Source organism: Dufourea novaeangliae, unplaced genomic scaffold, assembly GCF_001272555.1.
Source record: "Dufourea novaeangliae isolate 0120121106 unplaced genomic scaffold, ASM127255v1 scaffold322, whole genome shotgun sequence".
NCBI lineage: Eukaryota > Metazoa > Arthropoda > Insecta > Hymenoptera > Halictidae > Dufourea > Dufourea novaeangliae.
Genome location: NW_015374190.1, coordinates 59,695 through 180,421, shown reverse-complemented (window position 1 = coordinate 180,421; position 120,727 = coordinate 59,695). Strand labels below are relative to the sequence as shown.

The window sequence follows — 120,727 nt, the reverse complement described above, 5'->3', positions numbered from 1 at the left end:
TTTCGGTGGGGCGATACATGATACAGTCTTGTAGAGATGTTTTATGGAAGGTCTTTTATGGGGACTATATAACAGAATGTTTTATAACGTGTGTGTGATATGGAATTAAGTCTATAGAAATGATGAAGAACTTATACGCTACAGAGGTTTCTGCATTTCAACAGCTGTAGTTTCAAATGGGGATAGAATACTTGTGTTCATTAAATGTTGTATTATAAACACTTCGAGGTACTGTTACGACTACCAATCTTTTTTAAATTATTCTTATTATTCTTTTTTATCCAGTTTTCTGAATGTTGCTTCGAAAAACTTTCTGTTCGTTCCATTGTTTGTGTATCTTTTAATTTATTCCTAAAATAATTAACCTCTAGAGGACGAGTAGGTTGTATGCTGACTTTATATATTTTCGAGTTGGAACGTTTATGTACTCGTTATAGTGCTATACTAAGAAAAATAAGCGACCCCTCTGGAGCCTAAAAATACGCTTGCTGTCCTCTGCAGGGTAATGCTTGAATAGTATGAACACTTTATACTAGATTTATGTATTAATTTACTAACACAAACGACAAAGTCTTGCAGATTGTCGAGAACAATGTCACTTGAAACCAATCATCGAAATCGAGAAATATTGACACGAAGAAGCGAAACAGAACTATAAACATTCGTCCACGGTTATTTATAGCAACATGTACAGCGTAAGTTCCAGCGATTGCTAAATTACACTCAGCCGAGCGGCGCGTTCAAAAATTTCGAAGCATAACGAGCGGAAGCCTGTCATTAACTCGAGCCTATTCGCTACCGCTAGGCCTTTGTGTGGCAGTCAGCTGTTGCTTTTTACACTACGATATCGTTTCACACAGTCTCGAAAGGACGTGGTAACTTTCATAATACATATTCGGCCTAAGACCACGCAACGATTTCTGTCTTTCTCATAAATCAAACTGTACTATTTTTAAACCACTAAACAGGCGGGATCACCTCCGAAAGTTAACTTAGGGCCACTTCGACCAACTTCGATTAACTCTAATCAATGATTAAGTAAGCTACACTGCTGATCGAATTAACCGTCGATTAATGATAATCGAGGTTTGTCGAAGTGGTCCTTAAAATTTAAAAGTTCACAAATGTGATGAACCCTCTTCATATACGAAGCTGTTACTGGTTTCATGTTTAAGGACAATTAAACCCTTGTGTTAAGGTGATTATATCTACTTAGCTGATTAACCTAGCTACAGCCCCCAGGTTTCACGTTACATTTTATATTCCAACGAGGGACAACGAACACGCACGTTAATAATAGAATCACAGTTTAGAGACTTATTCTTCGAACTTCCTTTAAAAACAGCATAAAACAATTTCCAAAATATTTACTGTTTACCAAAACTATAAAGGTACGAATACATCCGTGTGTGTTCGTCTATACATATATAAATCATTACACGCTACATCCACCTAGTTCTCACAGAACACACTGAAACAAAAAAAAATTTTTTTAAATCATCACATGCCTACCCTCTACATGGTGTGCAGGGCTTGTGGGTGACCGGAGTCACTGATTCCAATTCCACAGGCATATTACAACGATTCGTCTCTTCCGCCTAGATCCTCGATAATCTTCACAGTTAACTCTCCTTCCGTAGCTTGGCGTCAACCGGAAACTCACTAAAATCTCTTCTTCGACGACGAACCTCGACTAACACCGTTACTCGACTCGAAAATCGAAACTCTACGACTTTTCACGATCGTGATACCCCTGTTCGAGTAGCAGAAATCGAAATTTCACGAACAACAAAAGAAAAAAACAAATACACATGCAAGTTGATCGATCACGTGACGTGGAGTACAGCTCGACGATCACGCGTGACGCAAAACACTGGTTGGACGCGGCGATGCTCCGCCGCTTTTATACCCTCGCGCGCGGAGCTTTCCCGTGTTGAGGCTGCGGCGTTAGTCACGGCAGCTGGAAACGGGCCACGGTGGGCGGGGCGAGGGGGGCCGCGAAGAAACAGAACGTGAGCAGGTATATACGAGCATTCACGAGCCACGTGCAACCGCTGTTTTTCTCGTATACCGACGCCCGCACATTCGTCCGGTGCGTCGTGATACACGCATGAATGAGGCGCAGATAGGCCGTGTAACGATTCTTTTTTACTTCTCTCTTTCTTTCGTCGCGATGACGAGTACCCTGACTACATTATGGAGGGGGTATGTTTTTTTCAAATTGTTGCCTCGAAAGTGAAGACCCGCGCGAGTGCTCCCTCCAGTGTTGGCTGCAGAGAATTTTTTTTATTCTATCGAGAATCTTTCAGTTCCAATTTTAGCTTTGACAGATGAAGTTTCTCTTTAAGGTAAAAAGTGAAGATCATGGTTTTGAACGTGTATTTCATGTACGTACACGTTTGTCAGTACGTGTCATGTTAAGTACACTTGTATTATTTCACGTACATTTAAATACACGTGTATTTAGTTACACGTGCGTTAATGCACCCTTATTTTAATTCGTGTAATTTATAGAACATTGATATTAATTTAGGGATCGAGACTATGGTTTCACACGTTTCGAGGTTGTTTGTACAAAACTAAGTAATGTATCGTTTTTATTAACAAAATTTAATCAAATATATTTACATTTTCTAGTAACAATCGACTTTTTCTGAAGGCACTATATTCCCAGCAGTCGAAAAACATCTTTCGGGCACAATTGATGTTGCTGGTATGTTTAAATGTTTCATTGCGAGTTCTGCAATTCGCGGATATTTAATTTTCAAATTTATTTTTATATCTGTTCTGTATAACCATATTTTGCTTTCAAAAATTAGTAACTATATCCTAAAAATTAATAAGAATCAAAATGCAGATACGTAAATGCACGTTTATTTAGATATACATATGAAATAGAACACGTGTATTTAAATACACGTGAAATAAGGATCTCTAGTAAAAAGTGAAATTTATAGAGGGTATTATAGATTGATGTTAAGTCTACTCGTGGATTTTCAATTCAGGAAAAATTCAATTGCATAATTTTGTTTCTAACGCTCCATTCACACCAGAATACGTCGTTGCCATGAAATCGTGCTTTCTTCGTCATCAATCGGAGGAGATACCTTGATCTTTGGTAATGCGACTGTATTGGATAAGGAACAGTCACTCTATTGTATGGTACAGAAATACGTATTTGACTTATCTATCTAATGATATTGGATTAGAGGCACTGTGTACGCACTGAGGGAATAATAAAACTGGGAGTACACACCTGTATTTTAATTTCTGGACCATGAAGGTAACGTTAAACATAGGTGGCACTTAATTAAACGGTCACCTCATCGATTAGACGCTCTATACTTGAAGCACAGTTTCGATGAGCAAGGGAATCAATACACCCGCGGAATATGAGGTTGTTTATGCGTGTTTATCGTTTTAAAAACAGGCATCTTCTTTTGACAAATAACAAATTAAAAAGTAATCAGAGGAATGATTAATCAATTAAGATAACAAATAATCTGAGCGCTACTCATAATGTACAGATTGATATTTCCATTATTTCTGGAGTTACAGTTATCTTAAGGTTCCCTGAATTATTTTATCTTATTTGAAGGACCCGGTCCTTAAAATCCAATGTTTTATCTCTTTATAGATTATGAATTTAATGTTCAAAGATTGGTAATTGACGACAGAAATACGAATACGAAGGTAGGGTAGGCCGAGGCTAATCGGATCATTTTCTGTTTGATAGTAAAAAAATAATCTCATAAAAATCAATAATAAAATACAAAAATATTGAACATTTGAAAACGTCTAATTTTCCTTTACGCCTCTTTTTTATCTTTAATTGAATGGCATGTAACATCATGTAAACTAGCAAATCTTTGCACATCAAATTCTCTTACAGAACGAGATAGAAAATACAAAACAATAATTATATAATCAAGGATTAGATTTGTATAATCTGATATCTATAATACTATAATCTAAGAATCGATAAAATTCTATCAAAAGAATAGTGAAGCGTAAACAATATGTGTACCCACCCATGTTTGCCAGCTGATCTAAGTGCAAGATAAATCGCACAATTTCCTCGAGAAAAATATTATTTTTCATGCCTGCATGAAAACATACGTCCAATTCTAATATCTGCGCATTATGTGTTACACGGCACGCGCGCCAGTCCGCGTAAACAGTCGCACTTATGAGGATTCGCGATGCGTTGTTTTGATGGGAACAGTGCGTGTCAGCACGTCCGCCTCTATTTACTACGGACGAACCGATGACATCACCCTTTAATCAATTCACCGACGACCCTTCGCCGTTCACGCCGTTCTTATCAATCGTTTAGGAACATTCCGAACAAACTATAATTGAATCATTTTGATAAGCCAGATGTCAAACAAGTATCAAATAGATGGCGGCATCTGGGGCCAGATAGACACCTTGTCATCTGTACCGGTGATTATGAAAGTGGGTAATTCGATAAACCAAAAAAAATGGATTTTTTTTCTTAATTTATGTTACATGAATTTATATTTCAATATTATAATCAGAGCCAACCACCGTTTCACCTTACGTCTGTGCGTAAAACAATAGTGAGACGTTTTATCACCCAGGGAGGTATTATTTATTTTTACGCTGTAAAAACTAAAAGGATTCAAAAAACTAACAGAACTACACTATTCTACGCAATTCTTTAACCGTGTTATTCGGGGGTTCCTCCAATTTTCTAACCGTGTTAAAACGAAAACGTGTTATACAAGGGTTACCTGTACGCGCCTGGTATAACACGGAACGCCAATGTCTTTTAAATTGCTAACACTATCGCCGATAGCGATAGACACCGATAACGATCGTCTGTTCGTGGGGAATCGCGAGGCAAAACAAACAGACGTAAACATGTTTATCCGATGGAAAACGGCCTGATTAGAAAATAGTTAAAAAATCGCTTAAGTCCCGTAGCCACGATCGCGAGTAAATGGAACGCCACCGGGCCGCGGCTCATTACCACCAGCGTCCCTGACACGGAACTACGAACGTTCACAACCATCTGGTACCGTCGAGAGATCATCAAAATCTGGGTTAAATATTCAACGTGAATGAAAAAACTACTCCGGGCTACTCGAAACTGTTATCTGTATATCCAGGCTACTGGTCTTCGGTAATTTATACGAGAACCTGATCGATTGTATCATAGATTCGATTCGCACGTCCATCGAGTCGAGAGTTAGGATGGACGATTAGAGTGTCTCTGGCCTAAATTGTTCGATAGAATCAGTGTGAAATCGCAAAACGACGATTTTTTCTTCTATAAATACTTATGGTTAGTTGAATTTTAATGTGTGCTCGAGAGATTGGTCTGAATACACTAGAGATACTCTGTATCGTTTTTTGTGGCATCGGTTTAAGTCTATTTCACACTGACACAATGATTTTTGCCAGTGCAAACGTCACTACACGCGGTGATTGATAATTATTATTGACGACAAGAATTATTAGAGCTATCGTACAGTTTTTATTGACATGTACAGTGCCCTCGATAATTTTATGTATTGAAATTGAAACAACGATTTTCCTTAAGATATTCAAATAGCGGCCTTCTGAAAAGAAATACAAAAAATATAGCTTATACGATAATTATACAAATGGTGACAGTAAGTCGATATTACTTCTTCGAAGTGGCGGAAAGAGCCAACAACCTTTGGTTTTATGAATTATCAGTGTCCGTAACTCTTTCGCCTTGAAACGTGTTGTACAACCTAGTTGGCCGTTCATATTTGTCATATTTGACCATGACTAATTTATCTTCCCCGAACTTGAAATCGACGATTATAGAAAAACAAAAGCGCGTATTATTTTTTACATCCAAAACAGATACGCTTTTCCTTTTTCCGTCATTTTAGAGAATAAGTACCATAATAATTCTTAAGTAAAAATACACATCCTAATCAGTACTTAACTATATAATATTTATTTACATGCTGAAGTTTAAAAAATTATACCAAACACCATGGACGTAGCCAGGTTATCAGCCGGGGGGAGGGGGGACAAAAATATTAACATATCGACTGCCACAGTGAAAAAGGCTATACGTAGCCAGACACTCACATTTTATTTTTGAAGTCATAAATCGTTGAAAATGTATGCGTTTTGTTAATAGAGGCTGTTAGTCGTGTTTCAAATTATACTGCAATATTAAATATTACGCAAAAATTTTGTAACTCTGCGAAGGAGAGGGGGGAGGGGGGGGGGCAAAATCCAATTTTTTTCTTATAGAGTGAGGCAAAAGTCACTTTCTTAATAGATTCTCTTGCTTACAGCTTACAGCAGATCAGTTTAGTTTCTGAGAGGCTCATATGAGCAGTTTCCAGCCCAAAGAGACTACCCTCACTTTTTGAATTTTTTCTTCAAAATTTTTATATCAAAACTCTTGGATGAAATAATTTTTTACAACTTTCATATTTTTATGAAGTTAATCACTTTGGAAAATGAACGGTTCATACATCGCAAGATCCAATAACCATTTCACCCTCTGGTAATTATCACCATCGAACTCACAAGGACAAAAATACTAAATTTAAACCCATGACTAATTATTCTAATAACCGTTTTATGGTATAAATGTGGTTATAATATCCTAAATATTCTAATAACCGTTCAACAGCTCCCAGTAGTTACTAGTAGTAATAGTAGTTACCAGTAGCTACTAACCAGTAGCTTAATCAGAGGGTTAATAAAAGGAATGCGACTGATTGTTTGCCGTTAAACAGGCCGCAATGCACCCGGCAGCCATAAAACGATAACGTCAACGCCTACATTTCCTCCGTTAGCCTACTAATTCGGCCTATTAGCATTCATCTATCGCGTTCCCCGGCCGCCGTGTCGGTTGGTGTTATCTATACGTAAAAAATTCGCGGCACGTCGAACACGTGAAAACCAGGCGGTTCGACAGACAGTTTGTCTGGATCCCGGAAACGTAGCGCCCCGAGCAATACTTAAAATAGCTCCATGGCTGGGCTATGTCACATAAATGCCAGAGGAATTGTTCCTGGAGGTGTCCTTGAACGGTTTGCACAATGCACGAAGCTTCATTTTCTTTGAACGCTTTTGTTCCATTATTCAGTTGACACGAAAACGTCATTAAATTTACGCATTCTTTACATATTGCTAGAAAGAATTAGGGGATCGCTAATATGGGGCGGTACTTTTTGCATCCACCAAATGAAAGGGACAAAACAGGTACTATAAATTTTCCAAAATGATATTTTTTCCGTATAATACTAACACCACCTAGTTATGGTTGTATGAAAAACTTTTTAGAGATTACACGTTCTTTTGATGAGCAGAGCGACAGCGACACATGATCCTCTAATTGTTTCGAGCAGTATCTCAAAGAGGATTAAACATTGGGATTTCATCAAAATCTTTATGCGTTTTCACGTTTTTAGATATATTTCTCGTGTTGAGTGCATTTATTATAGTAGAAGTAATCGAGGAGCGATTTTCAGAATAAATTCTTTTTGTCCACGTAACACAAAGTGAAAAAAGACAATCAGCTGCATTATGAACTCGGCCTTGGTTTCAAGGAAGAACCAGCACGCGATACGCAGACTCTATAAGGAAACGTTTATTTTTCGAGGGAGAAGAAAACGCACCGTTATTTTGGGTATCGTTCGTCATTTCAAATCCTGAATCGATCAGTTTATTGATCTTCTGAGCAAAGTAATTCCTATATTGTTCGTTTTTATTAAAAGATTCTTTGCTTTTCGTAGAGTTCTGTTCGTGTTTGTCGATTGGAATATTCATCGGCTCTGAAGTCTTGTATTTTTCATGAACCTGCCCGTTGCATATTGTATATGTAATTTATCCAACAAATTAGTTATCCAACAGGTCGGCATGCGGTGTCGACGCATGCAACTTAATTGTTCACTCAATAACTAGAACGACGACGATAAGCTTCAACGTTAGTCAGCTGAGTCAACTGTTAACTGATTTCTAAGAGTGCTTTGTTAACCTTCAGTTTAACACGGTTTGCTGCGAGAAACATTCTATAACGTGGCGTTAACGTAAATATAACTGTTATTCATAACTAACTAAATGTTCCCGACATATCGTAATGACATCTACAATGTTTGTTCTCTTTCTATTATACAATTTATTCCAACAAAATTAGTACACGTCGAATCAGCGGGAAATATTACGATGTCGGAAAAAATAACTGGACCTCGAAGTCCTAAGGGTGAAACGATTTTTTTTCGTAAATACGTAACTGTTTTTCGACTTCTCTTTTTTTTTAACAAAAGCTACTATACAAATGAAAGATAAAATCTGTCTATTCTACTAAATTCTTTGTTAATTCCGCCGCCCAAGAACAGCTGTTGCTCTATGTACTATTTACTGTCTCACTATGAGTTAGTGAGTCGTGACCGGCGACGAGATTTACAGCAAGGCGGTCGCCATTAGTGTCACTGATTTGTCCCGCAATAGTCATGAGTAAGTTACATACATTAGGTGTACCCATAAGTAATCCACTATAATTTATCAAATTCAATAGATATTTACAATGAAATCAGAAGCCTACACTTGTTCAGTGATATTCGTCTTCATTCTTCAATGTTCGCCGCCATTTTTACAAAAGAACAGGGTAGAAAGATGTTTTGAATTTAAACTGTGTTACCAGTTTATTGAAAAGAAATAGTGGATTATTTATTAATGCACCTAATAGAATACACCTGCTGGTTAGGCAAAACGTGGGAAAACATACCATCCACTTCTTTTAAGCGAGCTTCAAGTAAATTCCATTTGTTTTAGGTTGTACCACCAGTTACAGGACACTTCGTAACGTATGGAAAGTTCTGCTGATGACAAACCGAACAGTACAATCGACGATAAGAATAAGTGAAGTAATAAACTCTGAAGAGCTATAAAGAGAGGTTTGGGTCCAGCGATGATCAAAGGGTATCGTAACGGTAGTATCAAGTGACATCTAACCTCTAAGTGAGTTTCCCTTTTACAAAAATTCCGAAATTTTCCATTAGATCCTAGTTGGACCGATCCCACAAAATAAAATTTCATTTATACATCCGCTGTTACCTTGCTATATTCTCAACATCACCTATATCGACTTTGATCTGTTAAGCAGATGGCGGCAGACTTAAAAATAGGGTAAGTCGACGGAAAAGCCCAGGAACCGTGAAAATGTATAGATTCGTTGCACGGAAGAAACCTAAAATAGCGACTCAGGATAAAAATATGAAACCTGTGGGGCGAACAAATGAGCAACCCATTCCCGACACAGAACAAAGGCATCCTCGTGACGCATTCGAGGCTAGTCGAAACAAAGGAACTTTTTACATGGCTTATCACATTGCGAGGCACAGAGCTTTTCCACGCATCAGAAATAGCTATAATCGACGATTATCGATAAACGTGAAAAAAAAATACCAGGAATAGTACTCGCCTTTATACACAGGCGCTGTTTATAACGGTATCTTTGAAATGATTTATATACTTCCTTGTTTTGTATCTTCGAGTGGTTCTATCGTTGAAAATACGTACGTTTACGATGTTCTATTATGCGACTCGAGAAACAGCCTTCGTTGTTTTCAAAGGTAAAACAGGTGTTTCTTGCGCGATCTTATAATCTATGGTTCGAATGACTTCTCTATCTACATCTGGAAGAAAATCGAAGATGTCTGGCTGTTGTTGATTAGATCATAGATCCTTATGCAAATTCCTATTTTTCTAGATTATTTTATGAAACATTTATTTTGCTGATTAAGTCGTACGAATTTGCATATATCCTATGAACTTATAAATATCTAAAGTTCACTGATAACTCGTTTTGTTCTACAATTGCTTTTTCTTCTCCTCTTAGAATTTTCTGAATTGAAATAACAGATTTGGTGAAGCAATCTGCTCCTATTTCGTGTGTGACGACAGCTAGCGAAAAATTGATATTTCACGTGACATGGACTCATGTTTCATAAAACGTCAAGTTTTGCACTTTCTTCCTGGTGTTCGGTATGAACAGTTGAAAACAGACACCGAACGACCTGCAGACGCCTTCGAAATTTTCAAGAGATATTCTTATGCTCTCGCGATACACGTGCATAAATCAATCGCACGATGAAAAACAAATCGTGGCACACTGTACCCAGTCACGATAAAATCCATACGAGTTCGCTGGAGAAATTCGCTGTAAGGAAAAAACCTTATCGTTTCGTCTCAAATTATTACAAGAAATTCTTCGAAATATTCTAATTGGCCCCGATTACATTTATCGGAAAATGAAAGCAGAATGACGTGCTTCAATAAAAATAATATTTTTTTCTCCCGACAGTTATAAACATCATAATTTCTGTCCATTGGTTAGCGCCCTGTTTCAAAATTTGTTCATCGATGGCAACAGATTACTGTGCTTTTATCACACATTTACTACAGACTCATCCAACTCTTAACTCTTTCAACAAATGCAACCAACCTCCAATCAAAAATCTTATCTCATACTCATTATAAGAAATGGTAAATATAGCATTCACCCTAATCTCAATAAATAGGCACATGTTCGTTATGTCTTTCAACAGTCACTTTTTTTCCTTTAACAATTAGATCTTCCGTTCCCTTTAACCCTGCTGTTCTCTTCACATTTGTATCCCTCCAAATAAAATCACTTTAATCTTCGAAATAATTTCTTCTCAAGAAATGGGAAGTACAGATAAAAGTAAATACAAATACAATACTAAACACAAATATGTAAACAATAGAATACCTGCTGAAATGTAATCTTTATGTCAGGTCATATAGACGAGAACAGCAGTGTTAAAAAATTGCTTTGTCGAAGGGTGGGTAATATTGGTCCCATTGGAAGACACGAATGTGTCCACATGTGAATGTCCATACATCCACTTGTTGCAAAAATGGTAAATAAAATCGCGTGTTCCCGAATGGTCCCGTTTCATCAAGATTGATTCCCACTGGGGAAAAAAAAGGAAAACAGCGCTTTTACCGTGAAATTGATGTACATAAATAGCAAGGTGCGAGTCGGTGTAGACTGCATCGGTGGCATAACCCGTGGTGGGGGAAGTCGGTCGATGCCGTTGGAACCGTGGGCACGCTGGAATCACGTGCACATCAGCAGGCATCCGCGTGTTCCCCGGCCGACCCGCTACGCTCGACACGCTCTCGCCTCTCCCGGGTACAATGCCCGTGGTGTGTGTTTCGGGCCATTTTTACCCTCTGACAGCCAGTGGCTGCCTACGACGATATCGCCGTTTCACCGCGACTTCGGACGTGACCACTCGTACATAATATTGTAAGAAAAAAAAAAAGAATTATCTCTATCGGAACCAGTTCTCATTCATGAAATTAATCGCCTGTTATATTATGAGAAAAAATTGGTAACAATGGATTCTGAACGGAAAATCAATTGAAAAAGTCTAATAGTAATTGTTTGTCCATGGTGGATTCGTTTCAATAAAAAATGCTCCAATTTTTCAGTAGAATTATTTTGCTCTATGATGAGCGCTATAGACCAAGCACGGTTGAAGATCGTTTGTGGAAAATTTCTAAAGTCGAATATTAAATGGAAATCGAGTAAGTTTGGTAAGAGGGCGAATATTCATGAACAGTAGTGTATGTTTGATTTGATGTTGTCAGTGAGCTTGTAACAAACTTTGGGATGAAATGAGATTTTTTTGAAGTTATGCTTGTGTAATTGATCTTTCTTGACTGTTATGGGTAATTCCCGGTATCTTATGCAGAACCCTGATAAATTGCGATGATAAGGAACTCTGATTGACGGTAGGATATTCCCAGGATTCGATTGATACGAATCATCGTTGAAATTCTGATTATATCTCGGCTATAAAAAATGTTAATATTTTAAGAAAAAGTATATTACAATAAGATTATAGTGAAAAATTTTCCTTCATTCCTTAGCTGATCTAGGATGAGTAAAATTTTCCCTGGAAAAATACAGTTTCCCCGTCACAGGTGGAAATCACGGATTACTCAACCCAGTAACGTATTTATAATTCATTTTTTATCTGTCAATTCAATTCTCCTTACCATACCATATATCTTAAATCTATTTTAAATATTTGAAATCAAATATTGAAATATTTTAACTTAATTACGAATCAGACATAAATGTTGGTCTAAGGTTCGAAAATTTGAGTGGTCCTTATTATTTGCCTTTTATCATTTCTATCTTGGTGATTGCATCGTGAGAAAATCTAGAAATCAATCTAGGTAATTAGAAGATGAATCGATAGTACAGAGCGATAATCAATAAAAGGATGAATCGATATGACGAGAGATTACTGGACATCTGAAAAAACGTAACGTGAGCGACAATTTAATGACTGTACTTGTTACGCGTAATGCCTTTCGCCATGACAACCTGAATTGCAGTTTGCCAACAAGGTTGCAAGTAGAACACGATTATAGAAAACTATACTACCCAGATGTTGCTCCTGAAAGTTTAATTTCACCATAAATGTGCAATCGTTGTTAATAGTTTCCATTCATCAAAGTAAAGTCGAATATATTTGTACTTTTAACAAATTTTTCTTATTGAACCCGTATTTACTTCCATCAATATTTGAATATTAAAGTAAGTAATTCGATAAGACAAGGTGATGAAAATGCAAGATGAATGTCAATGTCTCCGTTATGGCTTAATTAATGATGGGTTTCAATAATACAGCCATGCAAACAGGAACCGGAAATGATAAATAATCATCATTGGGGACTGGGAGATGTCGGTTAACGATTATCCGTCCTTGTTAGCATGTTTCGTTTTCTAGAAAATACTGTTATGCCGTGATGTTCCACCACACGACATGATGTTATTCATTTATGAAACGTAACACAACACAATATTTATTTACAAACTGTACAACTGTACAACATAAACGTGCAGTACTATGAAACGTAACACAACACAATATTTATTTACAAACTGTACAACTGTACAACATAAACGTGCAGCCAGACAACAATACTATCGTTCGAGTACCTGAATTGCATAAATCAACAAATCAGTATAATCTTCACAATTAATTCGTTTTGCCGATTAAATAGGTTCCCTGTATAATTTCCCCCGATTAATAGGTTTCCCGTCGAAGATTTTTTAAATAGCGAACAATCATATCTTAGGCATTGACGTCGTCTTGTCAGTAGTCAAGCTTGATTTTTACGGTGCGGATGATGTAGGTCAGGCAGAAATATGACCATCGATCGTGCAACGGTTCAAGAAAAGGCGCTATTAATTCGCGCTGGGCGTCAGGGCAACATGGATATCGAAACATTGAATATTACGTGAACCGAAAGATTCGTTTCACTTTTCAAACGAACGACTAGTTACGGAATGTTCAGGTTCATGGAACCTGTTTGGCTGGTTTTCACAGAAAACAACGCATCGCTCTTCGTAGCGATCTAATGACGCTAGATTTTCTACTGTATCTGGTCTTCTGTTTCTTCGATAATTTTGGATATTATTTCTTTATCAGACACGCCATTTTTTCGTTTCTATTATTTCATTAACATACATTCAATATTCAATGACGTTTGTTCTCTGTTTAGCGTTGAATAGATTGAACCATAATACAGTAGATCGACAAAAGATAGGAACATACGTAATTGCCAAGGTAACTTGCATCTTGATCATCGATTGTATGTACGAAAGCACGTGGAATAGTTAGAAAATTATATCTTGTTAGCAATGTTTTTATCCGTAGTAACAGAATCGTGAAAGGTCGACAGAAATCAATAAGAACATAAATCAACCTGAGAGGATTAGTATACGTATACCGCTTACGAAAGTCGTTACAGACCGTGTTCATTATACCTGTAATAGCGCAATCGTTGTTACTGCAGAAAAGTCAACTGGTGAATTCTATGTGCATTCATCCTTTTTGCCCCGTCAGTGTTATGGTGTCACTGCACCCTGAGCGTAAATCATAAGTAATCAAGCACGAAAATAACAACCTCTTCAAGGCCGATTCCATCGTGTGAGAACATCACCAAGAAGTCGCGGGGTTTAGTCTGCGGTGATGTGTATTCTTGATCGGGCTGCCATTTCGACTTTCGAAACAGATCGATTAAAAAAAAAATTTTCATTTTGAAGTTTGATTTAATTGTAAGTGTTCCAAGTGTACCGTAATTCTCCAATAAATTTCTTAAGTTACTAAACTACGAACAACAATTTCGAAGTAAACAGGATTCCTTACTGGTTCTACAGAGCATCTACAAACTGCTAATTTACAATTGACACATTTTTAACTAAACGAAACATTTGAATTCTCTATAATGCTCTCAAGAAACACTTCTACCCTAAAAAGTGCTAATCTCTAATAGGAAGTCCCAGAATAGACAATACCCGATTACTCAATTTATGAATTCTAATGTTCTCAATAATGCGAAAATAATTAAAATTTCTAAAAATTAGCAAATTATAAGACGAAACGCATCGTGTACCGAAGCACAACGACCGGTTTAAATTCATCGAAAATGGCCAACGTTCAGTAACATTAATCAGTCGACGACCTACCGCAACTCTAGAAAGTTGCGACGAGGTCTGGTGCCGATTCGCCTGCCAGAAATAATTAACGTTGAACTCAATGAATCGATTAAATAGACAAGACCATACGTTATACGCATGTAAAAAAATGTAATTCACACGATTGCCTATTTATGATCTCCGTTCGCGAACGCGCGTCGTAAATTTTAGTGTTCCCATTGTATCGTTTCGAACTCGTCTGGAATCCGTATTTTCATTGAGTTTTAAATGAAAGAAGAACAGCAAATACGCATTAAGTTCACACACGCGACAAGTGATTTGACCAAATGGAAACTTTTCATTGGACAAAAGGATGTCACTACCATGAACCGATATCGTGGAACGATGACACAGATCCTGAGAACACGTGCACCGTACCAAACAAATTTATTAAGCCATCTGAAATGGATGACGCCGCGTCGATGCGAATGGTATCTAACAATTCGCAATTTTGCAATTCATTGATCGATAGAGAGGACCCAGAATCACATTAGTGTCGATGTCTAATTGGATTCTCAGTTATACAACATTTTGTTACGTGTGAAATGATTTTCGAAGATTAATTTAAATTGAACCGCCACTGAAGTGTTCGAGAAAGAAATTGAAACAGAATTTTAGCGACAGAGAAGGTATTGTTTTTATGACAAACTTTTATTTTATAAATGTTTTTATAGGAAGTTTCGTTAAATGTTTTCTTAGTAATTAAAATACTAATTTAAATATAATAATATTTAGGTTTTATATTATGCATAAATTTTAAGAGTAATAAATATGAAGTATAGAATATTACTTAAAAATTACAGTAATTCACATGTATTCTTGTATATTTCTTTTTCAGAAAGACACACACAGAAAACTGGTTTCAGCTCCCATTTACTTTTTATGTCACTCTTATTACATGTGTGTATACATTTAATTTTCATAATTAATTGAGGGGGTACATTTTCTTTAGAATCTGAGTGTTAGAAAATAGTATTAGAAAGTGAAAATTTGCATAAACAACCACAATCTATATTATTCCTAAAAAGAATACATTTATTGTTAGTTCTCTTACCGCGTCGTGGTCATGTAAACTTTCTTATTGGTCAAGGAATATTCTTCAAAAAATGATGAAGACTGTAATCAAATTGAAGCGCGTATAAGGTTATGGGAGGCGTGGTCATTCTAGAGCAGCTCTAATTTTTCTTACTACGTCAATCAGCTTCGTACATCGCAACAGAGGAATCAAGCCTGGCTACAGCGCAAACTCTACTTTTGTTTACACTGCCACAGGTCGATGAGTACACCTTTTTTAAAAATGCATATTCGCGTATGTATAACAGTAAATTACATCACTGATATAGTTATTATGTATTTTGTCAACCGGAACATTAGCAGCGATAGATATTCGGTGTAAACGCGTGGGCGTTCCAACGTTTCGAATCAGCTGTTCGTAAAGTGTCACGCAGGTGCTATGTGTTGCAACGCTGTTGACAGTATCGGTTACACAATATTATCTTCAGGCATCAATAACAACCATTTTAAAGTTTTTTTCTTCGATTCTAGTATCCATTGGTACAAACGAGTTTGACAAATCATAACAAACGTCTTACTGTCATTGCTGATAAGGCAACTAATTGCCACCGATTAAATTCTGAATTTTCATAGATATAAACACGTGAAGTTGAATTAGAAGTTCTTTTTAAATTGATTATTTCATTAAACTGCAATGTCTGCAAATCATTAGCAGAAAATGGAATGAGGTTATCATTGAGCATATGTCGAGCTCGTAAAAACTGTTGAAACCTTTGTCCATAAGATGACTCCAAATGAATGTTTTTCGATTAGTTTCTTTTACAGAATCGCAATGCGTTTCATCTCAATGTCACAATAATGATACAAAAATTCTTTCTGTCTGTATGCTATCATCCTACATGAATTATGCATACTTAAATATATACACTTGATCGACAGAGAACCAAAGCACTGTATACAATTCTATTGTCTTGCATGGCGCAACGCCTACGTCGATCGTTCTTTGCTAAGAGATATCAGTCTTTTTCAGACATAAATGTAGAATTAAAAGTAAGTGCTACCAAGGACAAATCAATGTTGACTTCTCACCTTACGTGTTAACCCTTTTTGACAGCGTAGTTGACGATGTCCGGCCACGAAACGATGACAACAGCGACGTTCACACTGTACAATGGCGATTGATTGAAATTCTCACAATATTTCGAGCACGTAACACGTATGATCGCACGGTGAGCCTTCCTTGTATTCTAATGGATTTATCGTGGAGGGCAGATTCGTATCCAGCGAGGGCGCTTCAAGGGGAATCAGCATCGCGCCGACGCCGAAAAGTCTGCAAATTCAGCGTCCAACTACGATTCGTGGAAGGGATGTCATCGATCGAACGCCAAACACAAGGTCCATATCCTGTAAGTAACAACCCCTCTGCTGTGCTTCATTCTATTCCCTTTCACGGAAGGACAGCTGTTGCTGTCATTGTTGAAGAATGAAAGTATTTTATAACTCTGAAATGAGATGTGCTACTTGCATTGTTTTCGTTGTGACAGATTGAATACCTCCATAGGCTGTTTTTAACTTTGAATTCAAACACAGTGTTTCACTTCAGTTTGAAGTAATTAAACGCCTAATTCATACTTCCTTCCATCAAGTTTAAAATCATAAATTACCACACACAAAAGAAATCAGTGTAATATTGTAACAATAGGTGGTAGTATTAATAAATTTGGAAACTTAAATACAAGCACAGAAAAGTTACAGAGTGAGCCACTCATCTTACGAGATTTCGTGTTCTGCGGAATCTATAATACCGATAATTTAAGAAACCGGTGACTTTAACGACCTCTATAAGGACGGTGAATTCGGGAACTATATTCAAATCACACAGATTCGATCGAAATTGTACAATATTGTACAGATTAAACGTTCCATAAAGGTATTAACTAAAAAAGAATACAGATGCAACGGAAATCGCGCGAATAAAAGTTCCTCGAGTATTCTAAAATCTAAAAATGATTAAACCGCATAGAAGATAGTGAGCATAAATCCACCGCCGTCACTAGCAGACGTGTAAATAAAACTTATAATTGATTACAAATTAAGCTTGCAATGTATTCAGGATAAGACAAGGGAATAATAGTACTTTTCTTTTGTGCTTAGATATTTTCAATTATCATTAAAAATGAATAAAATCGTATTTATTAAACATTAAACATGCAAATATTACAATAACTTGGTTTGGATAACCCAGATAGATCTTTTACTCGTAATATATTATTTCATAATAGAATGTAACTGTTTACTTTCCATTCGTAAACACTTTGTTCAATACTGCTTATTACCAATGGGATAGTTCGAAGTTAATGTAACTCTCACTTACGTATTAAAAATCTGTAAAAAATAATTATGATGTATAATTTTCAACCTAAAAAGTATATTAATAAATAATTTATACGCAATACGCACTGATCATTCTTTTTCACCTTCGAGTCGGTAGTGATAGCGACGTAAAGCAGCTAAGCGTAATCGTTCAGTTTCTAACGCCTGTTCCAATTCCAGTACATGAACCTGTGCCTCCATTTCTAACCGCTTAGCTTGATGTAAGGTTAGTCCAGAGAAGTCTAAATCATCTAGAAAATATACAAGGCTAGTTATTAGAGCCTCCTATCTTTAACGTATTTCGTAATACATATACTACACGTATTGGGCGTACATTATTATATTATTTGTATAGATACTTAGAACACGCGTATCTGTGTATCAAACATGAAAAAGATAATTACCATTCTCTACAACGAGTTGACTACAATTCTTAGCAGTTGCAACAACGCTTCCTGTTGCCTGCGTTACATCCCTCGATGCTTCGGAAAGAGCAGCCAAGTTACTGCTATTTCTATTTGCTTTTACTCTGCTTGCGACTACTAACTGAGCTGTCGACGCAGCAATTCCTTGTGATGCGACTACCAGTTGTTCAAATTTACCGTTTCCGGCAACAACTTTATCCGCAGCTTCCCTGTATGCACGCATAAACTTTACAATCCAAATTACTAATACATGATAAATTATTTGTACTTACAGTAACAGGTTAGCACCCATTGCAACCGCTTTGGCTGCTGATATGAGTCCTTCCGACCACTGATGATTACGCTTATAAAATTCTGTTGCAGATGCCGTGCCCTAATGATAAAAACATATTACATTTGTCCACTCATAAATTAAGTAACAGTAACAAGAAGTTTGTACCTTTCCTTGTTCTAGGATTTCGGCTTGCAAGAACCTAGACTTCTGGACTAACTTTCTAATAGATTTCATCAGTTCTGTACACGAGTCTAAAATTTTTCCGTTTACTTCTAATTTTAATCCTGAATCCGCTGCACGAGATTTATCTAACATGTCCTGGTTAAGTAGTATAAAATATGTTACTATTGATAAAAATCATTTAACCAATAGAATAAAATATAGTGTACCTGTATTCTCTTTGCAGCTTCTTCTATTGCTTTATCCATACTTAAAAGTTCGGTCTCCACTAAACTTCCTATAACTTCAACATTGCCTTGACCATTAGACAAGGTTGCAGCGAGTTCGCATATTTTTTTAAATTGCTTTCTCACTTCGTCAATTTGGCCCACAGTCGTCGGCGATTTTTCTTTTATGTAATTGAACATGGTTAAAGATAGTACTCCTAATTGTTTACATTCATCAGTCAGTTCTACAATACAATGAGGTAGAAAATTAGAAATGTGATGTTTTAACATTTCTTTTAACGCTAGACGTCTTCCTAACTTACTATCGCCCAACGCAATATCGATGGACGTATTCGATGTAGATTTTGCGTGAATTAAATAAAGACCCAAAACATAGGCAACATGAATTGCAGTTTTAATGAGCATTTTTGCTTTCGTTGTATCACATACATAACCAGTGTATGTTGCATCCAAAGCATCTAACGATTTTACAATCGATTCCTCCAATCGTTCAAGGTACTGAGGAGTGCAAGTTAAATCAGACATTGCTGGATTGTCTATAGCACTCAATGAATATTGTAATATATCTTCCGCTTCAGAGATACAATTTACTGAAACAAAAGTACAATTTTATATGTACAGTCCTACACTATTTCTCAGTTTATTACCAGGGAATGATATGAAACACTTACACAATAATTCGTACAGCATAGTGTCAGCACGCACATTCATTTCATTACGGCATCGTTCAGTCTCGACTTCCAACTTTTCGATCTTTAAATCTAATTCTTCTTTTTGCGCTAATAAATCATGTAGATCGCCTTCTAAAGCCGTTTTTTCAGAAGTTATAAAATCATTTTTGGCAATCAACGCCTAAAATATTACATCTTTACCGGAACGAAATAAAAACAAAATATAAACGTAAACTTTGAAACAAAGGAAAACTAATAACCAAGTTTTCAGCTTTCGCGGTATTCAGTTGTTGTTTCACGTCATCCAAGTCCTGTTGTGCTTCAACGGCTTTTCGTGCTTCTTGTTCACCTATGGCTTGGCCCTGTATCAGCTCGTCAAGTCGACGTTCTGCCTCGACAGTTCGACGCTCAGATTGTTCTTGTGACATTTTTAGTAAACCAAGTTGTTTGTCCACATCCGCTTTCTGTTATACAAAAAAAGGTAATGAAATATTAATGTTTCTTTGTCAAAACATAAACGGATCGTGTAAATTGTTAGAAATATAAGCTCGGAGTAAAAGTAGATGGAAGTGTTTATCTACATACAAATGAAAATTCTTACCTTCCTAATTAAACTGATATGTTCTTCCCTTAACTTTGCATACACGTCTTTCAATTTTTGAAACTTTTCTTCCAAAGTTTTATACTTTTCTGGAAAAGAGAAGAAGAAATATTATATTTATCTTTCAAGATATAAAGTTCCGAATGTTTCACGAGTGAAACTTCTAAAAATCATTACGATATTTTACATAACGTAAATTAAAGTTACATCCACGAACCTTCACTTTGATGAACCTTCACCATCATGTCTCCTTTTTGTTTCAAAGAATCTTGATTGACCTGTCTTTCCTGTTCTACCTCGTTACACTAAAAATTTAAAGAAAACCCGTTTTTTTTTCTCAATATTATATCGACGATAAAACATAACGTTTCTACCTTGGCAATCAGACCAGATTTCAATTGCGTGACTTGATTGTGAAGGTCTCCCACGATTTGTTGATGTTCGGTGAGTACACGATGCAATTCTTGTCTCTGACGACTAATTTCCTGCTGTAAATGATCTATAAGACTTTCTCTAAAATACAAATAATCACTTAATAATTTGCCATCACGAAATTCAACCGCGAGGATAATTTTCAGATTTTGAGTAAGTCCATGTTTACCTTTCTGCTATTGTGTCGGGAGAGATTGAACCATTCCGCGTTGAATCAAGTTGATCGCCTGGTAATGAACTCGTGTCAGAAGTATCAATAAGATCCATAACCATTTCACTGTCCAAAGGCTCTTCTGGTGGCAATACGACTCTTGGTGTGACATAGTCCCGTAGTTCTGATTGTTTTAAAAAGTTCGGTGGATTCTGGAATGAAGAAATTGTACACAATTGAAATTCAAACAAAATCTCATCTCTGTAATCGTAGGTTTTCTCATCTCACAACCTATTACAGAGTGGTGACTTACTAGACTGCACATATTCATACAAATATAGACATCTACGATCTAATTTTGCGAATATTATGATCAAACGGAAATTTATTTATTCCATTAACTATTATATTACAATGTTACAGATACATAAAATTCATAGACCGTTAATGACATTCGTTAAAAAAACCCTACGCACCTCAGGTAATGCAGGTATACTTATGAGTCCTTTAAAATACTGTCTCTGTTTAACTGTATTGTAAAATTTCTTCAGTTCTTGGAACTGTTTCGAGAATCGATCACGATGACCGGCCAAAGTATCGGCCGGCAGCGCGCCGTGAAGTTTGAACAGAATTTTCACACAATAATCGTGCAACTGTGCTGCGTCTAGAACGCAGGGAATTAGGGGTGCCAGTCGACACTGTCCGCTGGCTGTCATGGAATTGGAAGGTGTGTTCTTCAATGAAGCGGTAACTAAAATCATTGGTACAACTTGATAAACGTGTAAAACAACTTCATACAAGTGAACAGGTTAGAGGGAATCACGGAGAAACTCTTTTTAGCCGTGAGAGGGTAAATAGTATAGATGAAAGAATAAAAATAGTATTCAATAATTAATGCTTTCTTAAACGTGCATTAAACTTAAATTGAAATTTTAAACTAGAGTCAAATAATAGACTTTATTCCATACCTACCTGCGCGTTGCAAATTTAAGATATCATCCATATAGTCGAACATCTCGACCGACATTTGGAAGCTAAAAAAGAAAGGAAAATCATGTGATAATTAGATCGTCGTCGAACCTCCAATAGCGATCTGCTATCGAAGTGTTCTTGTATATTTATAATATATGTGTTATATAAATATATATGTTATATTTTAATTTCCGCGAACCCCTGAAACCGCAAGAAATCAGACTTTCCTGTCCCTTTGAACGAATGGTGTATATTACTGAAGCTGAAACCCAATTTTGTTCAAGTATAAAACCATAAGCTTACTAGACGTTGATATCATTTTCTCCAATAGCTTCCAATTCCTCCTCTGTTACTTGAAGGTTTCCAGGTATCCGTGGATTTCGCTTGTGAAAGTCTAGTTTAGTGATCAACAGCCTTATGTACAATTGAATCAGCTGGCCATACCCCTCTCGAAGATGTTGCCATAGTTTTCCAATATCCTCTAGCTTTCCTCGATACCGCTGAGAATCTGGTATCACTTTTGAATGACCTTCCCGTAGTATTTTGTGTAAAACGTGGCAAAACTTCCACGCGACTATCTGATTCTCTTGCAAGGGTTGCCTTAACATGTACATCCAGAAGATCATTCCGCTCTTTTCTTTATGTGTACCCAAAATCGCGCCTACGTTTATGTAAGGCATATACAGTGCAATTTAGAGAGTTCACTTTATAAATACTCAATTCTAATAAATGATTTATAATATACAACAAATAATCAATTATTGTTCGCATATACACAATGTATCTTCCACGATTTGTGGTTGTTACATATTTTTACATACAGAATAATTCTAACATAAGGGACTAAAAATTTTGTCGGTATTACAAATATTACAGAAATTGATTGCTTTGAAAAAATAAATTCATGATTGAAAAAGGATACTCCGCACATGTTTCTCCTTCACCGGAGTTTCCGTAGGATTTACAGCCTTCCCGATGCTGATACTCTAAAAATCAGAAACAACGTTAATTCGTTAAACAAGAAATACATACTGCGATTCGATGTGTATATCACATTAGATAGCATTTTGCTTAGTTTTTTATGTAGATTATTTACCAACTGATGGAGTTGCTTATCGGTGAGCGGAACGACAGTCGTCATGATAAAGGCCTACAGTAGCAGCGACAGAAATGAAAGTACGTGTGAATTTGAATTCCAATGGTCAGTCTGTATGAAAAATCATCGTCCACCAATTCCTCATTCGTTTCGTGATACGTTAGACGAGCGTAACCGACGCCGTGATGTTGTTCCGCATCGCCTGGAAAATTGTACATAACTGTTACGAACAGCCGTTTACGGAACGCAACAATATTCCGTGAAACGAATACTTATCGCTTGAACATTTTGCATTTAAATGCATGAATAATTGCTTAAAAATAAAACCAGAGATTAATAAATAAAAAAGTTGAAACTAAATGTTAGGATTATACAATATTAGAATACCATCTCAAATAACACCAATAATCGAATCAGGCTGCTTAAAAGTTCATATATGTGCAGTTACAAAGTAAAAGCATTAATTGACATTTTAATGAACATTTAATTTTAGTCTTAATATAACGAAACTCTTGAGCAAAAATAAAATACAATTATATTTAAGTTAGTTTCTTCGTAGAATGTCGGCAAATTAGCAACATCAGTTGTATATTTACAGAATCGAATGACACCAATGTGGTGACGAACAAACGATTTCATTATTTAAAAACAGAAACAATGGAAAAATATACATTTTTCTCAATTTCCAATATTTAAATCAATGGTGCACAGTCTTCTTTCATATGGGTAGCATCCTCGGTATTTTAAAAAATTCTCGTCCACCAAGGGATAATACGTAATCCAAGTGTTCGATCTCGGAAGTCCAAATGATGGGTCTTTTATGTTCATTAACCCTCCGAGCGGTGTCACCGTACCGGCGACGCGCCAGAAAGAGTGCCGCTACGTGCTTACGTTCATTCAGAAAACTATCGCATCGGTTGCATTCGTGCATTCAGATGAATAGACGCATGCAGTTCATTATACTACGAGTCAAAGACCCATGTGTATCACTGACGCAATGAAAACAAAGATAACGACCGAAATAGAAAGACATTAGGTGTCAACGAATCTCGACTGATTCCGGTCTCCATATACTACATACATACCGTTAATGTAAACACAAACAATGAACGGAAAACTTGTTTGAAAACACGCGTCCGTAAAACAGGGAGCATCGTGTTTCAAGAGACCGTTAGGCGAGATATTAATTACTTTTTCAAGAATGTATTATTGTTTAGGGGACTCCATATGTCTGTACTGGAAATTGTACATAGACGAATCATGATAAATTACTTTGTATCATTACTAAACTGTGGAGGCTCATGTGAATTTTTAATAGTTCATTTTATAGAAACCCGGATTAAAGAAGAATTTACCAGTGATTATACGTAGTAAATGAAAAAGAAAATAAAGCGTAAGTGCATAAATTCCAGTTTTACAGATTTTCGTCGTCAAGGTCATTTGAAGGGTGTGTTGTAAATCATTCCGTTTGTTTAATACCAATTGAAACATAATACCGAAAAATATGTAGTATTTTTACAAAACTCGGTGAGTTTAAGAAATTAAGTATTTTTTCGAATTATCAATAATTTACGGTGTGTCTTTGTTTATTGGTATAACACTGAAATGTACAACGTTACACATTTTTTTTCTGTAACATATCGGGTGTCTATAAACATCGATTTCTCTGTGATATATTTAGATTCGTTTGCCTCGTTCTGTGTGCTAAAAAGTGATATACAGGTCACAGACACGACCGAACTCATGCAATTTAAAGCCCGTCCTTGACCATGGGGGCACGATAATTCTGTGATGACTTTAATTTGTCAGAAGATTGGGGCAAAGGCTAAGGATGCGAGACACAGATTACTGTTAAGCTGTCACGAATTTTGGAAAGTAAATTAAAAAAATTTAGTAAAATAATAATAATAAAACCGTTACAATAAATTAAACAGCAACAAAAGTCAAGATAACAATAAACGACAAGAGAATATAAAAATAATAAAATAAGAGTATAAATAAAATGAAGACAACATTGAAATAAAGGTGTGCAACTGTTATTAAACTTAATCGAAAAATTTATATTTATTAAAATAACATTGGTATAATTTCTTTTGAATAATTTATAATTTTACCAGTCAATAGTTTCATGAATGAAAATTTAAAATTTTTTATTTTTTTGTTGGTTTAAAAGTTTCATTATAATGAAAACTAAACTGGAGTAAAAAGTAGGACAAAGAATCCACAGTAACATCAGGAAATGAGGGAAGTAGGAGCTCATAAAAATGTAATGCTTAATATGGACAGCACATTCTGAATCATACCATTCAAGTACATATCCTTGATTAGTAACACATTTTCTTCTTCTGTCATCATAATTGTTTTCCACTACTTTTTCCAGATAAAATCATTAAAAAAATATAATACTGAAAATAATTGCCAATGTCTTATTTCATATAGTCTTTTTTATTTTTGATTCTGAATACTTTTTTCATTTTTAGAATTCTAAAAAAGTCACATAGCATACTAAATGTATTCCAGTACGCGAATATAAACGATACTTTATGTCACACTTGATAAAAATACATTTAGGCGTATAAATGTATATAAAACGAACAAGGCTTCCTGTTAGCTACTGTCAGACTTTTCTAAGTACCATGTATACAACACGACATTACGAATAATATTCATCAATTAAACAGAAAAATGTAAACTGTAAAAACTAGCTCTCAAAATTACTTCGATCGTTGAGCGAAATATTACTGTCAACAATTTTGCGTTTCTGACAAGTACGATACCATAATAAACATATTCCCTAACCTATAAAAAGGATTAGAACGGTGTACCGAGACACAAATGAGGTCAAGGACCGCATTTTCATCGGACGTTTAGTTATTACAATTTAAAATGCATCTAAAAATTGAGGCAAGCTCGTTTAATACTTTTACTCGAACATCGAAGATATAACCTTTGGTTGCTGTAAAAGTGTATCTATATACATATTCAAACAATCGTTCGGGGATGAAACGGATAATTAAAAATTGGAATTGTTAATACATACCAGAAATTCTTCCCACGGGCAATTCATTAAATCCAGGCCGCCTCTGGTTCGTTAGAAAACATGTAATTGCGTTAAACCCATTCTTCCGTCAACGCACGAATTGTTTCAGAAGATTACGTAGCATAGATCCGGCTAACGTAAACAGAAACTTTATACGTACGCACAAATTCAACTTATTTAAATATCACCAATTACAATTTCGAAAAGTGCGGCAAGTGCCGGATGAATCGTTCGAGAGCTTTTCCTTTGAGTTAAAAATTGTATTAGTGATGTATCGATAGGCGATGTCACCAATTCAACGATATGATATCAGATACAGACGGATAAACGTTAAAGGTACTGATAAGGGAGGGAAGTTACGACAGATAGCGTTGCCAATAAATAAACTAAAAGTCGTAGTCGAATACGAAATAAATACGTGCTTCCCGTCCGCGCGTAAGATGGAATACAGTGAATCACTTGGAATATAGCGATAGGAGTAGTGTGCATTCAGTATCAAGCCGCTATTTCGAGCGCTCTTCCAGTGGCGTAGCCGACTTCTGAACTTGCTGGCGCGTAAACTTTCTGGTAAGGATATATGTACTTTTACATTTTTAACTTGCATTAATCGTACAATCCGTTATACCTCATGATTTTCTGTATCTCACCTACTCTATTTCCCTCGTACTGTCATTATCAATTCATTATGTTATGTTTTATTTCTCGCCTTCTGGTGCGACGCATCTTATCTTTCTTTACTCGTTTGAATTTTGTCAAGATCGAATAATACGTTTCCACTAAATTCGCCGTAAAACGAAGTCAAAATCCTTAGCAAATTAAACAGTGTACTTAACAAATTTTATAAATATTTGTTTTACGTATGTTTGAACTGGTCATAATTTTAATCGCGAATATTTAGTAAGGAAAGGATTGGACCTAGTTTATCATATTTTAATATGTTAATAGAGATAATAAAACACGTTCTCTAAACCTTCTATAATTAAGCCGAATGTTTTAATAATAATTTATGCTTCTTGTTGTCTCCAACATAACCATCTGTATGTAAATAAGTTCTATCGTATCTACGTTATGAATTTCCTAATTAAAAAAAAATGAATTCGAATTAAATTAATGATGTATACGTATATATTTTAATTAGAGAATTGACTAGTACATAAAATTTGATAATAGTTGATAATAAATAATTGTTGATTGTATTTTAAACCAATCTACATAATTTAATTATAACGGTATATAAACGCTCTAAATATTATGTTGAACGGGTATGAAAATGTATGTACTGTGATTTTCACATCCGATCTATATTTTTATATTATTAATAAATTGTAACATTCGGCGAAAAATGAATTATGTTTTTTATTTTAGCTATAAGAAATTTTAATTGTGTTTACATAGACCTAATTGTCAGCCACCTATCATTGCAATGAAGATAAAATCGCATAGTACATATATAGTATGTGTAGTCAAATCGTTTTTTTCTATTCAATACCTTTTAAAGTATTAAACGTAATAGTAAAATAAAAGTATAAATGTACGTTTTAATCATTATTCGATTTATGTGAACAGAGTACTCTATTTTCCTGATTGGTATTACTATTCATGAATACAATTAAACAATCATTACTGAATATGTATTGACTAGATCAACTTCGTGGATAATGTATAATAGTTTTCCTTTGGCTTATATGTTGTAACAAACGATTTAATTCGGCACTATAGTATACCAAAAATAACAATACCAATCATGATTAAATAATAAGATTCTCTGGTTAGATAGGCCTCATGATAAAATTCATTTATATGTTTTATATATTCGTCATTTCATACATTGATACATACACATACATGGTGTCGCCATAGGTAGTCAAGTGTAAATTATACCTTTGACAGTACGCTTTGATTCGTATATTATCAATTATGATCCATCATTAAATTAAATCAAATTTCATTAATCAGTGCACAATACATACAATATACAATGTGAACAGATACAAAACATCAAATAGAAATGCCTATCCTCTCCCGCTTAATCAACATCCAATGTTTAATCAATTGCCTGTCTTATTTTGCATATATTGTACTTAAACTATTTCGACTATGAATAAATTAGAATTAAATGTACTACTGAGTTAACAAAATAAAATTTATATATCTCTAGTAGCACATTTAAACATTTAAAATAAAGGATTATCGTTATGTGTTAAAAAATTCTACTTTATAAATGAAATAAAAAAAAATAATATTACTATGTTAATATAAAACATTCAATCACATCTGTCTAGAATGAAACGTACAAAGTACTTAATATACAATATTTAAAAATAATAAACTAACATCAGTGAGACTCTGCGAGTTAAAATTTTATTAAGTTCTATGATTTAAGCAATATATAACACTTTACCTTATATTATACCTATTCAGTATGTGTATATACGTTCTTGTAAATAATAAATACACCATTATTCACTTGTTACCTCATGTTGCGACACACAAAAGGAAATATGCAAATTAACTTGTTGAGAATAAAATGAGGAGTAGGAGTAAAAAGATTAATTAAATTGGAGAAGAATGAAGCGGGGGACAGGCAACCCCCAGCCCCTAGCAACACCCACCACCTTGCGTGTTTCCCTGACCACCAGTACCTGCTAAACCACCGGGACTTGTTGGCGAATGTTGTGGTCCGATTTTTATGCCATTTGCCTAAACAAAATTTCAATATACTCATTAGTAAAAAAGAGACTAAAAGATGTCAATACTATTATATTTTATGTTGTCTATTTTACCTCATTGTTTATATCAAAGACACCTTCCTGAATTTTTTCATAAATAACTTTTGCTGTATCGATAAATGCTTCTTCTACATTGGTTGCTGTCTTTGCACTGGTTTCCATAAAAACAAGTCCATGTTCTTTTGCAAAAGCTTCACCTTCTTCTCTCCTGACTTCCCGTCTATTTTCCAGATCACTTTTATTACCAATTAACATGATAACCATATTAGAATTCGAATGCTGTCGCGCATCTTCTAACCACGTTGTCAGGTGATTAAATGTTTCCTTCCGTGTAATATCGTACACTAACAAAGCTCCAGCAGCTCCACGGTAATACGAACGTGTAATAGAACGAAATGCCTCTTGACCTGCCTATAAGTTGAATAATCTCATTAATAACTTTATACTTCTTTGGTATAGATTGTTCCATAATCGATTCAAAATTACAATCAACAATATAGAGATAGTGGAGTTATGAAGCAAAAATATGAACAGAATTTTTTCTCACTTTTTAAAAGGAACTAAAATCTTATGCAGAATTGTATAGAATTATACCTTTTTGTGATGTTTTTAAAAATAGGTAATATATACTTGCCACTGAAGGTATGTTGCTCATGTATTATTTTAAGAACTTTATATAATTAATGTATAAAATGTAATAAAGTCATAACATATATTGAGTAATCACAGATGCATTTTCCATACCTCAGGGAGATCAAATTCATAAAAGTTTATAATGGAAAAGTATTAGGGTCCAATCAGAGCTATAGAAAACTATAGTTTCAACTCCAATTGTATTTCTATTACTTCCACTGTGAATATCTCTATAATGGAATAATGTATATGGACCTGAGTCCTGCTCAAGCCCAGCATGAAGCTTGCTCAGGTCCCTATGTGTTATTCAATAACTAGAACTCCATTATTTCTCTATTATCAAATGTATAATAAAGAAACTATTATTTGATAAAATGTCCAAATATGTATAACAAATTAATAATTACAGTATCCCAAATTTGGAGCTTGATCTGTTTTCCATCAATTGTAATCATACGGGCACCAAACTCAACGCCTATTGTTAAGTCATGCACTGGTTGAAATCTCTTGTCCGTGAATTGAAGGAGAAGACATGACTTGCCAACCCCTAATTAAAAAATTAAACAATATTTTTGTAACTTCTGATAAATAACAATTAATTAAATATTTATACTATATTATTCCTTAAAATTAATAATACTAAATAATAATATAAAAATTAAGACTAAGAATGAATTCTTCGAAAACAAACATTTAATCAAAAATATTTAATATTGAGGTACATTTAAGCATCTGCTTACAATTGTCCGTTTAAATAATTCTTAATGTTAACAAAAAGTTCAAGGCTAAATTGCAGTGGTATGATAAACAATCTTGGCATGATAAACAGTATAATATTAATATATTGGTAATAATATATATAGAAAGTCTGCTATTACAAATATCAACCATTCCAATCTCTATAATGCAGCATCCATTCCATAATTGAAGTTCATATGAAATCTGTTGTAATAAACACGAAATTTTCCAAGATGAAAAAATTATCATAAAAAAGGAATTGTATGTGAGTAAAACAATTCGTTGAAAAAATGCATGATTTTTATCCTAACTATGATCATGCAATTTGCGCATTATAAATTCTACGATTATTTTATGTTTTTGAATCGGGAATATTATGGTGAAGAGAAACGAAAACAATGGGTTCTGTCACGGTCGACGTAGTAGAGAATGTAGGTATCACTTTCACAACGTTCGTTTCTGAAGCGGCGTCACATAATTACCTGTATCTCCAATGATGATGTATTTGAAAAGGTACGCGTACGACATTTTTCAAAAATCACGTAGCTTAACAAAGATAGTTATACAAACTGCGAATATATTAGAAAACAGAGCTCCACTTTTTTTACTGTCTTATCTCTTCTGCTTCAGCATGACGTCACTACATCGTCTCGGCAATCCTCGGGATTTTTCGTATTATTCGCAATCAGTTCGAGTTTCCAATATCGCGCTGCCGTCGCCGAGTGTAGAGTCATCGACATATTTTCCGAACATTGGCAACGTTCCAAAACCATGGCATTTTCATTCTAAGAATAATAGACATGATATTAAAAAAAAACACTACTATGATATTCTAAAATGAAATACATGTAATTCAGTTCTCTAGACGTATCTTCTCTGTCTAAAATTATATTAAAATCGCGCATTGCGATACAACTGAGTAAGCTTAAGTATGTTACTAATAAATATTACTACACTTTTTAAATTATATTTTCCTTGATCGTATGAAAACTAAAAAGAAGAGAGAAAAAGTTGAAATAACTTAAATAAACTTATGGAATAAACGGAATAATATAATAAATATTTGCCTACCCCCGCTTGGCGTCTAGGGGAAGATTCAAAAAGCAGCATTCCCATCTATACTATGATGATCTATGATGCAGATCGCAATGTCCAGCAATGTCATATGCAGTCAGATGCACGTGTGATTTTCTGTAACTACAAAACTTGTCTCAATTTTGAAATTTCACGAATTTCTTCAATGTGTATAATTCAACACAGTTTTATCACTTCGATACAGTTCAAAAGACAAAAAATGATTTGATGTTAATAATAAAGTTGTGCAAAATATACACTAATGAATAATAATACTTATGGAAAAATATATAATTCCATACAGTATGAACAGAATATTATGAACAAAATAGAAATATATAGCTCTATCAAGTGTCTTCTTTATATCCAACTTGTATATATATTTTCATGAACCAGACTTCAATACCTTGACTGATTTTGCAAGTTGACAGTAACGAATTTTGCAATTTTTTGCGGTAAATTTAAACCACAGAACATCGTGTCATAGATGGAAATGCTGTTTTTCATAGACTTTGTTGGAAGTGGATGGACAACTACGTTGTTCGAAAACACACCAAATTTTGTGGAAAGTTGAATTTTCATAACAACGTACACGAATTATAATTAAACTTGGTCCTTTATTGACTAATAAATGTCGTCACTTAAAGTCCATTCAAAGGAGATCAGAAAGTTACTCGAGGAAGAACATGTAGGCTACATATTGTTATACGTGAGTAAAACCGCTGACCAATGAAATCCTTATTCGATAAAATTGATTATCCAATGAAGTAGCAGAATATGAGCTCTGGTGGTAAGTAAAAGTAGTAAACAAGTGTATGGTGCGAATCGAGCTATCGTCGACGTCGAAGCTGTCAAACATGGCGAGAACGTCGATCTCAAGTGCTGGTCAAAAATGTGAATAGAGGTGTCGGGTTGCGGTGAGATTCGTGAATCTCGGTGTTCTCGTCGTTGGCGGAGGCCGGCGAGAGATGCGATCGGGAGTTAGACTGTCAGGCCGATAGTGAATGTGCCGAGTGAACGGCCCCGGCGGTTTTGCGGCCGGGATTAATCTTAAGGGCATGCCAATTCGGAAACTATGGGTGCTCAACAGACTAAGGAAAGAATCGTTCCTGTCGGCTCTACCGCGCGACAGACGCGCAAACAGCCAAGGAACCTTAAGGAATCGCGGCTAGTTGGCTCCAATATATTTACCGAGCACAGTGGTAACTTCCTTTCCTTATTCTCATCCTACTCTTTCGCTTTTTATCTTCTGTTTCTTTCTCGCTTCCGCCCCCTTTTTTCTGTTCTCTTTCTCTTATCCTTCCTTCTCGCTCTAATTCTTGTCTGGTTTCTCTCTTTCTCTGTTGCACTCGTATATTTTGCTACTTCGGAACCGATTCTGAATATAAAAGTTTATTAATTAATTAAAGGTCATCATAAATCAAACGGAAAAATCACCAGGCCGAAAGTAATGGCTTGGTTATATAATTAATGTACACATACGCTTGTATGTGTATATACATATATATATCCTTATTAAATTAATGATTGGTTGTTAACTTAATTCATAAAGTAAAGTACACCAATTATGGATATATTTTACATTGGAAATTAGTTTCCTGGTCTTGTGATTCATCTGCTTGATATGGAAATTTATTTCTAGTACTTGGTTATTTTTGTTATTTTATACATAGTTGTTTTTCTTCTTATGCACGTATCTATTTTCATCAGCTGTTTTTCAAGAACTAGAACCAAAGGAAAATTTGTTTTAGCAATTGAAGGATTTATTAAGCCAGAAAGCTTTTATTTAATTTCATTGAGTTTCCATAATCCATTCATTATATATTTTATAGAGAAGTGTCTTTATTTTATTAATGTTGCATTTGAAACTCAGTTTCACATATTCCAATATTTATGACATTAAAAACAATGATATAGTTATTCGGTAATGATATAAATTATTGAATAATTTTTATGATGTGCAGAGGCTCTTTTACAAAGTAGACCGCTACCTCACATTCCGGCATTACCCGATGGTGATCCCCCAAGCGGTTCCAGCATTCAGCCACTTTCACAGCAAGTAAATATTCAACAACATGCTGGTGTTCCATCTACAGGTCTTCTGGAAGCTGCAAACAGGTGTATTTTTATTATCATTATTGAACATCTTAATTTTAAACCATGTTTTATTTATGTATTTCTTTTATTACATTATCAAGATATTTTAAGTTTTTTTTTATTTACATTCGTGAATATTCTATTTGTCCATATTTTCCTTTAATTATTTAAAGAAGAGAACATTGTACTATCTGTTTGAAATTAAAAATAATACATAAAAGTTTATTCATTTTCAAACAATGAAATATAAGTGGGTCTGCACGTTTTTGTTATAGGTGGACCAGTAAGGAAAACCTATTAGCTCAAGAAGAGGATGACCCGCAGTTGTTTGTCGCTCTCTATGATTTTCAAGCTGGTGGAGAAAACCAGCTCAGTCTTAAAAAAGGTAATTGTTTCTAATATTGTTAGATGAAACTAATTGAAGTGATAGAACCCTGTTTATTCCAAAGTTGTGTTTATTTTCTTCTGTTTATTCTTATGGGGATAGGATGGGTCAGATAAAATTCTGAAATAGCAAGAATTACTGTGTTTTTTGGCATCAGGTTCACCAGACAATAGGAACTTAATTAAAAATTCAATAAATTGAATATTTGAAAACAAAATTTGTTTGAATAAATAGTGTTCTATTCTACATGTAATTTTATTAAAAATAATATGTAAATACATGTTTCCTACACTAAAAAGAAAGTATTGTTACAAATTATAATTATTTGAATTTAGGAGAACAAGTTCGTATTCTGAGTTATAATAAGAGTGGAGAATGGTGTGAAGCTCATTCAAGCACTGGTCAAGTGGGTTGGGTTCCTTCAAATTATGTCACTCCAGTGAATTCTCTGGAAAAGCATTCTTGGTATCATGGAAGGATATCCAGGAATGCTGCTGAGTATCTCTTGAGTTCTGGCATAAATGGTAGCTTTTTGGTTCGTGAATCGGAAAGCAGTCCAGGTCAACGTAGTATTTCTTTACGATACGAGGGTAGAGTCTACCATTATAGGATTAACGAAGACAGTGAAGGAAAGGTATAGCATTTATCAGTATATGAAGGGATTTCAATTACACTTGAACATGATATGAAGAAATATTGTGTTGTTTTAGATGTTTGTCACTACTGAAAGCAAATTTAATACTCTGGCAGAACTTGTACATCATCATTCAATGCTCGCCGATGGTTTAATCACTCAATTACTTTATCCTGCACCAAAGCACAACAAACCTACTGTTTTCCCACTTAGTCCGGGTATGTGAAAAGTAGCGAAAAAGTTATAGACTTTGTACAGTAAAAGTTTACTAGTTTCGAAATTATTTTTTTTTGTTAATGCAATATTACACTGCAGAACCAGATGAATGGGAAATTAATAGAACAGATATAGTCATGAGACATAAGTTAGGAGGAGGACAATACGGAGATGTCTACGAAGCTGTTTGGAAGAGGTACAATATGACTGTTGCCGTAAAGACCTTAAAGGTCAGTTTCCGCTTACCTTGATTACTTTATATAAAATTTACTATCTTTCAGTTTTGAACAAAATTTTCTGTGCACATTATAGGAGGATACAATGGCTTTAAAAGACTTCTTGGAGGAGGCTGCAATCATGAAGGAAATGAAACACAGAAATCTAGTTCAGTTAATAGGTGTGTGTACTCGGGAACCGCCGTTCTACATCATTACCGAATTCATGAGTAAGGGGAATCTACTAGACTATCTGCGGAACGAAAGCAAACATCAAATCAATGCTGTTGTTCTGATGCACATGGCCACACAGATCGCTAGTGGAATGAGTTATCTAGAAAGCAGAAATTTCATTCACAGGTACGACTTTTAAAAATTTTCCCAAAATTGTACCTGTCTTGCTCATCCCTTCACAGATTGCTGTGGAAATATTTCACCGTATTTAATATCAGAATTCACAACAATTAATATATTATCGAGGTTATTTTAGAAAACGTTTTTTTTTTACGAAGGAAGTATTAAAAGAACTCTAACAAGTAAAATCCATCAAATGTAATGCTCACTTTTTCATATAGTACATATCAAGAAGTAACTAACTAATTTTCTATCTTGTCAACTGTGGCCACTTGATCTCAATTAATTTTCATGCGCAGTAAACTATTAGTATTAAGACCGATATGTATTATGTCGAAAAGTAATCGCTACACTTTAAGTATTTTCCTTGGAAGTAGATGCTTTTAGGAGTGATTTATAGCGTCACGAGGATCAGTGAAGAAATCTGACGACAGATTACATTGATACGCATATTCTACGCGAAAAGAAAAATATATTCAGTTAGTTAGGAGAAATGTTTTTAAAGTTTTCATCGCCCTCTCCTCTTAAGAAACGAGCGCGCGTTAACGTCGCGACTTTCGAAACAGAGATCTGGCGGCTCGAAACTGCCTAGTGGGCGAAAATCATCTGGTGAAGGTCGCTGACTTCGGTTTGGCCCGGTTGATGAGAGACGATACGTACACAGCTCATGCTGGAGCGAAGTTCCCTATAAAATGGACTGCTCCAGAGGGATTAGCTTACAATAAGTTCTCTACGAAGGTAACATAACATCTATTTTTCATTCTCACTCTTCAAAAGACGATATCAAGTTATGTGGAGCATTTGGTGCCATTTTCAATCTGCTAATAGAGTTATGTTCATATTTTTTACTTGACCATTGACACATACTGTATCTGGTCCTTTCGCATGGTATTCCGTTCATATCACGTGGGTCATCGATGAGCCACAGCAGAACACCTTTCTTGTCAGTGTCGATGAGTCTTTGAACACTCATCGAGGATTTTCTGCATACACGTTTATAAGTGTTCATCATTAGTGAAATTAATTGATATTACGACTTACAGAATGAAACTTGTTAACAGTTCTTTTACAGGGATATCTGTACAATTTTCGTATTGTTATAGTCGGATGTATGGGCGTTCGGTATCTTGCTGTGGGAAATAGCCACATACGGCATGTCGCCGTATCCTGGCGTCGATTTGACAGATGTATATCACATGCTGGAGAAAGGCTATAGAATGGAGTGTCCTCCCGGATGTCCACCGAAAGTTTATGAACTAATGCGTCAATGCTGGCAGTGGTCAGCTGCTGACCGGCCTACGTTCAAGGAAATACATCACTCTTTGGAAAACATGTTCCAAGAATCCAGTATTACCGAAGGTAAAGTAATTATCCAATGTTATCTTGTTACACGCTAACAATACGAGTTCACGAATACATTAAATGTTGAACTCCTGTTAGGGTAATATATAATGGGTTAATACTATAGTTAAAGTTCAATGATTTTAATTAAACTATGCAATTGTAACCTGAGGAATAGAATATGTTTTTAAATCTTGCGTGACGATATTATTGCAGAAGTTGAAAAACAGCTTCAAGGTGGAGGTGAAATCCCTTTACTTTCGTACAAGAAATCTCAAACTGGTAGTACTGGAAACCTCCATGGACTTGTTCTTGTCTCTGAACCACTATCTTCTTCAGGTACACACATAGGAAATATGTATAAAATTATCTTGTAATCATGTTTTATTTTAACCTTTTACATTAATGTTTTATTTTTAACAAAATAGTACTCTTTGCATTAATTTATCATAGATACTACTAGTTCCGTAACGAAACTGAGTACATTTACGGGTGGCTTGTCAAGTAAGAATAACAGCAGCATCGTACAGATGAGACGTTCCACGAATAAAAAGGGGAAGCAAGCTCCAGCACCTCCCAAACGGACCAGGTACGATGTTTTTCTAATCTCGGTGCGTCGGAACTTCGATTACTGCTTCCGTTATAATTTGTTTGCGTTAATTTATACTTATATAATGTATTGCTTTTATTTTATCATATCAATATACACACACATTCTGCATATAATCGAGGTTTCAATTAATCAAAGCACCGACTAATGTTGATCACACGTTTATACAATAACATACCGATTGGGGTAACAGCCTGCTGTCGTCGTGCAGTTCATTCCGTGACTCTGCGTACCAAGAGCAAGATACTCAAAATACCGAATCAAACACCATGACACTTGACGACGCCACGGATCTAAATGGTATTGATAAGATTCTCGAAGGTATTTCCATTCTACTTTAATCGAGCGTACTGATACGTGCACGTAACTGCTTTAGTTTCCTGTCGTAAGCTCTGTACCCAGCTTGATGCTCGACTTCTTCTGCGTCTATATCTTTCTTCTTGTATTGACGTATTTGATTAAAGTTACATAGCGAATCATGAAAAGCATTAAGATTGAATTTGTTTTAGTATATTTATTTATTTATGTTCTCAATAATTTACGTTCATTGAACCACGATATGTTTCCGTGAACATTAATAGAGTACTAATATACGAAGAACATGTAATATTCATCGAAAAGAACCTATTTTTGGTTTTCATGAAACATTATTTATATTTCGTTATTCGAGCTTACGGGGCATGTTTGCTCTCAGCGAAAGGACTCTAAGCAGAAAGAGAATATGTACCGGTACGGTTTGTTGTTAAATGGGAACTCAGGTATTGCGAGAGATCTCGCGACGATGGCTCAAGGAACGATTGCTGCAGGCGGCTGCGAAATCGAGGAGGACGGAGAGGGTTCTCAGGGTACGGCGGAACCGAACTTCATGTCCCAGCCTTCAACATCTCCGGAACCTATACCTGGATTAGCATGTTCTCAAAAACAAATCAAGTCAAGACCTTATCCATCAAAAGAACCATTACCACCAAAGGTAATTTTTTTGTATAAAAAAAATGCTTTAAACCTGGACTCGTAGAAGAGTCTAAATATAAATGTTATATTCTTTTAGGTGGTACAAGTGGGGGCGTTAGAAGTACAGAACGTAAAAAGAGCGATTAATCGTTACGGCACATTGCCAAAGGGTGCTAGAATCGGCGCGTTCCTCGAGTCTATTCGTCAAAGCGGCATGCCATCGAATCAAGAATCTACATCTGTAACATCAACCATGACACCTGGCTCGGTCGAGCAACACGAAGCTTCTATCGACAGTTCTCAACACAGATCGCTCTCTCCACGTCAGAGCAATCTCAGAAGTCAACCTCAAATGACCCGTAGCAATTCGTCGAGCGGTGTTGTCAATACTTATCAGCCTCCAAATTCTCCCCGTGGTCGAGTAGTAGCCGTGAGAAAGAATAATCAATCCGACGGTGTTGGTCTAAGAACGTTTCGGGTCTCGAGTAACTCAAACTTCCGCACTGCAAGTCCATCGAGGTCCGTTCAACCGTCATTAGCTGATTTAGAATTTCCTCCTCCACCCGCTGATCTGCCTCCTCCACCGGACGAATCTTTCACCGTTCAGGAACAGGCTGATCTTCCGCCTCCCGTTCCTTGCGCTGATATTTCTCAAGTGAGGAGCTCTCCTCTCTCCATTAGAAAGGCGAAGAGTACTGATTGGCGAGCAAAAGAGGAAGACAGCGAACAACAAGAAGATAGGAACGATGTTAGTAACGCCGAGCCTTCAGTTAAAGAAGCCAGTTCGAGATTCGGGGTTAATCTGAGGCGTAGAGAAACTCAAGACAGCGTATCTAGACCTTCCGATAACAAAAGGACGGGGTTTAAGTCTAAAGTTGAAACGGTTGAGTCCGCTGCACCACCGGACGAAGCGCCACCTCCTCCCCCACCACCGCCGCCACCTGCTTCCGCGAATACAGCCCCTGATAGCTTCGAGCGTAAACCCGGTATGAAAGAGATGTTAGAATTGAAACTGATAAATGAGATTAAACAAAGCGCAGAGACAAAACATGGCGCGACCACGAAGAAAACCGGATTCGCGAGTAATACCCCGTCAGCTCCCTTGGATCCAGCATCGCAATTACTTTCGGAACTCTGTGCTAGTTTTAATATGGATTCTGGTCCAAGGTAGTTAAAGTTCACAGGTTTTCGTTTTATGTTATATCTAGTTACAAAGGATTATCATTTTAATCTTTCATTAATTAGATATCATACATTTAAATACTATCGCAACCCGTATATTGTTCAGATTTAGATTTAATGTTAGTTTATTTTTTATTATCACAATAGACACGCCCAAAACGAATACGCTGTGTCGACATTAAAAACCAACGAGGCGAGTCAAGATCAACAGCAACAAACACACACTATTTACAAAGATTCATCAGTGTCCTCTCCAGTGACCGAGTCTATTCTCTCCGCTGGAAACGTTGGGTTTAAATTGAAGAGAGTGGATAAGCGGAGCAATCCGCAAAAGGAAGAGATCACCGACGGACAAATAATTGATTTCAAGGCAAGATTGCGAAAAGTCGAGAACGCGGAGAAGGAGAAACCGTCGGAGGAGAGAAGTAACGTCACTGAGCAATCCTCAGAATCAGAAGAGCAACAGGATGACAAGCGTAGAAGTACTGGCAGTATCAGTAGTTTAAAGAAGCTTTGGGAAAACAAGGAGTCCTGTGACAGCCAGCCTCATAGTCCAAAGCTTAGTGTACGAGGAAGCAGTGGCAAATCAGAAACTCTTGACCCGACGGAAGACTCGCCGGAAGATCATAGTGGAGCTTCAACCCGTAGTCAGAGGTACACAATGCAATGTTCACTTTCAACATATAAATTTCCTATAGGGTGTAAGGCTAAATGTGTTAAAATCTCTTAGTTCTGAAGATAGTAGTGGACAACACGTCTAGCTTTACAGCCTATATGTGTACCTTCAAATAAATATTTTATATGGTATTTTAAATTCTTATTTATAGTTCTGGTAGCAAAAGCGATACTAGATTATGGCCACCACCTGAACCAGAGAAACCTGCCGTACCGGCGAAGCCATTGAAGCCTCTCTGTTCTTCGACAAAGCATTTCTGCTCTTCAATATACGCGACACCGAATTGTACGAAGTCTCAACACACCGAGGACGACTTGAGCAAGCAAAACACAGACTCGAGAACCGCGAAGCAGGCTGTTTTGGAGCTGTCGACGTTAATCGAGAGCAGCGTACTAAATCTGAAAAGTAGCTCGACGATAGTAATGACCAGCTGGCTTCAACTCTCAGACAAGGTAGGGCTGTTGCACGGAATGTGCGCGAACCTTGCGGACAGTGGCATCGCCCCGCACGCACGGTTTCAATTCCGCGAGCTTCTGGCTAGACTAGAACTTCAGGCGCGGCAACTTCGCGCTGCTGGTACTCGAAATGTCGCAGAGAATACAAGACTCCTCGCCGACTTGCAAAACACGATAAAAGATGTGGTCAATGCCGTGCAAAGATAAACCAGGGAGACTGACAACCATATTCTCCATCCGTGTCTCCACCCTTGTTCTCGTCCTCGTTTTCATCCGGCACAGTATGGAATGTTTGCGCGTCTACGCTCGGTCAGACATATTCTTTTGGACTTCTTTGAAGACCTTTTTCGGTTTGTGTTTCTTTTTCGTGTTAATAAGGGAAGTCTACGATTGGGATATGCGCTATTTTTTCGTGATACCCAATACACTGTGTAGTGCTTGGGGTGTATAACCTAACTTCCGAATATTATTGGGTGTATGCAATTTTTATAGCCATTGCATGTTTGTTGATATCATTGTTTTATTTTATTTTAACCAGGGAGAATTCAGTCAATGCTAGGAAAAAGGCAAAATATTATAGGAAACAAGAGAAGCAACTTTAAGTAACAGATGCTTAGTGAATGTTTAGTATTAATAAAGATTTTCTATGGAGAAACTGCTGTTTCTTTTGCATACACCTAATAGTTTGTAACGTTTTATGGTTGTCATAAAAAAGTACTTTAAAAATTAAACATTTCAAAGTGTTCGCTTGTCTCCACTAAAAGTAAAGATGTAATCACTCAAAATGTTTAATTTGTAATGTTATTTTTACAACAGCTGTAAGATGTTAGCAGTTGATATTCGAAACTTTAAGTATACACATCATACTTTACATTTTGTGTTAGGTTTTAAAAAGAAGTACTCGTCTGGATTGGGGATTTCCCTTGTGAGTACTATACTTCCATGAATTTGTTAACCCATTTCGGTTAGGATCCTTTCAACATGTTTCTCCTGTGTCGAACTTCGAAGTTCGTTTACAATACTTTCCCTGGAGATGACTTATATGGAGTCTGAATTAGAATGGCGGAGAATACACGAAGCCAAGAATGCTTAAGAGGAAGGCCTCGAGCCGAACACGGCCTCAGTTAATATCGGTTTGATGGAAAAGTAATAAAAATAAAAAAGGATATAAAAGTAGACACTGAATTATACATGAAAAATAATTCAATTTTCCATCGACACATTTCTTATTATAGACTGCGATTAGTCATTTTTGTTCGAGTTTAGAAATATTGTTATTACTTGGTTGATATCAAAGCAAAGAACGGTCTGATGAGTCAAAACATAATCCACTGATATTTTTTATCAATTATGTTTTTCAATGAACAAATAGTTATTCTCAACAGTAATGTGTGTAACTAGACGTACGATAAGTAAATAAGGATCAAACGTACTGGTTCCTTAAATCTTTTTAACGATAGTTTTAAACTTGTATTAAAACGATGAGCAATCGCAGTTCATCAAAAACGAATAAATATTATGTGTATACATATAGTATATGGGCAACAGAAAAACGTACTTTTTGTACAATGTCAAGTCACACTTACTTTGTCAAATTACATGTTATTACTTTTACGTCGATCCAATATTTCGTCTGCATAAATGAAGTTCTACGTGAATCATTAAACTCGTCCGCTATACAATAAATGTGGTGATTATAGTTGTCGAGTAAAAAAAAACGTCTCGGTGTTCTTTCATCGGACTTTCTTGCGCCGTGCTTCGTAATATCGTACGCAAAATCATAGGCTATATTATAAATCATAAGTGCGAAACTTTTAACCGAATAAGCCATTTTAAATGCGTGAGAGGATGTAACAATTTTTGTATTTGTATAGAGTAAGTCGAATAACAGGTATGCTTAAACAGTACAGTAAGACCTCGATTACACAAACTATTCAGAAGAATGTCGCTACGTTGATGAACTTATCGATTGATCAGACGCAATTGTCAATCCCTTTTTAATTATGTTTCAATTGTTATCTATTTCATACTGTATTGCAAAAGCGATTTATATCAAGTATTTGTTCTGATTAATATTTTTGACGCGGTAATCGTACTAAGCGGGCAAAACCTTAAAATCTTCTTGAATCACGATAGAAATTATCGAAGTAAAATACTTAATACTCGTTAATCAAAAGTTCGATCAAGCATTTGAAGAATCAAAAATCGAATTTATTATATGGTCGAAGAACCTCGAAGTTCTACTGTACATTTACGTAAATCAGCGGATGTAATTAATCCAATTTTGAAGCATTTTATTTTGTCTGCACCATCACGTAGACGTCCTTCCAGAACTGCTGATGAAAAATCCGGATATTTTTCGAAGATTTTAAAAGTTATTCGTTAATTTATACTTTTTTTTTTCACTTATTCACTTTTAATGATAATGCAATTGCATTCATCAATTTTAACAGTGCACAAATTGTTTTTAATATAGATTTTAATTTCTACAGTTTGACTGTAACATATTTCATTCGTCTGATTTCAAAGATTTTAAACGAATTGAGATTCATTAATAGTGTATTTTATTATGAGATCACGGTGCATTTCGAGCTGTTAAACGTAACAGCATTGTGTTTTTATAGTCTTCCATGGACAGATTCCGGAGTCTTTAATTTCTTTTATTCAGCCACGTAAAAGTAAGACATACGCAACGAGAATGAAATACTACTCTATTCGCCAATCAAGCCGTTTCTTCTTGTAATACTGCCTACGTTATGGCTCCTAGAATACATCGATCAACAATGCTAATTATGCGAACCAGGATTTCCCCTTTTTCGGTCCAATTACTCGGTTTGTGTTGAATCGTTTGTACCTGTGATACACCGATCGACTTATCTGTATCGTCAAAGAAAAAAGAGGGAAAAAGGAGGGAGAGAGGGTGGAAGGAAAGGAATAACCTGAGCGATCGTACGAACGAATCATTGAGAGACGAGAAGTCCTAGGTGTATAGATTTTTGACTGGGAGTTTCATCAATTTTTAGTTAGTCACATAAAAGTATTCAATGAAATATTATGTGTAAATACGTAATCATTTTAAAGAAATCACACATACCATCGCATAATTTAATATTCGTACCATAACATTGTAGGGGATTGTTAGCCTAATTATATATAATTTTCATGTTTTAAATATTTTTGATTCTTATTAAATCAAGGATCATGTATTACGAAGACTGTTTTATCTATTGTAGGCAGACAGCAAACTGTGAATTTTTTAATCTAAAAACTGTATGTTGTATGTAACTATAAAATCTTGTTTAATTATTTTAGTCCTTAAGAATAGTTATTAGTATAAACTAGAATGCAGTTGATACGAATAGAAAATTTGATGTGTGATTTCTTCAAAATTTAAGTAATTACAGGCAATATTTATAGGATTTATCAAAGAATATCAGAAACTATAGATTGACTGATGTTTCAATCAAAAAGCTTTATACCTAGAATTTCTTAGAATCTGACTAATCAGTGGATGTTTAAGTTGATGAGCCATCAAAGGATATGAAATCGATGTTTTATACGATATGTATCATAGTAACATTTATGTCTAAGTATTTATATCTATATTTATTTTTAGTTCTTTCTCGTGTAAAGTTATTCCTAAATGATCGACCAACGTACTGATTCACTAATACGAAAATTTTAATATCGCTTTATACATTGATATAAGACCGACGATAGAAATAAAAAGGAATATTGAATCAAACAGTTCTTTGACAAATTTTCGTGCATTCTTATTTTATGTTCTAACTCATATTATCTGCTATTTCTTGTACTCGAAAACAATCGCTTACAATTTTCCACTTATCCCCCATTGCTGTAATTAGGAAACTTTGGTTGAATGGTTTTGTTGTTTCATCATCATACTTTACATGTCCACCAACTTTCACAAGGAATGTCAGTTGATTTGCCACTTCAGGACCTATACATGCATACAGTGATATACATTACAAAACTTGTTTAACAAACAATGTATTGTACTTCCTAGGATCAAAATTTACCTGTTATTGGTTGAGCATCTAAGGTAAACACATTATGCTCTGAAGGTGGCAACTCTGTCCAAAATTTCTGTATATTATCTTTACCATCAATACCATTTCCATTCCAAATTAAAGTTCCCGTATCCAGATATAACCTTGATATAAGCTAAACATAATTTCAGATTATTTATTTATTACTTCCAATTGCTTAATCCTGTTCATGATGAATTAGATTTTTCTGAATAGCTCATTCATTCATTAATTAACACAACAATCTGTATATATAAATATAAATTATATAATAATATAGATATACTATAAATTTACTTTCTCAGAACAGTAATTTTAAACATTATTTAATATTAAAGCACTTACGTATCTACGTTTGTCTATACTTTCATAATAAAGCTTTGTAAATTCTTCAGCTGTACGGCAAGCTTCATCAATCTTACTTTTTAAATCCTACGAAACAATAAACATTAATTACCGTGTACAATGTTCCTTTATTGTAGGCAAAATAATATTCTTTAATATACCTGCTCCATTTTTCATAACTACTGATTAAACCAGGTTTATAAAGCTTAAATGTATTTTCTTCACTATAGTGTTACGAGAAACGAAAACATAACCCCTGCAAAGTGAATAAATTTTTCGTAATGAAAATACAAGAATAACAACTGGTTATCATGACTGATTTTTTATTAGAATTAACAGTTTATATATTTCAAAGTAGTATTAACTAAATGAGTACAGAAAGCAAATTGTTTTCGTATCTTCTGAACAACAGAATTTCAAAAACATTGCAATTTATCACTAAGAGACTAAAATTAAAATCATGTGATTACATTTTTTCTTATTTAAATACTTGATGAAAAATCTTGACATCAGTTTTTACTGAAATTTGGGCTGTCCAAAAATAGTTAAGTTAAATAAAATTGTTATATTTTGTATCTCTTTATATGACAGTATGAAAAAAATTAATAAAATTATTTTTCATCTATGATTATATTGTTACTAATTAAAAAAATATATCTTTCTTATTAGAACGTTTACCAAATCTTTGAATCACATTGCATATCGATGCGTGAGTTCTTTTAATCATAGATTTAAAAGCATCTAGATAAAGCATCAAACATCTTTCCAGAAATGAGGTAGAAATAAATGTGTCTTTAACTGTTACGAAATTTTCAAGCCCAACTAAAGTATTTTATAAAAATATTTATTGAGGATTTAAAATCTGATATTCAAATTTATACAATTTGTTGCGAAAATTGACTCTATACTTTTTGCCATTTATGATTAATTAGTACAAGTAACTCTCATAAGAGAGCGCAAATTAAGTGTGAAACTTGAGTTGCAGAAGTTTGTAATGTCTTCAGTTACTTCATGATTCAGAACGTATTCAAATTCTCAACAAAAGTCCCAGATAATGCTAGTTATTTATCGCACAAAACATAATTTTAGTGTTGATTTATATTATAAATATTGATGAATTTTCCAGGAATCTAATTTCTGTTTTCTGTTTCTTAGTTATGATGCATAACTATAATATAAACATCTTAGTTCGATCTAATTTAAAAGTCGCGCCTACGTCTGTAGGATATTAAGGTGGGTATCCAATTCAGAACATTTTCTCTATCATATAGTAAACATAATTTTTACTTTATTTTCTGCTTCTTAGTTCTGACGCAGGAGAAAATTATTACAAGTAATGACCGATAAAAATAAATAATACAGGTGCGCATTGTACTTAAAGAAGTCCTAAGCAATCATATGTTATATAATGAAATAATTCAATTATATCGTCAAATTACCATTTCTGTTCACTTTTCTTGAAATTTAGACAACTAGAAGCAAATTCAATTATAATCCCACGTATAGTGAAATTACCAGAGGTTTTCATTCTGCTCCGTTTCCAGAGCCGCTGGTGGCCAGTGGATAACAGCGATCGCGAGATCTCGCCGTGTTCTCGCGAGGTCACGTGACTCCGCGCTCAGACAGTTATTTTTTTAGGCATGATGGCGCCAAACAGCAGTATCCACATTAATGTAAATATAATATCGATTCGGTGCACCGCGCGAGGAAGAAAGCCATCGGGTGTCCTTACGGCGGCTATTTGAGGGCGTCGAGCGAGCTCGACAGGAGCCCTCGGCCCACGAAGTGAGTAAAACCGAGCTAGTCGCGGCTGCGACTCGAATCGCTAATGAGGACATCTTGGTTAGGCTGCCGTGACAGAGGCGTACTCGGACTACTGCCATCTCGGAGCTACCGATCGAAGAATAATTCGATCCTTGACGATCAGACGTACCGGCTATTATTCGTCACGTGCATCATCGCGCGCGAAATCACCCTCTCCGTCTCTAGATCAATAATAAGGCATTTACTGCCTTCCGACCATCTCTATCTTTTTCTCTCTACCTTTCTCTCTCTCTCGCTCTTCGCTCTTCTACGTCTGGCTCTCTCTTGCGCGCGCGCGTGCGTGTTCCATGTCGCGTGTGCGTGTCGAACTTGTGCTCGCGTGTTCGTATCCACACCGTGTGCCTGTGTGTTCCTATTCACGTTCGCGGCGCACCTGTGTATTCACGTCGCGTGTGCGTACACTTCCTTACACTCGTGTGCATGTGCATTCGAATTCACACACATACGTGCGCGGTCAGATGTGTATACCTGTGTGCCGAGGTTCGTGTGCGAGTCGAGCCTGTCGCCATCTGTATTGTCAATGTTGTCGGCCAGCAGGAGCACCACCAGCCCAATGGACCCGTGAGCATTTTCGACTCTCCGCCCGATCTTCTTCTAAACGTCTATTCTCAACCGCAAGCCTCGACTTCCACGTGTCGAGTCATCAAAACTCTTACGGCGATCCTCCACGGCCGAGCCTCGGCGCCGCTCGAGCGTCGCCGCGGAGTAACTCCGTCGCAATGTTTACATGCCACCCGCCACGGCGACCAGTTTCTCGGAGATCCTCGCGCTTTTGCAACCGCTCGGGGCCTTATAGCGTCACGGACAAACAGTTTCGTTCGAATTCTAACTCTTCCTGCTGGACTGGCCCATTTATAACCTCTCCGCGGCGGCCATCGAGGATCAACGGCCGCAGACCCCCTGCAATACAATCGGTTCATACCATCAGCCCTTTTGTCCGATTTTTATGTTATCAAACAACTTTTGCGTCGTTAGAATTCTTACACAATACACTTTATTGTGCGCCAGTTCTCTCAATTGTGAATCTGTGTTACTGAATACCTGTCCATCAGAGTGGTACCTTTGTAGAATCACCTTGCGAATGAATGCTTTGTGTCTTACGCTTGTGATCTCTGTGTAATACCAGTTGCAATGTACGTTTTAGTTTTCTGTACTGTATAGCAGTATCTTCAATTAGTTTTGAAGACATTGGTTCAGAGTGCATTGTGCGAAACAAAATCGAGTAGTTACATTCCACCTGTTATTTTTTTCTGTGCGTTCAACACTATACATCAACATTGTGTTTATATTCCATTTTCATTCATTTCATTCGCTATTTTTCACTTGTTCCTTGCAACTGGTTATTGATTTATATTTATTTGACATGGAATGTAAAATTTTACGTATGTACAATGATTTGTTGTCACTTTAACTTAGTGTATTCTATATATTATCTCTTAGCATTGAAACTTTATTTTGTGTAATATTTTTATTGAAATAACATAATGTATTACAAGTATATCATTATTTTTAAGAAATTATCAAGTGTACATAGGAAATCACTAATAGCAACAAGACTAATTTCTTATTTCTGTGAATAAGCTTTGAATCAAACCTCTGTTTTGTTTTAAAGGAGGACAAACTTACAATTGTGTTCCTTTTTGTTACAGCTCCAAGAGGAATCCGCTTTCTAGATAATAAATACATGGACGACTATGTAGTGAGTAATCAAATCAATATTTTATTTTCTGATTTCATTATTTTTATTTGCTTGACTAAAACTAATACAATTTTCCAGGGTGTGCGCGGCTCACCTGCACGTGCCACGTACCGCTAGCTTACTTGGTATAGTAGAATGGCACAGCGAGGCAAACGAATAAACAGAAACGACAATGATTTGGCGTCTTGCCCAGGCGCGATCAAAAGGCGCAAATGTAGGCTGGGTCCAGCGACGGGTTCGTCGTCGCTGGCAGTTGCCATGGGGCCCTCAGAAGAGGAGGAGACGATGGCGTCGTCCAGTCAAGGAGGGGCATCCTGGACCCCCAGACCTCTTAGTGACATCAAAATCTCTAGTATATACAATCGCTCCTCTGCTGAGGCTCCAGCAGAATTATTTCGTAAAGATTTGATCAGCGCAATGAAATTACCTGACAGTGAACCATTAAGTCCCAATGAGTATTGGGTCATTACCGATCAGTGGAAGCAAGAATGGGAGAGAGGTGTACAAGTACCTGTGAACCCAGACTCCCTTCCTGAACCTACAGTTACTATCACCCAGGCAGCACCTGTAAAACAGCAAAATGAGTTTAAACTGTAAGCTTTTTTTTATGAAATTTATATTTTTCTGATGTTACTTCAAGTAAACTGTAACTCTGAAGAGTTTAAATTGACTAAGAAAGTCTTAAACAGTGGTTTTTTTTATTAGGAAGAATTCACTTTATTCCAATTAAAAATTAAAACCGTATGTTTGTATTGATCATAAATTGATATTTAGTATGGTGTAAAAAGTAGGTCAGTAGTGGAACTTCAATTGGTTTACACTTTTATGGAGCATACAATTTTATAGAACCATGTATTTTTTGCTGAACATGTATCACTATTTCATAAAATATTTTAAAGTTCCATTCTGCACATAAAGTATATATTTTATGAAAAAGATGAATATGTTCAAATTAAGCTTGTTCTAATCATGACTACACAGAAAGTATTATTTTGTAATCTAGTTTTAATAAGTTTCTTTGATAACAATGCTTTCATAGACCTAAGAAATTCGTAAGGATATCTCGTGACGACTACTTCAACTCTGAAGATCATCATTTAAGTACAACACCAGCACGAGCTGAGAAAGCTTGTGCTTATGACCTTGATGACACTGATATTGCTTGGTTGGATGTACTAAATGGCGAACGTGCACAGGTACAAACTGTAGTTTTAGCAAACTACTTTTGAAAATACAGTCATAATGAGAAATGTATAACACAATGAGCAAGTAATCTAGCTTTGCCCTTCTTTGTTTATTTTTCATTGTACTTCATATCTTCATCTTGATTAACTATTATTCATAATGAAAGATATTTCAATTTATTGCAAATTATTGATGTATAGTTAAAACTTTAAACAATTGTAGTATTATCATATAAATGGTACTTTAAATTATTCTATTTGCATTATGCACATATAGATTTTTTAATACAGCAAAATTTGTATAAAGTGTACATGTTACATAAGCTCAACTTTATTTCATATCTTGTAATATAAGTATAAAGTGAACATGTTACAACAGTATTTCAAAAGTGAATTTGAAACAATACTCCCTGACGTTGATCGTTGATATTTTAGGCCGGTCAATTGCCAATCACAGAGACGCAACTGGAACGCGTGATAGAAGAACTGGAAGTTCGTTGTTGGGAAAGAATACAGACTATTGTGAAGAATGAGGAAGGTCTCGGCATTGAATACGATGAAAATGTAATATGTGATGTCTGCAGATCTGTGAGTGATTTTTCAATAATATTACGAACATATTTATCAAAAGGTCTGTTCCATAATGTGTGGTTTCGTTTAATTTACCATTAGCCCGATTCCGAGGAAGGAAATGAAATGGTATTCTGTGACTGTTGCAACATATGTGTGCATCAAGCATGTTACGGAATCACCTCGATACCAGATGGTTCCTGGTTATGCAGAACTTGTTCTCTAAGTCAACGACCAGATTGTGTTCTTTGTCCTAACAAAGGTGGTGCTATGAAGTGTACTCGAAGTGGCCAAAAATGGGCACATGTCTCTTGTGCTTTATGGATCCCAGAAGTCAGCATTGGCTGTGTCGAAAGAATGGAACCTATCACTAAAATATCCAGTATTCCGGTACATAAAATCTATTTTGCGTATATTTATAAGCTTGTAAGGAATAGGTATCTCTCTTTTATGAAAAAAGATATATATGTATTATATTAGTCGTTATTTAGAAAATAAAATTTACATATTAGTATTATCACCATCGAACTTTGATTACAGCAAAGTCGTTGGGCTCTGATATGTGTGCTATGTCGAGAAAGGGTCGGTGCTTGTATCCAGTGCAGCATAAAGACGTGCAAGACAGCTTACCACGTGACGTGTGCCTTCAAATACGGCTTGGAGATGAAGGCAATCATCGAGGATGAAATGGCCGATGACGGAGTGAAATTAAGGGTACTTTAAACTTGCAACATTATAAGAGAATAATTGAATACTTTTTTTTTTAATTATAAGTATGTCTCATAACGGAAATACGGAAAATATACTTATAATTTTATTGTGGGAATAATATTAAAATGTAAATTAAAAAAGAATACTAGATCGTAAATCTGCACAATTTCGATACGTAAAGTTATTCAATTTGGAAGTTTTTTTTAAAAAGCAAATGTGAATGTTTAATTTACAGTCTTACTGCCAGAAACATAGTAGAACGAATACGAAAGATAAAGTTCAAGGGGCAGGAGGCAGTATAGGAAGCGGAGCTGACAAAGCAGGATCAGATTCTGAGGATGCAGAATCTAGAAGACGTAAGAGGAAAGACATGACTTCCGAGGAAAAGAATCAAGCACGCGCTGCAAAGTACGCATTTTAGTTATCGTATTGTCTTCAATATTTCTCATTACTTACTATGTATTCCTCTTATACATCCATTTAATAATTAAGTAGAAAAATTCATTTTGCTGTTTATAACTCATTTTTCAATAAAAGTTCTTCATTTACAATACAAAACATCGCATATATGTATACATTTCTTTTCTATTAGATTGCAAGAAATCGAGGCAGAATTTGACAAGCACGTGAGTTTCAAGGATATTGCTTCCCAGCAGTTGGATGTGGATCCTGAAGGCATTATCTACATTTATAATTACTGGAAACTTAAAAGAAGAGTAAGTAGCTTTTGAATAGATGATATTGGATTGGAAAGGTTATTTTTTATCACTTTATTACTCTTTTTCTAATGTAGTGTATTTGTATTATTATTTAAGTTAAATCGAACAAACCTCTAAGTTTTAATTATATTTATTACCAATTTTCGTTTCAATCGTTACTAAAGTAAAACACATTAAAATGGATGATTATTTTAATTCTTTAGGCTGGTCACAACAAACCGCTGTTAGCACCTCGCTGCGGAGAGCTTTCCGGAAGTGGTTCTCGCAATCAGGGCCAAGCAGCTGATCTCGAGAAGATGAGGACCTTTGTTCAGTTACGCCAGGATCTGGAGAGAGTTCGAAATCTCTGTTATATGGTGGGCAGAAGAGAGAAGCTCTGTCGGTCTTTCCTCAGATTACGGGAACAGACGTTCCACAAGCAGGCATTGGTGATGTCCGGTCCTCCATTACCACAGGCTGCGGCGGCCGCAGTAATGGAAGCTAATCACGGGCCCTCGATTTACGATCGTCTTTATTCCCATCCCGATTCCGAGGATCATACTCACGACTTCGATACAATCGTCGCCAGAATCGCTGGAATAGAATCACCGACTAGCGATGACAAGAAAACACAACAGCAACAGTCGCAGCCGCAGTCGCAGCAGCAGCAACAAGACTTCAATGGTGCCTCTAGTAAAAAGTTGTATTTCAATGGCTCCGTCCGAAGAAAGAACCTCTATGGCAGTGATCTGTCGTCTGTTAGCAGCAGCGAGACGGACGCGACGAAAGCGAAAACATCGGAAAAGAAGGAGCTTAAGCTGGAGACTGAATCGAGCACGGAAGAGGAAACCAGTGTTTCGACGAAAACGAAGCTGCCTCGGAGAAAGACGAAGAAGAGTAGTCAGCAGGTGGACAAGTTGCTCAAAGAGAACAACGAGAACGAGAAGCTTGTTAATAGTAGATCGCACACGCTTCAGCATATGGAAAAGGAATTAGGAAGCGCTTCCGGTAGTGAAAGTGACGAACTACTGCCTTTAAGTGCCGGAACGACGAAACACCTTACTGCGTCGGCTATTTATTCGGACACTGATTCAGACTCTCAGGAGCACACGTCTCATTCGGCAGTCTTGATCACTAAAGCAGCAGTTAAAGAATTCTCCGCGGCGAATTTGTCGAAGAATTCACAAAAGAGCTTCAGTAAAGACCCCAGACACACAGAGTCCACGTATCATAATACTGGAACGAAAAACAAAGAAAATCAGAGCAAAATCAACACCAAAAAGAAAGAGTACATACCCTCGGCGTTAATAGTGCCTCAACGACAAGCGGCAAAGAAGGCCTCGGAGAACATGCAGCGCACGCAACAGAATAAGAAGGACAACCCGGTGCCCGAGGTTATACCGGAAACCGTGAAATCTCCCGTGGAGGAGATACCCAAGTGTTCCTCTTCTAAACCACAGAAGGAGAAGAGTCCTAGCAAGAAGCAGAAAGAAAGTAAACCTTCGAAGGAGGTCAAGAATAACGACGTCTACGATTTTGATAAAGAATTTGGCGATGGAACCGAAATCTTGGCATATGTGCCGCAGAGGCAAGCAGCAAAGAAGGCTGCTGAACATATAAAGAGTGGCATGGGCACCAAACCTGCGCAACAGCAGATGGAACAAGAAACACTTGATGGAAGGAAAAAGGAATCTCCTGAGAGTAGCAAACGGAAGGAACCTAGGAAAGACGATTCTTCGTCGTCTAGAAAAGAAGACTTACCTTCGAGAAAGGAGGAAACATCCTCCTCATCGTCCTCTTCGTCGTCCTCTTCTTCGTCCTCTTCGTCGTCTTCTTCGTCCTCTTCTTCGTCATCCTCCTCTTCATCCAGAAAAGAAGAAGTTTCTAGAAAAGAAGACTTGTCTTCGAAGAAGGAAGAGTCATCTTCGAGGAAGGAAGAAGTGCTTTCCAAGGATAATCGGTCGAGAAGACCACGGAAACCTAGTGAAAGGAAGTCAGCGCTTTCCAGTAATAGCGACAGTAGCAGTAGTAGTAACAGTTGCAGCAGTTCCACAGAAAGTAGCAGTGATTCTGAGAGTCCTGGCCGTCGAAGACTCTCGAATGATCTCAAGGATGCTTCTTCTTCCACCACTTCCTCGGAAAGCGATGCCGGAAACAAGACAAAGAGTAAAATTACAACGACTACGAATACGGCGAATAGGAAACCACAATCTGCTAAGGTTTCGCCAGAACGAGAACCTGAAAGTAAGCCAGTCTCAGGGCGGAAACTCAAGAAGCTGCCCGAGAAGAAGCTTAAAACTTCCGACGGGCGGCGGGGACCAGAGTTTCAGCCGCCTACTGAGAGAGAGGAATGGCGTAGAACCTCCAAGGAACAACAACCACAACAGCCACAACAGGAGGCAAAGAGGCAGGATCAAAGAGACAACAAGAAGCAACAACTTACAGCAGGAACGGGGACTAATGAGGATCTGTTCGGTGGGTCTGGAGATCATGATGGGCCAAGAAGTGTTTCTGGGCCCAGGCCTGCCAAAAAGTCTGGTCAGACTGTCAAGCAGCAGCCCCTGCCCCGAAAGGAGGACAACAAGGTTAAAACGGAGGGCAGAAAGCGAAAACCAAACGAGCCTGCCACCAAGGACGAAAAGAAAGAAACGATTAAAAAGTCGGAGAAACGGGTGAGCGAGAAACAAATCAAAGAAATCGAAAAGAAAGACGAAGAAGACAGTAGAAAAGAAGAACCGAAAGTTGTGGAACAAGAAAAGGCTAATGAAATCACAGAGAGCTACTCGAAGATCGACGAAAAGAAAGTTAAGAAGCTCGGAGGCAGCAAAGAGGCAGTGAACACACTAGAGGAAGAAATGAAGCAACGTAGAGCTGAGAGGGACAGTCCTAAGAAATCGCTGCGTGGTTTGGACAAATTATTAGAGAAACGGGAACATCTAGATAAGATATCGAAGAGCAAGAATTCAGAGGTGAAGCTCGAGAAGCCGGTCGAGGAGGAGAAAGAGGAAATGGAAAGCATCGAAGAACCTCAACAAGTAAAGGAAAGTATCAAGAACGAAGATCGCAAAAATCATATTAATGAAACCGAGACAATGATTGAGAAACCGAAACCGGAAGAGCAACTAGTGGAAGACTCCATTAAGAAGGATGTTGTGGAGGTATTGCAACCGGAAAAGATATCGTCTGGAAGGAAGTCTGAAAGAACCTTGGAGAACATTATCGAACCACCAACTACAGAACTCATCGTTCCTGTGGAAGTGAATCTTCAAAAAGACATGCCGGAAGAAGATACTGTTAAGATTGTTTCGGAAAAGATTGAGATCATAGAGAAAGATCATCAGAAGAGACGGAAATCTGGAAACCGATCGATCTTCTCACCGCAACACGGCAAAGATCCGAGCGTTTCCGAATTGTTCGACTTCGATCAGGACATGTTGACCGAGGAGATGGTGAACGAGGATGGATTCGGTATCTCCAGAGACCCGGAGGAGCGATCAGCGCCATTAAGCTTCTCTTTCAACAACGACCTATGGTTCAAGGAAGACTCGAAAGAGGATAGCGCAAGGGAGACCCTCCATCTCGTGGAGAAGCTGCGTATGGAGCTCTCGAAGAAGTCAAATTCTAGTCAGTTTGAATTAGAGGCAGTACCTGTAGACGGCGAGATAAAGAAGGAAGAACCACCAGTGGAGAAGACGTTCGAGCAACAACCACTGCAGCCACCGCAACACCAACAGCAGCAGTCGCAGCTGCATCTGCAATTGAATCAGCATCCAGAGAAGGAGATGAAGATTATCGAGTCCACGGAATCACCACCAGTCTTGGAAGTGAAGAATAACGTTGAAATGTCTGAAAAAGAGATAGCTGTTAACGACGTCCGTCCTGGTAGCTGTAAGGACACTATAGACGAGAAGAGGAAAACGTGTTATCCGAGTAACAACGACAGGTATACAGCCTACGAAGAGGACCGAGAGACGAACAAAGTCAGCCTGGTGGAACGTTCGAAGCTCGACCGTGCGGAAACGGACGAGAGATGGGTGCCACCGAGCATAAACAACTTCGAGCCCGCTGACGTCCAACACCTGAACGCTTTAATGGAAACGCAGAATCATCGATACGGCAATCATCAGTTCCCTAATGAAACTCTTCAAGAGACCGAAACACTGGCACGTTCTCACCTGAACGCGGCCACTATTCAAGAGCAATATCTTCTTCAGCAGCCGCACACTCTACTCCACGGCCAGCGTGAGGCGCACGAGAGATCGTTACTGGATCAACAGATACCCGAGGAGAATCCTATGGAGATGGTGAACAGACACTTAATAGGATTACCGGCGTCCGAAGACGATCAGGCCGCGGAGATGATGGACAGAGCATTGGAAAAGGAGGACGATGTCGTTAGACATCAAGAATACGATCAAAATTCACCGTACAACGACGTTAATGGCCGACCCGATACCAGATGGGCAGAGAGTCAAGTCTTGCCCTCTCGTAGATCCACATCTTCATCGATCACGTCCGCTTCGTCCGCCGAGGATCATTCTATTCCACCGTACAAGAACGTCCCGGGAATTCCATTTCCGCCGTGCTCGATGGAACAAACATATTACACAGACTCGAATTACGGCACCGGCCCAGTGTCCCTGTTTCCGCCTCAGTCTTGCGCTGCCTCGTTGCCATACCCATCTCCCGGAACGGCTCTCTTTCCTCCGGCCTTTGGCGCCGCATTTCCAGCGGCCCAGTCTCTGTTGCCGCACGTGAAGCCTCTGGAGGACTCACTGAACTTACAAGCCTCGCCCTGCACCGCAGCGTTCACGTCTTCCTCGCACAATATGGCGCTCACCGCAGCGATGGTCTCGCCCACTAAAATAGCCACACCGCCGCCGCCACCGCCGCCGCTGCCTCCGCCTCCACAAATACCACCACCCGCTGAAACCATCGACAGGACTCAGCAACAGACACAGGTCACCGAGACACCATCATTGCCCATAAACTTCTTGAACACTATAACTCCTGACAGCCACGTGGTCGAGCCTGTCGTCGAGACCATACCGGAAGCTTTAACGGACACCAAGATCCAACACTCCGGGAAGAAGTCACCCTCGAAGCCCACCAGAACATCCGCCAGAGTTACCTCGTTGCAGGGTAAATCACCGGGCAAGTCTCCCCGACAAGAGGCTCAGAGAGCTGTTCCTGGATCAAGGGGACGGGGCAGAGGGGCAAAGAGCTCGGCTCAGCATTCCGGCTACCACCGAGGTCGTGGTCGTGGACGAGGCAGAGGACGAGGTAGGGCTCAAAACACCGTCTTGTCGTTGGTCTCTGGCGTGAGTGTCAGTCAACACGACGACTCTATCCAGAACAAGCTGGTCGGAACGGTTTACGATTTCGACTCGGACGAAGACTCCACCAGCGAGGCGAACATCGCTGATTTACGCACCATGAGAGAACGAAAGAAGTCGACGGACGCCGCGTCCGCTGGCGTCGAAAGGAGAGACTCGACTGTCGTGGCCTCCGAAAGCGTCCAGTCGAGACTCAGTCCCGGTGTCGGCCGGAAGTACCTGGAGGACAGAAGGCTCTCCTGTTCACCAGGTCACGAAGACTCCGCGATCGTGTCCAACGAGTCGAATGCCGGACAAAGCTTCGATGCCGTCCTACCGTTGCTCCCTGGTCCCGTCGACATGAGAACGTACAATTCCACTCTGGACGCGTCCAGCTCTTCCACGTTGCACGGTCAGAGCTACGAGAATCATTTCCTGGGCACGTTCACCAGCGTATCGACCAGCGATCCCACGCTTCCGGACATCGAGGAGGACCTGGAGAAGGAGCTTAGGTCCGCGATGATCGGTAAACAGGGCCAGGAGGACTGTTCGAAGCCGAATTTCGACGCGAGCATCGACGCCTCGTCGTCCGGTTATGCGGACGCCAATAAGGTCTCGTTGACGGACTCGCGGAACCAGTTGAAGGTGAAGATCAAAGGTCCGTTCCTGGACGCGAATTACGTTCCCGCCTCGTCGGTACCACCGTTGGCGCAACAGGCACCGGTGATCATTGCACCGGCGGCCACCAGCGCTTCTGTCGCATCGGGAACGTCGAATCTCAGACGGATGCGAAAGAAGGAGTTGCTACGGCAATACTGTTCCCAGGACATGAACATGGACGAGCCAGGCTGCGGGAACCTAGCCACGTCCGCGCCGATCATCATGCCGCCGATTAATCGCACGGTGATCACGATACCAAAAGCGGTCGCCTCGATGACCAGTATACCGACCAGAGAGGACTACAAGGCGGTGGTCGACGCGAACATGGAGAAGAAGAGGCGGAAAGAACGACCAGCCGGGTTCCTGGACGCGAACGAAGAGGAAGGCGGTGTCGAAAGACGACGAGGCAGCGCCACCAATGGAGCCGGTTCCAGTGGAAACGCTCCAACGGCGAACGCCGATCGTCGACGAGGTAGACAGAGCAGTTGTGGACGGTCAACGACCACGACCACCTCGACTACCACCACGAACAGCGGTCCGCCGAAACTGAAGATCAAGATCGGTAACAGTATAATCGGCGGCCAGGAAACCGGCCAGGACGACCGTACCAGGATCAGACCTCCAAAGAAACGGCTGAGCAATATTCCAAGCAGCACACCGAGCATAGAGGAGTTACGTAGAGAGAGTATGAAATTCCGACGGATGATCATGGCTGGTTTTGATAACGACGAGAAACTCCGGCAGAAGAGCAAGAAGGACAAGAACGGTAAACGAAAGAAACGACAGTCCAGTCGAAAAGAGGCCAGGGTTCGTATCCTGGAAGGTGGTACTGCTCCACCGAAGCTGATTATCCGTTTGGGAAAAGGGAACGATTCTCCCGATGAATTACCGATCTCGCTCACGGACGAGGAAGAGGAGGAGGAGGAGGAACGACATCCGACCGACAGCCGGGTGGGACCACCGCCCCCTGAACCGGCGAAAGACGAACCGGTTTATCCGGCGGTGGCCGCGACCATCGAGGAGAAACAACCCACCGATCCGAACACCGGCGGAAGCGCGCCCAGGAACGTTCGTTCGGCGAAGGTGACGCCGATCCGATTAAAATTAACCCGTTGCCAGGAGGGTTACGAGCTGAAGGGCTCGCCGGTCCACGGCGAGGAGTCCAGTTTAATGACGGTGAAACCGCGGAGTCCCGAGCCGACGACGAACGAGGAGACGGTGAACAGGAGGAATCCATCCGTGAAGAATCAAGACGGAGAATCCTCCAGGGAAGACGACGAAGAGGAAGAGGAGGAGAGCAATAGCAATACCGTGCAAAGAGACTCCTCCGCGTGTCCTGCCGCGACAACTATACCGCAGGGATGCCAAGTTAGGTGATAATTAATGATACTCGTGGAGTAAAACGGAGCAAGAGGACACGGTGCTCGTTTAATTTCGATTTTTTACCGTCGAAAACGGACTCGATAAATGCAATTATGACCGCGGGTTGCTAAAACGATGTGAACGCGTTGCGTCGCCGTGATAAGGTGAAGAGAGAAAGGGAGAGAGAGACAGAAAAGCGTTCCATGAGGTACGGTTTATTTTTATAAGTGGCTGATCCAAAGTATTTAAGTTAATTCTTCTTTTTTTTTTTTTTTGTAGTCTGTAGATCTTTGTGCAGGGTGTTTTGTAATTGGAGCGACTGTATAGGAGGAAATAAGTGTTCCGGTAGTTGTGTGAAATGGGATAGGGTATTCTTTGAAAAGTTCCATTACTGAGATGATGCAGTGTTTAAATTAAGAAGGGACCTGAAGTTTTGTGGATTTACAATTATGGATTCTGATAGAGAGTTATTTTGAAATGCTGCTGAAAGTGTGTTAAACATTTACATTCATTTTTGTATTATTTTCTCATTTATATATAAAATCATCACCCTGTAAGTTGCAACACCAATTTTGGAACACTCTGTAGTCAATGTGGCGCTGCCGGTTTAGTGGGAGAACAATAAGACGTGTTTTCTTTTGAAAGATTAATATCAATCGATTTAATTATTTATTACCGACGAAGATCATTGATAATTACCATTTTTATGTTTTACAGATTATCCAGTACTTGGGCAAGAAATTAATTGCGTAGAAAGGTCCGAAATTATTAACGGTTGCGGTGGTACCCAGTAACTTCTGGTTTCTTGTCATTTGAGCACAGTGATTCACGAAAATATTCGACGGTTCACAGCCACCCAGTGTAACTCGGTATGTAAGTTATTCTCGACGGTTCTGAAATGTTACGAGAACGATAAGACTCAGCCCATCAGGAATACACCGACGAAAGATTTGAAAAGAATCTGATATAAAATACCTGTTGTAAGCATGTTCCGAATGAAGGACAGAAAGGTATTGAAATATAGTTAATATAACATAAATTATTACACTGTTAGACGTTAACATTTAGTTGGACCACATTTAGGGCTAAATATATGTATAATGAACTTTAGTTACGTTAATAGATTTTATCAAAATTAGCCAATGTGTAGACGATCGGTTGCGTTTTATCATGATTGTAATGATATTTCGAAATCTACAGTTTAACATACATAACGTTCACGCGCGTATTTGACATAACATTATTCGATTATAAATATTTGAATACTTTTGTGAACCACTGTATCTGTCCGGGTACCGCAAGTTCCATCTGGAACTCGAAATATTTAAAAGTAAGAACCATAACTGCCTTACAGATGATTGAATAAAAAAGAAAGAATATCTTAAAATGGGAAACGATGGACACATCGAGGAATTATAAATGTCGTCAGTGCCCACTAAGCCCACAATACGGTAACTTTTATTATTTTGCAAACAAGATTTTACGAAGTTGTAGGAAAACACAATTGTGCTTATACTGCGCTACTGATAATGTTTACAGACTTTTTTTTTCATTCGTTTTCAGTTTTAATTGTATTATGTGGAAGAAGTCATTATTAATTTCTCGGCATTACGAACGAACGTCTTTTATACAGACTTCACCTTCTCACGGCGACCGAAAACGTTCATTTTGGTGAGAGGAAACAAGGTGATAGGAACTTCTAAGATATACTCGTTTCGGACTCGCTACAAAGGACATTCTCCGACGTTATTGAAGAACCTATGCTCCTCGAGGAATCCGGTTTTATTCTTAACAATACTCGAGAGACGAAACGGGCGTGCCATTTCGCGGCGACGACGACGAAATGTCTACGTTTTTCCTTTTGCGAAAGAACAGATGAAGAACTGGTCGAGGCCGTAGACGAAGTTTTCTCCAGAAAATCTAATAGAAATTCAGCAACTTTATGTTTTAATATACGTTTTCTTTCATTTACAAATTTTTGTATATATCGAGGACGGTTACGTAACAAATAAAATTTAAAATCTCTTCATCATTTGTGATAATACAGAAAGTATTCATAAAGGAACATTTTTGTATCAGGAACCTGAATGATACATGAAATATTATATGTCTTTTCAAAAGTTATACTATTTTTTTTAAACACATTCCGAAATAAGAATAAAATAGCCTAGTTCTGTCAATTCACTTATCATATCGTTCTTGAAGACTTTCAAAATCATAATTTATTCGTCTCGTACCGATTCTAACACTTTAGGGGATATTCTTTCTCATGTTATTTACTATCTCAAAGGCAAGGGTCAAATATTTTCTTGTATCATCAAAAGTAATAACGATATTTCGAATTTTATTATCAAGTGGTCGGTCCTTGTATGTACACAAAAGAGAACTTACCAGTAGATCAAAAAGACGTAGTTGGGATTCTCGGAGGTGTTTCGTAAACGGCCTCGTCGGATCCTTTGCAGTAAGAACTAGTTAATTGTACATACTTGTAATCTACGATTGTATTTAGTTTAAGTCGATGAGACAGAGAAAGGGACGAATGATTGGACGACGCGTGTACGTGTGACTGTGTTGTGAGTGTGCGCGAGAGAATTTTCTAATCAGTGCGAAGCTTACGTGATGGCTGTGTTTTACCACGCGGTCCGATCTTCCAGGCAATCCTGGGCCGCGCAGAAACGTTCGGTAACAACAACCCGCCCCCCAGTAAACCGCTGGATATCACTTGGAGTGGTTCCCTCCCCTCAACGAGTGGCTGTCGCTCGATATTTTACACTAGATAAAAAATGAAGAAATTAATAATAGTAATTATAATAATAGTATGAGAGGAAAGAAAGCGGTCGAACGAACGGTGTGCACATTGGGCGGAGACATTCAAGAATACGCGATTGTAATTAGATAAAGCAAAATACCCGTCACGAGGACAATCCAGCTGCGCAGCAGCCTCTTTCTTTCTTTTTTCTTTTTTTAACGGAAAGTACAGAATTTAGTGAATCCGTATAGTCTGTCCGCAATAGTTGTCCATGATTACGCAGTTGCCCGTAGAGATACACAATAAATATACATAATACGCGCGCGTAGCGTAAACCGCGCGTCGATCAAAGCAAATTCGTAAGAACCGTTTAACGTAACGCATTCTCTCATCGTTTTTACGAGTTCATTTGATATTATATATAGTTATCTTAACCCGTCAGGACGTCGTTCTGTTTTTTTTTTATATATAATATATATATTATATATATATATATATAAAAAGAATATATTTTACACCGAGTACATATCGCACGACTTCTTCCACATTACGTAATATATATATATATATATATTACGTAATCGGTAATCTCGCGGTCGAGCGCGTCGAAATATATTCGATTCCCTCGAGGACAGCTGCGTAATTAACGGGATCGCATTCCCATGGACATATAGTTATTTTAAAAAAGGCTATATGAGAGGATACATCATTACGAGCTGTCCCACCGAACTTTGTCGTTACGAAATATTTTCCCCAGTTTTTTTTTTTAAATTCGTTCTGGGAATGTATATAGTGTGCTTTCCACAGGCACTTCATGTAATGAATACACAGTGGGTACAAAGAGTTTCTGCAAGATAGTTTTCACAAATAACTATACAAGTTGTTATTACTATCAAAACTTTTATAACGTAATGTTCAGCTGCAATAAGTATTGAAACAACTTACTCCATTGTATATTTCATCGTTTTTTTTTTCAATGTATGTATTATAAAAGAATTGAGTATACAAACACGTTTTATATCCACTGTATTTTCATTTTTAAGCACAAGCTTTTTTTTTATATAGAATTTCACCGTTAAATTGTTACATATGAAATGAACGAATTTCTGTAATCAAATTTCAAACGATTCTGTAAAACACTTTTACCAACGGACCGATGTCGCGTACACAAATGAAATGATTTATTATCAAAAAGAATAGAGTGACCTTCAATTGTCCTTGACATTTTCACTACATCGATCATCTGATTTACCATACAAGTACATCCAGCAAAACCGCATATCATTACAAACGGACTCCCCTTTTTAAAGTATCTTAATGGAAATGGGGAAAATATGTGAAACGAGAAATTCAGATGTGACACCCTGTATATGATCGCAACGTTGTCTGCATCCGGTTCCGGATCATATTGCGTGCTCGAGCAAAAAGAAATTTTGTTCTCATTTGGGGCTGGGGACGGGGGGGGGGGAGACTTCGCTTCCTTACGCGCGGGAATACGTAATTTCCGCCTCCGCCACCTCGTGACGATGGGAATTAATTAATTAATTAATCAAAGGAAGAAAATAAAACGTAACTTCTTCGCTCGGAATCCGGGGTACGGAATTTCTCTGCGCGGACCGGTGCACTTTCACCCTAGATCCAGTCAGTACATCTCATTACGTCCGCTGTTGCGTACTTATTGTTCTGTTTTCCTTTAATTTTTTTTTTATTACTACCACCGTGGGAATTTCCGTTATGTCCAATGAAACATTTCAGAGTCAGAATCAGACTTTTTTTTAAAGAATGTAATGCGGAGATTTTTCATGTTAGCGATAATTCTGTGTATTTATAGTTATCTACCTTTTAATTTTGTTCTTTAAATATATATATATATTATGTACAGAGTGTCCCTTTAGAAATACCGTATCCGAGACACGTAAAGATTCCTGGGCTAACAGTACGATGAATTCCTAATGTATACTCTTTTTTAGTTGTTGTCTATTTACGTCTTTTAAATTATTGACAGGGTGACAGATCGTAAAACTACCATATCCGTAACTTTATATTGTACGCGTGTTTATCTAGGACGAACCGAGATTGTACTGTTCTGTGTTTGTTTTTATATGAATTTTGATATGCCAACATTTGTGCAAGAAAACGTAACGAAACGTTTTTTTAACGTTTATGAACACCTTGTAATATGTCTTTTTTTTTTTGTTTTAAATCTTCTTGCTCGATATTTGTCTATTTTACGAGAGATTTCATTTAATGGAACCTCCGCAGATGATAATGGAATTGTGATCGATGAAACAGTATAAAGGAACATTTTAGAATTTTATTTTTTTCTAACTTAATATCGATTTTTCGAGCCAGAGTGGCAAACTTTTTTTATGATATAATCAAAGGATCAAGGTGAAACGTAGTCGTGAATCGCAATAAATTTGTGCAGGAAGTGACGATGCAATACGGTGCGAATGCATAGAATTTTCTATATACAATTCGTTTCTTTTCTTGCTCATGATACCAATGAAATAACTCACGGGGGCAACGTTTCAAGATTGCCACTACTTTTAGCTCAAGAATCTATTTATGGTGCATAATTTTATCATTGAAATTTTTGTCAATTATATATAAACCGAACATTCTGACCATCATTAGAAAAATCGTTTACGTAGATCGTTTGTGTTTTTAAGTCAATCCCCGGAAAGCCTCGAAACTATGTCGGCTAACTGGGGAGATCCGTGTACCGGAAGTACATTCTATCTCGCTCAACAACGTCGATTTTGTTTCTATGTTTTGATATGTATATTTTTTTTTTTTTTTTTATAATTTATATCATCGATATCACCCAGCAATTCTGTACACTTGTCCGAGGCCCACGTTGCGTGGTCTTCGGCCGATAAAAAATAAACGAGACAGCAACACGTTCATCACGATGAATTTGTATATAAGAGAATTAAAGTGGCAACGCTGAAATCAAGTCGTGAATTTTAATCGTTTCGCGGTGTCGAGACTGGTTCTAGGATCGAAACGGATGTTAATATTATATATTGAATAGTTAGAATCCTGAATTCTGAGAGGAGGGAATAACGTTGCGCGCCTGGAAGCCGGAGAGAGAGAGAGAGAGAGAGAGAAAAAATAAAAGAAAAATCTCATCGGCGATAAGCGGAGCCTATTGTGTTGTACAGAAAGAGAGAGAGAGAGGTATGAAAGTAGAGAGTGAGAGAGAGCCAAATGGAATCGTTTTATTTCGAATCGTTTCTTACTTACGCTAAGCATAGGAAAAGAATCCGATAACGATGAATTTTCCCATAAAAGAAAAGCCGTTGTACGTGTCCGCATGTGACCACGAATGCGGACCCATATGACGAGCCGGACACATACGCGAGACACATATATAAATATATAAATATATAAATAGTTTTATTATATTGCAAAGTGAAATAATACAATATTTAGCTACTGTATATAATGTAAAAGAAAAAGCTGGTCTTGTAAGATACGGATTAAGGTGTTTTAATGTGCACATAGCCGCGTCATTGTCAATAATCATATTATTACGATTAATAATAATTACAGTTTTTTAAAAAAAACGAGCGTGGAGATTGTTGAATTGTATCTTGTCTATCTGTATTCTTCATCCCTTTAATAGTTATCATGGAATTATTTATTTTTTAATAACAGTTCATTCTTTCATTTTTCTTTCATACTATTAACCATTTATTTCAATACACCTTCTTTAAAGCTTACAACATAGTACACTCAAATCTGTAAAATAGAGTATAGAATTTATTCTGAAAGACTTTACAACGAATGTCAAAGATTTCGTTCTTTTAGATTACTTTAGAATATTATTTTCAGGTAACTTCGATGCAACTTGAAAGGAGTAAAGAAACTTAATTTCAAACATTAAAAAAATATGTACTTTTGAAATGATTGTAATGCTTGGTCTTGTTCACTACCAGAGGGCAGCAAAAGATTTCAAATTTAAGCCCAATAGACCAAACTGTATTAGAACTTGTTTATACATTGCCGTTCTGTCAAAACAAAGAGTTGATGACATTAGACATTTACAAAGTATTTGTGGAACTAAAATTTTAGTGAAGATGAAACCTACGCTGGTTGCAGATGAAATGTTTCCTGAGGGTGCTGGATCCTTCATTGAATTGGAAGAGGTAGTAAGAGTAGTTTTAGGTTATATAAAGAATATACGCATAGTGTTGTTAGTGTTGAATAGATATCAACTAAACATACATTGGTATAAGTTTTGGCATTAAACTTCAATTATTCATAGTAAAGATTAGATTTTTAATTAGTGGATTAATTAAAAAATATTTTTCTAGGTTGGAGGCAGCCGTTTGTTAGTGGATCTTACGGCTAGCGACAAAGCAGTACATGCAGACTTTTTCAATGGTATTAATTATGCATCCTAACATTATTATTGTTGATTTATAATAATAATAATTCTTTTGTTCTACAGACTTTGATGACTTGTATGATGATGATGACCTTGAATAAGGTGATATTTCATCCTAATGATAGTGCTATGAATAATATAGGTCGTATTTATTTACATTTAACATCTAATCACAAGTATAGCAATAATAAATTGTCTTTTGCAGTTTGTCACAATTAAAAATATGCATCATATTCAATTTTATAATTTGACAATAAATTTTTCCACTATGCTTTAAAACGATTAGGTGAGAATAATAAACTCTGAATCCATATCATGTATGCAATATATGTTTCATTACTGCATTCTTACATTCTCTTTAAAAAAGAACTAAAATTATTGTCAACATAATAACATTATATATTTAGAAATGAGAACTTTCGAATATAATTGTAGCCTGAAATAAGCGAAAGCCTCTATCAAAGAATGATGAAAGGAAGAAATATTTATATACACAAGCGCATTAACATTATTACAATTTATTATTTTTAGTTCGAAATTGAATCAGACGTGTGCCCGCGTTCAGAATACCATTCATCTTGGTATGTTAGCTCGGGCGATATTAATTATAAACGTGCCATAAGAAAATGAGTACTGGTCATAATGTCTCGTACACATTAATATCGATATCATTGTAAAGATTATAATTTACAATACATAGATGCTAGTCATATAAACCTGTTAAGATGATGCACAATTAAAATAGCACCCCGGGTTTCAATCGCGCTGCATATTTATGATCCTGACGGAGTGTCCCTTTATTTTCAGACGAGACGTTCTGAAGCTTTTTCGGGTTTTTGTTTCTGCGCGATTTCTCTGCTTGCTTGCATTCATTTTTTTTTTGTTTTTCTCCTTGGCCCCAATCGACATTTAATTCACCTTTTGACCATCCTCATTTCACATTAACAGACATTTATCAACGGTGACAACGAGGTTCCACTTGCAAGAAACCTCCGATAACCGTTACTCGTGCGCATCTTGATGACGTACGAGAATGAGAGCGATATCGATGACGACCATGTCGAATACGCTGCTGCTAACAGTGACGAGTATCCTGTAACGTGAAAATATTTGATAATTAATTTTATAAAACGTTATGTAATTGTTTCATGGTTCTTAACGACAAACCTCAATGAACCACTGTTTCAAAACCATTCTTTTTATGAACTATCAACTTCTTCAATCGTCAGTTCTTTTTTAACGTAACTACACAGTATTCATCTCTTGTAGATTATGGTTCATGCGAAAATGAGTTTAACCATGTTAAATAAATGCATACCAACCCTGAGTCCAGCCCCGAGAAAATCGTTCGGAGTGCTAGTTAACTTCGAGATCACTATCGGCTTGGTCATCCTGATCGCTTTCCTCCTCCTCATCTTCTTCCTCGGAATAATACTGCGAGGGTGGCGACAGAACATCCTCGGAAAGTGAAGTGTGAGAGGATGAAGGAGGTCGAGAACCTTCCAATTTTATATCCAGGTCTTCCATTGAAGTACTTGGTCCAGGAATGGTCACTGGGATGAATTTCTCCAAATCGCCACTTGCCAATTCTTAAAGTAAATTACTATATTGAAAATATCAACTGTAATAATAAGGTGGGAAGTTAAGTCACACTCGATACATACGTTCCACATATTTTTCAAGAGATTTTGGAACCATCAACTTAGCCTTTCGCAAATTCTCCTCGGTGCACTCTCCTTTCTCTAGACCTAAATATAATTACTTTATATTAATAAGATTTATATCGTTTTATATAAAAGTAATCTTATTTAATACTCCTTCATTGATTCCACTAAATATTAATTAATTTAGATAACCAAAATAAATAGATCTTTTACCGAAAGCTAAACCCATTTGTTTTAGAACCTCGATATCATCATGAATTTCGAACTTATCGTTAAAATTGAACAGGTACTCGGTTCTGCAACAAACGTGATTCATTACTATAAACTTAGACAAAACAGAATTCTCACAGTGATAAAAGATAATGTTTTTAGTAAACCGTACTTGTCATTCGAAATGCTGCAATCTATGACAGTCTTTTTGCTAGTATTCACAATCAGGAATGGCAGCTGTATGGCAGAATTTGGTTTCGGTGGGCCACGCAGACTTTCATTGGCACGATTACGTTCCACCAAGTTTTTGAAAGAGATGTGAGAGAGAATCAATTGATGTAATTGTTGTGTTTTCGCCTTGATCCTTTCGATTTTCTTCTTTTTATCTTTTTCAAGCGCCAGACATTCCTGAAGTGAATTAGTTGGTAGACCTAGCCATCTGATTTCCTTTTTCTCTTTTGAGATGATATTCATTGCCATTAAGACGTTCAAAGCGTCGTAAACGCGTCTTCTAATGTTCTTCTGATCATATTGCTGCAAAAGGAAGATAATGGGTTTTAAATATTCTTAGACTTATCTTGTTTGAAAGAGGGAAAGATTAGGTGTTATACCTGATCCGTTAAGGAGTTTATATGAGCAGGATTAGTGAATTCCCCGACGAGCTCATCCGCAACCTCATTATACGACGTAGTTCCCTTCTTTTTAACTTTCTCACAAACTTTCATCGAAAAATGACGTAACCCTTTGCCCACCTTCTCTGTTTTTCTTCGTTTGCTGTAAATATATGGGAAATATTAATTTTGGTATTTGTATTGTGTGGTATGCAATATAAAACATTGTAAGTAACGCATTATTACTCTGGTACAAAGTCGCCACCATCAACATCTTGTCTCTTCCTAGAACCACTGTGATCCAATATTGGGCTGATATACGTTTTTCCACTTGCATCTTTTACAATTGGTTGATTACCAGATTGTTGTTGCTGCTGTTGTTGTTGCTGAGACACTATTGCCTGTTTTATATCACTCTGCACAAATAAAAAAACAAAGTAATCGGATATAATGGAAAATTAATTTTCATATAAAACTAACGAAAAATTGATATTATCGTGTAAACTTTCCAACAGTACTAAATGATCTACTGCATACATAATGTATTCATAACAAAATCCATTAATATGAAACGTTTTTGAGGAAAACATACCATTTGCGCAGATGTCAATTGTATAGTCTTAGTCAACACTGGTTCACCAGCTTTAGCTGTTGCCAATTTTGTATTCTGTAATGGTATTGTAACCAATCCTAGAAAAATATAACAATTACTTTATAACATTTTACCTTCAAAGATATGGTTATTATTTAAGGGAATTATATCTTTGGAATAAGGAGAAATATAATGTTATTAACCTTGATAAATTATTGCGTATTATTAACTGATACATTCAATACTAGAAAGTTAAGGTAAAAATAATAATATTTATTCGAAATAATTACTCACTTTGGCCAGGATTTGAAGGACTCTGAAGACTAATAGTTCTAAGAACTTGTGCGTTCGATGACAAAACCTAAAATAGATGAAACACAATTAAATTTATTTTGAAAAAATAATAGGGACAAACTCCTGAAAGTACCTAAATATTGTACCTGAGATTCTTGGCTCGGAGTCTTAAAGACCTTAAGGCCACCTGCATTTGTTGTACTAACAATACCACCCAATGCCTTATTGGCTGTACTCTGGACTACCTTTATCACTTGCGGATGACCTGTAACATTCATAATTTTTCTTTCATAGTTAGAAAAAATGCAAAAACAAATATATTGTTCAAACAGAAAAGAAAAAGAAAATTGGGTACATCTTTTAAATATATCATTTATTTTAAATGGGAAAAAGAAACTATAATAAACAATGAAAATCCATTAAAAGATGATTGATGGAGACTTTATAAGATACAAAATCCAAGGAGTTACATTATTCTTTCTTCAAGAAAGGCAAAGCTATGATAGACATAAGTATTTATATAATACTGCAGAAAGTAAATATGTAATGTTAATGCATTAAACAAACTAGCTTTGTAATTTATCACAGTTTAAACTACATAAATAATAAAGGTGGATAGAATCTGTGTATTTGATTGAAAGTTTGGAAGGCAAAGGTGACCCCTTTGGCTGAAAAATCAAATGGAGTAAATATACACGTTTTTCGAACAATACGAAGTTGAAGGATGAAGGAATATGGTAAAAGGGATAGTCTAAAGGCAAGATTGAAAGTAAAAACATACGTTATTGAATACAATTTAGAAATATTACAAGGAAACGCGGCATATGACTAACATGAATACAATAGAGGAAAAAAGTGAGCACAGGCTTGCGACTGACAAGAATTGACGAGAATATAATAAAAATATGTGCACGGATCCACAAGCAGGGTGACGGTAGCAAGAATAAGCAGTCCTAACAGAATTGAAAGGGGATTGAGGCATTATCATCGAAGCGAGGCATGCTGATAATTGGCGCGCACTCGGCATACTCACCGTTCGCGTCATGTATGAGAAAGTTCATCGTTTTGTTTTGTTGCGTCATCCTCGAGGTTAGAATTCTGTCCCGGCGTCACCGACGATCACGATAATGCCGAGTGAAAATAAAAAGATCATAGGTACACTCGCTAATCTTGGCTCGGTCTATCACCAAAATGGCGACTATGATATAGAACCATTTGAGATCAGAATTCACGGATATAGAGCGATAGAAACGTCCGACTGAACGTACAATTATAAAAATCAGCCGTTTCTTTATTGTACCAAATCAAGCATTTTAATAAAACGTTCGTCTGTTCGCGAAACTAACGCACGAATTTCTGGCTTCCGCGTGCACAGTACGGAATAGAGACGAGCTTGGCGGCACGACAAAGTTAAACAGCTGATTGGTCGCTCTACCAGTCACGTGGCCACTCCTGTTCCACGTTTATGGACACAGTAATCTTTGCAAGAAAAACCTGTCTCTAGACCTGCAAAATGCAGGATAATATTCCCAGGACTGTTTCTTGAGGATTGAGTATGCTTATTTGCCGCTTTCTGTCCAATAGCCGACGCCTTTTAAAGAAACAGCAAATAGAAAATGCAGTAAAATGTTCGGTACATCGGAATTGGCATTTGAGTCCATAAATGTAACATCGCATAGAGGGTGAATTTCATTTGTATTTCTTCTCGACTCTAATTTTACATATGTTTTTCTACAAGAAAATTATTTATTGTTAATAATTATAAAATTCGTATTTAAGGAAAGCAGTTATTTTTAAAACTAATTACTTATTTTTGCTATAAATCTAATCATAAATAAGTCCATCTAGGGATAATATGTATAGGGTGTTTTGAAAGTTTTTATATCTCTATATGAAACGAAATTGTTACATGATCTTACTAAATCATACATATAAACTATTTATTTCTATAAAACACAAATGATGAACATCACCATTGAGATGATTTTACTTCAGCCTGGCGAGGATTAATTATTGTATATTTAATGAATTTAATATAAACTTTCCATAATTTGAATTACAAAAAACAGTAGAACATTCAAATTGACGCGCCTTTATTTAATTCGTGTTGTATTGGATATAGAAGTAGCCCTAAGGATATTTTTGATGTTTTTAGGCATTCAAAACAGTGACATAGATAGACATAGTGCAAAATAATGGCAAAAGCAACTTTTTAAGGCAACTCCAGTTTAAGTACTGTATCCATTTGCATTGCGAGGAAGAAGAAATTGTCTCTGCGTGAAAAGACATCGAATAGAAATTAGTTATTTTAAATAATGAGTCTTAGATTATAACGGAGCGAATTGAATGGCAATTTTATTTTCCAAGTTTCCCGATTGGCTGAGAGGAAAGTTTCTAGATAGTCAAGACCAATAATGTCTTCGCAAAGTCGGCGTTAGTCGTAAAAGAATTTTGATAAGAGACGTCACAGAATCGGTGCAATTAGTCAAAAGTTTTCAAAGATAAATAATTTATTCGTGGCGTTCTTGAAAAAAAACGTTGTATAGCATCGTGTAGAATTGGGATCCCTGTTGTTAACGGGGCTGTCATAATTGTATAATTTGTGCTTTTAACACGGTACAGCGAATTGAAAAGTAGCTGCCTTATATGTGTTTTTAAAAGAATCGCATAGGATACTTCGAACCGAGGTTGAGGGTTCGTTCAGGGTCTGGCTGAATGGTAAGATTATTTTAAGGCTCGCAAGGTGATTGAAACGCACAGGTTAAACGTTTGCTACCTTCTTGGACGTACTCGCAGTCTCGCAAGTTGCAACCTGACGTCCTCTAATATCTTCAAATTGTTCGATTATCGTTTACTATTGCCCGTCGTTCTCGCAAAAACGTACGAATCTCTTGTCTTGCTAATTTCATTTTTTTTTTCGTTCACCCGAATCTCTCTGTCGTCATTGTATCGTTGATCGACTCGATACACGACCTCCATTTTTGTTGCAACTATTCAATTCGGCGTATTTCTCGCAGTATTACTTGATTCATTCGTTTTCATCATTTTTTTTTGGATCTTTTTACAACTTGTCGACTGCAACTATACAATTATTGAAATTTTTAGGTTAAAGTTAATGCGACCTTTCTAGAGGACAGGAACCATAAATTAATATGTATAAAATATCGCTTGACGTTGGTAGATCGTAGGCTGCAACGAATTTGACATTTACATGTACAGATATAACCTGAAGGGATCTGTTTAGCATTGTTGATCACATACTTGATAGGGTGTGAGAAATGCATTTGTATACAGCATGCTTTTTTAGACAGAGTCACTCAGAAGGATGCAGATGAAAATAAGGCTATTGTGTTTCTGGAATGTGAGAGGTTCTATATATGACGTTTATTAAATCAGAATTTGGAACACTTACAGTGATAAGATTGAATCACATAATTTCATAATCCAAGTTTTACTTTAATAACTTCATTTTATGTATTTGCTTATATTTGTATCATTAATAGAAATAAATTTATTTATCTTGTAAAATTTAGGATTTGCATGACAAAAGATAATTTATATTCAAGTTATATATGTATATAAGGAAGACTTTAAGCTACATAATTACTAAGTAGGTATAAGCAATCAACAATCAGCTATTTTAATACCAAAGCTGTTTGAAAGTTGAGGAGCAATCCCTTTACCTCATAATTATGTTTATATACCCTGTAATTCAATATGACTAGACTGCAGGTAATATAGCAAATTTGTTTTTCTCTGAACTAAATTGAACTGGAAATTATAAAAAAATTAACTTTTCTATTAAAGCATGAGTTAGTTGAGACAGCAGTCAATGTTCTTTCAATTATTAATGCACATATGACCCTGATTGGCCAAAACACGTAAACTTGAGTATAGTATTATATAATGAAAGAAAATTTCATGTTGTCATATGATAAAAGGTTCTGTCTAATATCTCTGTCCAATGTGATTTGCACACAACATATGCAGTATTTTCTCCATTATTGTCCCAACTTTGGGTCCACTATGGAACCCTTATGGAACCAGTCAATGAATATCTCGTATCATAAATTTTGGGACCAGTCCAGAGCAGCTTGCCAGTGTATTTTGCTGGCAGCAGCAGTTTCAACAAAAGGCAGTAATTGGAAAAGAAAGAGGGTTCAAGCATTAATGCCGCCAGCAAAAATTTAAATGTCCACATATTCGTAAGGCAATACCAATGCAACAATGAAACTTCTTCATTCTTGGTTCTTTATTAATAAAAATTTGATTAATATATTGGTGAGATTTTTCTGATTAAAATAAGGCCAAACATGATATAATTTAGATCATTTCTAATATGTCAGAACCTCATATTCTTTCATTATCGCTTCTTATAAATTAAAAGTGATCCAAATTATGTCGTGTTTGGTCTCATTTTAATCAGAAAAATTACATCAATACGTTGATAAAATTTTCATTATCAAAGAACGAAAAATAAAAGAAATTGCATCGCTGTGTTCGTCTTATCGCACCGATATGCGGGCTTTTTTTGACTTCTAAACTTTCAGTTGTCGGCTCGTGAAAGGGAAGCCGTTGACATGTTACATTGCTTGCTTGACTGGTTCCAAGGGAGACCCCCCCTCCCCCCAGTAGTGGGGACGATGCAGAAACTCTTATGGAGTAAACTTGACCAAACATTTATGGAGAAAATACTGTATATCGAACTAAGATATCTAACATGTTCTTTGTTATCTCCACATGCTCCACAAGGTCTGTACATTGTGAAAAACATGCCTCTGTTCGGAAAGTCTCAAAAGAGTCCGGCGGAGGTGGTAAAAGCTCTAAAGGAGGCAGTAAATGCATTGGAGCGTGGTGATAAGAAGGTAGAAAAGGTATGTTGTGATGACGATTTTTTGTTTCTATGACGCAGTACATTCATTTTTAGGCTCAAGAGGATGTCAGTAAAAATTTGGTACACATAAAAAATATGCTTTATGGTACAGCTGAAACTGAGCCCCAAGCAGATATTGTTGTTGCCCAGTTGGCACAGGAATTATACAATAGTAATTTGTTGCTTCTACTTGTGCAGAATCTTAGTCGCATAGATTTTGAGGTATGTTGGGGGTATTTATATACTTTAGACATGATCACCATCCATAATAAGAATAAGTTATTGTCTAAATGCAGAGGTTTCATTAGTTCGGTACATAAAAATAGTAACTATTTAAATACCTTTATATTTTATCTGTGGACAACTAAATGTTATGAAATATTCTTTCTAATGTGTTCATTATTATTTTTAAAGATGTGGCTCAAGTGTTTAACAACATACTACGAAGGCAAATTGGAACCAGATCTCCGACAGTGGAATACATATGCACTAAACCAGAAATATTATTTACTCTTATGTCTGGGTAAATGCGAAAATAGAGGAAAGATGTTATTTTTACTTTTGAAATGAAATTGTTACTAAAATTACTGAATTAATTTTAGATATGAACACCAAGATATCGCCTTAAATTGTGGCACTATGTTGAGAGAGTGTGCGAGATACGAGGCCTTGGCTAAAATAATGATCTATTCGGACGACTTTTACAATTTTTTCAGATACGTCGAAGTGTCGACCTTCGACATTGCTTCCGACGCATTTTCTACATTCAAAGTAAGCGATGATAAGCGCATGATATATCGTACTTAAAGTAAAGCAATACTGTTGGTGCATCCGGTACGTTGGTTTTTAGGAATTACTTACCAGGCATAAAATACTGAGCGCTGAATTTTTAGAAATAAATTACGATAAAGTTTTCTCTCATTATCAAAGGTTATTGAATTCGGAAAACTATGTAACGCGACGACAGAGTTTGAAACTGCTAGGGGAACTTTTACTCGATAGACACAATTTTACTGTATGTATAAGTTTAATTAATTCATTTACAAAATATACATAGGCATATGTATTTTAGAAGAGAATTAATTTAATTCGAACGTTTCAAAATTTCAGGTAATGACACGATATATTTCGAATCCTGATAATTTGAAGTTAATGATGAATATGCTCAAAGAGAAATCACGTAATATACAATTTGAAGCGTTTCATGTTTTTAAGGTATATTCATGTATTTATAAAATGTTCGCATTTCTTTATGATTGGCTTCTACATAATTTGCAGAACGATATGTATTATTCTAGGTTCTTCATATTCATTTTAATTATCGGAAATAATGAACAGAATTTTTTAAAATACAAAACACTTTAGATTTATATTTTAATATGTGAAACTCCTGATTACATAGGTGTTCGTGGCGAATCCAAACAAGCCGAAACCAATTCTAGACATTCTACTGCGCAACCAGGAGAAGCTAATCGAATTCCTGACGCGTTTTCACACTGATCGTTCCGAGGACGAGCAATTTAACGACGAGAAGGCGTACCTAATTAAACAGATTCAAGAACTTCAATCTGTACATGAGAATTAAGTCCAAAATACAAGTTATTGCTACAGCTACCGTTAACTACTACTATTGAAGTCTATTCAGCTGCTGTTGCCACTGTTACACCATCACAGTCACTGATGTAGCCAACTACCATTATTTTTTTCCTCTCTTTCTGTCTCTTACTCTCCCTTTCTTTCACTTGTTATAATTATCGTTGGTCGCAATAAGTCAATTATTATTATTATTAATTAATTATTATTGCTATTACTTTTATTTGCGAGTAGTTCTGTAAATAAAGTTTTTCGTTTAATTACGTATTACTGTATATTACATGAACGTGATTCTATGCCACATATATACCACGTATATAATTCCATCTGAGTGAATGTCTACTATTAAATTGAATGACATAAAGAAAGCACGAGTTTATAAGATACACGTTGATTTTTTCTGATGATCAGTATTGACTGATACGAGTGTAGTGTCTGGCAATTACAGTTTAGTTTGTGGTACAGAATTGAATGAAGTCAATATCTTAATATAAATCGATATTTAATTACTCAAAAGTATGAATTTAATGGACGAATACGAAAATTCAATTCTAAGAAAAAGCAGTTCATTTGAATAGTAGGGGGTATCACATGGTTTTTCATTGCAGCAGTATGATGGTGGTCAGTTTAGGCTAGTCAATAGCGATCAGTGTTGGGACAGGGTATTGTTACTCTGTGGCACTGTGTGGTTCTGGTATGTGACAGATGGTATATTCGTTAACGAGGAATATGGAATAAATAAAAATGTTCATAAAAAATCCCTGCGGCATTGTGTACATCATAGTCACGTATGCTGCTGTCTTTTATGCCGATTATGCCGTTGTACGTTGGGTTATCCTGTATAGTTTACAAGACAGGTGTGCATACATCAATTTTGTTGTTTATAATTATATCTATCAGAAGTATATTTTATTTTTTACGGTATATTAATTGTATAGAAATGTATTATAATCATATGAATACATACATTTTAATATTTTTTATTTAATCGAATGAAGCTGTCAAAGAAGTACAGGGTGTCGAATAATTCGTGATACAACTGAAAAGATGTTTCTACCTGAAAAATACAGCTAAAGTATACACTAAACTTGTTTTATATAAATTTTTATTCTTGAGAAATTCAATTTGAAGATTCATTTGCTACCTTTGATTTGCGGGTAATTTATTAGACACTTTGTATTATTTATTTTATTTTTACATTTTTATAATAATTAGAGGTAGATTAAAAGAAGTATCATTAATAGTGTGTGATGGTTTGTAATTAACATTTGTTTTTATATGTTGTGTACAGTTTGTGGGGTCCTTTTCATGTAGTGGCTTTCAACACTGTTGTATTATTATTGATAATGTCACATTTGAAGGCAGTCTGCAGTGATCCTGGTGTTGTGCCACTACCGCAAAGTCGTATGGACTTTTCTGACATTCATACAGATAATCCAGAGACAAAGATTGAATGTGACGAAAGAGACAATTGGACTGTATGCACAAGGTGCGAAACTTACAGACCTCCAAAAGCTCATCATTGTAGAATTTGTAAAAGATGTGTTAGAAGAATGGATCACCATTGTCCCTGGTATGCCATAGATTTTATAATGCTACTTTATAAATAATTTTTTATTTGTACTTATTAATATTTATTTTAATATCTATTTTTTAATTTTTGATATTTCTTTGATTTTAATAAATTTTAGGAATTAGTAATAATTTGTTTATTTTTAATATACATTGAGAGTCATGATAAACAGGACACTCAAATATCTTTGATGAATTTCATAATATGAAAAATGCATAAGATCACAGTTGCATAGTTTTGAGAGAAATCTAAAGGACATAACGTCATTGTCAAAAAGGAATTGTAATTAGTATAACTCTTGTTTTATGCATTTTTCTCTTACATGTGTAAATGATCTGTTTCTTGTGATTTACTCTATATACGTATGTTAAGTATATATAGTATTCAATACACTTAATATTGGGTTGTTCATAATGCTGCACAAAGGATAAACAACTGTGTGGGAGAAAGTAATCAAAAGTACTTTATCCAATTTCTGGTCTATGTGGGAATGTTGGCCGTCTATGCTCTAGGCTTGGTAATAACATCATGGGTTTTAGATTGTTCTCTTTGCAGTAACGATAAAGCTGTCAAACAAACTCGCACGTATGTGTTTTATATAAGCATTACTAAAAAATTATTTCAAACACTCTTCCAAAAATATTTGCTACCTCTAACAGAATAGTTGTAAAAGTTCTTTTTGAGAATAATTATTAATTTTTATGAAGCATTCTATAGAAATTTAAAAACTAGTTGATTTAATATGAATACAAAAATATAGTACTAACAAAAAAAAACTGATATTAACCAATAAGTTTTTTCTGCAGCTTTCACTGTGTTGTATTGGTGTTGGAATCAGCATTGTTTGGTATGTTTGTCATCGCAGTACTGGTAGAACAATTTCTGGGTATTCTCAGTGAAGAGAACCCAATGGAACATGTGCAAAGTAATCATCATTATAAGAGAAACAGTTCACGTACGTTCGTGTTACTTTCTCAGGTTTGTGGGAAGAGTCATCCAATCTTGTGGATGCTTCCTTGCCAAAACCCACCAAAATATACTTTCCGAAAAGATGCGTACCTGATCGATCATGAAGTTTGAGTATATATGTAATTAATTTTTCTGCGTTAACTTCCTTTTTCTTGGCTTTTAATGCCATGAATACTTTTTTATATTTGTCCAGAACTATCATTTAATGTATACAAGGTGCTATTTATAAGACATTGAGATATATACATATACATAATAGAAGATTATATTTTATTGTTTAGAACTGATGAGTTTATTAAATTTTAATCTTTTCGAATATTACATTTTTTTTCAAAATAGTAGAACATAGAATAATCAAAGTAAAGAATAAAAAATAAGGAATACAAAAAATGTCACTTTGTGAAGTAAAAGTTCGTATGAATTTTGCACATTAGTATAAACTTTCAAAGTTATTTTGCCTCGGTTTTAGCACATAATATTAATTATAGCAATGCCAGGTAAATCATTAAACTACTGTGTAGTGAAGTATTAATTTACAAAGCATTCCAGAAGATTAAATAAATCTAAATATGTATGTTTGCAAGTTCAGTACTCATACAATTGAATCAAGTATTAATAATTAGTGATAATATTTTAATGAAGTCTGTGCTATTACGTATGTAGAAAAATTTCTTAATATACAGTTAACAAAGTTTTATCTTGAATATAAGTTTGAAGTGTGTAACGCGTCGCTGAAGTATGCATAATATTTAATTTTAGCTATACTATGTTGTACGAATACTGATAAGACTCATTTGCATATATATTGTGTAAAATTATTTTCAATAATATGCATATTTTTTTATGATATTTGTATGTGTCATGGAATTATACAGCAGTATGCATTCCAGTGTTATAGAAAGGAAATGGGGGATGAGTGACATCGACATACAACGATAAAATCAAGAGAAACTTGTCCTATCTTTGGTACAAAAGACGTTTATTTTAAGAGATAGCTTTTAAAGGCAAGCAGCCATTAAGCCAGCGACATTTTCAAAATCTATTTTCTCTGTAATATTCTTTGTCTTTATGTTTTCATCCTGATTGGCGATAAAGATAATCGTTTTACTCTCTTCCTTCCAACCATACTTTTTTACCCAGTGTTTCAAGGTAGAATCTAAAATTAAATTTGTAATCGGTATAAGTTACTGATTTAAGAAATTTATATTTTCGGTGAAAATATATATTACCGTCAACACCACCAAGTAGTTGTGCTAGAAGACTTTTTTCTATTGTCTGGAAAGTGATTCCTACTACATGACAAACAAATTTTCTTATTGAATCTTGGAATCCTACAATTCTGTCGCAAAGATCAGACATAGAAGGGACTCTGTCCCAAAAATGCTGGAAGTCACATTGTTCTAGAATATCTCCTAAATACATAATTTGATTAATGGGGCTTTCTTGCATCTGTAAAACATAATTTAACCTATTAAAATGTACAAGAAACATATACTTTTTATATGTTAAATAATTATAAAAAATGAACTGATTTGCATTAGGTACTAATCAGTTGCTAAAGTGGAATGTATATTCCTAATATGTATGTATTTTGAAACGACCTCATTTATAGTAGCTGTATTTGTACAATTTTTGTTGCACTAATAAAAATGACAGCTATATATGAAAATATAAGAAATATACAATGAATTCTGCTTACTTGAGCCATTGGTTAATAAGGTAGCCATTTATTTGGGATAATGCTCAAAGAACAAAACTTAATCAAATATATTGTACATACCTATGTGATACTTTGCATAATTGGGACAGCCATTTAATCAGGCCAAAGAACATTAGTCCTGATATGTCCCAAATAACCAGAATCCAACGTATTTATAAATAAACGACTTACAATTTTTTCACTGAGTAGACACTTGCAGAGAACGAAGTCAGTGTGTGGAAGATTTGTCAGAGCTTTTAATAATATCTGACAAGTGATGTCCATGTTAAATTTATGTGGATTCAATTGGTAAAGCTTTAGAACTGCTAAATTAGCTTCCAAGTCGTATGCATTTTCTCTAGATTGTATTTCAACATACTTTTCAAGAGTTGCTAAATGATCTGGATTATATCTGGAATGTATTTGTTTCATTTCATTAGAATATAAGAAAAATTAGAAGTTGGAGTGGAATTACATAAAAAATATGTTGCAAAAAGCAGGTGAGTTTGTTTAAGAGTTGGACAAGTCTCTTGAGTCAGTACCTTTCAATGCCTTTCAACATTCCAGCGACAGTCTGGCGCATTGCTTCAGCCATTTTGCTGCAGTAAACTTTTGAGACTTTCTGTAACAATTAAATAAAAGCAGAGTGCTGTTTCAATTGATCTAAATTTACAAGGTTAGAAAATGCAACACTAGCTCACGCGGTGACAGATTTGTACAGGGCTGCCAAATTAAATACATGCTCGTACCAACTTATGCAAATTTTTTTGGTCAGAAAAGAAAATACATTGGATGATAGGTCTATCGTTATATTTTGTCTGTGGTGTCGGCATATTAATGTAGACAACTTCAGTTTGTAAATGTACTTGCTAATTTTTAAATTGGCAGTTGCAAATTACAGTTTAAATAATTTGAATTATTAAATATTATAATATGTTGTGTTTTAATATAAACGTTTACACGATTGCAGAATCGTAGCTTCTAGATAGTATTGTGCTAACAGATGAATAGCATATTAAAAAGTATGAATGAGCAGCAGCAATATGATTTTTCCGTCATTCATAGTGAACAATGGTTGTATGTTCTCTTCTGACATAGAGAATACAAATATGAATACCGATCGGATGTCAATCTCGGAGATAGAATATGCCAAGGTTGTAATAATTGATTAATATTCGTAAACATTTTTTTGGAGTAGCCTGCAGTGGTCACAAATTTTTATAAGATTGCTACGTGGACGCTGAAATGTAACTGCATGATGTCGAGTCGAACTCAAATTGAACTGCAAAGGGTTAAATGAGTAATATCTACAAGTTTTTTTTGTTAATCCAACGATCCAGAAAATTATCCAAAGTATTGTGGATTAACACAAGATAAGCCGAATCTGCAGTCATCGTGTCGAGGACTAAGCAGAAGGTCGTTACGTGTACCTAAATTCTTCATATATCTATCTTAAAAAAGTCCTTTAAAAAAAAAAGCATTTTCAGAGTAGTGAATTCGCCCCGCAACTTTTGCCACGGACATATCGAATTTTCTTTATAAAATTGTTTACTGTAAACTAGACTATTTGCGCTTCAGTGTTCCAAATATTAGCAACCATCGTCTTCTACTTCTCATATAGCACATTACGCCTTGAAGACGCCCATTTTACGGCTACTTTAGGTCCAAGACGCCCTTAAGCCATTCGATAGTCATTTTCGATTATTATTTTGTCAATATATAAGTACTGTTACTTTTACTGCCAACGGTTTTACAAAAACCAAAAATATTTTTTTGAAACATTACTCTTACAGACAGACACAGGTGACCATAAAAACCATTTTTTAACTACTTTAGACTGTCGAAATAACATATTTTTAATGCTTTCTAACCAGCAGGCACAACGCGGCACACCCTCTTCTAAGGTTAAGATGTGCCATGAAGTCGAGAGTGGTTCGTCTCGTAAAAAAGAATTTGACCCGCAAAGCGATTCTTAACGTGGTTCCCGCGCCACTTCCCGCACATCCTCTGGTCATTGGGGATGCTCCCCTCTGCCGTGCTGCCCGTTAACGAGCAATCAAACCATACGCGCGCGCGCACGACCACAAGATATAGGAATTAGTCCCACCGAAGGTTTCCTGTTTTACGAAAACATTAACGAAAGAATCATGGCCGTACTCTCGATCGTTCTCACGCACTCGAGATTTCTGATGAAATTTTGCACGTTTACCGGCAGATAGAGGGCTCCAGGTACTACTTCCGGTTCGATGAAAATTCAATCAGAAGACAAACATTCCGTGAAGGTGCACGGGTTTACTTTCGGAATGTCGGTCTGTATCATTAGATCGACCAGCGACTGGGTTTCTATCCGTAGTAGATGCTTCGGAATTTGTGTGAGTTAATGTCGATCATCCTGATGATCTATATTGCAGAGTGTACCCAGAACGGATGTAGCGATAGATCGGTGTCACGTGAACCCTCCGGATATACTAGCTTCCTAGTCTTGCTCACCTACTTTAACGCGCTCTTCCATTTCGTCGGAAAGTAGCGAAATTTGGTACACTACCGAACGATTGATTCCGCTAATGCAGACGATCGCGTGTCGGAATTATGAATCGTATTACGGCGCGTTCAGTCGGCGCCAAAAAAGGTTTGTCGTAATTGTAAAATACCGTCGAATATCGAGTCACGTGACTTCAAGGTAATTTTCATCAATCAAAATGGTTGATGGTGGCTTTTGTGGACGAAATTAAGAAAACTTTTGAATTAAATATAACGAATAACATTGAATTATACTTGAGTTCGTTGACGTTGCATTGACAATTTTTTCCAAAGGACCTCCAACGACGTTTTTAGCAGAGGCAGGAATGTTGGACCAAGTGGTTAGTTGGCTGATACGTGTTAACCCCTAGGACGACTGTGCTTAGGTCTATTGTGACCCATGTTTTCAAAGACATTACCAAAGTCAAGTTCATGAAAATTTACTTGAGGTAACAGATATTTTTTATATTTGGCCAACTACAACTATTACTCGTATTTTTAAATTTTTAGTACACATATATTCGGTCAAATGGACGGTCTTGCGTTCTCAATGGAATGTTACTGTAATATCCTACGATTACAGAAATTTCATTCAGACGATTTTCGTATAAACGATCCACTACGTTTTGGACAATCAAAACCAATACAATGAAGATGATTTACAGGTGAGACAATTACCATCAGTCTTTAGATCACCATCGTGATAGCTCATCACGAAGTTTAAGGGTGCCGTCTGGTCAAAACGCTTGAAAGATACGTGATTTTCACTTATTGATAGTTTCGTTATAATTTTAAGTATTTCCTTTTATGTATCGTGTGAAAAGTTCATTAGAAGTCAAGCAATTATATATTGGGTTTACCATTTCTTATATTTTTGGATCTAATCTTTCGAATGCTTCATGCGGTCGACACGATAGGGTCATTTACGCCATAAACATAATACTCTTGAGATGTTTGAATATCATTCTGAGATTTTTCCAAAAATTTTGATCAGACGGTACCCTTAATTAACACTTTCGTTCCCACGAACGACGAGCGACGAAATAGCAACGAATGAAAAACATTTATAATGTTGTGTAATATACACAAAAATAAATGAAAGAAATGAAAGAAAAGAAAGAATGAAAGGATTAAATCCTTTTTTCTTCCAGGGATGGTCACGATCATAGACAGGGCGCCTCGTGATTCACAAGTGTAACCGAGGAGGTGGTCCGGGTGATGGTGCTGTGCAATAAAGGTGACAATAAAGAGCGCAGCATCGTGCCAGCCGGGACAGCCGTCAACTTTGATGATGATATACTGTTGCGATCTTGGGTGACCCTCTTTCTCCTTGTTTTCCGCGTCCCTTGCTCTTGCGCGCGCTCGGCCACGAGTGACCGCGCGCGCGGAGAATAAACGCGTGACACCGTTGTAAAACGGGCAAAGGGTGGAGACATCGGGGGAGAAAAAGGAAAAGGGGGGTTCCCCCGATTTTGTACCCCCGATATCCATCTCAGCCAGTTCGCTGTCGAAAGCGAACAGCCGATTCTCAGTTCCGAGCGGGCCGGCCGAGCATTCGCACCGTCTCCCGGAGAACGCGTCCACGAGGCAAAACAATCATCGAGATCGAAAGTTGACAGGCGAACGTAGGGGAAGCAGTATCGACCTGAAATCAACAACAGAAACAGAAAACGTCATCAGGCTCATCCATCCTTCGTGTTAAACGTAGATCCTTGGAATCGTGCTCGATGATCGCAACGTCGTCGCTTCGACCACCAGGATCGAGAGAACTCAGCTGTTGATCTCGAGTATCACCGCTCGGTTTCGAAGATTCTTACGAGTCGGAAGAGTTAAAAAGTTCGTTTCAAGCATCTGCTTCGACACATCTCCCTTCCTCGCCGCTGGAAATGCCGCCCGTTCTACAGGATCAAGCTGTTGCGTGAAGGATCAAGAGTGCGTCAGTGACACACAGTGCATACTCGTCGAAACAGTTCCGAAAAATCGGCGTTTCTCGCGTGTAACTTATCGTCTGTCATCCTTCTCATCGTCCTTATCCATTCATTCTGCCGCTGGGAACCCGCGAAGAGGGAAGGAAAAAGAAGAATAGGAATCGTGGTTATCCATAGGGACCGGAAGTTCCGGGACGCCCGAAAGACAGTGGTCCTGAGATTGAAGATCGTTTGTAAATAGGTTCGTATACGCACGATTTTGTTCGCCTTTCTGTGGAAAACGAACGGAAGTAAAACTGTGACACGTGCCGTGATGGAACGTCGTCGATTCTCCTAGGGGCCATCGTCTCGAATCGAGAAAATCGACACCCTGATCGAACAATTGCATCCCTTTCGGTTAGTCATCGGTTTCGGGGTAGTAATCGGATAGAGGGAGATAGAGAGGGAGAGAAATTCAAGATCACAGCAATGTCGGTTATGCGGAACAACGCGTTCTACGGTTAATTAGAATATAGCTGTTTTTTATGAGCGTGGAAGAGGAAGAGGGAGCCGAGCAATAGATCGGCCGCGAAGGGGCCGGGGAAGGATGGAGCTTTGGGGGAACGAGCTCGGGGTATTCATTACGGGGGTTCCCCAGCCGGACATTCGTATTTAACCGTGTCGCATCGATGCTAGTTTTGCGCCTTAATTCTTTCTTATTGATCTCGACGCCTCCACGAAGAAACCGGATGGGTTGTTGCGCCGATGTTCTAAACGAGACTTCGTCACTGATATAAGGAATCGAAGGATATTCGGTGGCTTGTTTCGATCATTTGCGTGCATATTCGATGGTTTACAGGGTACTTAAGGGGTTACCTATCTTTGAGCTGTTAAATAAGTGAGAAAATTAAACAATTTCTTTGTATATGCGGAATTATTTTTTATTAAAAATTCAACATATATATCTTATTATATATTATTTTCTTAGTAATTTCTGAAAAATTGGGCTATTTAATTATAACCCGTTTCATTAAAACATTATCTGCGGTACTAGATATATTTCTGTGGGCTTTTATCTGACACAAGCTTTTTTAATTTTATATCAAAATAGACAAAAAGGACATTTGCTTCTGTTCATAGATATATATCTATAACTAGAATAGCTAGAATAAGTTCAGAAACGATAAGACATACACGTGATGCAGCGATACGAAGATTGCAACTTTGCGTTGATACAATCTGTCACCACTTCGAGCATCTCTTGTAATGTAAGAAAGTTTATTTTACTACCACATTTGACCTTGCACGACCTTCAATTATAGCTCGCTGAAGTCGTCTCAACACCGGCTATCACATCGCGATAAAAAAAACATAGCATTCCATTAAAAAAAATAGAGATGACCTTGATATCTCCTCCATGCCTTCACCTACGCCGAAAATGTTTGTGTCACAATATGCCCCCCTCTATACCGTGTAAGTTTTGTACATAACATTTTTTCATATTATTACAAATAACGGCAATATTCAAAGTGGACATAGTTATTACCCCACCCTGCATAAATCAGTTTTTTAAGAAATTACTAAGTAAATAACATATAATAAGATGTATACGTTGAATTTTTAATAAACAATAAGTCTGCATGTATAAAAATTTTTCTAAATTTTCACTCTTATTTAACAGCACAAAGGTATATAACTCCTTATTACTTTGTAGGATGCCTCGTATTCGTATTGTTGGTTGAATGCTGCTCTTGTCAACTCGAAGACTGACAGAATATCCTATGCTTTTGTTCTTGATCGGTATTTTTAGCGTGTTTTCAGTGTTTCGGTATTGTGTATTACCAAACAAGTAGGATAAACGCATCAGAGATTTTGTTACTAAGGGAGGCAAAATCTAATTTTTTTCTTCTAGGGTGCGGGAGGGGCAAAATTTAATTTTTTTCTTCTAAAGTAGTGCAAAAGCCACTTTGTTCCGTCCAGAGGGTCAAGGCCCTATGGCTACACCCATGGCTCCAAGAACTAATCAGCACGACGTTGAAAGTACTCAATACAATTAATTACTACGGAATCTTCTTAATTTACTTCCAAATGACTGATCATTGAATATTTTTCGAACCTTTATCCGCTTACAAAGTTCCAGGATCCACGATAAAATTAATAATGTCTTCTTAAATCTCACAATCGAATTAATGTCGAAAAGTTTGTCATTTCTGATAAATACAAGTAAACAATAACAGGCACTTCATGTTCGAGCTTTTATTAAAACAATTTCTATAGGCAGAGATATAAAAGTATGAAACTTATCAACTATACGACTATGGAAGTGTAACTGAAAGAAAGAAATTCAATGAATTCGAAACACTTACTTGTCAGACACATTGATTCTCTTCGCGCGTGGCAAGGCCATCGTGAATTCTTCGTCTTAGTTTTGCAACGGCCTGGTATCCTTGAATTTTGAAGGGTAATAGTTTTCCGCCGATTTTCCACGCGAGCAAACCGCGAACTGCATCCGTCACCGGAAGAAGAACTCGGTCGGATCGTTTAAACCAAAAATTGCATCCTTCGCAACAGCGTCGAGAAAAAGGGAGAACAGTATCGCGTGTACGAAAGGTCTCGTACAAAACAGAATGGCTGACATTTCGTTGTTGAAGTATGAAAATAAATAAAAAGAAAAAACAAACAGAAGAGGCGAGTGATACGAATCATTTGACACTTGTGTTGTATTGTCGACAGAAGCTCTGTTATGTCTTCGGGGTAGTCTCACGAGGTGCGGAGGAACACGCGAGAAAGGAAGCAAAGAGGACAACCAGGAACGAGGCAACCTTTTTCACGGCGAGGTGACGGATATCTAACGGAGAAATGACAGAGGCATCGAGAGAACCGGAGCTCGGGGATCCCGAGAGTCCCGACAAAACCGCGTTGAACCTGACCGCCACGTCTGGCAAGAAACCGCTACCAGAACGTGGCACATGGAGCACCAAATTAGATTTTATTTTGAGCGTGGTAATTTGACTTCTTCTAAATCAATTAATTCGTTTCTTTTTCCTTCCCTCCACAATGTGCGCTCTTCCCTATTTCAAGGATATACTACCGGTATGATTTTGATACCGATTTTATACCTACAAAGGTATATCGAAACCGATATATCACCGAAAACCAAAATATACAGGGTGTTCCAAAATAGCTTCGAAGCCCGGAAATGAGGGGTTCCTGAGATGATTTGAAATAACTTTTTCCTTAGCAAAATGTTATCCGAGATTTTGTTAACGAGATATTAACGAAAAACCCCGACCAATTAGAGCGCGAGTCTGCCAGTTGAGTGCCTGCGGTAGCGTTGGCTACCAATCGCAGCGCGTAAAAGGAAAAAGTTGTTTCAAATCATCCCAGGAACCTCTGATTTCCGGGAGTCGAAGCTATTTTGTGACACCCTTATACCGATATAGTACCGATATTTCATGTTTCGGTAGAATTCCCTGCCTTATTCACGCGTTAATCGTCCATTTAAACCCCGTTCGAAAGGTTGGCCTGGCGATCGGATTGGGGAACGTCTGGAGATTTCCGTATCTCTGTTACAAAAATGGCGGTGGCGCTTTTTTAATACCGTACTTCCTGACGTTGGTGCTCGCCGGTATACCGATGTTCTTCATGGAGTTAGCTCTCGGCCAGATGCTTACCGTTGGTGGCCTCGGTGTTTTCAAGATAGCGCCGCTTTTCAAGGGTATCGGATACGCCGCCGCCGTCATGTCCTGCTGGATGAACGTCTACTACATCGTCATCCTCGCATGGGCTGTCTTCTATTTCTTCATGTCCATGCGAAGCGGTTCGTCCTCCTATATATTCTGTGGAAATAAAAATCAAATCTTCATTTACAGTGGATAAGAGATGTTGAACGCTTCTCTTGCTTCGCTCCATCTTGGAGATCCCCAACTTTAGACGTGTGCGAGTACCTGTAATTTATAAGTTGAGCTGAATTCAGTTCAATTGCTCGAGTCGAGTCGAGCATTCGAGTTTTTAAACAAACTGTTTGGAAACAATCCGAGCTACTTGACAAACTGAAAGACTTTGATTTACTTGAATATTCGAGCTGCTTGAATTTTTCAAATAGCTTGGATTTTTTTTCAAACAGTTTGTCGATTTTAAGTGCATAACTTGAAAAATTAAAACGCTCGATTCTGCTTGACCGAACGATCATTATTTGACTCGAAATTCGAGTCCTCGTTCTATAATCGTTTTCATGCATTTTAATCAAATTTCTATAATCTTTTACATGCATTTTAACGTACACGTTAAAGTCATTGGGGACTTTTGTTCACGTTGCCGCAGTGATCATAAACAGACAGATTAATTATTCGTAATCGTAACAGAACTACCATGGGGAAGCTGTAACAACGTCTGGAACACGAAGAACTGCGTGAACCCGTACGACAGAGACTCTTTGTCCTGCTCGAACAAGCGTTTCAAGGGGTTCCATTTCGTCCAGATGTGCACCGTGAACAACGTCAGCATGCCGATCACAGAGCTCACCGATCCGGTGAAAGAGTTCTGGGAGTAAGTTCGACTTATTATTAAACGAAACGAAAAGAGAAAGAACTATTAGAACGCGTATATTTCCAGGCGACGAGCGCTCCAGATTAGCGAGGGCGTGGAATACGTTGGGAACATCCGCTGGGAATTGGCCGGGACGCTTCTCCTTGTCTGGATCCTCTGTTATTTCTGCATTTGGAAGGGCGTGAAGTGGACCGGTAAGGTCGTCTACTTCACCTCCCTATTCCCGTACGTTTTACTGACGATTCTTCTGATTCGTGGAATCACTCTGCCCGGCGCGATGGAGGGTATACGATTTTACATCAGCCCGAATCTCTCGAAGCTAAGAGAGTCAGAGGTGAGTGGTATATTAAAATCCCAGTCAGCCAAACCTGCAAAGCCACATTTTGTCCAATGCCTGTTGTAAAGTTATGGCTGTAAGTTTGATGCAAGATTTGCTATAAACAACTTGCGCGCATATTGGCAGCAAATTAACAACAACGTATGCAGCAAATTGGCTTGCGCGAACCTTGTTCCGGTTTTGCTCTCAATTTGACATAGGTCACGTTGCAAGACTTTCTGCCAATTTGATTTACCATTTTGTTGGCTGGCGTTGCCTGCAAAACCTAAGTCAAACGCGGAAACAGATGACTATGGTTTTTTACATAACTTTTGTCCTTTATTGCTGGCAATTTGCTCGAAACTTGTACACAATTGGTTATCACGATATACTCCGTGTGACCTTTAAGAAACACATTAAATTTTGCAGGTATGGATAGACGCGGTCACCCAAATTTTCTTCTCGTACGGTCTCGGTCTGGGCACCCTGGTCGCTCTTGGTAGTTACAACAAATTCACGAACAACGTCTACAAGGACGCCCTTATCGTGTGCTCGGTGAATTCGTCGACCAGTATGTTCGCTGGTTTTGTGATATTCTCCGTAGTCGGCTTTATGGCCCACGAGCAACAGAAACCTGTCGCGGAGGTCGCCGCTTCCGGGCCAGGATTGGCCTTCTTGGCTTATCCGTCGGCGGTCCTTCAGCTTCCAGGGGCGCCTATATGGTCTTGTTTGTTCTTCTTCATGCTCTTGCTTATCGGCTTGGATTCGCAGTTCTGTACCATGGAAGGGTTTGTCACTGCCATGGTAAGTAAATGATTCGTCAACGTGTGCCTGTGCTGTGTATAATTTCCCTCAATTCCGGTTTAGTGGTTTTAAGACAGATCTGATTACCAAAGTTATCCCAGAGGTTCGTGCCGCTTGACTGAATACCCGAACAAACGAATATTCTTGATTGGGACAATACTGAATCGTATATTTCACAATACAGACTCCTCTCCGATTATCGTCCCGAATTCGGGTCCGCGGCGGGACAATAATCTTATAGGGAGAAATGCTTTAAACCCTCGTAAATTCATTTTTTGCCCGAAACCTAAAGCAAAGGGGCAAGAAAGTATGCGCTTGACAGGTTCCACGGCCTCCACTCCCCCACCCTCAGTGGTGGAGATGACGCCTGGACAATAATCGTGTAGAACAAGTCAGACGATAATCGAGAGGAGTCTGTACCTAGTATATTATTCGAATTTTATCCTTCTATATCACTAACTACTTCAAGATTTACAGTATTAATGGATGGACAAATTTTTCATGTTGTGTGAAGTTTAATCTAAGAATATCTTAATGAAAAAACAGAAGCAGCTTTCAGCGAGAATACATTCCTTTATCAGATACATTCCTTTAATTCTTGTTATCCTTATACTTTGAGATTTTTATGGTTTATGTATCATATGTCTAAGTAATGAAAGATTTTATCCTAGTCCAAAGTGTTGTTCATCAAATAATCCTTAATTCAAGGTGGACGAGTGGCCACAGCTGCTTCGCCGACGCAAAGAGGTCTTCATCGCGATCGTCTGCGTGCTCTCTTACATTATAGGACTCTCCTGTATATCCCAAGGTGGCATGTACGTCTTCCAGATTCTCGACTCGTACGCCGTTTCCGGTTTCTGTCTGCTCTTCTTAATCTTCTTTGAATGCATCTCGATAAGCTGGGCCTTCGGCGTTAACCGATTCTATGATGCCATTAGGGATATGATTGGGTACTATCCCCTAATGTGGTGGAAATTTTGTTGGACGATCACTACTCCATTAATCTGTGTTGTAAGTCAATAATCAAATCTTTATAGTGATTTTACAAAAGCAAAACTCGTGGTAGATCTTCAATCCTTGAATCAAGACGGCCGCCATGATGACAAATGCTCGAAAGACTTTCTCAAATATGTATATATATCGTGTATTTAAATATGACTGATAGCTTTAATATTTTGTATTTTTGGAAACCCTCAGAAGAATTTTTTTAGATATAAATCAAGTTCCGATTACTTTTTATGAAGTTCTAATGTTAATCATCAGTACCGTCTTTGAGGTGACAGTTCTTTCGAGAACGACATTACTATATGTATAATAACAATAACAATAATTGTGTGAATTTTAATGAAATTTCAATGTTAATCCTCGGTATTAGGGCGTTTTCATCTTCAATCTGGTACAATGGACACCTGTAAAGTATTTAGATTATGAGTACCCATGGTGGTCACACGTGCTCGGCTGGATCACCGCCTTATCCTCGATGCTTTGCATACCTGGTTACATGCTCTATGCCTGGATGACAACGCCAGGAGATAACTCAACGGTAAATTACAACGAACTTTTCACTAACCCCGGCAGAAAGTGTACAAACGGTTTACTTTTTGCCGGAGGTGGTATCGTTGTTAGTCCATTTCATTGATTTTTTGCACTGACAATTAACTGCTCTCTTTTATCTTTTCTTTTAAGAAATTCAAGTTATTAGTACGAATAGAAGACGACGTAACGAGTCTGCGAATAAAAATGGGCCAGCCATCGCTCGAGCTAACACCGCTTTAACTGCCATGAATCTGTCTCGATCCCTAAAGGAATTAATCTGATTTTACTAATTCTGATTTTTACTAACCCCTTCCGACTATCATTAATTTAACAAACCAACTAACGTAACTACGTCATTTTTATGTTATCACTTTCCGTGTAGCTCCTCCTAGAACTACCGTTCCTCGTCGGACTGAAAAGTACGTTCATTGTGTTCTTCTATGCGAACAAAATTTCCGTTAATCTAACGATATATCGTCTCTTTTTGTATTATTACTAATGGACTAGGTAATTACTGTTAGATTCCAGTTCGAGGGGTAAGAAAAACTCGTCAATATGCAATTAAATACGAAACGAGTAAAGTGTTCAGAAGTCGCGTCTAGTATGTTAGCGTAAGTGTATTGTTAGTTGTATTTGTAATAAGTACAAGAAATTCTCGGTATACGCGAATTGTTCGTTGAAACGATCGTAATTATATTGAATTACCTAATTTATTATTCGTGAAATAGATTGTAAAAGGATTGTGAACCGCAGTAATTCGAACGTTCGAGATTTCGAAGCTATTCGCGTAAGCCTGTTTACTTTAGCTACGAACTTATTTTAGCGGTATCGGGCGTGTACGATAAATGAAAAATAACTGCACATTTTGAAGTTAATTACAAAATACACTTATCCACGCTGCCATAATTATTACGTTTCGCCGTTCGATCGAACGATAAGCCGCGACGCTTTCTTTCTTCGCGATTTAAAAAACCGAAGAACGTGTCTCGGCTTACGCGTCGATTTTACGAGAGATGCTCGTGCAAATTGTATTCTTAATTACAAATTGTAGACCCGCGTAGAAGCAATATGGCAATAGATATCCATTATATTGTTAATTGTTAATAAAGAACGATTGTCGACGCGTATATTAGACTCAGTCAGTCGATAAATATTTCAAATGTTTTCGAACGAATTCTACTGTATATTTAATTGAAAATGACTATTAGTTTTGTTAGTGCGTATTGTAGTTACATACATCGAAGGAAAAGGAAATAAAGAGAATCTGTACGACGAAATTTTTTTTTTTGGTAAATAAAGATGATCGTTAAAACATCACTTAGAAGTGTTAAATGCAACATCTGAATAAGTTCGTATAAAAATTGTAAAGAAGTTACGTAGAGATCATACATGTTTTATTTTTTACTTTCAGTAACAAGAAAATTCGATTCATTGCGTGCAGGATCTGTTACAGTAGCGTTTACATACACACGCAAGTCCATGGTACATGTAAAACATAGTAAGTATACACATTAGGTATTTCCAGTATATTCTTATTCGTTTTTAATAAATCTATTTCGGTATTTTAATTATGTATATTGTCTCGAATAATTACATTTATTTCATGATTCAGATTTTGACAGGTAAAGAGCGATTTCAAATTTCGTATACCCCAAAATGGCAGTATAGTTAATCTAACGGGTGGAGAATAATTAGAATCCGAATAGTTTGTGATTAGGTTTTAGACTTGCATCGTGTTGGTTTTTTCTTGAGTTAGAGAAATAACTAAAGTTTCAAGAATATTGATTATCGTTTTGTTATTGACAGAAACGCGCGATAAAGCAAATAATTTCAGTGGTCACGATAAATTAATAACATGATAGAGAGAAATGAAGATAACACCGACAATGATAACAATCTTGACAGGAGAAAACTAATAGCTGACAAGAGGACTTTTTTAGAAAAACAGTTTCTTGAGGTAATTTTGTCCTACTTTCGTTGGATTTATGTCATAATAATTTCCCAAAGAATAAGATTTTAAGGTTAAGTTTTAATTGTATTTATTGAACATTTACTACTATTTAATGTTGAGTATTACTAATAACAATTGTAAGATTTCGAAATATTTTCTAAAGTAAAAATTTTGGCAACATATATAAATAATTTTAAGGTTCAAAAGGAGATCAAAGTATCATTTGCTCACTTGGCACAAACATTGTATGCTAGAGAAAAGCAACTTTTACGACAATCAGAAGCACTTTACAGACAACAAATATCTTTAGCGTTGTCCAATCCTGAAATTCTTCCTCCATGTATAACAATATTGGATGACAGAAATACCATTGAAGAACAAATCAGACAGTTTGGAAGAATAGAACTGACAGGTTCTAATTCAACAGCAATTACTAACTTAGAACCATACAAAATTGAGGAATACCAAGACATGAACAAAGATCATGTTAGCTTTGACAAATCTATCAAAAGTTCAGAGAGTATTTTTGGTAATGCAAAGATGGAAGTTTCTTCTTCAATAGAAGACAGAAAGGTGGAAAATGTCTCTAGGGGATTAAAAACTGTTAGCATAACAGATTTAACAGAGACAGCTGGTCGGATTTTTGATTATCAAAGAGAAAATTCTAAAGAAAATTTGAACGAATCTCTAAAAATAAATACGGAATGTAGAAACAATGATTTGAATCTTCAGAGTGCTAATATAGAACAAGATGATGCTAAAAGTTTCAGAAATTGTGGACGAAATATTATAGAAGAGCAACAGGATTCTTATGGTCTGCCAGAACAAGTTCAACAGTGGTTGGATCAGATAGTTCTGGAAACAGAAATAGAACCCACTATTCATGAAGTGGAAAAATTACCTGAAATATCAGATGTATATGTCTGTACTAAATTTCAATTGGAAACTTAGAACAGATATTTAAGTGAACAATCAACTCAGTATAAAGTTTTTTTTATAATGTATTTATTCCTTGTTCTCTTAGAGATAAAATATGGCTCTTCCTTGGGATCAAATTGTTCATCATAATTGAGTAGTCCATATTCATTCTTCCATTCTCCACATACTTCACTGTATTTATTTATTTATGTGTTAAGCTGACATTAATTAAGTGTAAAATGTTCAGTTTAGTAAGAATCAATATTACCATCAATTACCAATAAGTTTCTAATATTGTTAATGTTTGGAAAATGTTAATCATAAGAATCCCTGATTTGTTGACTGTAATTTTAATATCCATGAAGTAAGAACTAATTATTTAGTATTCTGTTACTAATGTTAATGTGCAGTGATATTAAACTAATTTAAAATATATTATGTGTATTGTAATATTAACTATATTACGATATCTTTTAACTGAATAATTAAAGCTACTCAAATTATCAGTTTCAAGTTAATACCCATAACTTATAGTTAATATTTCTTTTATTTATCATTGTGTTCCTTTTTCTGACCATACACACACGTTTCTGTTTCGAAGAAATAAACAATTTCTTGTAAGTTTTAAGTGGCAGACAGAAACAGTAAAGCAAACATTTGAATTGTTAGTTTGTTAGTTCCACAGATATTCCTTAACCCCTTATTGCCTGACATATTATGTACACTTTTTTTTATGTACAAATCAGCTTTAATATGAAGTATTACTTAATTAGTAATTATGACATTTACTATTATTAAAATTATTGCTATCTGAACCTAAGGTGTTCTTGTGTTCCACATTCGAGAAAAATGTTTTCATGTATGTTTGTTAACTTTTATCTGATATGGTCTATGTTTTATATTTTACAGAGTTAATAAATAAATTAAAGCATTAAAGGGTTAATTATTGATATATATTTGTACAGTAATCAAGGTTTTGTATTATTTTCTTTGGAGTTATTTGTATTAAATCATTAGGTGATTCACTTTGATTATTGATAGTTATTAGAAAAAATAATTCAGCACCTTTGTATAGTTTATTAGTTACTAAACAATTAAATAAGGACAGATAACCACCACCTAATATATGTACAGACGCCAGCGTAGTAGAGTCAATTGGGATTTTATGTCCAGCATCGGGATCTTTTTTTCCAGAAACCGACTTGTTAGCAAAACATCTGCGACTAGGGTCGAATATGGGTCATAAGGGAGGAAATGGGTTGTAAGCATGCCTCCCCAAGAACCTCGGGGTTATATATTTAATCCATCATTTTAACGATACTTGGTAGAAGACCCAATCCTCGAAGAAAGAAGGTACAAAAGCACTGTCTTTAGTAAAGGTTACCGGTACACAGAGTTCTGAAAGGACCTGCTCGTACATTTTTAGCGATTCTGGACAAGATGCTCCATTACCCTTTAAGATAAAACAAAAGTTATGTTTAAATATAATCGTTAAGTTTTAAATAGCATTACATTGATAAAAGCAATATATTACATGAACAGTAAGCAATTAACAGTGAGTAATTGAAGATTCAAAGAGTTAGTATATTGTTACTATATATTAGTTCGCGTTTGATTAATTAGATTTCGAACTAGTAAAAGAATGTAAATTTTCATATACGTACGTGGGTCATATATTTCCCAGTCGGTTTTAAAACTTGCATTGAGTAATTCAAGATAAGTCTGGTAAAGTCCCAGGCATCACCATGTGGAGTAGTACTGATCGGTATATCTGTAAGATCGCCAAACACATTAATCTAAAAATAAAATATGTATATATATATATATATATAAAATTTCAAGTAATACGTAACATTCCGCTTTTCGTTTGTTAAACAATTATTTAATTAATGGAGCTCACTTCATAATTTTCTCCCTTTCTTTTATTCAGGCAGTCTCCGCATATACTTCTCATATGTTGATTACAGGCCTTTATAACAACATCATCAATCTAAAAGTAAGAACATTGTTAATAAAATGTAAAACATAACGTCACGTTATAGAATTATAGCTTATCATTTTATAAAACCAAGAAAACGTACTTCCAGCATTGTAACAGATTTTGGTTTCTCTTTGAGCAACTCCCACAACAATCCACCATCTCCTCCTCCTAAAATAACTATCTCTTTTCCTGTGTAATTCTCTTTCCCACGTTGCATCAAAGTTTCTGTGTATATAAGATCTGCTTCAGAGATATCTAAAAATTTCATAATTTATTGCTAGTGACTGTATAACGCGAATTGTAATTGAACCTATTTTAAGAACGGTACAATTTTTTGTTGTTTCTTACTTTGCAATTCATCGAGAACCAACAAATTTCCTAATGATTTTGAATGGACAATTTGAACTTTCTGGTATGGAGAACGAGCCGCAAAGACCAGTTTATCTATGTCATATTCGAGTAGTCTGTCATCTTAAATAAGAAAAAGTAATTGTATAAAACACCCGAAGAATTTCATTGTACAAATGAAATAATCGCATAAGAAAGCATTTAATAGATGCATGCGATGCAAAGCGGAAATTTCTCAAAAGAATAAATAATTAATTCTTATATGTATACTAAAAGAATCAACGATTAAGATATCAGGGATTTTGGAGTTTCATGTGCATATTACTAATCTATCGCATTTCTTATGGCAATTATCATATGGTTCTAATACAGCATATAAATCGGAGGAACATATAACATCATTCACTGGAATAAATACAGCTGTAAAGTGGTAAGTTAGTATTAAAATTTACAATTCTTAATATTATTCAATATTCTAAAATACATCTTTGTTATGTTTCTTTCTGTATGTACTGCTTTTATTTAGGAAACCAGTCAATCTGAGTAAACCATTTGCGTATATACTGCAAAAAAAATTGTTGAAGCAAACATAAACAGCCTGAAATGAATTCTTTTAACAGGAGAAGGAAAGAAAAATGATAATGCGTTTAAAAAAGGACATATATGTATACATCTGCGAGTAGGCTACTTTTAGGGTCCGCAGAGCAGCTCTTTCTTGGTACATACAAACACGATTAAGATAACGCCGAGTGAAATAGACGCTGCGAACGAGTGAGAACGCAAAACTTGGGCATCCTGTATGAAAAATAAAATGTTTATAATTGTTGTTTTTTTTTAATGAAAATGTGATTAATGGATCGATGAGATTTTCTTGATGAAAATAAGCCTGGCATACACAATAAATTGGACTATTTTTAGTTATATATCAACATATGTACACATTCATAAGTCAGGTATAAAAATAGTTTGACTGAGATCGTGTTAGGATTCTTTTTTTCTATTACCAGTTTGTTAAAAATAATTCCAATAACAAAAGATAAAAATTATAGAAATTTTTTTCACATATACACGAGGGAAGATAAACTGGCCCGGCTAGTGCGGCAAACTACAAAGGAGTAGAGGAGGAACATCGGTAGCTCTCTCGCGGCTGAAAAAAGATTGCCTACTCACGGACTTTACTGCAAATAGTATTACCAATCGATATACAATTTCAATGAAATACATAATTTCAAAAAGTCAAAGCGCAATGAACATCAATATTTTCGTCGCGCAAGAAATAAAAGAATATTAAGAGTTTAGTGGTATCAGTGATACAGTCGACGAAATGATTCAAAAAGAATTTTCTTTGATGACGCATGAGAACATAAAAAGTTACACGGAAATAGAATTCCGCTGACTCCGTAAACAGAATAATAAATAAAAAACTCACCGGCGGTTGGAAAGTATCTCTCAAAAGGTCCACCGCGTTTAATTGGTGCAAGCATGTGCGAACGCGTAGAGGTTGCCGCTGCCTGCAACGCTGTCTCCAATTCTCTGGTCAACTAAAGGTGGCCGCGACAAGCGAACCAACGAATAAAAAAAAGAACAGAAACTATCCTGTTAAACCGATCGTTAACAACTCTCCTTTTACATATGCGTCATAAGAGTCTTATTAAATCCCTATGCTGAAGAACCAAAAAAAAAGAAACCCCGGGGAAAAATACCGCACTGATAGGAAACAAATTAATCAATCGGAGCTGTTGGCGTCTTAGAGTGCAACGAAAACGATTCGCACATTCGTAAGGTGCTATAGATAACTAAGTATGGGAACTAATTGGGGAAGCGGTTTCTACCTGATAGTGTCAGATAGAGGTCATATATGGTTCCTCGCCTTACTGGTGGCAGGCACTTGCTGCGTTGGCTATTCAGAGCCATCGCAACGTCCGCTTCCAGGTATCGCCACTGCTACAAGGTCCTCTTTGTTACACGTGTTTCTTCCGCATACAGTAAAATTTCTACTTATTTCTATAATGGCACTCATCAAACGATAATCTTTTACAAGACATTTAATCTTTGTAATTTTTCACTTTCGTATAGAAAGTTGACAAGTTAGAACCGCAAATAGTTTCAGCCCCATCGCATGGAAAAGTTCATATGCTCGAAGGCATGTTCCATACAACCTTTCTCATAATGTACTAACAAAGAAATATGTAACCAGATATACCTTGCATTGACCCCATATTTGAGAGATACCAAAGTTGATTTTGTATTTAATACCCATGAGAGACAACTAAATATTATGAAGTTTGCAACTAGGAATTGCAAAAAAAAAGTGATTGTAGTAATTAATATGAGTGACTGTACCTCATAATTCAAGAGTGCTTCTTCATCGTCACTTTTATAATACTCAATGTTAAGAGTGACCAACCCTTCTGTATATCCACGAACAGTGATCAGGCTACCTCTGGGACCCGTATACAGAACCAAGAGGTTTCCATCGAGATTCGGTTCAATTAATGGTTTCAGACCATCAAAATGTTCTCTAAGAACATTAGTAATTGCTACCTTTAAGTTAGAACGCTTCTCCACATCTGCTATTACATTTGATGGAACTGTGAAATCCAATAGTACAGTGTGGGCTACCATTGTGTATAAACCTAAAATAATTTTCATTACCTATTATTATGAACAAATAATGACTGTATATAAATTTTGTGAAATGCAAATAGGAAAAAGTGTATTTGATTATTAAAATATTTAATAACATTAAATCAAAATACTATTTATGCCAATATTTGTACAGGATAGATTAATAATAAAAATGATTTCGTATAAAATAGTAATTTGACGTTAATACCTTTTTATTAATATAAAATGAAAGTAGAGAGTCCTTTACAAATTGATGTATAAAAAGTTTCGAGCCGAGACACTTCCTAGAAGAGAAATATTAAGGTTATGTTACGCTACATGCAAGATGGAATAGATCAAATTGACTTAATTAATGACTTGTTAGTAATAGAGTAATTAACCACATGAATCAGCATATTTAATAAACTATTGAGTTTCATATAATAGATACTTTCTTAACACTGAGAATATATTACGATTTATATTTATATTTTGTAAATAATTTTCTACAATCTTTTTGATGTCCACTTTTTTAAAAAAAGTAAAATTTAATTACGAGCATATGTTATACCAACATTATTAATGAAGTCCATATATATAAAAATGAAATATAATATTTATTGAATTATTTATTGTCATCAAAAGCGCAGAAAAATCGTAATGAAACGAATCTTACCGCGCACTGTGCTAATGTAAACATTTATAAGTAATTGATAACACGAATTGATTCGATTGGTTAATACCGTAATGAAAACGGTAATTATACTCACAGATAAGAATGTACAAGTGTTCAATTATATGAGAAGATTGGTTCGTTAATTAAAAATGCTTTCGTGGCACAGATCGCTGTGTACTATCAGTGTTGCCAATTATTTCTAGCAAAAAATTTCTAGACCATCCTAAATTTGCGTAACAAATTTCTCAAATAATGTAGCAGAATTATGAAGATTTCTTATTGTGTTTTATTCGAACATAATTAAGTAATAAAGAACTTTAGAAATTCTGTAGGTTTTTAACTTGATTAGAAGTCAATAATTCAGAAATTAATTTATTTGTTTATATTACAAAAACAGCTTGATCTTAATGAAAATCTGGTACTCTAATCGCTAGCATTATCGCCTTGATTGTCGTCTTCTCTTCCGCTTTCCGAACCACTTCCGGAATTTGACTCCTCATCTGAATCTTTAAGAACTTTTCCTTTAGTGTTTTTCTTTGGTCTGAGAGTTTCAAAATCTGAACCTTCTTCGTCCGAAGAATATATGTTTGACGCTGAAAATATAAAGAAACAGTTACAACTCTTCAGTCATTCAGATCAAATACTTTACAATTTTGTTGTGTCTTGTGCAACTTACCTTTTACAGGAGCATTCATTCCCTTTTTATATTTATTCTTAATTGCTGCCAGAGAAATTGCACCCTCATCATCTGAACCGTCATCGTGATAAACATCACCACCATAGCCACCAACAGATCTTGCAGCATTTCGACTACCTGTAGTGCTCTTTTTTGTCTTACTTTGAACTCGCATTGCCATTCGTAACTTCTCTTCTTCTTTCTAAACATTACAATAATATTACATGCAGTAGTATCATCAGAAAATGACTATTTTAGAACATTTTTTTTATGGTAAACTTGAATTAATGAAACTTAACTTACTTTAATCATTTCATATCTATTTTGATCTGGATTGGTTCCTACTTGTGACAATACTTTTATACCAGAAGTCTTTTGGGATCTATCCGCAAGTGACATTGTCATCTTTCTATGAGTAAACGATTCTGTAGAATGTGGTCGGAATGTCAACTTAGTTCTAAACACTGCTTGACCTTGAAGACCAGTTCCTTGACGAATATACAAGTGATTGTGATCACCCTGAAGTGGTTGCTTGTATACGTCAAAAATCTCAGAACCAAGATGTAAAGACATGCTTCCATCAGACCATTTCACGAACCTAGCATTGCTTTCTTTAACAACTTTACCCTGGTCATTGAAAACGTCTTTCCAACGGAGGGTATTTTCGACCTTTAATTTTAATCTAGCACGACCTTCTTCGTCCAAAGTTTCCTCCTCATCAATTTCATCTTCGTACGTTTCTGTATCAAATGGTCGTGTTTCTACTGAAAGGAAATTTGGAAGCTTTACAAAATGTATTTCACGACCCAAGTCTGTTGTAATTTTTGGAATTTCTACGTCAATTCTAGTTTCTGGAGGAGGCTCGGGTTCTTCTTCCTTTTCTTTATCTACATCCTAAAAAAAATTACATTATGGTATTTTAGAATTCTTGATTCTCTCTATAAAATAAATGGTAAATTATTATTATTTGTTATACACACATCTTCAATAAGTGGCTGACTAGGTCCCTCACCACCACTGTCTGACTTGCGACTTCTGCTTCTACTCCTGCTTCTACTCCTACTTCTGCTTTTACTTCTGCTTCTACTTCTGCTCCTACTTTTACTCCTACTTCTGCTTCTGCTACGACTTTTCTCTCTCTTATCATCTTCCTTGTCTTTTTCGTCATCTGTACTAATGTCACTAGCATCTCCAAAAAGAGCATCTGCAGTTGGGGCTGCAGTTCCTTTTTCTGCTGGTTCACTTTCTGAATCAGAGTCTATTAGTGGCTTTATTTTCTTAATAGCTTCGTCTTGTTCTGAAGCAGAACCACTATTGTCTTCTTTTTGAGCTAGACTACCTTCTCCATCACTATCGTTTGATTTTGTACTATCTATAATATAATAAAGGAGACAATACTTTGAATATTACTCAAAATTGTGATTTAGCATATTCAGTTCACAGACCTCTTGTTTTCAAAGATTTCTCAGATTCATTGTCATCTTTATTTTCTTCTGAGCTATCACGTTTCTGTTCAGAATCTATAGGTTCAGTTCTTTCAGGACCAGGAGAATTCAAATTTCTGGAAACATTACATTCATAAACAATACAAATTTAATTAATTATTAGTATATTTATTTACTAACTCTGTGGATTTTGGACTTTCTGATCTCCTTTCCTGTGGAGAACCTGATCTTGACCTTTGTGAGTCACTGTTGTTAGATGCAACTGATTTCGGAGTACCACTTCTGGACCTCTGTGAACCAGATTTCTCACTTTGCGCAGATCCTACACTTGAATGTCTAGAATCTGATCTAGCTGGAGATGGACTTTTAGAATTTTGTCTAGAGTCAGCTTTTTCTTCTGCAGATTGACTACTAGATCTAGAAGACCTTCCACTAACATTTGAACCTACTGATCTGGCTTCATTCTCCTCATCGGAATTCCTCTCGTGGCCAGAATTTGCAGTATTAGATGGTGAACCACTACGACTTGATCTAGATGATCCTGATTGATTGTCTGAATCTGAACCTAAAAGTTTTTTAATAAGTTACTCTTAGGAAAGGGAAAATATACAATGTATAGTAATCTGATTCAAGGATTTTATATTGTTGAATAGAAAATACATATTCTGAATTATAATTGTTGATTTTTTACCTGAATCGCCACTTGAGTCATGTAAATATCCTCTTGTTGGTGACATTTTTCTTCTTCTTTTTAAAGGAAAGTTAATTTTTTAAAAATGAGTCCTTGGAGCATTATTTGAGAATATTTCACAATGTTGATAGGTTGAAAGACAAGTCGATATATTTAGTAAATGTGTAGACGCTTTATGAAGTAACTTCAGTAACTTTTCGGAGGAAAAAGTTGCTAAATGTGAGAAATATGTGAAAAAATGATTTGTAGAGATACTAGGAAAGTAAGAAAATGGTTGCAAGATTATAAGATATGATTGGCGCCGCCACATTCGAGTAATTGTTGTATTCAGAAATACAGGAAATGTGTCCTCTCTATATATACGTATATACTTTGTGACAGTAGTATAATATGAAAGGTCATAAAGGTAAATAAATATAACACATTTAATATATTAATTAAAAAGACAACTATTCATTTAATTGTTGACTATAAAGATATATCAATCTTTCATTTTCGAGTATCAATTGTTCATATTCAATATCAGTTGTTTCATATCACTGCACGAAATGGTAGTTTGAAATGGGTTAGAAAAATGTAAACGAATTGATTTATGAAAAACTACTACTTATTTAAGTTACATATTAAATCAAATATAATTAGTGTGATAGATTTTTAAAATTACTATAATAACAAATTTATGAATAAAGTCATACACAGAATTATGTTAAAAAATGATTTATAAAGTTGTGTGTTTCAACGATCATTTATAACTTCTTAAGGGATTAATAACTCATACTAAGAAGAAAACTTCCCCATGTATTAAACTGACTTTTTAATGAGGTTTTGTACAGTGATAGAGCTGATAAATCTAAAGCCAGCAATATTTGTTTCAATTGTACATGACTATTAATGTGTAAAAAAATGAGCATATGTAATGTTAATCCAAAGGGTCTGGAACTCATGCAAAAAAAGACCATCAGTTTAATAGACAAATACCTTATCTACCATGCTATGCTTTTAATTGTGAAAGGCATTTATCTTTTAGCAGATAAAGATGGACCGAAACTTTAACATTAAATATCTCAAACTAATGGCTATATATGGCTGAAACAAATACTCCTGTTGTCAGAAATCTAAGCTGTATTATTGTGCAAAATCTTATTAAAAAGTCTGCCAAACATTTGATAAACTTTCCATGTAAATGTTTTTAATGTAGAGTTCAACTTGATTATAGCAACTACATAAGTAAGGCCATTGAACACATTATGTGTGAATCTTATTCTTCTTTCTTATTTACAAATTCTGGATTATCGTACTCATGAGTTTCTACTTTTTTATCTTTGTTTTCCTCATAAAAACTTGATCTTTCATCATTTTCACTATACATACTGCGATGAGATTGTCGTTTCTTATGTTCTACTATAATTTTAGAACGATGATTTTCTAATGCTTCTATTGCATTCTTTGATATATTTGAAGATAGTACCTTGGAGAAACCTAAGGCAATGGCATAGAATAGAAATTGAGAAATGTACAATAGATAAAAGATAATAATGAACTAAAATTAAATACCTGATGTGTCAGATTCTCTTAGTTTTCTATGGAAAAGCACTTCAAAATTAGTAGACATCTTTGGCAAATTTTGATTGTCTTCTATTATTTCTCGAATATTCTTCCTTGTTCGTGAATAAGGCATTGTAGTATTTGTTGTATTATATATTGTTTCTTTTTCTACTGCATTTTGGAGTCCCTCGACTATGTTTTTCACATGGTTATCGGTAATTAAATCATCTGAAACCTTTGGATTTACCAACAATTATGGAATGTAAGTCTTATCTAAGTTTTATTATGGAATAGTAAAATCAATTTTATACTATATTACTTTGCAATTGAAAAGTTGACTTAATTTCACATGAGCAATGATGTGAGCAAATGTATTGAATCTGTGAACCAACATTGCTAAAAATTGAATAAACAAAATCACAACAAATGCAACAATGAAGAGGCCCCCTATTGGTTCCAAATGCATGTACTTCTTTGTGATCTGCACCTGGAAAAAAATGGAGTTACATTAATTTTCATGACTTCTTAAATTATAATGTTGTCCTGTATTGCGAGAATAAAACTTACTTCTTCTCGTATTTCGTCGAAAGTTATATTATATGTAACAGCAAAAGGCCATTGGAGGTGTAAAATGTCCTTATTAATTTGTAACAAAAAAATTGCAACTACAAACAAGGTATTTATCATAAAAAATTTTAGAAGGTACTCGTTCCGTATATTTATCAAATCCTTTGCAATTCTTTGCTGCAAAAAACATGTAATATTTTTATATCTTTCCAATCTTAACAACTGATTGTCTAAGGAATCATACTTGTTCTTCTGCATCATTATCAATGGGATGTAAATATTTTTCAATTAGTTGCTTCCAGAATTCTTCTTCTGATGTAGATAGGAAATCTACCTTCCCATTTTTTATATGTTCACTTTGAAGCCACTTAGGACTTACTAAATAATTGGAATATCCTCCGCAAAGAGTAGTAGATGATCGAACTGAACTTTCTGTTGCTGAATATTCGTCTGTGTATAATTCATTTTTAATACCTTGCAATTCAGTTTCTGAATCATACATGTTAGTTTCATTATTATTTCTTCCTTCTATACTATCATTTGATGTATTGCCAATCCTAAAATTATTATACATTAATTTAAGATTAACAAATTCATTATAAAATTAATCTCTGTAAGAGTAAAAATTGTAGTATGCCATTTTTTTTTTTAGATTATATCTATAGTTTTGTATTGATTTACCTTTCCATTTTTTCTAAGCGAACATTAATTTCATTTATCGACCTATAAATAGACTGCAAGTACTCTTCTTCCTTTTCTGAATTGCATGTACAGAACACATATTTGAAAAAATTGATCAACGAAAACTTTTTCCAGTCATTTCTAGATGTTTGGTTATCCTCGGATTGTAATTTATTAGTTTGTTCTTGTGCCTGTAATAATCAAAATTATAATGCTTCAGTAATTTAATTAATGCTTATGTAATCAATTTTATATAGCAAATTTTTTTTTAATGCTTCTCTCGTGTCTTTCATGCGTAAACAATGTAGTTTTATGGAACTGTACCTTTATCTGTTGCTTAGACTCTCTGGTACCCCATGTAACATTATGGACATTAAATATGGAATAAATAATGAGCAACATGTACATTGACGGTACAGTAATGTAATAAATGATTCCATTATTCAAGCATGATATCTCTTGTGGGTGCATTACACCTGTTAGCACAAATTGGCTGATTACAATAAAGAAAAGAAGAGTGTTGGGTGCAAGATATCCTTCTTTTGAGACTTGCAATATTATTCCAACTAATACTATTATCATTACCAAAGCATATATAACAGTGATAAACTCAGCCACTATAAGCTGTAAAATATCAATATATTGTTATAGTTCACAAAAAAGTTTCAATTTTACATTAATCGTGTGTTCTATATTATTGTTAAACCAGTTGAATGTACATCTTACATTAATACATTTATTCAAACAATTACCTGAATACGTTCTTCACAGAAGAAACATACTACAAGGAAAATGACTATTGGAATTAGATTATAGCAAAAACTTGCCCAGTTATCTATTTGGAAACAGGTGACAAGTGCACCAGCCATCATTAAATAGATGAAAGATGGTCCAATAATAGTACTACCTGCAATATAACATTTAATGTTTATATGTAGAAATGGAATGCATTTTACTACTGTTTGCACACTAATTATTATTAATTATATGTAGCGAATTACCTGTCAATATCCACTGATATGCGATATACATCCATGAGACGGCATTGTTTACTTTTCTAGTTTCCTTTGAGGTATTCAATAAATCGAAAATATTAGCTATAGTTGATGGGATCCATCGACGACGTTGAATATAAAAATCTTTGAATGTTTCTGGAGCATGTGTATAAGCATCGCCAGCTGCACAATATTCTACCTAAATGAATAATATAAATAAAAGTTAAAAATTAAAATACATAAATTGAAATCGAAGTAATATTATACGGGGCACGGAAAAAGTCGTAGTACAAGCGAGAACAAAGTGATTGCTCGTGCAAAAATTGTAAAATAAATTTAAAAAAAAAACGTTTAATTTCATCGATTACCCGTGTATTCATGCTGCAAAAAATTTTATTCTAGACTTCGGTCTTATTTTTATATGAGGAATCATCCTGTTCTCGCTTGTATCACGAATGTTCATACACTCTGTATAATAACGGTCTTTCAATGTTATAGTTTATTATCATCTTACTCTACAACCAGCTTGTAAGAGCAGTGTGCAGAGCCATCGATCTTCTCCTTGATCGCGCTGAATATAATGTCTGGGTTCAGTCGATTTAGTTGCATACTTTGCTATGACATTATGTTGCATTAAAGCTTTTGCTCTAAAAAGAGAAAAGCAGCCAGGACTGCAAAGGACAGAGCCTGTAATGTGTTCTGTTGATTTTTGAAGCCAATGCCCTAATGCATATTCAAATTTTTGGAACCAAATAATTGGACCTGCGTAAAGATATTTTATTTTATTCATGTTTAGTAACTAATTGGCGATATAAGAGTAATGTTTTATACATCATACTTCTGTGGACTATAGAAATACCTTTTCCTATTGGATGTATTCGCCCGCAAGCTCCACCTAATTCTTTATCTCTCTTCATTAAATCTACTAGCACTTTAACTGTTGTTGGTTGAAAATCAACATCACCATCTAGTGTTAAAATGTAAGTGTTTTCTGCTATGAATTCTTTGCGATCAATATCCATCGAGGAACCCATTAAACGATAGCCAAGGAGGTAATACATGTACATGACCTAACATATCTTAATATTAACATGAGATAAAAATCGTTGTAGGTAATTTAAATAATAAAAAGATCGTTGAAATTCGCTAAAATATAACTTTTTCTATTGTTTAATGTTAATTACATCAAACATACCTGGCTCCATCTTTTTCGGTGTCTGATTTTATGTTTATCTTTAAAGTGCACTGTTAAACGTGTCTTCCCAGGTAAATTCCAGATTAACTGACCACCGTAGGGTGTTGGATATTTAATAGGAGATAATGAATGGATACCAAGATTTTCCACACTTTCTTGCATTGTTTCCAAAAATGTAGCTACATATTGATTTATTTGAATTTCATTTTCATCGTGATTACATGGTCCAGTACAACCATGCATACAGCAAAAGGCATCATCGAAAAAGATATGAGCTAAGATAAAATTAAATTACTTTCATTCGATAATTTAAGAATTTTATTTTACTTTAGTTAGAAACTATATTTACTTTCAAGTTCATAATAATCGTTAATAGAAATGTTATAGTAGTCTTGTGTAGCTTTCATAGCACACTGATCTTTATCTAATCGTAATATACTTCCAATTAATTCCATCATTTCTTCTTTTGTTTCGTGCCACATAGTAGCACATGCATAAATTTGAGTAACACAAGCGTTTTTCTTATTATTGATATTTTCTTCCGAAAATACTGAGTGAGCGCTACTTGCTCTTTCCATTTCTTCTAAGTTACTAGTCTGGGAAGGAATTTTGAATGCAATAATTATCATAAAAAATATAATTTACAGCAGATGAATGAAAAAAGTACCTCAAACTGTGTATTTGAAGCTATAAACTCTTCCTCTTCAATGATATTGTAGGTTTCATACCTTCTTTTATTTAATCCTATGAACTGATCAATCACGAGAGAATCAAAAGTTGAATTATAGAAAATTTTCTCCACAGAAGCTAGTCTTTCCCTCTGACCAAACCATAATTGTATTGTTATCCAACTATGTGACGACCACCATATTATCCAGCACCAAACACGCCAACTTACAATGAAATCGTTTATATTGTTGTATTTAGGATTTTTAAAATATAGAAAATCTGGTATTATATCATGAAAGGCACATGAATCCTTATTTTTCATATTGCAAAGCATTATTATTAAAAATATTGATCCTGGGGTAATTAAACTTAGTGGCAGAGCAACACCAAACTTGTGCATCTGTGTTTTATATGCGAATATTACTGGAATGATATTGAAAGAAAATTATAGACAATAAGATTATTGGAACTAATTTTTCTAAGTATTTTTTGTTGTTTCTGTCTTATGATTATTGTAAGGTTTTCTACTCACCTATTTGATACATCAGGAAAGTACAGAAAATGTGTACTATAAAGGTGTTCAAAGATGAAAAAGTGTTTATAGTGAAAGCATAAATATCCTCTTGTTGAAATACTGTGTCACCGAAGTAGTAACTTGTTTCTAGTTGATTTTCAAAAGCAGTGGAATTTGAAACTGGAACTAATTCAACATTGTATTGACTTTTCCACAGAAATTCAAAAAATTCCCCAAACTGAATTCCATTAAAAATTGAAATTACAGCAGCACTTAAAACAAAGAATAAGCTTCTCCAGAGTGCTATACATCCTTGTAATAAATAACGACCATTAGTTAGATCCTCTTTTACTGATGCTAAAAACCTAATGAAACCTGTTTGAGAAACAACTTGTAGTAATTGGACAGTATGGATATGCATACAAATATTTATCTACATCTGAACATTTTTTAAGTACGCATTAAATAGTAAACAGCTGAAAATTATAAACTTCTTACCGCAGTAACTATGATGAGAGACATAATTTAGCCACCAACGACAGGAAGATAATAAAAGTGATACAGGAAGGATCCATATTATAGTATCATGCATATCATAATGTACAAAGGAATGCATGATCACTCCAGATCCTTGGGCAATTAATGCCAAAAAATTGCACAATATAGGTATATACTCCTGGCGTTGAGAGAGTGAATCTATAATAAAAGGATTCATGTTGTTTACAATTTAGGGCAGGTGAATTTTTTCTGACTTGTTAGAGAATTAGAAAAATTTACTTACTTATTAAAACAGGAATGAAAAATAAACAACTAGACATTGCTGCAGCATCCACAGAGTTGATCTTTGGAAGACAGTAGAAGACTAAAAGTGCTAAACCAATTGGATGAAGAGTTTCCAGAATAAGAAGAACTGCTATACTTCGTTTTCCGGGCGTGTTCTCTTTGTTTTTAAAAATATAATACCATATCGATTGCAAGAATACAAAACATTCGGGTATAAGAAACATGAAGATGATGTACCATGTCCAAATTGTTCTACCCTCTTTGGAAATCTTTGCATTCAATTTTTCGTCAATATCTAAGATGTTAGTAATCATTATAACATCATTTATAAAACATTAATTATCTTATATAAGTATCTGTAATTATATATGAACAGTACTTAAAGAATACCTTCGTAATAATCACAGAACTGTACAGACTGTTCTTCATCAAGCTGTGAGATTGCAAAGAGAACTGTACATTTAGCAATTAAACCACAACAGAGAACAATACAGAAAATAATACCATACATAAGCAGTTTAACAATACACATGAAATAATTTATCCACTTATTATTCTGCATTGATGCATTTTTTCCTTTTAATGGGAAATGTTTAAATGCATCCCATGGTAAGACTTCTTTTTTGACACTAAAAACAAGCAGGACAAATATGAATATACACAAATAATCTTTGAATTATGAATTAAATTATTAATTTTAACAAGTGATATGTTTTCGAAATATTAATACCTACTAAGAAATTGTAATTTTTTGTATACATTTCATTAATTAAAAAAAAAAATGAATGTAAATAATTATTGATTAATTAAATATATTTACGATTGTTCAGATATTGCTGTAAATCCATCTTCCAGTTCAGAAAAGTCATTTTTACAATTTGCCGAATCGTTGAATACTAAAGAATTTAAATTATTTGATTTTTCCGTGCGTGACATATTGAAACATAAATTCTCTACCGGTGTCTCATACTTTATGCGTCATCTACCTCCGAAATTTTCATTGATATATCAATCACCTCGATAAAACTGATAAGATTCCAAATTTGTCTAAAATAGTTACCCGTTATCTATACCTTTAGGAAAATAGGGTAATAGGGGAACGTGGGAAGAGATAAAAGATATCCTAACTCTTTATTGAGTTCCAAACGATTGGAAGAATGAAATAATAAAATTCTGTCATCAGTAATGAATGTATAGCATGTTTAAAAATACGATTATGTTGAACATTATTATTTTACCAAAAAAAGTATAATCAAATAAGATTATATCAAGGGTTTAGTTAATTTAAGAAAGAAAAACGTAGTGAATATTATAAATTATATAGATAATTTGTTCTAAATAAAAGTTTATCCTTTATGAAATATAATAACTTTTATTTACATAAAATTACCAAAAGTCACAGCAATTTTTTTCATTTTATTGCGAACGAAATATATTCGTATGGAATTATTATGAAAATCCTGAATTATCAATATTATAAGCAGGTTGTCTGATGCGGTTTAATTGTATATTTTAAGTTTACCGCTGTGCCTGAGGTCGGAACTCGAATTCAGGTATCGTAATATTCGATAACAAATAATCGATAATGAATGATCTCGTTTGCAGCACCTTCATGTGATAGGTTCCTATCTGTGAGTTACGCTTTGTAGTTGATTTGTCAATAATCAAGAATAAAGTTAAATGCCGGATTAACTTGTTCGGCGTGATTTACGTAAGTTCGGAAAGGGAAACAGGAGTCGAGAAACGATGTGGCGCGTCCCAGAGGCTGGCTCTCGGGGCCGGAGCCTTTCTTGCTCGTATGAAAGTATTAATACCGAAGGCTGAAACGGGTTTCACTGCGGAATACTTTCATCCGGGTACTTTCAAAATACATACTTCGGCCCGGGGATCGTACATCTTTTTCACGGGTAGGATCCTCCCCGATAATTCGTTTCCCTCGAAAATGGCATCGCCCGGTCAAAATGCTACGACCGTGAGTTCAACCGTTTCACCGGCGAATGGGTCATCTGGATCGTCAACGACCATCTCGGTCTGTACCACGAAGATGCAATCGTACACCGCAATACCATCCTCGCAACCTAATCAACAACAACACTCGCCGCCGTCGTCGTCGCCGTCTCCGTCGCCGTCGCCGATGCAACAGCAGCAGCATCAACAAACTCTGCAGCCTAATAATGTAGAAGTTCTTGACAAGAACACCTCCAACACATTGAAAGTACGCGTTCACGAACTCGTAACATTAGTCCTTTAAAAACTAGCGTCTATTGATGAGATCACATACTGGGTCCACACAGGGTATAGGCCAATATGTAACATCCCCTTTTTAAGAACAATAAATTTCACACTGAAACTAATGGAATCTAAATTTGAGCTGAACCAAGTTGAGCTCCAAGATCTTCTCATCTCTAATTTCTATGAGGAGGATTATGTTGAAGTAGAAAACATGATCCTATGGTTGTCTAAAGATGCTCGACAAGTTTGATATCTCTTGTTCATTAACTATATTCACAAGATTTTAATTTTAAACATTTAACTGTCCTTTAAAAGATATCCTGTAATTCATTTTTATTTATGCATTTCACGTGTGCCGAATTATGCGTCTCCCTGTAGTAATTATTTAAATTTTCTATATAGCGTAATCCAAAAATGGAAATGAGCAAAAGTGATTTATTCAAATTGTTGGGACAACTGGAAGGAGAATTGCAGGCAAGGGATATTGTAGTAGCAGTATTAAAGGTAAACGAATTTTAGCAAATGATTAATAATTATCCAATAGATTCATGCAAATGAATTTAAAGTAGTGTAATAGCTGATTAAGAATGTGGTGAATATATTTATCACATTTTTTTTTATTGTATTTTGTAGTCAGAAAAATTGAAATATGTATTAAACGCTCTATATCTGAGTAAAGTCTCAGATCCACATGCTGCATTCGTTCGCGATACAGCATTAGTAGGAGGTATAATGGCAGTTGATGGACAAGAACAGAATCAGATAGATCAACAAGTTGCTAGTTTAGAAGCACTTGTGACACAACAAAGACGTATGCAGTCTAGGATGACCAAAATTCTTAAGGATGCTGAACTTAGACACAGAGCAGTATGTTAATTTCAAGTTCACGAGTTTCTCTATGTTATCGGTAATACTTTCTTTGTGTTATCTGTGGTGACTATATTTTAGGTAATCAAGGAATTGGAAGAAGAAAAACAAAAACACGAGCATGATACTGCCCAAGGTGATGATATTACATATGGACTAGAAAAAGAGAGAACACGATTGAAGAAAGAATTAGAATTAGAGAAGCAAGACAAAAAAAGACTGGAACTAGATTTAAAAAAAGCAAACGATACGCTAGAGGAAGAGAAAACACGACAAAAGCAAATAGTACTTCTTTTGTTGGCTGAACGTAAAAAGATAATTATGAAGTATATAGAAGAAAGAAAAAGATCAGAAGATTTGGCACAGATATTAAGCGAAGAAAAAGTGCGAATAGATTCTATGGCTGAAGGACTCGAAGAAGAAAGTAAGAAGTCTCTACAAATGGAAGCAGAATTAGAGAAACAACTTGCACAGTTTGATATGGAAAGGCAGCAATATAGACAGGCGTTAGGAAAAGAAGAGAAAAGAGTGAAAGATCTCGAATTAGAATTAGATAAACTTAGAAACGAAATAGATGTCTTGAAAGAGACCCAAACACGAGGTTCTCCAAGAGGAGTGGGTACAACTCCACCACCTCCTCCGGTCAAGCCAGCTAACTTAGTTGCTCTGCCTACAGTTAGGCCTGCTAGTGCTCCACAAACAAGTATGTAATAGTTACTATATTATGATATTTAATATAATTAAATTTTATTGTATGACATACTCATAGTAAACGAAGAATAATATCAGTGTTATACTATCCAATTTACCTAATAAATAGATCAGTTTTTTAAAAATTACACATTATATACAGTTAAAGGCACAGTACTGGGCACTGGGACGCCAATGGTTAGTAGCAAAGTTGTTCAGCCCACTGCCACGGTATCTAGTGTTCCTGTCAGCGGTCCAAGTAAGAACAACACATTTTACCCTAATGTTGAAGTAGGATATAAACGATTAGAATATTTTGAACATATCCTCTTCAAGAGAATATTCGTGTCGTAAAACAGTAGAGGAATAACAGATTAAATACTAACAGTTAAAATAAAGGTAAATGGTAATTTGGAGTTCTTGTTTATAATACTGTAATACATTCAGTTGCAATAGGAATCTATTATTCTTATCGAAATTACGGTGTCTAAAATTTTACTTAATGCTAATTCATACGAATGCTGTTTGAACGGAATAAATCATTTATGTTACTCGTTATAAAGTGATATACAATATTTTCATATTTTTTCTTATAGCTACTGGGATTGCAAGATCAGTAACTCCTGGACAAGCATTACGTGGAGTCACGTACACGTCCAATATAACATCTACTAGCGGAGAGACTACGGCTTCATCAGAAACCCAGGTAAACCATCCTCATTTTCCTTCTCATTCTACTTTAATTTGAGGATATTATTTATTGCATATTTCTGCATACACCTATCATAAGAGAAATTATCTTTTATAACTGTGGCGGCACTACCTCCTACATTCGCCATTAGAGGTCTACCGAGTTGACACCTTTCCCGCAACTATCTGAAGCCTTCCTCGTTCGTATATACATATACGTCCTTAACCGACCATCGTATATCCCCGCGTTTAAGGCAGGGTCTGCTAGGTAGCCTTACTGACGAGTCCACTAGCAGGCCTAGGACGAAACGCTCACTCACCTTTCCTTTTCACATTTTCCAGTCCACAAATTGCCGCCAAATAACTATTTTCATAGTTGATAATAGAATTTATTTTACTACTATATATCTATGAAATACAGGAAGAGTATGTAAAGTATGTAGGACTTCCATTATATATCTTTGACAAATATATAATATATGCATAGAAGTGATCATACAAGTAATATTTTAAAGCACAGTATATTATTTATGATAATAAGATTTTCTAGTCTTATCTTTTATGAAAATTGAATGTTATATATAATATTGGCATTATATAATTACTGCATGATAACAGTGACGATTATAAATAGGTGTCGTTATCTTTTCTTAGAGAACACGAGTATTGCGCATTATTTGCCTTTCTTTATTAGTTTTAATGAAACGATGTAACAAATTGAAACTGCTTTGGGGTAAAACTGGTTCGTTTCTTCTTCTAACACATGGGTATGTCACTGAGAATGTACTTATTGTTACAATGCAAAAGGAACAATGAGTACCATTATTAAGCTAGGAAAAGTATATCTATGTATATATTTAGAATTGACATTTACATTACAATCAGTAGATACTTTCTACAATTTTATACAAGATACGAACATAAATTGTAAAGTATGCAAAGTGATGTTGAAAACAAAAAGTAAAGGTGATCAGTGAATTATAGATATGAATGCATTTACGCTGCATGCACACATCTTGTAGATGCGTTGTATGTATGCGTCTCCAATTCGATACACATTTTTAAAAATAGTATGTTTTTACTTGGAATAGCCGTTTATTAATAACATATTATATAAAAATTATACACTACACTGAGTGCTGGTGCATAAAGCAAACCACTATTTCATGGTGTACAGTTATAGTTATAATTAGACGTTCTTCCATTACCTACGTAAAAATAAAAGCCTGTCTTTTTATTTGCATTATACACGTACATTACACACACAGACACACAGATTTTTAATTATTTGTAAAATTTTGTTCGTACCGACTATATCACACCGTATTATTTTATATAAGTTAGTACACCATCAGATTTTAAATCTAAATTGTATTACGCTATTCTTATTTTGTACATAAGATTACCATTTAGTATGTACATTGATTATTTCCTTAATTAAAAAAACTGTATGCAACTCACTTTTTGAGCCTTATTTACATATTTTCCCTGCTTGCCCTCCTAATTGCAACCCTTGTACTCGCTACTGCTAACTTTACATGGTTTGGTTGCTCATCTATTATTTTTCTCGATCTGTGTGATGTACTGTCCGTAACAAAGAACTTCGATCACCGTACAATTTCTATGGTAGAAGATTACCATCCTTCGAATTCAGTTCTCTGTTGTCAGTATGTTTCGCTCGCCGAAGAAGTCCTATACATTACATTTCAATGCTCTTGTCTAACAATAACATTACCGAATTACACACGATTACGTTGATCCACCGCAACCGGTGTTTTTAAACTGCTCGCTGTCGCCAGGGATCAACATCTGAAGCATATATTCTAACCCTTTGCACTCGACTGTCCCCTCTGAAGGGACAAAATGTATGGAAAATTAGGAATTCCGAGTGCAAAGGGCTAAAGAAAAGAAACAGAATTGGAAAGTAGGCATCAGGCATTGCTTATGGTAACAAGGTGACCCTTACTCAAAATATACTCTGAATAACCACTATCCTGAACATTTCTGTTTTTTTTTTAATTTTTTTATTTCTTTTTTATTGTTTCGCTTTGGATCGGTGTCTTCTTGGTGTAATCTTTTCCTCTTTTAGTTGATCCTTAGACCGCCAGCTCTAAAAACACATGTGTACCTACCCCACGGTCGGGTGTTCCAAAGGGATACAGCCCGATGGCTAAATCGGTTCTCGTGTGTGATTCATTCCCCAGGCTGTAGACAAGCGCGTGGTGGTTGTGCCTGCCCCTGTTAATCCTGGAGGCGCGGTAAAACTAATACCGCCCGCCGCCGCCGCAGCCGCAGGAAAGCTTGGTTTTCATGTTGGCTCCGCCGGCCCGCCGGTTCAAGCATCCGGTATGCTGCCCTCGTCGAAAAAGCCACCGATATCCCGCGGAGTTCCTCCCCCAGTACCGCCAAACAAACCGGTGGTGCCACCTAAAAAGGAGGCCGCTTATCTTAGGAGGACCGAGTCGTCGTCACAGTCGACACAGGACGCCGCCGTGAAGCTCGGTAAACAAGCCACGGCGCATCCTGCCAGTGGTCCCACCGTACCGCAAGTCCAACAGGCAATAGCGGCGTTTACTCAAGCCTCCGAGGATGAGGTCAGTAACGCAACATCAGCTATATCTTAATCGTCTGATCTAACTTGAATGGATAATGGAATATGATTTTATAAGTGTCGATGCTACTCTGTATATTCAGTTCTGATATACAGACTTCTTTCGATTATCGTCTAGCTTCTTCTACATGATTATTGTCCAGGTGTTATCCCTACTACTAGAGGAAGGGCGTGGAACCTATCAAGCGCATACAGTAGACTCGCGTTAAAGTAGCGGGGCTCTCGAGGCGGTCTTTTCTTGGAAATGTTATTTCAACGTGAGCCAATGGGCACACAGGATCTCGTGGCAGTTCGGTCGATCCACCAATTGGATCAGAACTTTGGTTACACATAGCGACCGATAGTGGGGTAGGCGCACCTGTGTGTGTAATGCGTGTTAGCTGGAGTGTTTCTACCGCTACTTTAATGTGCGCTACTTTAACGTGAGTCTACTGTACTTTGTTGTCGAGGCTTGGGCTTCGGGCAAAAAACCAATTTACGAGGGTCTGAAGCATTTCTATCTATAAGATTATTGTCCCGGCGCGGACCTGAGTTCGTGACAATAATCGAGAGGAGTCTGTATAATACAGTTTATTTCCTTCTGTCGATAAGATCCAAACGACTCATCAGGTTCCCAAGAAGCTGTCTTCCTCTTTACACGAATTATTAACTATTAAAACGGAGTAGTTTCTTCTTGGCTATGCTTGTTCAGTGGTGAATTGTACCACGGACGGATGCCTGAAATCACGTTTAATACATATTTTATTATCCTGCTCTATACTAACGCTTTAGATCGCCTTTTACTGAAATGTCATTCTTGTGAGAAGAAGCTGTGCCTCTTGTACAACATAAGAATATAACAAGTCTAATAAATACTATTGATAACCGGTGAACTGATGACCCGAGAGTCGCCGCCATTTTGTTTAAGAGGTTGCCTCGGAGCGAATTGCACAGTATTAGGGATACGAAAAATTTGTTCTTTCAACAAAAATCTAAATCCATAATTCTCCAAAACGATCCCCGTGAATCTATTACTGTTCAATAATCTTGATTGTCGCCTGTATTATCATTAAATAAACATATCGAGCGATTAAAACGTGCGAAGCTATTCGAAACCGACGACTTCGTGGACTGGGGATCGGAATCTTTTTTGGGCGCCTGATGAATCGAAACTATGTATATCCTGTAACGTGCACGAACGGAATTCAGAGCTCGTGATATATGATTTCAGACAAAGCCACGTTGATTTAACGACGTGTAGGAAAAAGAAACTCAGTAAGCATAACTACTTACGTTTAAATAAAAAATGGCTAAATCCCGTATACCGTGAACCGAGAAAGAAAAGAAAACTCAATAATGCTTCTGTTGGAATCGCACGGCGCCCGGGATCCATATACACAACGTTTCTGTATCAACGAAAAAAAAAATAACAGAGAAACGTAGCCGTGCCCCGAACCGCTCGGTTCATCGATCCGATCCTTTGTGTCGCGTGCATAGGGGATACCATCATTTATCTATATCGCTAGATCTCGCTGAGCCACGGGGGCCTAGATCCCCGTGGATCAGGCCAGGCGGTTATCGACGAACAAACACACGACACGAAACCCGATGCTTGTAACATTGTACTATAGCCGTGAAATCGAATCGAAATCGGGATTAATCGATACTATTTAAGGTAGACAGTTGTAGATTCTGTAGTTTATTAAACCGCGACCTTTCCGAATTATCGTTAACACAAGGAACCGAGGGAGAGAAGTCATTAGATAAATTAGAAATTGTTGTAACGCGTAATGGAAATGGACGGGGAATAAAACCGTTATCGACACTTGGGTAGGCGAACGAATAAATATATGTTTATGCGAGAACACAGGGAACTAGGCCGTGTAATATGTTAAATAAAAGGAAAACGAATATACCGACTACATTTATGTAGGACAAAGATATGCGAAAGGGACATTTAAACGTTGAATTTACGAGGTATAGTTTCATTCGATGTATCGATTCATTCTTTATTCTCTTGTTTCTTTCGCCCCCTCCCCTCGTCGATCATTGTTAGAGTATATATACAATTGTGTATAAGGTACAATTCGATCGCTTGGAGTAACGAGATATCGAAAACGTCTCGCTAGGGAATGTAATCGTAATTCCAACGATTCGACCGCGGATTTTATGCATTTATAGCGTGTACGTAAACATAAATAGAGTGCAATAAGATAAGAGAAGTTCTCCCGATTTAGAAATTGTATATCTCGTTTCTCGAATAAACGGAAATCCATGAAACGAAATAAGTTCTCGTGTGTCGAACTCCTGCTTCTGTTCGATCGATCTATAAAGGAATGTGGGAACTGCGTAAATAAATCCGTTGTCTGTTCAATAACCATTAGGAATCGGTTATCTCGGAGCCCAAGTTGATCGTCCGACGTGAGATCAGGGCCGGTCCTGGTGGAGGGCAAACATGTGCCCCACACGTGTACGGCCAAACGTCGCCCTCACGGTCTTCATGTTGATATGTTTGTTATAAAGTTTAAATGTTCTATAATTATTTGGCACGGATTACTTTTAAAGATAGATATTGTTAGTAAAATGCTTGAAAACCGAAAAGTAGCTAAAAAAAATAAACGATGAATGTTTCAATATGTTCATTAGTAATGCTGTTACAGAAGCTAAGAAACTTAACATACAACCAGAATTTGATATGGTTCGTCATATAAAAAGGTCACGTTAATTTTTCTACGAAAACAGCGGATTCGGTTGCAGACCCTAAACAGCACTTGTCTAGGGTCTGTTTGTTTATCTTATCCTATATGAAGTAGAAGTTTTTTTGTATTTTCCCAAAATTTAATTTTAACAAAATAAGGGGCAGTGAAAAGTGGGTCTGCACAGGTGCAGCCAAATACCCAGGACCGGCACTGCTTGAAATAACCCCCCCCCCCCCAAAAGAAAAGAAACATGTGTACTTACATGCTATGATCACTGCCTTGCCTGACGTGACTGCGTGCATCGCCAGTATATACAAAAACGTATTATTATAATATGTATACTGATTACAAACATCGAGCTGATTCATCCGTACGACCGAGCGAAGCCGTGGATAGATCAGTCGATCACGATTTGCGTTCCACGAAACAATAAAGAAATGAAAACCTGTGTAAAACCGATCGTTCCTGAGAAACAGGCATTTCGAGATATATGTACATGTATTCCTCGACAATACACTTCTGTGTAAAGGTAGCAATTAAAATTTCCATTCTCGCGATCGTCTGTATAACGTCGACAGGCGAGCGAACTTATTTTCTACGCGTTTCTATGAGATAGAGTAAACCAACCAGTGAACGACCGAATTGTTGAAGTTATGGACGTTTGAGATTAATACCTGAATGTATTTATTTATAACAATAAAATAGCTGTTGAAATAGCAAGTAAATTTATTTTTCTTGAAACTTATTGTAATTTTTGAAACATTATTTATAATGTGCAAAACGCGTGAAAGCCCAGTAAATGACTGCTACATATTTCTGAAATATTTTTAATAAGACTTGTAGTTGTTAATGTTTTGCTTAATACGGTGAACTAAAAATATGGCATATTAAAAGTGCAACTACACTCCATTTATAAAGATTTAAAAATTTTAAATTTATAATTTACATTTCTTTGCTTAATGGTCATTCACTGGTATTCAGTCAATTACTGGTTGATTTACCCTACGTTACTACGGGGATGATTTTCGTGGCGGACGGGAGTTTTATCGATAACTTGTGGGCCAGTCACGCGTGACGATGTCGATGCATACGATTTTAGATGATATTTAAGAATAGTAAATCGGCCAGTGGTCCCCCTAAGATGCGTTG

General features: G+C 36.2%; 16 protein-coding genes across 16 annotated transcripts; 8 read left to right on the top strand and 8 right to left on the bottom strand.

Annotated features, from left to right (window-relative positions):
• Positions 1-17,802: 17,802 nt before the first annotated feature.
• On the bottom strand, positions 17,803-26,190 carry LOC107192158 (huntingtin-interacting protein 1). The gene is made up of 20 exons (XM_015581359.1): positions 26,168-26,190; positions 26,008-26,050; positions 22,968-23,169; positions 22,794-22,857; positions 22,175-22,532; positions 21,872-21,933; positions 21,376-21,650; positions 20,918-21,111; positions 20,691-20,829; positions 20,534-20,621; positions 20,317-20,405; positions 19,976-20,179; positions 19,716-19,896; positions 19,347-19,634; positions 19,027-19,268; positions 18,803-18,955; positions 18,636-18,736; positions 18,343-18,572; positions 18,026-18,189; positions 17,803-17,950 (listed from the first exon to the last, which is right to left on the bottom strand). The coding sequence occupies exons 3-19, from the start codon at positions 23,010-23,012 to the stop codon at positions 18,029-18,031; spliced, it is 2,874 nt and encodes a 957-aa protein (XP_015436845.1). The 5' UTR covers positions 23,013-23,169; positions 26,008-26,050; positions 26,168-26,190; the 3' UTR covers positions 17,803-17,950; positions 18,026-18,028.
• Positions 26,191-28,455: 2,265 nt separating this feature from the next.
• Positions 28,456-30,749, bottom strand: LOC107192156 (ras-related protein Rab-2). Its single transcript, XM_015581357.1, has 4 exons — positions 30,590-30,749; positions 29,777-29,916; positions 28,791-29,147; positions 28,456-28,707 (listed from the first exon to the last, which is right to left on the bottom strand). Exons 1-4 carry the CDS (start codon positions 30,633-30,635, stop codon positions 28,606-28,608), a joined length of 645 nt encoding a protein of 214 aa, XP_015436843.1. The 5' UTR covers positions 30,636-30,749; the 3' UTR covers positions 28,456-28,605.
• A 1,394-nt stretch (positions 30,750-32,143) lies between these two features.
• On the top strand, positions 32,144-40,607 carry LOC107192153 (tyrosine-protein kinase Abl). Its single transcript, XM_015581353.1, has 16 exons — positions 32,144-32,383; positions 33,146-33,299; positions 33,554-33,663; positions 33,999-34,297; positions 34,374-34,515; positions 34,613-34,743; positions 34,826-35,088; positions 35,649-35,820; positions 36,186-36,441; positions 36,640-36,762; positions 36,877-37,012; positions 37,227-37,354; positions 37,792-38,003; positions 38,082-39,151; positions 39,314-39,820; positions 39,994-40,607. Exons 1-16 carry the CDS (start codon positions 32,257-32,259, stop codon positions 40,502-40,504), a joined length of 4,341 nt encoding a protein of 1,446 aa, XP_015436839.1. The 5' UTR covers positions 32,144-32,256; the 3' UTR covers positions 40,505-40,607.
• Positions 40,608-43,759: 3,152 nt separating this feature from the next.
• Positions 43,760-44,939, bottom strand: LOC107192162 (NTF2-related export protein). The gene is made up of 4 exons (XM_015581364.1): positions 44,853-44,939; positions 44,692-44,778; positions 44,338-44,482; positions 43,760-44,258 (listed from the first exon to the last, which is right to left on the bottom strand). The coding sequence occupies exons 1-4, from the start codon at positions 44,859-44,861 to the stop codon at positions 44,083-44,085; spliced, it is 417 nt and encodes a 138-aa protein (XP_015436850.1). The 5' UTR covers positions 44,862-44,939; the 3' UTR covers positions 43,760-44,082.
• A 2,112-nt stretch (positions 44,940-47,051) lies between these two features.
• LOC107192152 (PHD finger protein rhinoceros-like) lies at positions 47,052-59,616 on the top strand. Its single transcript, XM_015581352.1, has 11 exons — positions 47,052-47,429; positions 48,165-48,214; positions 48,293-48,807; positions 49,254-49,410; positions 49,834-49,986; positions 50,071-50,358; positions 50,509-50,682; positions 50,915-51,087; positions 51,272-51,395; positions 51,602-58,922; positions 59,432-59,616. Exons 3-10 carry the CDS (start codon positions 48,350-48,352, stop codon positions 58,727-58,729), a joined length of 8,655 nt encoding a protein of 2,884 aa, XP_015436838.1. The 5' UTR covers positions 47,052-47,429; positions 48,165-48,214; positions 48,293-48,349; the 3' UTR covers positions 58,730-58,922; positions 59,432-59,616.
• Positions 59,617-65,454: 5,838 nt separating this feature from the next.
• On the top strand, positions 65,455-66,090 carry LOC107192155 (myeloma-overexpressed gene 2 protein homolog). The gene is made up of 3 exons (XM_015581356.1): positions 65,455-65,617; positions 65,786-65,855; positions 65,923-66,090. The coding sequence occupies exons 1-3, from the start codon at positions 65,549-65,551 to the stop codon at positions 65,958-65,960; spliced, it is 177 nt and encodes a 58-aa protein (XP_015436842.1). The 5' UTR covers positions 65,455-65,548; the 3' UTR covers positions 65,961-66,090.
• A 271-nt stretch (positions 66,091-66,361) lies between these two features.
• Positions 66,362-70,358, bottom strand: LOC107192154 (transcription factor Dp-1). Its single transcript, XM_015581354.1, has 11 exons — positions 70,264-70,358; positions 69,377-69,495; positions 69,231-69,297; positions 68,937-69,034; positions 68,591-68,760; positions 68,345-68,507; positions 67,906-68,267; positions 67,737-67,819; positions 67,524-67,607; positions 67,182-67,448; positions 66,362-66,952 (listed from the first exon to the last, which is right to left on the bottom strand). Exons 1-10 carry the CDS (start codon positions 70,310-70,312, stop codon positions 67,216-67,218), a joined length of 1,428 nt encoding a protein of 475 aa, XP_015436840.1. The 5' UTR covers positions 70,313-70,358; the 3' UTR covers positions 66,362-66,952; positions 67,182-67,215.
• Positions 70,359-72,554: 2,196 nt separating this feature from the next.
• Positions 72,555-75,862, top strand: LOC107192159 (protein Mo25). Its single transcript, XM_015581360.1, has 8 exons — positions 72,555-72,598; positions 73,983-74,104; positions 74,158-74,326; positions 74,509-74,626; positions 74,706-74,874; positions 74,954-75,118; positions 75,214-75,318; positions 75,506-75,862. The coding sequence occupies exons 1-8, from the start codon at positions 72,556-72,558 to the stop codon at positions 75,686-75,688; spliced, it is 1,074 nt and encodes a 357-aa protein (XP_015436846.1). The 5' UTR covers position 72,555; the 3' UTR covers positions 75,689-75,862.
• A 578-nt stretch (positions 75,863-76,440) lies between these two features.
• LOC107192165 (palmitoyltransferase ZDHHC3) lies at positions 76,441-78,349 on the top strand. Its single transcript, XM_015581367.1, has 4 exons — positions 76,441-76,553; positions 76,988-77,269; positions 77,696-77,854; positions 78,076-78,349. The coding sequence occupies exons 1-4, from the start codon at positions 76,441-76,443 to the stop codon at positions 78,347-78,349; spliced, it is 828 nt and encodes a 275-aa protein (XP_015436853.1).
• Positions 78,350-79,152: 803 nt separating this feature from the next.
• On the bottom strand, positions 79,153-80,566 carry LOC107192161 (eukaryotic translation initiation factor 3 subunit K). The gene is made up of 4 exons (XM_015581362.1): positions 80,480-80,566; positions 80,130-80,349; positions 79,468-79,687; positions 79,153-79,394 (listed from the first exon to the last, which is right to left on the bottom strand). Exons 1-4 carry the CDS (start codon positions 80,530-80,532, stop codon positions 79,237-79,239), a joined length of 651 nt encoding a protein of 216 aa, XP_015436848.1. The 5' UTR covers positions 80,533-80,566; the 3' UTR covers positions 79,153-79,236.
• A 3,854-nt stretch (positions 80,567-84,420) lies between these two features.
• On the top strand, positions 84,421-91,879 carry LOC107192157 (sodium- and chloride-dependent GABA transporter 1-like). Its single transcript, XM_015581358.1, has 9 exons — positions 84,421-84,626; positions 87,098-87,367; positions 87,884-88,184; positions 88,729-88,912; positions 88,979-89,246; positions 89,658-90,032; positions 90,741-91,043; positions 91,408-91,575; positions 91,719-91,879. The coding sequence occupies exons 2-9, from the start codon at positions 87,224-87,226 to the stop codon at positions 91,806-91,808; spliced, it is 1,833 nt and encodes a 610-aa protein (XP_015436844.1). The 5' UTR covers positions 84,421-84,626; positions 87,098-87,223; the 3' UTR covers positions 91,809-91,879.
• A 1,484-nt stretch (positions 91,880-93,363) lies between these two features.
• On the top strand, positions 93,364-94,484 carry LOC107192164. Its single transcript, XM_015581366.1, has 2 exons — positions 93,364-93,525; positions 93,718-94,484. Exons 1-2 carry the CDS (start codon positions 93,424-93,426, stop codon positions 94,468-94,470), a joined length of 855 nt encoding a protein of 284 aa, XP_015436852.1. The 5' UTR covers positions 93,364-93,423; the 3' UTR covers positions 94,471-94,484.
• Positions 94,485-95,438: 954 nt separating this feature from the next.
• On the bottom strand, positions 95,439-100,221 carry LOC107192151 (spermine synthase). Its single transcript, XM_015581351.1, has 9 exons — positions 100,144-100,221; positions 99,603-99,678; positions 99,110-99,402; positions 98,196-98,307; positions 96,767-96,889; positions 96,519-96,673; positions 96,338-96,427; positions 96,102-96,233; positions 95,439-95,890 (listed from the first exon to the last, which is right to left on the bottom strand). The coding sequence occupies exons 3-9, from the start codon at positions 99,389-99,391 to the stop codon at positions 95,744-95,746; spliced, it is 1,041 nt and encodes a 346-aa protein (XP_015436837.1). The 5' UTR covers positions 99,392-99,402; positions 99,603-99,678; positions 100,144-100,221; the 3' UTR covers positions 95,439-95,743.
• Positions 100,222-100,470: 249 nt separating this feature from the next.
• LOC107192150 (another transcription unit protein) lies at positions 100,471-102,907 on the bottom strand. Its single transcript, XM_015581350.1, has 7 exons — positions 102,862-102,907; positions 102,351-102,735; positions 102,167-102,286; positions 101,706-102,093; positions 101,029-101,619; positions 100,726-100,927; positions 100,471-100,642 (listed from the first exon to the last, which is right to left on the bottom strand). Exons 1-7 carry the CDS (start codon positions 102,905-102,907, stop codon positions 100,473-100,475), a joined length of 1,902 nt encoding a protein of 633 aa, XP_015436836.1. The 3' UTR covers positions 100,471-100,472.
• A 1,212-nt stretch (positions 102,908-104,119) lies between these two features.
• LOC107192149 lies at positions 104,120-110,372 on the bottom strand. Its single transcript, XM_015581349.1, has 18 exons — positions 110,201-110,372; positions 109,809-110,105; positions 109,526-109,723; positions 109,046-109,402; positions 108,540-108,936; positions 108,194-108,435; positions 107,845-108,119; positions 107,509-107,719; positions 107,164-107,411; positions 106,656-106,848; positions 106,407-106,561; positions 105,979-106,278; positions 105,655-105,845; positions 105,218-105,530; positions 104,974-105,150; positions 104,726-104,893; positions 104,416-104,641; positions 104,120-104,340 (listed from the first exon to the last, which is right to left on the bottom strand). Exons 1-18 carry the CDS (start codon positions 110,370-110,372, stop codon positions 104,120-104,122), a joined length of 4,341 nt encoding a protein of 1,446 aa, XP_015436835.1.
• Positions 110,373-111,577: 1,205 nt separating this feature from the next.
• Positions 111,578-116,913, top strand: LOC107192148 (uncharacterized protein CG10915). The gene is made up of 7 exons (XM_015581347.1): positions 111,578-112,025; positions 112,445-112,546; positions 112,676-112,909; positions 112,991-113,612; positions 113,763-113,858; positions 114,196-114,305; positions 116,494-116,913. The coding sequence occupies exons 1-7, from the start codon at positions 111,609-111,611 to the stop codon at positions 116,911-116,913; spliced, it is 2,001 nt and encodes a 666-aa protein (XP_015436833.1). The 5' UTR covers positions 111,578-111,608.
• The last annotated feature ends 3,814 nt before the right edge of the window (positions 116,914-120,727 follow it).

What these genes read in the sequence shown, in the direction of transcription:
- LOC107192149 (XM_015581349.1), bottom strand. Translation starts at nt 110,372, where the DNA reads ATGCAGAATAATAAGTGGATAAATTATTTCATGTGTATTGTTAAACTG. An exon ending in TTTCATTCCTGTTTTAATAA is followed by an intron (nt 109,724 to 109,808) that starts GTAAGTAAATTT and finishes CTTTTATTATAG; the next exon opens with ATTCACTCTCTCAACGCCAG. An exon ending in TTTCCTGATGTATCAAATAG is followed by an intron (nt 108,937 to 109,045) that starts GTGAGTAGAAAA and finishes ATATCATTCCAG; the next exon opens with TAATATTCGCATATAAAACA.
- LOC107192165 (XM_015581367.1), top strand. Translation starts at nt 76,441, where the DNA reads ATGTTCATAAAAAATCCCTGCGGCATTGTGTACATCATAGTCACGTAT. An exon ending in CTGTATAGTTTACAAGACAG is followed by an intron (nt 76,554 to 76,987) that starts GTGTGCATACAT and finishes TGTTGTGTACAG; the next exon opens with TTTGTGGGGTCCTTTTCATG. An exon ending in ATGGATCACCATTGTCCCTG is followed by an intron (nt 77,270 to 77,695) that starts GTATGCCATAGA and finishes TGCTGCACAAAG; the next exon opens with GATAAACAACTGTGTGGGAG.
- LOC107192158 (XM_015581359.1), bottom strand. Translation starts at nt 23,012, where the DNA reads ATGACGACTGTCGTTCCGCTCACCGATAAGCAACTCCATCAGTTG. An exon ending in GAAAATGATATCAACGTCTA is followed by an intron (nt 21,934 to 22,174) that starts GTAAGCTTATGG and finishes TTTCTTTTTTAG; the next exon opens with CTTCCAAATGTCGGTCGAGA. An exon ending in TCAACTCGTTGTAGAGAATG is followed by an intron (nt 18,190 to 18,342) that starts GTAATTATCTTT and finishes TATATTTTCTAG; the next exon opens with ATGATTTAGACTTCTCTGGA.
- LOC107192162 (XM_015581364.1), bottom strand. An exon ending in GTATAGACAAACGTAGATAC is followed by an intron (nt 44,483 to 44,691) that starts GTAAGTGCTTTA and finishes AATTATGTTTAG; the next exon opens with CTTATATCAAGGTTATATCT. An exon ending in AGATGCTCAACCAATAACAG is followed by an intron (nt 44,259 to 44,337) that starts GTAAATTTTGAT and finishes ATGCATGTATAG; the next exon opens with GTCCTGAAGTGGCAAATCAA.
- LOC107192148 (XM_015581347.1), top strand. Translation starts at nt 111,609, where the DNA reads ATGAAAGTATTAATACCGAAGGCTGAAACGGGTTTCACTGCGGAATAC. An exon ending in TTGTAGTAGCAGTATTAAAG is followed by an intron (nt 112,547 to 112,675) that starts GTAAACGAATTT and finishes TGTATTTTGTAG; the next exon opens with TCAGAAAAATTGAAATATGT. An exon ending in TGTTCCTGTCAGCGGTCCAA is followed by an intron (nt 113,859 to 114,195) that starts GTAAGAACAACA and finishes TTTTTCTTATAG; the next exon opens with CTACTGGGATTGCAAGATCA.
- LOC107192157 (XM_015581358.1), top strand. Translation starts at nt 87,224, where the DNA reads ATGACAGAGGCATCGAGAGAACCGGAGCTCGGGGATCCCGAGAGTCCC. An exon ending in CCGGTGAAAGAGTTCTGGGA is followed by an intron (nt 88,913 to 88,978) that starts GTAAGTTCGACT and finishes GTATATTTCCAG; the next exon opens with GCGACGAGCGCTCCAGATTA. An exon ending in CGCCAGGAGATAACTCAACG is followed by an intron (nt 91,576 to 91,718) that starts GTAAATTACAAC and finishes TTTTCTTTTAAG; the next exon opens with AAATTCAAGTTATTAGTACG.
- LOC107192156 (XM_015581357.1), bottom strand. Translation starts at nt 30,635, where the DNA reads ATGTCGTACGCGTACCTTTTCAAATACATCATCATTGGAGATACAG. An exon ending in CATCATCATTGGAGATACAG is followed by an intron (nt 29,917 to 30,589) that starts GTAATTATGTGA and finishes TTTTTTAATTAG; the next exon opens with GGGTTGGCAAGTCATGTCTT. An exon ending in AGCTCCAAATTTGGGATACT is followed by an intron (nt 29,148 to 29,776) that starts GTAATTATTAAT and finishes TTCAACTTATAG; the next exon opens with GCAGGTCAAGAGGCATTTCG.
- LOC107192152 (XM_015581352.1), top strand. Translation starts at nt 48,350, where the DNA reads ATGGCACAGCGAGGCAAACGAATAAACAGAAACGACAATGATTTGGCG. An exon ending in TATGTGATGTCTGCAGATCT is followed by an intron (nt 49,987 to 50,070) that starts GTGAGTGATTTT and finishes ATTTACCATTAG; the next exon opens with CCCGATTCCGAGGAAGGAAA. An exon ending in AATCAAGCACGCGCTGCAAA is followed by an intron (nt 51,088 to 51,271) that starts GTACGCATTTTA and finishes CTTTTCTATTAG; the next exon opens with ATTGCAAGAAATCGAGGCAG.
- LOC107192161 (XM_015581362.1), bottom strand. Translation starts at nt 80,532, where the DNA reads ATGGCTGAAGCAATGCGCCAGACTGTCGCTGGAATGTTGAAAGGCATT. An exon ending in ATGTTGAAAGGCATTGAAAG is followed by an intron (nt 80,350 to 80,479) that starts GTACTGACTCAA and finishes AATACATTCCAG; the next exon opens with ATATAATCCAGATCATTTAG. An exon ending in ACTACTTGGTGGTGTTGACG is followed by an intron (nt 79,395 to 79,467) that starts GTAATATATATT and finishes ATTTAATTTTAG; the next exon opens with ATTCTACCTTGAAACACTGG.
- LOC107192155 (XM_015581356.1), top strand. Translation starts at nt 65,549, where the DNA reads ATGAAACCTACGCTGGTTGCAGATGAAATGTTTCCTGAGGGTGCTGGA. An exon ending in CCTTCATTGAATTGGAAGAG is followed by an intron (nt 65,618 to 65,785) that starts GTAGTAAGAGTA and finishes ATATTTTTCTAG; the next exon opens with GTTGGAGGCAGCCGTTTGTT. An exon ending in ACATGCAGACTTTTTCAATG is followed by an intron (nt 65,856 to 65,922) that starts GTATTAATTATG and finishes TTTGTTCTACAG; the next exon opens with ACTTTGATGACTTGTATGAT.
- LOC107192150 (XM_015581350.1), bottom strand. Translation starts at nt 102,907, where the DNA reads ATGTCACCAACAAGAGGATATTTACATGACTCAAGTGGCGATTCAG. An exon ending in TGACTCAAGTGGCGATTCAG is followed by an intron (nt 102,736 to 102,861) that starts GTAAAAAATCAA and finishes AAAAACTTTTAG; the next exon opens with GTTCAGATTCAGACAATCAA. An exon ending in GAAAGTCCAAAATCCACAGA is followed by an intron (nt 102,287 to 102,350) that starts GTTAGTAAATAA and finishes TAATGTTTCCAG; the next exon opens with AAATTTGAATTCTCCTGGTC.
- LOC107192154 (XM_015581354.1), bottom strand. Translation starts at nt 70,312, where the DNA reads ATGACGCAACAAAACAAAACGATGAACTTTCTCATACATGACGCGAAC. An exon ending in CTCCGAGCCAAGAATCTCAG is followed by an intron (nt 69,298 to 69,376) that starts GTACAATATTTA and finishes CATCTATTTTAG; the next exon opens with GTTTTGTCATCGAACGCACA. An exon ending in TAAACTCCTTAACGGATCAG is followed by an intron (nt 68,268 to 68,344) that starts GTATAACACCTA and finishes TTCCTTTTGCAG; the next exon opens with CAATATGATCAGAAGAACAT.
- LOC107192153 (XM_015581353.1), top strand. Translation starts at nt 32,257, where the DNA reads ATGGGTGCTCAACAGACTAAGGAAAGAATCGTTCCTGTCGGCTCTACC. An exon ending in CTTCTGGAAGCTGCAAACAG is followed by an intron (nt 33,300 to 33,553) that starts GTGTATTTTTAT and finishes TTTTTGTTATAG; the next exon opens with GTGGACCAGTAAGGAAAACC. An exon ending in TGTTTTCCCACTTAGTCCGG is followed by an intron (nt 34,516 to 34,612) that starts GTATGTGAAAAG and finishes ATTACACTGCAG; the next exon opens with AACCAGATGAATGGGAAATT.
- LOC107192164 (XM_015581366.1), top strand. Translation starts at nt 93,424, where the DNA reads ATGATAGAGAGAAATGAAGATAACACCGACAATGATAACAATCTTGAC. An exon ending in TAGAAAAACAGTTTCTTGAG is followed by an intron (nt 93,526 to 93,717) that starts GTAATTTTGTCC and finishes AATAATTTTAAG; the next exon opens with GTTCAAAAGGAGATCAAAGT.
- LOC107192151 (XM_015581351.1), bottom strand. Translation starts at nt 99,391, where the DNA reads ATGGTAGCCCACACTGTACTATTGGATTTCACAGTTCCATCAAATGTA. An exon ending in AAGCACTCTTGAATTATGAG is followed by an intron (nt 98,308 to 99,109) that starts GTACAGTCACTC and finishes GGCCACCTTTAG; the next exon opens with TTGACCAGAGAATTGGAGAC. An exon ending in GGTTCTCGATGAATTGCAAA is followed by an intron (nt 96,674 to 96,766) that starts GTAAGAAACAAC and finishes TGAAATTTTTAG; the next exon opens with ATATCTCTGAAGCAGATCTT.
- LOC107192159 (XM_015581360.1), top strand. Translation starts at nt 72,556, where the DNA reads ATGCAGATGAAAATAAGGCTATTGTGTTTCTGGAATGTGAGAG. An exon ending in ACGCATTTTCTACATTCAAA is followed by an intron (nt 74,875 to 74,953) that starts GTAAGCGATGAT and finishes GTTGGTTTTTAG; the next exon opens with GAATTACTTACCAGGCATAA. An exon ending in AAGCGTTTCATGTTTTTAAG is followed by an intron (nt 75,319 to 75,505) that starts GTATATTCATGT and finishes CTGATTACATAG; the next exon opens with GTGTTCGTGGCGAATCCAAA.